We start from the raw sequence: 144,179 nt of genomic DNA, 5'->3' as shown, positions 1-144,179 counted from the left end.
GTGTTTGGTTTTTTGTTCTTGCGATAGTTTACTGAGAATGATGATTTCCAATTTCATCCATGTCCCTACAAAGGACATGAACTCATCCTTTTTTATGGCTGCATAGTATTCCATGGTGTATATGTGCCACATTTTCTTAATCCAGTCTATCATTGTTGGACATTTGGGTTGGTTCCAAGTCTTTGCTATTGTGAATAATGCCGCAATAAACATACATGTGCATGTGTCTTTATAGCAGCATGATTTATGGTCCTTTGGGTATATACCCAGTAATGGGATGGCTGGGTCAAATGGAATTTCTAGTTCTAGATCCCTGAGGAATCGCCACACTGACTTCCACAAGGGTTGAACTAGTTTACAGTCCCACCAACAGTGTAAAAGTGTTCCTATTTCTCCACATCCTCTCCAGCACCTGTTGTTTCCTGACTTTTTAATGATTGCCATTCTAACTGGTGTGAGATGGTATCTCACTGTGGGTTTGATTTGCATTTCTCTGATGGCCAGTGATGGTGAGCATTTTTTCATGTGTTTTTTGGCTGCATAAATGTCTTCTTTTGAGAAGTGTCTGTTCATGTCCTTTGCCCACTTTTTGATGGGGTTGTTTGTTTTTTTCTTGTAAATTTGTTGGAGTTCATTGTAGATTCTGGATATGAGCCCTTTGTCAGATGAGTAGGTTGCGAAAATTTTCTCCCATTCTGTAGGTTGCCTGTTCACTCTGATGGTAGTTTCTTTTGCTGTGCAGAAGCTCTTTAGTTTAATTAGATCCCATTTGTCAATTTTGGCTTTTGTTGCCATTGCTTTTGGTGTTTTAGACATGAAGTCTTTGCCCATGCCTATGTCCTGAATGGTAATGCCTAGGTTTTCTTCTAGGGTTTTTATGGTTTCAGGTCTAACATTTAAGTCTTTAATCCATCTTGAATTGATTTTTGTATAAGGTGTAAGGAAGGGATCCAGTTTCAGCTTTCTACATATGGGTAGCCAGTTTTCCCAGCTCCATTTATTAAATAGAGAATCCTTTCCCCATTTCTTGTTTTTGTCAGGTTTGTCAAAGATCAGATACTTGTAGATATGTGGCATTATTTCTGAGGGCTCTGTTCTGTTCCATTGATCTATATCTCTGTTTTGGTACCAATACCATGCTGTTTTGGTTACTGTAGCCTTGTAGTATAGTTTGAAGTCAGGTAGTGTGATGCCTCCAGCTTTGTTCTTTTGGCTTAGGATTGACTTGGCGATGCGGGCTCTTTTTTGGTTCCATATGAACTTTAAAGTAGTTTTTTCCAATTCTGTGAAGAAAGTCATTGGTAGCTTGATGGAGATGGCATTGAATCTGTAAATTACCTTGGGAAGGATGGCCATTTTCATGATATTGATTCTTCCTACCCATGAGCATGGAATGTTCTTCCATTTGTTTGTATCCTCTTTTATTTCCTTGAGCAGTGGTTTGTAGTTCTCCTTGAAGAGGTCTTTCACATCCCTTGTAAGTTGGATTCCTAGGTATTTTATTCTCTTTGAAGCAATTGTGAATGGGAGTTCACTCATGATCTGGCTCTCTGTTTGTCTGTTATTGATGTATAAGACTGCTTGTGATTTTTGCACATTGATTTTGTATCCTGAGACTTTGCTGAAGTTGCTTATCAGCTTAAGGAGATTTTGGGCTGAGACAATGGGGTTTTCTAGATATACTATCATGTCATCTGCAAACAGGGACAATTTGACTTCCTCTTTTCCTAATTGAATACCCTTGATTTCCTTCTCCTGCCTAATTGCCCTGGCCAGAACTTCCAACACTATGTTGAATAGAAGTGGTGAGAGAGGGCATCCCTGTCTTGTGCCAGTTTTCAAAGGGAATGCTTCCAGTTTTTGCCCATTCAGTATGATATTGGCTGTGGGTTTGTCATAGATAGCTCTTATTATTTTGAGATACGTCCCATCAATTCCTAATTTATTGAGAGTTTTTAGCATGAAGTGTTGTTGAATTTTGTCAAAGGCCTTTTCTGCATCTATTGAGATAATCATGTGGTTTTTGTCTTTGGTTCTGTTTATATGCTGGATTACATTTATTGATTTGCATATATTGAACCAGCCTTGCATCCCAGGGATGATGCCCACTTGATCATGGTGGATAAGTTTTTTGATGTGCTGCTGGATTCTGTTTGCCAGTATTTTATTGAGGATTTTTGCATCAATGTTCATCAAGGATATTGGTCTAAAATTCTCTTTTTTTGTTGTGTCTCTGCCAGGCTTTGGTATCAGGATGATGCTGGCCTCATAAAATGAGTTAGGGAGGATTCCCTCTTTTTCTATTGATTGGAATAGTTTCCGAAGGAATGGTACCAGCTCCTCCTTGTACCTCTGGTAGAATTCGGCTGTGAACCCATCTGGTCCTGGACTTTTTTTGGTTGGTAAGCTATTGATTATTGCCACAATTTCAGCTCCTGTTATTGGTCTATTCAGAGATTCAACTTCTTCCTGGTTTAGTCTTGGGAGGGTGTATGTGTTGAGGAATTTATCCATTTCTTCTAGATTTTCTAGTTTATTTGCATAGAGGTGTTTGTAATATTCTCTGATGGTAGTTTGTATTTCTGTGGGATCGGTGGTGATATCCCCTTTATCATTTTTTATTGCATCTATTTGATTCTTCTCTCTTTTTTTCTTTATTAATCTTGCTAGCAGTCTATCAATTTTGTTGATCCTTTCAAAAAACCAGCTCCTGGATTCATTTATTTTTTGAAGGGTTTTTTGTGTCTCTATTTCCTTCAGTTCTGCTCTGATTTTAGTTATTTCTTGCCTTCTGCTAGCTTTTGAATGTGTTTGCTCTTGCTTTTGTAGTTCTTTTAATTGTGATGTTAAGGTGTCAATTTTGGATCTTTCCTGCTTTCTCTTGTGGGCATTTAGTGCTATAAATTTCCCTCTACACACTGCTTTGAATGCATCCCAGAGATTCTGGTATGTTGTGTCTTGGTTCTCGTTGGTTTCAAAGAACATCTTTATTTCTGCCTTCATTTCGTTATGTACCCAGTAGTCATTCAGGAGCAGGTTGTTCAGTTTCCACGTAGTTGAGCGGTTTTGAGTGAGATTCTTAATCCTGAGTTCTAGCTTGATTGCCCTGTGATCTGAGAGACAGTTTGTTACAATTTCTGTTCTTTTACATTCATTGAGGAGAGCTTTACTTCCGAGTATATGGTCAATTTTGGAATAGGTGTGGTGTCGTGCTGAAAAAAATGTATATTCTGTTGATTTGGGGTGGAGAGTTCTGTAGGTGTCTATTAGGTCCGCTTGGTGCAGAGCTGAGTTCAATTCCTGGGTATCCTTGTTGACTTTCAGTCTCGTTGATCTGTCTAATGTTGATAGTGGGGTGTTAAAGTCTCCCATTATTAATGTGTGGGAGTCTAAGTCTCTTTGTAGGTCACTCAGGACTTGCTTTATGAATCTGGGTGCTCCTGTATTGGGTGCATATATATTTAGGATAGTTAGCTCTTCTTGTTGAATTAATCCCTTTACCATTATGTAATGGCCTTCTTTGTCTCTTTTGATCTTTGTTGGTTTAAAGTCTGTTTTATCAGAGACTAGGATTGCAACCCCTGCCTTTTTTTGTTTTCCATTTGCTTGGTAGATCTTCCTCCATCCTTTTATTTTGAGCCTATGTGTGTCTCTGCACATGAGATGGGTTTCCTGAATACAGCACACTGATGCGTCTTGAGTCTTTATCCAGTTTGCCTGTCTGTGTCTTTTAATTGGAGCATTTAGTCCATTTACATTTAAAGTTAATATTGTTATGTGTGAATTTGATCCTGTCATTATGATGTTAGCTGGATATTTTGCTCATTAGTTGATGCAGTCTCTTCCTAGTCTCGATGTTCTTTACATTTCGGTATGATTTTGCAGTGGCTGGTACCGGTTGTGCCTTTCCATGTTTAGCGCTTCCTTCAGGAGCTCTTTTAGGGCAGGCCTGGTGGTGACAAAATCTCTCAGCATTTGCTTGTCTATAAAGTATTTTATTTCTCCTTCACTTATGAAGCTTAGTTTGGCAGGATATGAAATTCTGGGTTGAAAATTCTTTTCTTTACGAATGTTGAATATTGGCCCCCACTCTCTTCTGGCTTGTAGGGTTTCTGCTGAGAGATCCGCTGTTAGTCTAATGGGCTTCCCTTTGATGGTAACCCAACCTTTCTCTCTGGCTGCCCTTAACATTTTTTCCTTCATTTCAACTTTGGTGAATCTGACAATTATGTGTCTTGGAGTTGCTCTTCTCGAGGAGTATCTTTGTGGCGTTCTCTGTATTTCCTGAATCTGAATGTTGGCCTGCCTTGCTAGATTGGGGAAGTTCTCCTGGATAATATCCTGCAGAGTGTTTTCCAACTTGTTTCCATTCTCCCCGTCACTTTCAGGTACACCAATCAGAGGTAGATTTGGTCTTTTCACATAGTCCCACATTTCTTGGAGGCTTTGCTCGTTTCTTTTTCTTCTTTTTTCTCTAAACTTCCCTTCTCGCTTCATTTCATTCATTTCATCTTCCAGGGCTGATACCCTTTCTTCCATTTGATCGCATCGGCTCCTGAGGCTTCTGCATTCTTCACGTAGTTCTCGAGCCTTGGTTTTCAGCTCCATCAGCTCCTTTAAGCACTTCTCTGTATTGGTTATTCTAGTTATACATTCTTCTAAATTTTTTTCAAAGTTTTCAACTTCTTTGCCTTTGGTTTGAATATCCTCCCATAGTTCGGAGTAATTTGATCGTCTGAAGCCTTCTTCTCTCAGCTCGTCAAAGTCATTCTCCGTCCAGCTTTGTTCCGTTGCTGGTGAGGAACTGCGTTCCTTTGGAGGAGGAGAGGTACTCTGGTTTTTAGAGTTTCCAGTTTTTCTGCTCTGTTTTTTCCCCATCTTTGTGGTTTTATCTACTTTTGGTCTTTGATGATGGTGATGTACAGATGGGTTTTTGATGTGGATGTCCTTTCTGTTAGTTTTCCTTCTAACAGACAGAACCCTCAGCTGCAGGTCTGTTGGAGTACCTGGCCGGCCATGTGAGGTGTCAGTCTGCCCCTGCTGGGGGGGTGCCTCCCAGTTAGGCTGCTCGGGGGTCAGGGGTCAGGGACCCACTTGAGGAGGCAGTCAGCCCGTTCTCAGATCTCCAGCTGCGTGCTGGGAGAACCACTGCTCTCCTCACAGCTGTCAGACAGGGACATTTAAGTCTGCAGAGGTTACTGCTGTCTTTTTGTTTGTCTGTGCCCTGCCCCCAGAGGTGGAGCCTACAGAGGCAGGCAGGCCTCCTTGTGCTGTGGTGGGCTCCACCCAGTTCAAGCTTCCAGGCTGCTTTGTTTACCTAAGCGAGCCTGGGCAATGGCGGGCGCCTCTCCCCCAGCCTCGCTGCCGACTTGCTGTTTGATCTCAGACTGCTGTGCTAGCAATCAGCGAGACTCCGTGGGCGTAGGACCCTCTGAGCCAGGTGCGGGCTATACTCTCCTGGGGCACCGTTTCCTAAGCCCGTCGGAAAAGCACAGTATTCGGGTGGGAGTGGCCCGATTTTCCAGGTGCTGTCTGTCACCCCTGGAAGGGGAACTCCCTGACCCCTTGCGCTTCCCGAGTGAGGCAATGCCTCACCCCTGCTTCGGCTGGCGCACGGTGCGCTCACCCACAGACCTGCGCCCACTGTCTGGCACTCCCTAGTGAGATGAACACGGTACCTCAGATGGAAATGCAGAAATCACCCGTCTTCTGCGTCGCTCGCGCTGGGAGCTGTAGACCCGAGTTTTGGGATTTCTATATTGATGGGTTTCTTTAACCAAGAAGTGGAATATATTTGAAAATTCATGAAAAAGCTAAAGATTCCTTGGAACTGTGGTGCCACCCATTTTTACATCAAATACGAGTGTTCTTGGAACTGTTGCGTCTATTATTTAGTATGTTAATAAACACACAATGAGGTACTAGGTGAAACCTAGGTCAAATTCAGTGCCATGTTGGGTCCAGTCAGTCTTAGCTAGCTTTGCCTATACCGTGGTTTCAGTCTTATCAGCCTCTTGCTTATGCAGCTGTTTCAACAGTTTCCTTTTTGCTAATCATGTGAAACTACTGCCTGGAATTTTTATTGGCCTGTGACCATCTGTATTATTCCTGTCTCAAAAGGAACTTACATTAACAAGCTTTACTAACTAGCCATTTTCTGCTATAATACGCTTTTCCGCAAGTTGCCACCCCTAGAGGCTCAAAGCCCTTTTACTTCATTGTGTCACTTGTCACTGTTCTTTGTTGAACATGAAATATAAGTTAGAATTCAAAGCCAGGTTTTTAAGAACTACCTATTTGCTGGGTGTCTTCCATGTACATATGAAACATACATGTAAGTAAACTTCTGTTTGTTTTTCTTGTTAATTTATCTTTTGTTATAGTGTCAGTTTCAAGTATGAACCTATGGCGGTTGAAGAAAAACTTCCACACCTGCTATTAAATTAAAGAAAAAAGAAGCATGTCTGTGAAATGATGATTTTCAGGAATTTGTTTTAGGAAACAAAGATCCCTTGTATCAAAGATGAGTATTCCCCCACTCTGGATTTTCTTACTCTTCGTTAGCTTTTCTATGAGAGTCCATTGACTGAGATAAAATAGTTTCAGATTGTAGTGGTACTTCAGGTATTGATTCTTATAAGAAAACAGATAAACTAATAAATGGACAAAAACACACACATTTATAGACTGTGAAAATTAGCAAGAGTTCACCAAATTGTTTGAAGAAATTTTAGATCAAATATAAAATACATAATCTGGAAAACAATAATGTGTCCTGTCATGTTAATATAGTTTTTGGGATTCATCAAGTAACCATTTTGCACTAGGATAAATAACAGTAATAAAAATCAAACAATAAAATAAAATAATGTATTTCTCAGTCTTATAAAAATCCTCATGCTGAATATTTTCCTCTCATTCTATTTGAACTTCTATTAACATACCACTAAAGTTCTTTAATATTTATAAATATATAAATATAAACACACACATTAACCACCACAAAAATTCCACATATTTAAAGTAAATTAATGTCTAAGGAGTAACACAGAGAGATTTAAGCTAGTTTTGCCACTGTTTCTGTAGTCAGCCTGGATTTACATGACATTTTGATGAATTGAAGCCCTAACTTACCAAGAGACTTGCCATGATCTGTATTAAATAAACACATGTAGGCAGACAAAGCAACTGATTGTGCCTTACCTGCCCTCAAACAAAAAAAAAAATCAAAAAGAGGTTTTGAATGAAATGGTAAAGATAAATGACGTAAAGGAAATGCTTGTTACCTGAGAATAATCTTTACCTCATACAGTCACCAACAGAATCCATTAAAAATTGAAATGAAAATTTTATTGTAACTAACAAAATGTTTAATTTGGATTATATGTTGAACAATTAAACTTACATTTATTATATATATGATTAAATATTGCCGTAATTCCCATAATGAACTTTTGTGTAATTTTGGTTATACATTTGTAAGGTGTAATACATTAGTAGTTGCTGTATTTTACTTGTAACTTTTGCCATATGATCTCAGACCATGAAAAAAAAAATCCAAGAGTTTTATACATTTTCCTAAAGGCCACTTCTGATCCTTCAATATTTGAGTCATTGTTTTTGAAAACATCTTGCCTTTCATCATTCTTGCTGATTTTCTCTTTCAATTAAGTGGTCTAACCTGGTTAGATCTTCACTTGCAGTGCTGGTTGGTAGTTTTGATATGATTCAAGTAATTCCTCAACAAAAATTACATGTAATCTTTGACAAGATTTGCAAGTTTACTTTGGAGTTACTTTTAATTTTATTTCAATTTTATTGTTTGATGTTTAGAATACTAAGCTCTCCATGTGATGAGATCTAATAGGGTACTCATTAGAAATAAGATTCAGAGGGCTGTTTGAGTAAACAGTAAATATTTACAAATGCTCAATTAACTGGTATACATTATCAATTTATGCAACTGCAAAGACTTGTGTAATGGACACTCCAGATAATGAGCAATCTAAAAACTTAAAAAAAATCATCAAACATTAAACGTATATTATATAGTCACGATAATTAAATAACCGTAGTAAAGTATAAATTCTACCAGTACCTGTCAGGGAAGATTTATTTGGCCTGATTTTACTGCTTTTCATTTGTAATTATTATTTCAATTAGTTTATAAGGGATGATAGTTTCCATTGCTACCATAGGTTCTTTTGAGCACTCTCTTTGATTTTAAATTGTAATTATTTAGCAAACCAAAATATTCATTTCCATATGCAAAAGAGCAAATGACGAGTAATTATCAGAGACTTTTCAAAAAATCTGTGCAGTGTGGACCATTTGCCTTCATTCACAAAACTATCATTATCTTATGAAATATTTTATACTGCTACTTAGTTGACCATGACATAATGATTTCAAAGAAATAGAGATGAGCATTGTTAGAAAATCCAACCAGCAGCCAAGAGAATTTGTTTTACTTTAATAGAAAGAAATAATATGTAGAAACAAATAATTTAAGTATTATCTATCTTTTATTTTATTTGTTTAGGTAGTTTTTTTTTAAAAAAACTCTTTATTAACAAAATTAAAAATGCAACAAAACACAATATATGTATATTTTTAAAGTTTGAGTTCCTTAAGTAGCTACTTTGTTTCTTTCCCTAATAATGAGAATTATGTAATTCAACCTATGTCTATCTCTTTTTTAACATTGAAATATCTTTTTTATCATTATTTTTTAATTTCAATAGGTTTTTTTTGGGGAAAGGTCATGTTTGTTACATGGATAAGTTCTTTAGTGGTGATTTTTGAGATTTTGGTGCACCCATCACCCGAGCAGTGTACACTGTACCCAATGTGTAGTCTTTTACTCCTCACACCCCCCTCACCCTTTCCCCCAAATCCCCAAAGTCCATTGCATCATTCTCATGCCTTTGTGCCCTCATAGCTTAGTTCCCACTTACGAGTGAGAACATACGATGTTTGGGTTTCCATTCCTGAGTTACTTCACTTAGAGAATAATGGTCTCCAATTTCATCCAGGTTGCTGCAAATAATATGATTTTGTTCCTTTTTCTGGATAAGTAGTATTCCATGGTATAATTATACCACATTTTCTTTATCCACTTGTTAATTGATGGGTACTTGGGCTGGTTCCATATTTTTTGCAGTTGTGAATTGTGCTGCTATAAACATGCATGTGCAAGTATTTTTTTTTTGTATGACCCTTTTTCCTCTGGGTAGATACCCAGTAGTGGGTTGCTGGATCAAATGTTAGATCTACTTTTAATAATTTAAGAAATCTCCACACTGTTTTCCACAGTGATTGTGCTAGTTTACAGGCTTACCAGCAGTGTAAAAGTGTTCCCTTTTCATCACATCCTTGCCAATATCTATTATCTTTTTAAAATTTTTGATTATGGCCATTCTTGCAGGAGTAAGATGGTATCGTATTATGGTTTTGATTTTCATTTCTCTGATAATCAGTGATGTTGGACTTTTTTTATATGTTTCTTTGTCATTTGTGTAATGTATCTTCTTTTGAGAATTGTCTATTCATGTCCTTAGCTCACTTTGTGATGGGATTGTTTATTTTTTTTCTTGCTGATTTGTTTGTGTTCTTTGTAGATTCTGGATATTAGTCCTTTGTCAGATATAGGACTAATCTGTATAGATTGTGAAGATTTCTCCCAATCTGTGGGTTGTCTGTTTACTCTGCTGATTATTTCATTTGCTGTGCAGAAATTTTTTAGTTTAATGAAGTCCCATCTATTTATCTTTGTTTTAGTTGCATTTGCTTTTGGGTTATTGGTCATGAAGTCTTTGCTTACACCAATTTCTAGAAGGGTTTTTCCAATGTTATCTTCTAGAATTTTCATGTTTTCAGGTCTTAGATTTAAATTTTTGATCCATCTTCAGTTGATTTTTGTATAAGGTGAGAGATGAGGATCCAGTTTCCTTCTTCTACATGTGGCTTGCCAATTATCCCCATGCGGCTTACCATTTGTTGAATAGGGTGTCTTTTCCCCACTTTTTGTTTTTGTTTACTTTGTTGAAGATCAATTGGGTATAAGTATTCGGGTTTATTTCTGGGCTCTCTATTCTGTTCCATTGGTCTAGGTGTCTATTTTTTATACTAGTATCATGCTGTTTTGGTGACTATGGCCTTATGGTATAGTTTGAAGTCAGGTAATGGATGCCTCCAGGTTTGTTCTTTTTGTTTAGTCTTGCTTTGGCTATGTGGGCTGGTTCCATATGAATTTTAGGATTTTTTATTTTTTTTTTTAGTTCTGTGAAGAATGATGGTGGTATTTCGATGGGAATTGCATTGAATTTGTAGATTGCTTTTGATGGTATGGTCATTTTCACAATATTGATTCTACCAATTCATGAGCATAGGATATGTTTGCATTTGTTTGTGTCATCTATGATTTCTTTCAGTAGTGTTTTGTAGTTTTCCATGTAGAGGTCTTACCCCTTCTTGGTTAGATATATTTCCAAGTATCTTATTTTATTTATTTATTTTTGCAGCAATTATAAAAGGGGTTGAGTTCTTATTTGATGTTCAGGTTTGTCGTTGTTGGTGTCTAGCAGTGCTACTGACTTGTGTACATTAATTTTGTATCCTGAAACTTTATTTAATTCATTTATAAGTTCTAGAATCTTTTTGGATAAGTCTTTAGGGTTTTCTAGGTGTATAATCACATCATCAGCTAACAGTGACAGTTCGACTACCTCTTTACCAATTTGGATGCCCTTTATTTCTTTCTCTTGTCTGACTGCTCTGGCTGGGATTTCCAGTACTACATTGAATAGAAGTAGTGAAAGTAGGCATCTTTACTTGTTCCAGTTCTCAGGGGGATTTCTTTCAACTTTTCTCTGTTCAGTATAATTTTGGCTGTGGGTTTGTCATAGATGGCTTTATTACCTTAGGGTGTGTCCCTTCTATGCCAATTTTGCTGAGGGTTTTAATCATCAAGTGATGCTGGATTTTGTCAAATGCTTTTTTCATGTCTGTTGAGATGATCATGTGATTTTTGTTTCTAATTCTGTTTATGTGGTGTATCATATTTATTGACTTGTGTATGTTAAAACATCCCTACATCTCTGGTATGAAACCCATTTGATCATGGGGGATTATCTTTTTGAGATGCTGTTGGATTTAGTTTGCTACTATTTTGTTGAGGACTTTTTCATTTATGTTCATCAGGGATCAGGGATATTAGTCTGTAGTTTTTTTCGTTGTTGTTGTTATGTTCTTTCCTGGCTTTGATATTAGGGTGATACCGGCTTCATATAATGATTTAGGGAGGATTCCCTCTTTCTCTGTCTTGTGGAATAGTGTCAATAATATTGGTACCAATTCTTATTTAAATGTCTGATAGAATCCAGCTGTAAATCCATCCGGTCCTGGACTTTTTTTTGTTGGCACTTTTTAAATTACCATTTCAATCGTGCTGCTTGTTATTGGTCTGTTCAGAATTTCTATTTCTTCCTGGATTAATATAGGAGGCTTGTATGTTTCCAGAAATTTATCCATCTCCTCTAGGTTTTCCAGTTTGTGCATGTAAAGGTGTTCATAGTAGCCTTGAATGATCTTTAGTATTTCTGTGATATCAGTTACACTATCATCTCCTGTTTTGTTTCTAATTGAGTTTATTTGGATCTTTTCTATTCTTGATTAATCTCACTAATGGTCTATCAAGTTTATTTATCTTTTCAAAGAACCAGCTCTTTGTTTCATTTATCTTTTGTATTTCCTGGTTTCAGTTTCATTTACTTCTGGTCTGATATTTGTTTTTTCTTTTCTTACGCTGGGTTTGGATTTGGTTTGTTCTTGTTTCTCTAGTTCCTTGAGGTGTGACCTTAGATGTCCATTTGTGCTCTTTCAGACTTTTTGATGTAGGCATTTAATACTATGAACTTTCTTCTTAGCACTGCTTTTGCTGTATCTTAGAGGTTTTGATAGGTTATGTCACTATTATTGTTTAGTTCAAAGAATTTTTAAATTTCCATCTTGATTTGATTGTTGACCCATCAATCATTCAAGAGTAGGTTATTTAATTTCTATGTATTTTCTTGGTTTTAAGGGTGCCTTTTTGAGTAGATTTTCAATTTTATTTCACTGTGGTCTGAGAGAGTACTCAATATAATTTCACTTTTCTTAAATTTACTGAGATAGGTTTTGTGGCCTATCATATCATATGTTGGAGAATGTTCCATGTGCTGATGAGTAGAATCTATATTCTGCAGTTGTTGAGTGGAATGTCCTATATTTAAATATCCGTTAAGTCCATTTGATGTAGAATATAGTTTAAATCCATTGTTTCTTTGTTGACTTTCTGTCCTGAGGACCTGTGTAGTGCTGTCAGTGGAGTTTTAAAATCTCCTACTATTATTGAGTTGCTGTCTATCTCATTTCATAGGTCTAATAGTAATTGTTTTATAAATTTTGGAGTTCCAGTGTTAGGTGCGTATAAATTTTGTGATATTTTCCTATTGGACTAGAATCTTTTATCATTATATAATGTCTCTTTTTGTCTTTTTTAACTGTTGTTGCTTTAAAGTTTGTTTTGTCTGATATAAGAATAACCACTCCTGTTCACTTCGGGGGTCCATTTGCATGGAATATCTTTTTCCACCCCTTTACCTTAAGTTTATATGAGTCCTCATGTGTCAGGTGAGTCTGTTGAAGACAGCAGGTACTTAGTTGGTGAATTCTTATTCATTCTGCTGTTCTGTATCTTTTAAGTGAAGCATTTAGGCCATTACATTTCAATGTTAGTATTGAGATGTGAGGTACTATTCTATTCATCTTTCTTTCCCTTTGTCTACTAAAATGTTGAACTCATTTAGCTTTCAGGTAATGCCTGAAAAGTACAGTTTTATTTTTTACTGCTTTGTTAAGAAATATCTTACTTAGATTTGGACTTCTTTTATAATAACAAAAATCATCAGAAGATGCAATTAGATGTTGATATCAATTGTATGGGCCCAGCCCCCACGTCAAAACTAATGGCCATTGGTTTCCTTCATTTAAAAAAATTTTTTTTTAACTAGAATTGAGACTCCTAGTTAATTGAGACTTCTAGGTAATTTAATTTAATTTCTCTTTGCACTGACTTGGGAACTGTTAGACTGCTACTTCTTTCTTTCTTCTCTAGTTGCCTCACTGTGTCCTTTATTTCCTTGTCATTATCAATCTGGGAGATACAAGCAAGGAAGTTACTGGGTGGAAGTTCTCACCATTGCTCACTCATTTCACATGCCAGCTACACCTTTTTGTGCCTTTACTTTTAAGACAAACTGACATGAATTAAGATAGGATAAAACAAAACCCTTCAGTTTGCCTTCTTTGTCACCTCTCCTTCATGCTGATGTACCAGCTTTTGAAACTTTATTCATATTAGTTTCTTTTCCCTGTCTTCTAAAATGGATGGTAGTATCTTACTCTCAAGCATGTCTGTGAAATACATAAATAATGCATAACAACACTCTTTTTTGTCTGGATAAAACACAATTTCAGGGTACTTTATAACACATTACTCCAACTGATTGAGGTTGGCACATGGAAAGAAATCCACTTGCCATCCCATTTCCTGAGATAGGCTACAGTCTTCCACTGGCTATGTCCAAAATATAAGTAAGGGCTCTCACAAAATGGCCTGTAATGGGCTATATCACTTACCAGTCATTTGTTTGGGATTAGGAATGCCTTTCTGGTTTTGCACAGAAATGGTGGATAATTAATCGTTGTTACAGTATCAAGATGGCCCCAAAAAGCTTATTATGAAATCATTTATTAACTAGTATTGTTCAATAATTCTTTAGATGTCACTTATGGCATAATTTTTATGGGAAAACAGATTTTATATTTTAGTACAGCTCTCCAGAAATAGCTCTTTATACTAATTTCCATCTTCTTTACCTTGGCTGTCTTGATTCCTTTGGATTTTTATTTCCAACAGTCATGTGTTTGGATGTAAGGAAGCTGCTCCCTGGGTGCCAGGTTTTCATATGCTTTTTCCATTCTGGAGTCACTAAAGTAAAGTTTGCATATTCACAGTTTAAAATATAGTTATTATGTTGTTTCCATAGTGAAAATATGATGAATAAAATTGTAATTTGAGGTCAAAGTAGGTTATTTAAGATAAATGAAAAACATCATTTAAAATATGCTTAATTTAAAATGTGCCCATCTTTTTATTGTTAGTAGTATATAAGTATTTTTCATTCATCCACATAATATTGGGCTTAAGAGGTTCTCTAAACACCTTTACCAGAGTGTATGCAGGGTCATTTGTATGAGTTTAAGAAGGTCAACAAAGACTGAGAAATGCCTTGAACACCTGTAAATTTAGATTGCATTCCATGTCGTGAGAACCAAAAGTTGAGGAACAAATCAGAGCTCTCAAGTAGAAAGCCACCAGCAGGCAAAATTGGCACCTGCTCCTGCACACTCCTTTGCCTGCCCAACAGCAGCCTAATGTAAACCAGCAAACTCTTCTCCTTTACTTATATTGGGGGCTCCCATCTTTTAATAACATATTTAGGTGGCAGTTTAAGGAGGAGAGGTAGGATAGATCTTAAAATAGAATATTCCTGTTTTGGTAGGGCTGACATTGTATAATCAAGTTCAAAAATGCTTAAGTCATTTCCAAATCTGTTTCACCTAAGGTCCACATATTTTGCTAGTTACCTTGACTCCAGTCTCTCAGAGGACATTGAAATTGTCAAGTATTAACTCCTATATGTAACTTAATCTTCACCTTGAAATGTCAAGGGAGATGTATCTATCCTTCCTGCTTCAAAGGAAGTGTATACTTTCCTACACTCTAGATCTAATTCCTTATGTGTCTCCATATGTTGCCTTCATGATTATTCCTCCTCTCTTTAGCAACTTCAACTTCTCTCTTTCCTTTGGCTCCTCCCACTCTGCTTTCAAAAATTGCAAAGAATGTTCTCATCGAAAAAAGTCAAAATCTTAATCACTCATCAAGTTATCATTTGTTGAAAAATTATTAAGTGCCTGTTTAAGTGCAAGCTCTGTGGTGGACACACCTGTTAGAACCATCCTACCTTTCTCTTTCCTTTCTTCACTGAATGTTTGTGATACCTGATCTAAAATTGTTTCATCTGAATTCCTTTATAACACCATAAAATTTAGTTTCAGGTTCTACCACACTAATGCTATTCTCTTGTGGTTTCTATATATCCTCTAAACAAATTCTTCTTGGCATTTATCTTATTTTCATTTTAGAATTTAACACTATCAAATCTCTCTTGCTTTTCTGAATACTCTCATATTGTTTCTGTATTTTTGCTATTTCTCTATTTTGCTTCTCCTCAAATTACTTTTCTGTTACATTTTCCCCCAGTATCTGAATATAAATATTCCTCAAGACTCCAACTTTGACACTTGCTCATTTTGATATACCGTTATCATTGTTTTAACTGTTGTTCCTATGACTTCCAAATGTAGATGAGATTTCTGACTTTTGCTCCAGCATCACTTTTTCAGTTTCTTTCTCATCTACTCTATTGGCATGTTTTGTCATTAATTGTATAGTCTAAATATCCCTACATCTTGGCAGATTCTGCACGTAATATAAATTCAGACTAACCATAACTCAAATTCCAGTGGCTCTGACCCCCATGTGCATACCCAGGACACCAAAGTCTGGGTTTGATTCAGAGTTTATCTAGGCATCTTCCATGTATTCAAAAGCTTTTATGTCCTGCTTGTCTACTCTGGTCTCCTCATAGAAGTTCAATGCTCACAAAACACTTGAAGAAAGCTGTCAGTGTTATAAATGACCTTTTTGAGAACATTAGTTCCCTTCCAGGTGCTGTCTCCTCTGACCACTCAACTTTCCTATACTCCATTCTTTCTCTTACCTTGTTTTCATTTTCTTCATAACCCTTATTGCTACCGGACATTATACATTTTTAAAATATTCTTTATTTTCTAAATTTTGTTAGACAAGACTTGATCTTGTTCACTATTCTATACCCAGTGCCTATACCACTGTCTGACAGACTGGAGAGGCTTAATATATATTTATTTAATGAAGAAATAAATGAATCAATAAACTTGGAATGCCAACCCATAATGCCAAGGTAGTGCCATTTTTTTACTGCAACCTGGGCATCAACCCTGTGGTCCTGTGCCCCGTGTTCCCATAATTACACATGCCATCCAAAGGACAACCTTGCAAGCAAGGCATTCTAAGGTAGCAGTCTCAGGTCCACTGTGTGAGCATAAAAACAAAGGTCAATAATGAAAACTTCAGTAGAATTATTTAATTGCAAGTATTATACTGAACACATGTCAAAATCAAATTAGCTTAAGTCCTTATTCCATACTTGAATGCATGACATCTAGTCTTTTAGCAGGTTTCTTTCCTTCAGTGTTGCAGAGAGTTTCCCAGGAATTCTTCATGCCCCACAGTTTAGTCCTGTAGTCAATGACCATGTCTACCAGGCATAGACCAGTGCTCTGCTATTTTCAATGGTTACTGCTCTCTCCATTGCTGGTTACCTGCTGCCATCTCAAGGTGTATTCCTCTCAACCCACTGCCCCTCTCTCCTGCAAGTAACATTTTTCCCCAAAATTGGCACACAGTTTTTCTCATTGACTCAAAAAGATATGTGAAGATAGGCTGTAACTTTTAATCAAATACAGAAAGACTGGGAGTTATAGAAGACAAGTGGGGTACAAATATGCTTTGACTCCTAAATGTGACTTACAAGCAGACACCACCAGCTATTATCCAAAATTGCAGAACCCTTCCTAAGGTGTTCCTCAGGCTACTTGCTAGCCCGATGCCACTTGATAAAAGTGAGTTTACCCTGCCGAAGTGTTTTAATATCTCCATTCAAAACTTCTGCCAGGATCCTGAGAGACCAATTCATTTCTTTGGCACTTCCAGTGAAGGGTCTACAACTTCATTTTCATTTTTGTCATTAAATTACTAGCAGTCCGGAATATCCAATCTTCTTATTTAAAATCTCACTTCTACCTCCAGGGATGTAGTCTGGTCTTATTCTTTCAATACAATAATCTAGTATTAGAATATCCACTGAAGTCTGAATTATTCAGTCTTAAATACAATCATATGTGAGCTATCACCAGGGCAGAGCAACACATTCTTGAGTAGAAAATCAGGCTAACAGGCCTTTCCTGTGGTCTGTTTTTTGTCTGCTTCTGATCCCCTGTAACTTCTTGATCAAGAATACATACATACAACTGTCTGAAAACAAACACTAATGTAGATATATAGGGAGGAAAAATTTTATACAAGAAATGTTTCTGCAAAGAACAGACGGCCCAGATTACTGCAGATCTGCTTGCACCCCAGCCAAACTCTTTTTTTATCACTTGGATTTTCCCAAACAATTGATAGTTTTTACCTTCTGCACAGAGAAGAGTGATGCTTAAAGTTCCGAAATTGCATGATTTTGTTGTTTTTTAACCTATGACATATACCTTCCTCACTGGAAAAAGAAAACGAATGTTTCTCAACTATATATATTTATGGCATCAGACAGGAATTAAAATTAATTGCCATTTTGATGTAACCGTATTTATGCTTTGTATTCTTGATTTGAAAATCATGAATGAGAAATATGTCTCCCAAGGAACTCTAGGAGACACTGCAGATGTATTGTTTCAAGTTTGATTTTATCTAAGAAAATGAAGCCAATTAGGCATTTTTACAGTCATATTAAAATAAAACTTTAAATATATAGATGTGTAAAACCTAGAGATTTCCAGTTATTTCTAGAAAAGTCCTGTACACAAAATTTGGATTCTTTGGGTTAGCTTTAGTGTCTCGATAATTTGTTGATTGCTATTAAGTGAAAGTAAAACATTTACAGAGCAATGCCAATGATATTTTGTGGAGTAATACCATGCAGGAGTTAAAAAATTACTGCGAGAGAACATAAGTTTGAGCAACCTTTATAAGTAAGAGTACATTTGACTTTTTTATATTTCATTGGTTTAATGTTGAGATGTAAAACAAGGAGTATTTCACAACTAAAATTCTGACATTCAAATTGACCTTTGACAGAAATTTTGCCAATACTTGGATGAATGCTTGCAAAAATCTTTGAGAAACTTCTAGCAAATTCAAAAAGAAAAAATGCAAAGCATTTTAAAATGATGACTTTGCTGGGAGGAGAACCAGGGTCATAGATAACGCATTTTGGAACATATGATGACAGGGTAGAGTTGCCTGCTAACCTGGGAATATTTTATATAAAAATGTGTCAGTATTACCCTGGCAGGTTAAAAATTAAGTACATTTTTTTAATAATTATTTTCTAGTTCAGACCCTGAAGAAAATTTAGTGTTCATGTAAACATTTGATTAATTTTGGTGGGGAGTTTCTGACATAAGTGAAAAGAGATGAAAATGACTGCTCTTTAAAAGAATGAATGGCTCTTAATGATGTTATCAGATTCAAAATAAATATTAAAAAAGGCCTCCAGCTGTTTATTATTTTAACCCTTGGTTATGAGTCATAAATATAAGCTAAATGACAAGTAATTTGCCTAAAGACACTTACTAAACAGAATGTTAAAGGAGAATGGTTTTGGAAAGCCAGACTATGGATTCTTCTCAAAAGCAACATTGAGCCAATGGCTTGAGGTTTAATTGCAAAGGCCAGAAACGAAGGCCAGGAAAGCTGGGATTCTGTGACTTAGATTCATGGAAAATAAGCTTATTATCCATACGGTTTCCTGAAAATTGAAATTGCATGTGGTTCCCAAAGATCTTCAAAAAATATTGGCCAATTGACACTCAAAGAGGAATTTTCTCCACTTGGCACAAACAGAAGTATTTAAATGAGACTTTCAGGAAAAGTAACACCATCCTCAAGCCACAGCCCCAAAGTATGCTGAGATTTGCCCTTTAGATCCTGGAAAATAATGAATAGAAATATTTATGAAATGGAGATTCCTTTTACATAATTTGTTTTTTTTTAATCGTGAGGGAATAATAATTTACTGAGTTTGTGATCACCAACCAGGTAACTTAATTTAGCCACATGGATATACTAGAAACTTCTGATGATTTTCTTTCTTTTCTTGCTATTATTTCTCCTTGAAATTGTTTTATTATGCAGATATCACATTGCTCTGCTTCTCTCCTTACTTTTTTGGCTGCTACTTTTTGATCTTCTTTATAGATTTTTTCTCATTTCTCTAATCTCTTAATATTGAACTGTCCCAACATACAGTCCTTTACTTCTTTATTTTTTTTCCTACTGATTCCCTCTCTTGGGAAATCTCAAGTCTTAAGGCTTTAATATCTGTATATAAGCTAATTGACCCAGCATGTATATCTACATCTTACCTCCCCTTTCAACTCTAGACTCATGTAATCAATTAACTTTCCAAATATCTCCTGTTGGATATCTAATGGACATTCCTAACTTGACATTTTAAAAATCAAGCTTATAATCTCACCACCACCCACAAAACCCTATCCCTCCATAACAGGCACCTTCCTTCCTCTATTTTCTTTGACTAAAATCTTTGGAAGCATCCTTTACTCTTTTTGGTCAGTCATATATCATACTTTACCCATCAGAAAAATCTGTTACTCTACCTTCAAATTGTATCCAAAGTCTTTGTCTCCCAATCTCTAGAGTTAATGCCCTGCCCAAACTACTGTTACCTCTTTTCCTACATATTCTATTGCAATGGTACCAAATTAGTTATGTTGCTTTGTTTCTTCCCTTTGATCTATTTCCAGCAGAACCACTAGAGTAATATTGTTTAGAGTCATATTTCTCCTCATGCTTTATTTTTATAGTACTCATTACCTTGTAACATATTGTGTATTAACTATTCATCTTATTTTTGTCTTTTTTATCCACTAAATAGTTCTTTCTTTCTCTATCTTTTGAGGCAGTGTCTCACTCTGTCACCCAGGATAGAGTGTAGTGGCACATGATCTCGGTTCATTGAAAGCTCCAACCCCCGGGTTCAAGCAATTCTCCTTCATCAGCCTCCTGAGTAGCTGGGATTACGGGCGCCTGTCACTATGCCCAGCTAAATTTTGTATTTTTTTTTTTTTTTTAGTAGAAATGGGATTTCACTATGTTGGCCAGGCTGATCTTGAACTCCTGACCTTGTGATCCACTTACCTCGGCCTCCCAATGTGCTGGGATTACAGTTGTGAGCCACCACATCTGGCACACTTTTTAAGGATGAGAATTTGTTTTCTTTTGTTTCATGTTACAATACCAGTACCTAGAACAGGGCCTTTCTTGTAATAGATACTCATTTGCTTAATCAGTGATTGAAACACACCACCAAGGTTGCAGCAGAATATAGTTTGACCTAGTTCCTAATCAAAGCTTTCTGATTCAGTATAATAAAGGAAATATACCGGACATTTCAAGCACTATATAAAGGAAGAGTTAGAACTGAGTCATTCTTGGGGCTTAAACTGGGAAGGCTGACAATGGAAATATTTGACCCAGAGCTAGGCAAGAGTAGCAGCACTAAAAATCTACCATGTATGAATCAGGTTATGCACAATGATTTACTGTAATAAATTTCCTTGTATTTATATCCAGAAAAGTGTAGCCAAGGAAATTTCTTTTTATATAGTGGGTAAGAATTCAAATCTTAAATAGAGAAATTATCTTAATTGTTTTCTATTTAATTGCTTATAAGCCACTCTGAGTAATTTACAGAGTGCTTTGTGTAGAACAATTGATCATAGTGTGGGCTTAATATGTAATCAAGGTCTTGGGGACTGTATGGATAACTTCAAGGAAGCAACAGGGGAAAGTCTTACTCTGTGCATAGTTTGAATCTGTAAGAAAAGTCTGGTTGGCTGCTGAAGTAGTAGGAACCAGAACCTTGGAACAAGAGCAACACGAAAGACAAAGGCATATTCTTTTTGGAAATACGCTTTTGGATGTCTAAGATCCAAAAGGATATTTCAAAACATTTTCAGATAATAAAAAGTTATTTTTCAGATAAGAAATTCCAAGAAAATGTTAGTCTCAGAGAGGAAGTTCTGTAGTTTAATTGCACATGGAAATTATATTGTAATGATAAATATATTTTGAGACATCTAAGGAATCTGCAATATCTACGGAGAACTCCCTGGTAATTTACAATTGAAGTAATACATAGACAAATTGGAAGAGTAACACATAATTAAAGCCAAGGAGCAAGGAGTGCTACAATATAATTGTAATAATTGAGAAAGAAAAAGCCAAAATTAAGCTAACTCTTTAGAAAAGCATGTAAAAATAATTTAAAGGGTTTTAAAGACATGTTCGGAACAAAACAAACTACACTTATTAGATTATTTGCTTGTACGAAATTGAACATACAGCAATGACACGGATAAAGAAAAGCTAATTCCAATTTTGTGTGTGTGGTCAAGATAGTCATTTTAAACTGAAAAATGTGAAACAACTATGCTTAAAAGAGATCTGAAGTCTAAGAAAAGTAAAAGAAGGTATACTTCTAGACTGGGAAGAGAATGAGATCCACTGGGAAGAGATTTCATAACTGTAATGATTTGGGGAGAAATTTTCACCTAAGTTCAAACTTCTTAATATAGAGAGACTTATAAAAGAAATATCTTGTAAAATAAATAATGTCACTTTAAGTTCTATTCCTTTTGTCCTTTTCCTATGGCTTTCACTCTTAGGTGTATAACATCTCATATAAGTCTAAACTGTCTTGGTATCTAGATACATTCTGTCAATATTTTTCATATTGTTTCTTTCTAACAAAATATACTTTTCATCATTGTATTTAACATACTAAATAACTCCAGCAATAGTTATAAAACCACATTTACTTCTTCATTTACTTGCAGTTGATGTAATTTATTACCCAAGACAGTGAGATTTCCCTTCTTTGTGGACTTGGATTCCTGGTGCAGTGGAAAAGCAAGGCACCGCAGTGGTGCATTGTGACAGCAATGAGTTATGGCAGTGAGGAAAATGGCAATGAACAGATCCCAGCACTCTCTTACATTTTCCAGGAAACTATTTAGGAGGCGGCGTCTAGAGCATGTGAACAATGCTTTTTGCCTGTGTAATGTGAGCTGTGGAGTTGGTATTAATTTTAGTTGGAAGGAAACTGAGATGTAAAATAGTTTACTTCCAAAACTGAAAAGCCATTAATAGTATTAACATCTGTATTTGTTGATTATTTGCCATATCTTTCTTCTTCTTCCAAAGTTTTATAATATTTGATTAAAAGATGAAATTGCTACTTGTGCTCCAAACTTATTTTCTACACAGACAGGAAATAAAATAAAATAAAATCATGGCCTATTTTTATTTAGTGTGTATGTTATTTCAATGTGATTTTAGATTTTGTAATGTGGCGCTCAAGAATTATATGTTGAGTAAATGAAAGGGAGAGAACTTCACAGTTAACCATGTGAATGGATCAAGTCACTTAACTTCAAGTGACTGTTTTGTAAAGCTTTAGATTACTCGAACTTGTATCCTTAGAGATTTTTAAAATTCACCCTTTAAGTCACTTCATTATCTGCTTGTTCACAAGAAAATTTTCAAAATGGAAAATAGCTCTTATTACCTTGATATCTATGGTTATTATTAAGAAAAATACACTATTTTGGTGTGTTGCTTGGTTCAATGGTTTAAAAACTCTGGGAGTGTAATTGTTGTCTTGATTTGGTATATGAAATTAAATCAGGTTTTGATTTTTTTCTATTTTTGATTCAGTGAATGTTATTAGTCATTGCCACTTAAGATTTCTTTTATGCCTCCAGCTTTGTTCTTTTGGCTTAGGATTGACTTGGCGATGCGGGCTCTTTTTTGGTTCCATATGAACTTTAAAGTAGTTTTTTCCAGCTCTGTGAAGAAAGTCATTGGTAGCTTGATAGGGATGGCAGAGGCATCACGCTACCTGACTTCAAACTATACTACAAGGCTACAGTAACCAAAACAGCATGGTACTTGTACCAAAACAGAGATATAGATCAATGGAACAGAACAGAGCCCTCGGAAATAACGCCACATATCTACAACTATCTGATCTTTGACAAACCTGAGGAAAACAAGCAATGGGGAAAGGATTCCCTATTTAATAAATGGTGCTGGGAAAATTGGCTAGCCATATGTAGAAAGCTGAAACTGGATCCCTTCCTTACACCTTATACAAAAATTAATTCAAGATGGATTAAAGACTTAAATGTTAGACCTAAAACCATAAAAACCCTAGAAGAAAACCTAGGCATTACCATTCAGGACATAGGCATGGGCAAGGACTTCATGTCTAAAACACCAAAAGCAATGGCAACAAAAGCCAAAATTGACAAATGGGATCTAATTAAACTAAAGAGCTTCTGCACAGCAAAAGAAACTACCATCAGAGTGAACAGGCAACCTACAAAATGGGAGAAAATTTTCGCAACCTACTCATCTGACAAAGGGCTAATATCCAGAATCTACAATGAACTCCAACAAATTTACAAGAAAAAAGCAAACAACCCCATCAAAAAGTGGGCGAAGGACATGAACAGACACTTCTCAAAAGAAGACATTTATGCAGCCAAAAGACACATGAAAAAATTCTCGTCATCACTGGCCATCAGAGAAATGCAAATCAAAACCACAATGAGCTACCATCTCACACCAGTTAGAATGGCAATCATTAAAAAGTCAGGAAACAACAGGTGCTGGAGAGGATGTGGAGAAATAGGAACACTTTTACACTGTTGGTGGGACTGTAAACTAGTTCAACCCTTGTGGAAGTCAGTGTGGCGATTCCTCAGGGATCTAGAACTAGAAATACCATTTGACCCAGCAATCCCATTACTGGGTATATACCCAAAGGACTATAAATCATGCTGCTATAAAGACACATGCACACATATGTTTATTGCGGCACTATTCACAATAGCAAAGACTTGGAACCAACCCAAATGTCCAACAATGATAGACTGGATTAAGAATGTGGCACATATACACCATGGAATACTATGCAGCCATAAAAACTGATGAGTTCGTGTCCTTTGTAGGGACATGGATGAAATTGGAAATCATCATTCTCAGTAAACTATCGCAAGGACAAAAAACTAAACACTGCATGTTCTCACTCATAGATGGGAATTGAACAGTGAGAACACATGGTCACAGAAAGGGGAACATCACACTCTGGGGACAGTTGGGGGTGGGGAGGGGGAGGGATAGCATTAGGAGATATACCTAATGCTAAATTTGAGTTAATGGGTGCAGCACACCAGCATGGCACATGTATACATGTGTAACTAACCTGCACATTGTGCACATGTACCCTAAAACTTAAAGTATGATAATATAAAAAATTTCTTTTATGAAATTAGAACTCTTTAAGCTCCTTATGTGTGCTTTTCTAAGGTACACATTTCTAAGACTAGTAAAGATTATAAACCTGCTAGGAAGAATTTAAGACTATAAATCCAAATCCAGTTAGCATAAATTTAGGTAGCACCCCTGAACTTATTCAATTGTTCTTATGGGTATTTCTTAACTTCTGAACCAAAACGTAAATGAAAAGATAAGTCTGAGAATCTTCTTCTGCTGGTGGTTTTCTCTTTATTTAGAAGGCAACAGACGCCTTGGCAGTTGTTCAGACAGCATTTAATTTATTGGCTTAAAATGAAACATAAGTTGTGTTTTTAATTCTCCACTGAATCCAAATTAAAAATTCTAATTTCTTATTATTTAGAATTTTTTAAGTTTATATAAAATAGTAATTGATAAAGAATAGTATTCAATGCACTTGTAATTGTACCTTTTCTGTGGGTTTTAGAAGAAAATAAGGAGAGTTAAGATCCTGCTTATTGTGGAATAACCTGGGAGTGGGGTGACCAGTGAGAAGTGGATTCTAATACAAAGGACAAGAGTGGAGGTAAGAAACATAAACCCAGATTGAAGCTGTGCCATTGGCTTCATGATATCCCTTTCAGGACGACAGATTAGGACCCAGACATACTCTCATGGCTTTCTCCAAATGGAAAAAGTGAGGCTTTCCAAGCTGAGTAGATGATACAGCAAAGCCCGTTAACATTGCTTCTGTTCTAATCTTCACACATAATGTTTCCTGTTAATTCTTCCTTAGAATATAGTTCAGCTCTTGTTTGTCTGCTGATGCAATTAATCCTAGTGCAGTTAACCTGGTGCAATTAATCTAACCAACTATGCAAGACACTAATTTCTATGAGTGTGTCCGATTGGAAATGTGGCATTCAAGGTTTTTTTTTTTTTTTTTTTTTTTTCTTACAATTCAACAGGGATAATCAATAGCAACCATTTCTTAGTTACCCAGCTAGCTAAATCTGATACCCTTTTTTATTTTACATATTGTAGTCATACCCCAATCTGGTCACAAGGATCTTCCATTCTCCCCTTTAAAAAATCCTCCCAGCACACAAAATGTAAATGCTTGTGCACATATCTTCTATGGCTCCATTGTGAGAGAATTCTTGGAAGCTTGAGGCTTGTTTCTTCTCAACATCACTCCAAATGCCTTTTCTTTTTGTGAATTTTGCTTCATATTTTTTTCCTGCACTGAATCATAGTTCTGAGTATGAGTATATTCTGGGGCTGAGTCCTTCTAATGAATCACTGAAACTGGGGGTCTTTGGGACCCTTGAAGGACAGAGTTAATACATCTGTAAGTACTTTACATTAGTTACACTCTATAGGGTTATGAGAAACAATCTTACTCAGGATTCCTTTGAGATGAGTTTACTGCAAAGTTACACAGAACCGTGAAGGACCAAAAAATGAAAAGTGTTGCCCTGCTTTTAACTATTGCTTATTCTGGAACTGGTTGTTCCCATAACGGAAGTATACAATAGGCATTCTGAGAAACAGAACAATAACACATTTTGGTGACTGTTTCTTTGTCAGAGGCCCAAGAGACAAGCTCTGGTTGGGCACTTTTTTCACCATTATATACAGAACACCCCTATTAGGCAGAATTTAGGCCAGGCTTCCTCAAGGATTGGTGGCCTTCTTCATTTCCAGCCTAGACATGTTTGCCCTTGATTTGGGCACCTGCTTCTGATCTAATCATTTGTAGCTAATTTGTCAGTGTTGTTATGGCTTATGTGTCACAAGAATAGCAGAATTAGGAAGAATGAGCCCTTCAGGTTCATGTTTCACTTATGGGGCATTGGTTGTGGCAGACACTCAGATTTTATTACAATAAATTCTTAGCCAGTAGACAGAAAGAGGTATAATAAGAATTCATAGTTATTCTCCCTTTATAATAAAGACAGGACAGGGGAAAATGTCATTAATTGAAAATAAGAAAGGGACACTTATTAGGATCTAAATAAAAATGTACTGATGCACATTATAAGAACAATGTGGCAGAGAAGTATAAGATACTGTAAGCTCTATAAGGATGTGGTGTCTGCTCTAGTCCGCACAAAATATGTCTCTTGTATTTTTGTTCATTCTTTCAAATTTTGTAAAATTGAATCACATTTAGTTAGTCTTGCATGTTTTCACTCACTAATGACCAAGCTACTTTTCCTAGCTCCCTAGATGAGCATTTTCACAAGTATCATGCTCTGGCATTAGGGACCCGCAACCAGGTGAAAAATTCAAACACCTGAAGATGAAGTGTTTGAATTAAATTATTAAGGACAGGTCTGAAAAGTAACAAGATTGCCAAGCAATGCTGAAAAATAAGTGGCAGAAGAGGATGAAATTTGCCTATAAAAATAAATGGTAGCTTTGGAAATTCTATTTTTTATAAGACCCACCAGAGTATTCTTGAGAGTATCCTAAGCACAAAGACCTTTTCTTTTAACTTATATCTGTAGTAGATGACTTGAGGTAATTAAGCTAATATAACTTCTGGAGAAAGACAATATAATCAAGAGAAATTACTGGAAAATGAAAATTAAAAGTAGTGGCAAAAACCACAATTACTTTTGCACCAACCTAATGGATTGTAAGAGATTAAACTATGATTACATTTTGTGTCTAATATACTTGGCAATTGGTGATGACCCTTCAACTTGGTAATTTGTTATACCTTTTCCCACTTGAACTACTGGGAATTCAGAGCCATTTTATTCATATCAAGGGCAGATAGCTGCCCAAAGTGGCCCTGACCAGTGAAAGAAATCATCATCAGAAAACAAAGAGTAAATCTAATTTATGCACATTAGAACCTATTATTATAGGGACCAAATGGTTACTTTGAAAATTTTCTCTGTATTTTGCTCTTTCTCTGTACTTACAGAACTTCCATTCTAAAAGGGGACTCACAGATGTCAGACCAGTATCATGGTATGAAGACTCTCCTGGTCTATTTCTCCATCTTCCATTTTTACAGACACTACCTCTAATTAATTGTAATTCCATGTTGGCATCTGCTTCTTAGAGAACCCAAAATGAATCAAATGCTCTTCCCAAATTTGTACGCCTGAATAATTCTCATTAGTAATAACTAAAAAAGAGGAAAGAACTGAGGAACAGGTTTTTAATAATGCAGTCTTGGTCGGGATGAAAGAAAGTGAATGAATATGTTCTCTGTCCTTCATTCACTGTGGAAGACAGAGATAATACTTGTGTAAGGGAGTGGATAGTTGAATTGGGCATTCCACTATGACTATGCTTCTACAGGAAGTCATTTTGATTAAATCAATGGCCTTTTATGCCTGTGGTCTGGGGAGAGAGTTAAGACCAAATCCTCAGTGCCTCTTTGAATAGTATTGCACAAAACAGCCTTTCCACATTTTCTCTCCGAGGCATTAAAGCTACTCATGACCTCTGGAACCACTAACATCTCAAACCCAAGGTATCATAACTTATCCCTATTTTTCCAGACTGGAAACCTGAGTTTGGTACCATTCCTCTGTGTGTGTTACAATTAAAGGCTATTTGATTTACTATTTCAACCCTTTATTAATATTTATTTTATAGTGACTCTGCTAGACTACCACTTATTTGAGGATAAGAAAGGAGGCTGGCTTTTTTAATATTGCTATCACTTATTACAATGACTGGCACATGGAGTGTCCCTCACATATCTAAGTGAAGTGAAAAATGTTTCATTATTTGACTTTTTAGCATATAAACCCTCTCTTCGCTGACTTGGATTTTCCTCAGTTAGTGACTTTGTTGCCATATATATCTATTTAGAGATATGTATTAAGAAAAAAAGAAACATAGCAACAAAAACACATTGCATTCTTGTAATATGATATTTTTGGCATTGCATTGCTGAATGATTTCTGTGGTAATATAATTGTCTTTGCCAAAGCATATTGAGGAAAATAAGATTGAACAAAGATGATATTTAGATTTTAGAACATTATTTATTAGCCACAGTTCCTCAGTTATTGAAAATTAACTCTGCCAATGCCAATGTGTAAGGTATTTTTTCCATTAATTATAGAGATATTCATTTCTTGGCATTCAGAACCACTAATAATATTGCCATTTAAAAATAAAAATTTAAAAGAGGAAAACAACATTTAAAACTGCAGTTCTGGGTCAGTGTTCTCAGAGGGCAGAATTCTTGAACATATGGTTACTTGATTATACATATTTATAGTAGCTATCTATGGTTTAGATATCTATCAGTTTTACAGTTTTACTTTTATAGAGGAAGTGAATGCCAAATTTAGAAGTCTCTTAAAATATAAAATGCTGAGTAGAAACTAAAGTAAAAGTGTTATCTAGGAAAGGGGAAAAATGAATTCATGGCTCTTGAATAGAGTTTTCTCTAACCAATACCACCCCTCCAATAACTACCTGGCAATATACAGAGAGTCCAAGTACTCAACCATAATAAGACCAAGTATGAATGGTGCTTTTATTCCTCTAGAGTATCTAGTGGTTTTCCTGGAAGGAGGGAAGAGATGTGCAGGTAACATCATCTGGGAACAGGAAGCCTCACACATACCGGGAAGAAATGTATGCCATCACCTCTGATCCATTATGACTTTTGAGTCAGGGGTCACACAGGGTAAAGAGGTACCAAGGCCCCAGTCACCGGGACAGGTCAGGGTACCAGGGGCAGGAAGAAACCCCTGAGACACTGAGAGCTCTAAATTCTGCAGGTAGGGTGGAGTTCAGAGCAGAGACTTGTCTCTGATATGCCTTCCAGGGTTTAATTACCATTATGGTGGGCCATCTTTTATACCTTCTCGCGTTTTATAATATATTTCATACTTTTATATATTTAAACCTAGTGGCTGGGCACGGTGGCTCATGCCTGTCATCCCAGCACTTTGGGATGCCGAGGTGGGTGGATCACCTGAGGTTGGGAGTTTGAGACCAGCCTGACCAACATGGAGAAACCCTGTCTCTATTAAAAATACAAAATTAGCCGGGGGTGCTGGTGCATGCCTGTAATCCCAGCTACTTGGGAGGCTGAGGCAGGAGAATTGCTTGAACCTGGGAGGCGGAGGTTGCGGTGAGCTGAGATCGCGCCATTGCACTCTATCCTGGGCACCAAGAGTGAGACTCCATCTGAAAAAAAAAAAAGAAAAAAAAGACATAGTAAGTATACTTATTTTATATTGTTTGATAATTCTAGTATTTTAAGTCTGTATGAGTCAGATGCTTCATTAAGCCTGAGCTGGGGGAGGGATAGCATTAGGAAAAATACCTAATGCAAATGATGAGTTGATGGGTGCAGCAGACCAACATGGCACATGTATACCTATGTAACAAACCTGTACGTTGTGCACATGTACCCCAGAACTTAAAGTGTAATAAAAAATATGCCACCATTTTTCTTGAACGTTTATCATTGAGTATTCTCTGATGTTTGAATTGAAAGTGGGTCCCTTGAGAAGAGATTTATATTTGCTTCCACCAGTCATTTGAAAATACTATTTTCCAGCCAGAGCCACTTCACGCTTAATTCTCCTTCAGGTTTTTCACATTTCTCAGGATTCAGGATGCAAACTTACCTGAGAACCAACTTAATGTTGCAAATCCTTAGGGGAAACTTTTTCTCCCTTTAGTCTGTGACTATTTTCAAGGCAGATCATTTTCCTTGCTGCTCACTGAATATGTATCTGCGTTTTTAGGACTCCCTTACGCTGAGGTCGTTATCTTTGGATTTGGGGGGTTCTCCTAAAAGATTCTACAATTTGAGTAGGCTGTGGACTTTTCCCCTCACAAGTATTAAACTTGGTAACTTTCCTTAAGGGAAATGACAAATATAGGGCTCCACTTATGTTCTGGACTCTATAGACCCAGGGAGTTGCAATCTTTTTCTGCTAAGGACCATATAATAAATATTTTAGCGTTTGCAGGTCATGTACTTCAGGCCACATTATTTCTGTTGCCTATTTTTTTTAATTTTTCTTATAATTCTTTAAAACTGTAATAACCATTCTTGGCTCCAGAGCCATAAAAAACCAGGCCATGGTTTTGATTTGGCCCATTGCTTATCGACTCCTGCCTAAGAGTCTAAATTCCCCTTTCATATTTTTTGACCTCAGAGATACTTCACAGTTCACTGATGTCTTTTTAAAGTCTATAAAATATATTTTTTTCTGGCATTTTCAATAGTTTTCAGTTGGAGTGTCAGGCTATCTAGTACTGCTGAGAATAGAAGTTTTATTTTATGCAGTCTATAAATATTTATTTAGATTACTGCCCACATTTGCCATTTTCTATTTTTCCCATGTTTTTCATCTCAGACCTTCTTTCTGGCATAACCTTCCTTCTCTTTCAAATATATTCCTCAGCTGTTAGTCTGTTGGTTAAATTCTTGCAATCTGTATTCTTTTTAAAAGATTATTTCACCTTGTATGCAATTATATGTTCAATTTTATTTTCCTCAAAACTTGAAAGGTACTGCTGATTTCATTTTATTTACCCTGAATGGGATTAACTGTACTTTCTAATTTTGGAGAATTATATTTTTTTATTAACCCTGGGAAAATCTCAACAGCTATCTCTTTGAATTATCGATCCCTCATTCTATTTTTCTGTTCTTTTGAAACTCCAATTAGATATGTGTGAGACCTCTCAGAGACCTTTATGTCTTCTACTTTGTCTTTCATTCTCTCCCTTTATTTCTTTCTCTCTCTCTTTCTCCCTGCACCCCTCCCTATATGACTTTCCAGTAATTTCCTTTAATCTATTTTCTAGTTCACTCACGCTCTCATTGGTTACTGTTCTGTTTTTTAATTCGTCTATTGTATATATTTTTGTTTCTGTAGGTTTTTATCCTCTTATATTCTAATTTATTTTTGGTGATCTCTTATCTCATGTTGTTGGTTTTTTTCATTTACATCCTTAAAAACATTAAACATGCTGAATTTTATAGCTTGTGTCTGATAATTACAACATCTGAAGAGTCTGAAGTTCTATTTGTGTTATTTTACTCACTGTATCTGATGGTTTTATTGGGATATTCCATGTGTTAATTCAGTGATGCCTACAATGAGAAGGTGGGCTTTCCTTAGGTACCTGGGTGCTTATCAAATCCAGGAAAGTTGGTTTAAATTAATTAAATTAAATTAATTAATTAAGACTTTTAAACCAAGTGAGTAGTAACCATTTAAATCCATTTAAATGTCATTCCTGCGTGTGGCCTTACTTTACGGTAAAGTTCTCAGGGGGGAATATATCACTCTACCCATAACCGAATCAGAGATCAACAAATTTTGTTGCTATTTCTTTTGGCAGTGTTTGGTTGTTTTTCTAACTTATGTTTTCACTAATGGTGAATCTCTTCCGAGGCACAAGCTTTAAGGGTTTTCTGTGTTCAGACACTCCATTAGCTTTTTATAATAAAAGCTCTTTGTTGCCACGAATCAGCAACTGTTTCCAGGTGCTGCTGTATTCAGTGATTTCTATGCCTGCTTTGTTTCTAGCCTCTTGAGATTTTTCCTTTTTTTTCCACCTATATTTAAAAATGAACATCTTTAATAGTTTCTGTGTCATATTTAGGTGTTTGAGAGCTTGAGAATTTTCGGGATTTAAAAAATATTGTGTTAGACATCAAACTTTATTTTTTTTTTCCTTCAGAAAATATAAAATACTTAAGATACAGGTTCTAATCTTTTCCTGGAGTTAGTTACTATTACCATGATCTTAGGGAAGTCATTTACACTTAGAATCTCAGTTTCTTTGTCAATGAAATTAGGGTTCTAAGAATACCAATCTCACAGTACTGCGGGCTGGTGTGTATATGGTAATGGGTATCAACATACTTTTCAAAACCATTGTTAAAGCAAACTATGGCCTGAAAAGGACTCTACTTCTATATTTGAGTCCTTGTGGATGAACTGCAACCTAACTTAATAAGTAGACAAGATTGAGAACCTAACTTAGGAGTATGTGCTTGTAACAATAGCTGAGTCTTGGCCAATCCCACGAGCCATACTTCAACCACTCATACACTGCTGAGTGTTCAGACTGTGTTGAAATAAGGCCAAAGATAAGCTGTAACCAACCCAGTTGTTTCTATACCTCACTTTTGATTTCTGTATGTCACTGAGACAGCCAAGTATGGAGAGGTCCCTAGGGAAACTCCAGCCTGTGCACTGGGAGAACAGGGTGGAGTTTTGGGATGTTCCCGTCATTTGCAGGAAGGAGGAGCCTGGCTTCTCCTGTCCCAGAGTGGAATCTGGAATTCAATCTGCAAGGCAGGAAGCCTATACTAGCAGGACTGTCACTTTGCTGAGGGTCCCTGTTTCCCTTTTTCCCCCGCTTTTTTTCTCAATAAATGCCATTTTCCTTACCCTTCAAAGTGTCTGTAAGCCTAATATTTCATGGGCGTGTGACAAGGACCCTATTTTCAGCTGAAATAAGGAGAAAGTTCTACAATATCACTTCTCCCCGTCTTTTTTTTTTTTGGTCGATAAATTTATTCTCACCATGAGGCATCCCTGGAGTCTCTTTGAATCTGCTGTGAAACTGGGGGCTGCCTAACTCATGAATTGTTCATTGCTCAATTAAACTTTAATTTGAGTGAAATTTTTTTAACACCATAATGAGCTATACAAACATTCAATATTATTATTATTATTATTATTATTATCATCATTATTCACATGCCTCAATCAGGTTCTCTAGCCAAAAGTTAGAACTATTGCTGATATATAATGATAAATTTCAAATGTTTCTGATACAGAAAAAGAAGTGTTTCTCCATGGACCTTATGAAAATGAATACTATTTTTTGGGAAATAAAACAAAAATCACATCTACAATTAAAATGAAAACTTATTTATATGTATGTGTCATTTAGCAAAATAAGTTTAAATAAAACAAGTAAAACACAGTTCTCCGATAATATTCTTGTTAACTTTGCTAATATTCCAGGGAAGAAACAAAATATCTCTTATTCCTAAGCCAAAGTCAAATATGAATATTCACTTTTTCAATATAAAATGCTGTTCACAAGCCAGGTAGAATTAAAATCTCACAAATAGTTTCAGAAACAAAATATTCAATTATCTGCATATTGTGGTATATATGCCATCTATACAATTTAAAAGACTGTTACTACAACTTTCGATTACAGAATCTATCTTTTCCTTATTTCCTGCAATAGGTTTGCATGTAAGTTTTAATCGTAATTATTCATACAACTTATAATGATGTATTATGTTTCTGTGCTATATTATTTATTTGCCTGAAAAAGAATTTACTATTTTACCTTCTAGCAAGGGCAGTACAGGAAGACAGACTTTTTGCTCAACTATAAATTGTTGAAAGTTCATCTGGTTACACACATGCTTTGTTTCAGGATCACACGGTTACATTTGGGGCTTCTGCGGGAAATACTATTGTAATACATGTTTATTTTTTGACTAACTTTTGGTAAAGAATCAAAGCATTGAATATCAATGCCAGAAGATATATTATCTTTCTTAGTTCAGTAAGAATTTATTTTAACTGGGCACATTTAGAAAATTTATGACAGGGAAAGTAAGGCTTGCTTCCAGAGAGCAAATGCAAAACAGCAAATCAGAATTCAACTTGAAATACTTTTTTAAAGTTTCTATTTATCTATTTTTTGAAAGGTAAAAAAAAAATTCTTCAATTCCTGAAACACTAATAGAAATAGCTAACACTATAACTATACTTCTAAGTACTGAATAATGTTAATTTACTTAAACAGCCCAATAAACTTGCGTGTCTGTTTCCTACAGATGAGAAAACACAGAAAATTGTGTAAATAACTAGTACAAGGAAATTTAGATAATAGGGAGAGAAGTCCAAATTTGAACATGGCTTTGGAGTCTGTTACCTCCTCTCTATATTGCCTCCAAGTCAGTTGTTAGGGAACTAATTTTTAATTCCCAGTACTATTGATGAAGTCCTCATCACTTTCCTGATTTTTGAGTGATTGGTCTTAAAAATATTTGAATTTTAAAAGACTGCTTGATGGCTTAAATAATGTTTTATTCCTCTAACTTCAGTGAATATAATAAGGCAAAATGAAAAAAATCAATGCAGCTGAAAGGAACCCATTTTTGTATGTGGGGACACCCAGGGAGCATGCTCTAACCAATAAGTGTCATTCCTTAATTTTGCAGCTATTCTCTAGCTTTACAATTCTGAATTAGTTCTAAGTGCATTACCAAGAGAGCTTTAATATTCCCCTCAGCTCTATTAATTTTCAGACAAGCATTTTGACTTTAGGTCCCTGACCTTCCTTTTCTTAGAGCATTTACCTAAGAAAATTTTCCTTTGTAAATTCTTTCTTTGACTCTTTGAGATGTAAATCTTCCCCCGGCCTCTTGCCAGTGTTACAACCTTGGAGTGCATTTCTCAAAGACCTTGAGGCCATCCTTAGAAATATAATCAAGAAAGATAAGGCCACTGTCTTCTAATCTCTGTGGAAGGGTAGGAGCCAATTAACAAATACAGATGACCTAATCACATTAACCAACTCCCCACTCCCTCACACCAAAGTCCTCTAGTACTTTTCCACTAGCTCACCCCAGCATTTAAAAGTCCTCCTGCCTTTTGTTTCAGCCAGGCCCTCTACCCTACTGCCATAGCCTTGACTCCTATTGCACTTGTCTTGAATAAAATCTTTCTTGTCATGTTTAACAAGTGTTCAGTACAACTTTTCTCTTACAAGGTCAAGATACCCCTCCATATCTCTGGAGATGAGATCAAGACCCAGAGGTGGACTGTTTTCAAATAAATATTTATGTATGTTGTTGACTGCTTTATATTGTTTTCTTTTTTCATTTTTAGTTATTATCTTAATATGTTCCGATAATTTTTTTGATGTGATCCAGCCTATGTAGACTCAGATATAAAATCCAACATTAGTCAAACACAGTAAATTAGGATATGTTCCCAGATGAAAGACAGCCTTTAGCTTTGTCATATTCAACAAATATTTGTATCTTTATATAAGCATCTCCATTTAACTATTAATAATTGCTAACGCACTAGGCACTTTTAAAGTGCTGGGTTTATAACGGAACAAGTGAGACAAATTCCCTGACCTCAGAGGGCTGGCATTCTATTTCATTATTGTGAGTAACAAAAACAAAAAGAACTCTACTTCATATTATTTAAGGATGAGCAAAAATCCTAAGCTGAAAAGGATAAGCACTGGATCTTTGAGCATTTAAGATGTTTAGTAAATATATACAATTAGGATAGGGTTTAACGTTTCAAAAAAGTACTGCAGTTTTGTATTCTTTCTGTATGTTTTCTTTATGTTGTGCTCCTATTTTCTACAGAAGGTCATTAACTGCTGATACACACTTTGTCAATTATGATATTTAGCTCTGGCTTGGCATGACTTGCCTTCTGCAAATCCTTAGAACTGCTAAATGGAACAGAATGCTGAGCTGATTGAGGAATGGAAATCTTACATTTCAATAAGGTTTTTGAGGAGACACACACACATACATAATATTGGGTGAGAAAAAAGAAAAATTGTGTATGGGGCAAGAAAAATTGAGAAATTTGTTAAGAGTTTATGCAAAAGTCAAATGTTTTATAATCTATGATATTTTCCTGATAGTATTTTACTTAGGATATAAAATGGCCCTAGAGTTTTCTCTCTTATGTATTTACATCAGCATTTTATTTCTTTATCTTGCTATAGAATACCTAATTTATTTAAATGTTAGTGTATTTTTGAATTGTGATACAATTATATTGCCATGTCAATAATGGTACTTATTTTTATTGCTGTCCTAAAGGTAATAACATGCCATACTGAATGTATTACAAACGGAATGTGGGTGTAATTTCTCGGTAACATTCCAGAGATCTCATTTCTGTGACTTGATCAGGTACTTTAAAAACTGTAATAATTAGAATAAGCACAACTATTTTGGTTTATAAGTGTTAAATAATGAGAAAAGACAAGTCTGAAACAAACTGTTTTTCAGGAAAAAAATCTATCTGTTAGAGGAATTCTGTACAAAACAACTGTTCTGCCATAAGCTTTAAATTAAATCTTGTTACCAACAAGAAAGTTATAGCCTATTGATTTTCTTAGTCATTAATTCACTCAAGGCATCATTTCAGTCTCTATAGAATTTAGCTGCTTTAATTTACTTATCAAAGCTAAGGATAATCAGCTTCCTTTCACTAGGTAAATCAACAGAGTAATTTTCTCTAATCAGATACTATTGAATTGCAAAGAAAGAAATCTCATAGCACCCTGGCTGGTCACTTCAAATAAACAAATGACAAATAGACAAATCTCTTAATAAAACCATTATTTTAGTTTCATAAGGGTGACTGAAAATATGGTAAAACCATTGCTTTGCACACCATAACACCACTGGCCATCTAATTCTTTTTTATTTTGCTTCTGTGTATATGTTTTCGTGTTACTGTGTGTTGCAGCAGTAACAGTTAAAAAGTTGCAGTATGTTGAATTGCCCATTATATCTAAATATTGAATTTGATGCCAAATTCAACTTCTATGACAAAGAAAACACAACCTTTACTCAGGTATGTAAATCTAAATCCCCTGTTGAAATTCCAACATTTAGTTCTTTCTTGAACTTTGTCTGAACATTATTATCCTATTGCTCTTTATCTAACCACATTACCAAGTAAATTCATGCATGCTCGAGGTTTTAGTTACCATCAAGGAGATATGCACTATTCTATCCAGCCTTGAGCCTCCTCAAATCTCAGCCTTCTCATATTATAATTATTATTAAAGGAAATAACAATGAAGACATCTTTTTTACATACCCTATTTTTATATAACTTGGAAAATATGCTCACGTATATTATCTTGTTTTACATTTGAAATACACTGAGTTTAGTGGTAAAGGTAGCATTTTTTTCCTGATGTGTCATCTAATTAGATGCCCTAATATTGCCTCAAGCCTAACATCAACAACATTAACCTCACTTTCCTACCCTCCCCATTGCTTCCTCTCAGAAATCCAGGCTAGCCACCTCCGCTGCCTTCTCTGCCTTCTAGATGTTCTGTGAGAACATCCTATTGTTTGTTTGAGATGGCTCTGTACCTAATCTACTTCCACATCCCTTCATCATTGCATAGTTAACTCACTCTAACAACTTCCAGATGGTTTCCTTAACTAGATTTTTTTCTTCTCATACAGCATACTGAAACCAAGCCATCTTCCTAGTCTGAGAATTTCAGCAGCAGGCAAGCTCAAAGAAAATCACTGTTTTTCCATTTTCCTTTGTATAAATCCAAACTCCTCCTAGGCATCCAAGGAACTTTATTCTCTGGCCCATCTTGCATTTCTCACTTTATTATCTTTTAGTACATCCCAACACGGCCGCCTGAGTTCAGTCAGATTTGACTCTTTAGTATTGGCCTTACACACTGCTTTCATTCTTACACCTGGATTTTGGCATATGATGTCTGACACTTCACAAAGTCTGTTCTTAACCATACCGTAAAGCTGAAGTCTAATCCCACTTTCTCAAATCCTTCCAGCCAAAACTTAACTCCTTTTCTGAACCTTAATTTTTATACTTGTAGTGGTCAGCTCTTTGTGTTTTTCTTTACTCTGTCTTACTACATTCACTTAGAGGTCATATTGCAAATGCCATTTTTTTTTTTCTGTGCGGTGTGAATCATCTGAATTGTATTGTTTTTGATAGTTAGATTCTATGTTTTGTGGGGCAGCAGGAAAATTATTTTTCCTTTTACTTTCTTCCTTTTGCCTAAACTTCTGTGATTGGTTAAACTTTAACCTACTGTACAGACACTCAGTTTGGCAAGTAGATGGTGAGAGCTCTGCATTTGGTTTGTCTTTCACTATGAATTTGTGGTGACTAGAAACCTCTGCTCCTCAAACTAATGATTCATCTCAAGTTCTAAATACAAGCATCATGGCAGCTTGGGACTGCAAGGTAGTTTAGTCTACCATGAGTACACAAATTAATTTATTTCATATGGCCAATATATTCACAAATATCAATAAAATGCTTTGTTTTCCTTTTTAAAGTTGAGTAACAAATTTACAATGAGTATTTTTTTGTTTCTGTTTCACCGTGTCAGCCAGGAGGGTCTCGATCTCCTGACCTCATGATCCACCTGTCTCAGCCTCCCAAAGTGCTAGGATTACAGGTGTGAGCCACCGCAACCGGCCTACAGTGAGTGTTATTTTAAGATGATTACTGAACATGTCAAGGGGCTAAGGTTGACATTAAGCCTCATACATGAGATCACTGACTAAGACAAAAAAAAATTAAAAAAAAAAACACAAAACCCATAACTAAAAACCTTAGTTATAACATTTAGTCTCTGGAAGAGGGAGAATAGGAGTCATGAGCAGAGACTTGTGGAGATCATCATTTTCAATCTTCTATTAAAGTAGCTTAAGGAGTTGATACTTCTTAATAATACAAAGCACCATTTTTTTAAATGAATACATTAAAATAAAAATAAGTTTTTAAAAAAGTCCATTTTTTATAACATATATCAAAGTGTCAAGTGCCACAAAACTGACATGACTTGCACTGATTCAAGCACTTGGTCTGGAGGTTGAAAGGGCACCAATGAGAAGTGTGACATTGGGCTTTATGAGAAGCATCAGTAAGATTCCTAAGTGGCATGTTTTTAGCAAGTGCTATGGACTACAAAATCAGAATCAGTGTTTTTGTTTTGTTTTGTTTTGTTTTTTGTAGAGACATTAACTTTCATTCGAAGGCAACTATTTTCCTCAATTCTGTTCCTTTTTCTAATACTATTCGTGGGTAATAAAATACATATAACGTAACATTTCTCATTTTAACCATTTTGAAGTATGCAATTCAGTGGCATGTAGTAAATTCAGTGTTGTACAGCTATCACCTCTGTCTAGTTTCAGAATATTTTCATCAACTCTAAAGGAAACCCTGGACCCACCAAGCAGCTATTCCCTATTTTCTCCTCCACCCAGCCCCTACTACCACTAATCTGCTTATTATCTCCATGGAGTCACCTAATTGGATGTTTCATATAGACAAAATCATGCAATATGTGGCTTTCTGTGTCTAACTTATTTAACTAGTATCATATTTTCAGATTCATTCATGTGGGTACTGAAATGGCCTCATTGTCTGGAGTAACACCTGAGGTTTGTTTCACAGCCATGGAGAACAAGGATGGGGACACATAAAGAGTGAGGTCAAGAGTGGAAGTTTAATAGGTGAAAGAAAGAGAATAGCTCTCTACTGCAGAGAGGGGACTCAGAAAAATGGGCTGCTGAATCCTTGGTGAAATGCAGGGGGTCTCATAGATAAGCTGGTGAGGAGGCAGTGTGTCTGATTTACACAGGGCATGAAAAACTGGTTAGACCACCAGGTGTGTCATTTGCCTAGGATGCAAATCTCTGGTAGCCTCCACCCTAATCTTTTATTATGCAGGCAAGTTCTCTGCCTGAGCCGTGCCATGTTGTCCATTTCTTTGTTCTTGTACACATGGTAACACAAAGGGAAGATGTAGCCTCTATGTTGGATATGCCTGGCCCCGAGGTAGCCCTTTTCTATTGGTGCAGCTGCCAGGATTAGCCCATGCAAGCTTCTAGCTTGCTTATTTATATTTGCAGCTCCATTTTTCAGGCTGCTCTTTGTTAGAAAAGAAATGCTTTTGGGGGCTGCTTTTTGTTAGAAGGGAAGCTTTGCTGAGGACTCTTTTGCCCTCACTATTTGCCTAAATAATTTCTTTCTACCTCCTGTATCAGTAGCATATACTAGTACTTTATTTTTTTATGACTGAACATATTCCATTACTTGGTAATACCACATTTTGTTTATTCATTCATTAATTGATGCCATTTTCAGTTTTTCTTTCTTTTTGGTTATTGTGAACAGTCCTGCTCTGAACACTTGTGAACAAGTATTTGTTTAAACATTTGTTTTTTATTCTTTTGGGTATATCTAGGAATGGAATTCCTGGGTCATATGATAATTTTCCATTTAACTTATTATGGAGCAATCAAGCTGTTTTCTACAGTGGCTAAATCATTTTACATTCCCATTAGCAATGTGTTACAGTTCTAATTTCTCTACATCATCATCAACACTTGTTATTTTCTATTAAAAATGTTTTATTTTTATTATAGCCATCCTAGTATGTGGAAAGTTCTGTGGTTTTGATTTGCATTTCTCTAATGTCTAATGACACTGAACATTTTTTCATGTATTTGTTGGCCATTTGTGTTTCTTCCTGTGCCTAATACTTTACATTGATCCTATAATTCTAATACTTTTAATCCATAGCATAATTCAACCTATATCCTCCCAAAGATTATCTATAGGCTAATGCTAAAAGATACTTTTTAAAAAGTTCTTACTAAGTTGTCAGGGAAAAAGACTATCCATGTAATTTAGTAAACTGCTTAGTTTATAATTTTTGGCTAATTTTTAATGTAACATTTATTAGTAAATTTTTGCTCTTCAAACAGCATGAGATTAAAAAAGTACATAATACATGTTTCTCTGAAAAGCAATCATTAACTAAAGTAAGGTTCCAGTATCTTGCCTTTTCTCCCCATTTTAAAGGAACTTTTGACTAAATTCAGTAAACTAGTGGGTAGCTGGGTGTTGGAGTTCTGAGAGGACAATATCTTCTCTAAAAATTGTATCATTAGATTCTCCCACCCGATAGTTCTCCCGTGTTCTATTGCTGTCATTCACATCTGTATCATTTTAGCCAGAAACAGGTTTGCCTACTCATTGAGTTTATTATTCTATCCAAAAAAGTGAGACAAACTGTCTCCTTCCATTACGATGACTCTTTTTTCTAAGACCTTAATTATCTCTCTTGAAGTTTTTCGTTTTTTTCTTTTCTTTCATCTAACACTTAACAAATTAGAAAGAGCCCAAGAGCCTGGTGAAGTGAAGGGATTTCAGGTTTGTGTTGTGGGATAGGGAGGAGTGGGCGTTGTGGAGTTGCTGGAGGCACTTGTGGGTCATTGCTTCAACCACACTGATTCTCTCTAGGATTTATTTAAAATGAAAAAGGAGCAGCTGAATTCTCCTTCTGCCTGCTCTAGGCTATTCTTTACACCCTGAGTTTTATAATGGTTATAAGTATCCACTACTTTTTTTTTTTTTTTTTTTTTTTTTTTGAGGCAGAGCCTCACTTTGTCGCCAGGCTGGAGTGCAGTAGCGCAGTCTCGGCTCACTGCAACCTCCACCTCCTGGGTTCAAGTGGTTCTATTGCCTCAGCTTCCCAAGTAGCTGGGATTACAGGCACCCGCCACCACACCCAGCTAATTTTTGCATTTTTAGTAGAGACGGGGTTTCACCATATTGGCCAGGATGGTCTTGATCCCTTGACCTCGTGATCCACCTGCCTTGGCCTCCCAAAGTGCTGGGATTACAGACGTGAGCCACCGTGCCCAGCTGTATCCACTACTTTCAAAAGAAAAACATGTTGAGTGTGACTATTGTTTCAAAGAAAACTTTTAGTAACTTGTCCGCAAGTGTATTCCTATCTCACTCTCATGGTGCTTGAGGATAATCATAATTGAGTGTACTTACCATAAATAAAAATGTATGTTTGCTAAATATAATATAGCTGCACACCTCAAAAGGGGAAGCAAATTTTATTTGTTATATCTGAAACTTTCTAATTGTACAGAAAAGTCCCATAGGTAATTATTGCTGTTAATTAACTGTGGCTGTAATAGGCTATGTTGCAGAGCAATTAGCCACTTCACTGTCATATGAGAGAGCAGAAGAGACCAAAAAAATACTGTCATTGTAATTATTCAAGGTTGTTGTAGAGAATGCTTGTCTGTATTGCATGTTTAAAATGACCCTGCATCAACATAAGCAAATTAGTGATGCCTGTTTTGATACTTTTCAAAAATACTATTACTGGTTTATTCAACCAAATTTATTTAAAACTTTGAGGCAACCCTAATAAAATTAGGCAAACCTAAAAGTGATAAGCAACCCTACATGCTATTGAAAACAAGTTATTGGAAAAAAAAATAATGTTCATTAGGGTTACTTCCAGAGAATAGGAACTTAGAAAATTTCACTTTCTAGTTTGTTTCATAGATAAAAAAATTTAATATAATTATTTATATATTGAAGAAAATTAGTGTTGGAAACAAGTTGGTAAATATATAAAGAATTTGCTACTATTCAAAGTTCATTCTTTGACTTTTGCTTTACATTGGCTATAGAAACAAATAATTAAGGAAGAAATCCCTGATGGGAATTAACTCTGACAGATGGTCATATGCTGAAGTTTATATTTACCACTTCCATGCTTGGAAAGTGCTTTCTTTTAGAATTATTTCCAAACTGTGACTCATTTGCAATTTACTGGAAAAGACAAAGTATAGCAAAGTTCATTAAGGAGATGAAAGTACAATGTATCTGATTGTTTTGGGCATGTTATATTCTTTAGGTGATCTCCAAGCAAAAAGAATTATATGTGTTGTGATTAAAGGATATTAAAACAGAGCCAATTAGTATATTCCATAGAGACTTGTTTTATAATTGTGTTTTTGGAATAAGTCAGTCAAAGTCTTATGTCAGTATCTTTACCAAAATTCTCTGGTGTTCCTCGGAGAGAGGGTGTGTTGAAGACCAGTTTCTCCAGTGGACGACCAGAGAAAGGAACAGGAATGGGCTGAAAAATACTTTTGCTTGCAGGGTAAGGCATATTCTTCACAGTGACAAAATTTGTGCTGCTTTACTTATTTCTGCTTCCTGAAACCTTACATAAAATAGTGCTCTTAAAAAAGAGGAACAAAAAGACACTATGAATGTGAAGGGCTTGTTAATGTTGCTCATTTACTCAGTCAGTGATTCAACAGGCATTTTTTTCAGCATCTACATTGGATTAGAAATGTTAGAAGTTAATAAGTCATGTTTTCTGAAGGTGTTTCCTCAAGGAGGTCACAGTCTAGTAAAGTGATGGACTCAAATAAGTACATCAGTATTTTAGTTTCTAATAAAGGTATGCATAGAGGGTATTCTAATGGGGTATAAAGGAAGGAGTGGCCATTTTTTTGGTAGGGATGACCTTATAGGAAAATAACCGGAATGTATTTGTTCATTAATTCAACAACTATTTAAAGATGACATGGTATTTTCCAGGCTAGAGATATACTAACGAGCATGACAAAATCCCTGTTCTCCAGAAACTTTACAGTGTTTTGAAAAGTGGATGGTTATCACCAGCAGACAAGGAGGAGAAGAGCATATTTCAGATGAAAGCACAGAGGCTTTGTGTATGTACTGGATGTTAGTCACATGCCTGTCCTACCCACCTGCCACTTCTAGCTTAAACTGCTAAATTCCCTACTACCTCACCACCTCCTGCCCCTACCACACACAGAGAAATAATGCTTAATTATTTTTCTGTATAAAGGAAGATATTGGTGATTAAGTGGAGAAACAAGGATGTGAGACAATCAACATGTGGTTTGACTATAGAGCTAAAGTTTTGCCAAGTAGTGACTAAATGGGCTAGATTTTTAACTAAATAACATAGAATCATCAGTTGGCCATGGCTCTGGAGCTGAGAGGACTTTATATGCTCTGGATGGTGATCATGTTGTTCCATGTGCAAGATGAGCTGAACAGAGAGACCATCTCAACAAAATAAAAAAAATGGAGCAGACTCAGAGAGACAGAAATTAGAGACCATGTATAAATTTGCCAACTTCATAAAGACTTTCTAATACAGAGTTTACTCTTCACGGCATGAATTGTACTTCCAATATCAGATTCTATGACCTATTAATACCTTTGTCACAATTGTCTTCTATTTTCAGCTTGGCCATGTACACTATTCTATGATCAGGATGAGCATTCAATTCAAAATACATATTAAAGTGCTTTCAGTGGGTTTCTGTTGCTTGTATCCAAAAGTAGCAAGTAGTGTTGGGTATCTTTAGGCAGTTTAGCAAGGCTAGAAAATAGTGTGAGAAAACAAGGCATAGGAAGTAGACCTGAGACTGGAAAGAAAGCCAGGGACATAACACGAATAGTTTTGTATACCATGGTTAAAGGTTTAACTTTATAATCTAAACAATGGAAATCACTGCAGGGCCTCCAAACAAGTGGTATGATCAGGTTGCATTATACAAAGATCACTTGGGAGCTTTAGAGAGCTTATAAATGGAGGCAGAGCAAGGCCTCTTAGGAAGCTATGAGGATATAATTAGTACGAGATATTAAGAATCTGTAGTAAGGCAGTGCGTATGGAAATAGAAAGATATTTAACATATCAATGTTGTGAAATTTATAAGACTTGGACATTGATTTCCAAAAAAGAAGAATGACAGATTAATGACTGATACATGCCAATGCTTCATCGATAAGGGAAATCCTAGAAGTAATGGTACAAAGAATTAGTGAAGTTGGGGAGGTATTAGTGAAGTAGTCTCATTGTCTGAGGTATTATCCAAAGTTCTTTGTCTCATGACCAAGAAGAATAAGGGGTGTGGCCATCAAGGGTGAGTTTGAGTGAAAGTTTAATAAGCAAGAGAGAAAAGCTGTCCACTGTGGGGACGGGGTCCGAGGAAGGTTGGTATTTCACAGTTGAGTACAAAGGCTTTTATGCAAAAGTGAATGGGGTGGGGTGTTTCATTTACACAAGGTAGAAAAAAACAGTTAGGACTGGGTATCTTATTTGCATAAAGCAGAAATTTATGACAGCTCCACCCTGCCCCTCTAGTGAGCATGTGGTTCCTTAGCCTGAGTTACTCCATTGTTTTATTTCCCTTACTACACATGTGTCAGGAGATGGAATTTTCCACTGTGGACGTGCTTGGTTTGTGTAAATCCTCTTATCTCTGCAGCTGCAAGCATGTCTTACGGAAGTCTCTAGTGTAGTTCCTTTATCTGAGTATGCTCAAAAAAGGAAAGCCCACTGTGTATGGACAGAACTCACTGGTTGCATAAAAGACAAAGGTTTATTATTATTATTATACTTTAAGTTCTGTGATACCTATGCAGAACATGCAGTTTTGTTGCCATGGTGGTTTGCTGCACCCATCAACCCGTCATCTACATTAGGTATTTCTCCTAATGCTATCCCTCCCCTAGTCCCCCACCCTGTCAGGCCCCGGTGTGTGATGTTCCCCTCCCTGTGTCCATGTGTTCTCATTGTTCAACTCCCACTTATGAGAGAGAACATGCAGTGTTTGGTTTTCTGTTCCTGTGTTATTTTGCTGAGAATGAAGGTTTCCAGCTTCATCCACGTCCTACAAAGGACATGAACTCATTCTTTTTATATGGCTGCATAGTATTCTACGGTGTATATGTGCCACATTTTCTTAATCCAGTCTATCACTGATGGGCATTTGGGTTGGTTCCAAGTCTTTGCTACTGTGAACAGTTCTGCAATAAACATACATGTGCATGTGTCTTTGTAGTAGAATGGTTTATAATCCTTTGGCTATATACCCAGTAATGGGAGTGCTGGGTCAAATGGTAATACTAGTCCTAGATCCTTGAGGAATCGCCAAACTGTCTTTCACAATGGTTGAACTAATTTACACTCCCACCAAACAGTGTAAAAGTATTCCTTTTTCTCCACATCTTCTCTAGCATCTGTTGTTTCCTAACTTTTAATGATCATTGTTCTAACTGGTGTGAGATGGAATCTCATTGTGGTTTTGATTTGCATTTCTCTAATGACCAGTGATTATGAGCTTTTTTTCATGTGTTTATGGGCCACATAAATGTCTTCTTTTGAGAAGTGTCTGTTCATATCCTTCACCCACTTTTTTATGGGGTTGTTTGGTGTTTTTTCTTGTAAATTTAAGTTCTTTGTAGATTGTGGATATTAGCCCTTTGTCAGATGGGTAGATTGCAAAAATTTTCTTAGATTCTGTAGGTTGCCTGTTCACTCTGATGATAATTTCTTTTGCTGTGCAGAAGCTCTTTAGTTTAATTAGATCCCATTTGTCAATTTTTGCTTTTGTTGCCATTGCTTTTGGTGTTTTAGTCATGAAGTCTCTGTCCATGCCTATGTCCTGAATGGTATTGCCTAGGTTTTATTCTAGGGTTTTTATAGTTTTAGATCTTACATTTAAGTCTTTAATCCATCTTGAATTAATTTTTGTATAAGGTGTAAGGCAGAGATCCAGTTTCAGTTTTCTGCATATGGATAGCCTGTTTTCCCAACACAATTTATTAATTAGGGCATCCTTTCCCCATTGCTTGTTTTTGTCAGGTTTGTCATAGATCAGATGGTTGTAGATGTGTGGTGTTATTTCTGAGGCCTCTGTTCTGTTCTGTTGGTCTATGTATCTGTTTTGGTACCAGTACCATGCTGTTTTGGTTACTTGTAGTATAGTTGTATACAAGTATAGTATACTTGTAGTATAGTATACTTGTAGTGTAGTATAGTTTGAAGTCAGGTAGCATGATGCCTCAACTTTATTCTTTTTGCTTAGGATTCCCTTGGCTATACAGGCTCTTCTTTTGTTCTATATGAAATTTAAAGTAGATTTTTCTAATTCTGTGAAGAAAGTCAGTGGTAGCTTGATGGGGATAGCATTGAATTTATAAATTACTTTGGGCAGCATGGCCATTTTCATGACATTGATACTTCCTATCCATGGGCATGGAATGTTTTTCCATTTGTTTGTGTCCTTTCTTATTTTCTTGAGCAGTGGTTTGCAGTTCTCCTTGAAGAGATAGTTCACATCCCTTGTAAGTTGTATTCATAGATATTTTATTCTCTTTGAAGCAATTATGAATGAGAGTTCACTCATGATTTGGCTCTCTGTTTCGTCTATGATTGGCTTACAGGAATGCTTGTGATTTTCGCACATTGATTTTGTATCCTGAGACATTGCTGAAGTTGCTTATCAGCTTGAGATTTTGTGCTAAAATGATGGGGTTTTCTAAATATATAATCATGTGATCTGCAAACAGAGACAATTTGACTTTCTCTCTTCCTATTTGAATACCCTTTATTTCTTTCTCTTGCCTGATTGCCCTGACCAGAACTTCCAATACTGTGTTGAATAGGAGTGGTGAAAGAGAGCATCCTTGTCTTGTGCCAGCTTTCAAAGGGAATGCTTCTGAAATTGAGGCAGTAATTAATAGCCTGCGAACCAAAAAAAGCCCCGGATCAGACGGATTCACAACTGAATTCTACCAGAGGTACAAAGAAGACCTGGTACCATTCCTTCTGAAACTATTCCAAACAATAGAAAAAGAGGGGATCCTCCCTAACTCATTTTATGAGGCCAGCATCATCCTGATACCAAAACCTGGCAGAGACACAACAACAACAAAAAAAGAAAATTCAGGCCAATATCCCTGATGAACATCAATGTGAAAATCCTCGATTAAATACTGGCAAACCAAATCCAGCAGACATGAAAAGCTTATCCATCACGATCAAGTCAGCTTCATCCTTAGGATGCAAGGCTGTTTCAACATACGCAAGTCAATATATGTAATCCATCACATAAACAGAACCAATGACGAAAACCTCATGATTATCTCAATAGATGCAGAAAAGGCCTTCAATAAAATTCAACACCTCTACATGCTAAAAACTCTCAATAAACTAGGTATTGATGGAATGTATCTCAAAATAGTAAAAGCTATTTATGACAAACTCACAGCCAATATCATACTGAATGGACAAAGGTGTTTTTATGGTAGACCTTGCTTCCTTATCTGTGCTTGCTGCTTGATTTTTCAGGCTGCTCTTTGTTGGAAAGAATTCTACCAAGGATCTGCCCTAACTGCCTGCATAACTGCCTTCCGTTCTCCTCTCTCTTTCGTTGTGGGATTTTTCTTTAGTACGTACTTGTGAGATCCTACAGTATTTGTTTTTCTGTGTTTGCCTTATTTTTACTTAGTGTTATGTCCTCAAGATACATCCATATTGTTGCAAATGGAAGAGATTCATTCTTTTTTTTATATACCTTAAGTTCTAGGGTACATGTGCACAATGGGCAGGTTTGTTAATATGTATACATGTGCTATGTTGGTGTGCTGCACCTGTTGACTCATCATTTACATTAGGTATATCACCTAATGCTATCTCTCCCCCCTCCCCCCACCCTATGATAGGCCCCAGTGTGTGATGTTCCCCACCCTGTGTCCAAGTGTCCTCATTGTTCAATTCCCACCTATGAGTGAGAACACATGGTGTTTGGTTTTCTGTCCTTGTGATACTTTGCTCAGAATGATGGTTTCTAGCTTCATCCATGTCCCTATAAAGGACATGAACTCATTTTTTATGGCTGCATAGTATTCCATGGTGTATATGTGCCACATTTTCTTAATCCAGTCTGTCATTGATGGACATTTGGGTTGGTTCCAAGTCTTTGCTATTGTGAATAGTGCCGCAATAAACATACGTGTGCATGTGTCTTTATAGCAGCATGATTTATAATCCTTTGGGTATATGCCCAGTAATGGGATGGCTGGGTCAAATGGTATTCTTAATTCTAGATCCTTGAGGAACTGCCACACTGTCGTCCACAATGGTTGAACTAGTTTACAGTCCCACCAACAATGTAAAAGCTTTTCTATTTCTCCACATCCTCTCCAGCACTTGTTGTTTCCTGGCTTTTTAATGATCACCATTCATAATATTTGTTGTGTGTGTGTGTGTGCATGTGTGTTTATATCCATTCATCTGTCAATGAACATTCAGGTTGTTTACATAACTTGGCTATTGTGAATAATATTGCAATGAACATGGGGGTGGAGATATCTCTTTGAAATGAAGATTTTATTTCCTTTGTATATATACACAGAGGAAGGATTGCTGGATCATATGTTATTTCTATTTTTTACATTTGAGGAAATCTCCAGGCTATTTTCCATAATGGCTATACCAATTTACATTTCCATCAACAGTGTACAAATTTTTCTTTCCTCCACATCATTACCAGCACTTCTCTTTGTGTTTTTGCTAATAGTGATTCTACAGTTACACAAGATGAGTGAGTTATGTAGCTCTAATATGCAGGATGGTGACTATAGTTAACAATATTGTATTGTGTACTTACAATTTTCTGAGAGGATAAACCTTAAGTGTTGTTACCACATAGAAAAAGAGAGAAGAAAAGAAAATGGTATCTGAGTTGATAGATATGTTAATCAGCTTGATTATGGTAATCATTTCACAATGTATATATTATATATGAAAACATCAAATTTTATGCCTTAAACATATAGAGTTCCTATCTGTAAAAAAAAAAACAAAAAACTGGTAATTGAATATCAGATGTAAATTTCCCCAAGCCTTACATCTTTTTAATAAACTTGATGAAGACATTCTAAGTACAATGAAAGTCTCTGTGTTAAGTGTAATGTAATGTAAATTCTTGACCGATGATTTTACAAAGGTAATATTCATTTTTCAAAATTAAACAACTGACGTATTAAATGCCCCCATAAATGGCTTATAATTTTAATAAAGAGCAGAATTCAACATAGGGAATTCAGCAGGGATATACAGCTGGGTAATGAACACTTCCTAAGATCATTGTTATTAAGTTATACCTACACTTATTTTATCCTTTTAAAAATTATTATAGCTGTCATTTGGAGACTCTGTGCCAGAGACAGGGTAACAAATTCATATGCATTATTTAAATTGTCCTAATAATTATTCTCTGGAGCAGCTTTTAATATCTCCATTTTACTGATGAGAAAACATAAACACAATGAGCTTCAAGTTCAAGAACTTGCCAAAGGTCATAGTATCTATTTAAGCTGAGATCTGAGGCCGCTTCTGTCTGACTCCATAGCCTGTGCAATGAACAGTTGTGTTGTGTATTGCCTCCCAAATACCAAATAACAGGTGAATGAAGAATACACAACTCTCTATAGGATTGAACCTGCCCAGCTGCCATTTGGGTTCTTCAGTTCTCTCACATTCCAGACAAGTTTTCTGATGACTCTGTGGGCTGGGCAATAGTGGGCAGGATGAGAAGAAAGAAGATGCCATGGTGGAAAAGCAGATTTAGGAGCAGAGAATCAAATGGTGATGTCTTTCTCCTTTTTAGCCTCTGTGGCAGCAACTACTGAACCTTAGTATTAGCCCAAGCAGCATATGAGAACAGGAGGCCACGTGTGGCTGGTTCCACCTCCCGGTGTCACAAGAGAGACTCAGTGTGAGGGACTATTTATTTTTGAGAGGTGAGATCACAAGACACAGACTTGAGAGCAGCTTTTTGATTTATGTTGCAAGTAAGACCAATTTTTCCTTGCTGCAAATAAGAGAAAAGTCACTTTTTATTAAATAGGGCACAGAGCAAATCTTAAATAGTTAATGTTAGTAACATCCTAGGAAACCTTTGCAAATGCCATCTCTTAGCTTGGTCTCCAAATGTAAAGGTTAGAAATCATTTCAGGAAGCATGGTCACACGTTTTAAATAACTTCTCCTTTCATTTAAGCTGCTATAAATTTATATACATAATTCACTGTTTTTCATTAAGGAATAATGCCAAGAGAAGAAAATAACAGGTTGAAAAAGTGATCTAATACTGGAGAGGAAGCAAGAAACCAGGCCTGGACATCTTTCTAGACAGAGTGGGCCCTTTCTAGACAGAATATTCCATGTTGTTTGGGTAGTTTGCTTTGGGGCAGAATATAGGTTACCTGGTCTTACATGATTCAATACTGTAACTATTTAGCCACAAGGGGTTGTTTGGATTAAAATTAAATACAACTAGAAATTTAATTCCTTAGTTATACTAGAAATCAGAAACCAGAAAACAGATTAAAAAAACAGTAATGAGTAGGAGGGAGTAGTCTTCTATATCAAAGAATGTTGCTTAATTAGCCCTGCCTTTTGTATTTAGATTGTGTCAGATATCTTTGACATAAACTTCCTTCACATTCATTTATTTCCAACTATTTCTTTAAAAATTAAAGTATGCCTCTATCTGTATTTTTTCTTTTCCTTTAAGCTAAGACAAAACACTTTGGAATGGTGCAAGTACTATGAACATCTATTCATTCATCTATCCATCCATCTACCCAGCTATCATCTATGTTTCTAGAAATTTCTGTAGCTTCATAAATGTGTGAAAAAGTAAATAATGTTAATGAACTATATTCCATTCACTATCTAAATATTTTGGATTGAAATAAGTACTCTGTTGTAGGATATGTGTCTCTGTAAGCATTATCAAATGATCTATGAAGTTAAATATATAAATAATATATTTAGTATGAATATATATAAACATATGTGTACATTTCTTAATAAAAGATCTTTATTATGTAAATATATTGTTATATACACATATACCCATATGAAAGATCTATGAAGTTAAATATATAAATAATATATTTAGTATGAATATATATAAACATATGTGTACATTTCTTAATAAAAGATCTTTATTATGTAAATTTATTGTTATATACACATATACCCATATGAAAGAATATTGCAAAATTATTTGATTTTTTAAAAATGATATTATTAATAGCTAGATTCTAGATCCTTTCAATAGATCCAAGAATGAAGAATTGTTGGTTGTAATGTAAACTCAGGGCCCATGTACCCTGGACCCTGGCCACTGCATGATGTTTGCAATGATTGCAAGGTGTTCAGATTTTGTAAATACAAATGTCATAAAAACTTTAAAAAGAAATACAATCCTTGCAAGTTCAGGTCTACCAAAGCATTCCAGAAAGCAGCTGGTAAAGAGCTTACGGTGAATAATTCATTTGATCTTTGAAAAACGTAGACACGAACCTATGAAATACCAGCAAGAGCTATGGAATAAAACTATTGATGCAATGAAGAGAGTTGAAGAGATCAAACAGAAACGTCAAGCTAAATTTATAATGAACAGATTGAAGAAAAATAAAGAGCTACAGAAAGTTCAGGAGATCAAAAAAAGTCAAGCAAAACATCCATCTTATCGGAGCCCCTCTTGTAGGCAAAGGAAAGCAGCTGTAAGAGAAAATGGTACAGCAATTACAACAGGATGTGGACATGGAAGACGTTTCTTAAAAACATCACATTTCTACATGTACATTTGAAAATATCCTTTGGAGACTTACAACTTCTAAATTATTCACTTTTTTTTTTTACATAGGGTCACTTAAAAGGTGATTAAAAACATTTCTCCTACATTGCTGTCTGTAAAACATCAGATATTATGAATGTTAGCTTTCTTCTCAATATGAACCTTCACTGATAGATGTACTTGTGTAAATCATGAAAATTCTGTTTGTAAATTCAGAAATGAATTGTGGACATAAAATGATCACACTATTTGGATAATGGCACCGGGAGGCGTTTATGTAATAACTAATGAAAAAAATTCATGACTAGTGATATATAAAATGAAATATCCTTTGCAGCAAAATATTCCCTTTGTTAGTGTTATAGAAGGGGGAATACAATAAGGAACTAAGTATTTGTAAGACAGGTATCCTCAAATAATATCTTTTATTTTGATTTCAGTGTTTCCTATTTTAGTTTATTAGCATCTTAGAAGAAAATAATAGCCTTGTTTGATGAAGCCTAATTACGTTGGACTATTTTGACCTGGTTTAATATTTCTGATAGGTAACTGCAGATGTTGGAGATGAGAGCTGAATAATCTTTGCCTGAAATGGCACTAAACTCTATAATTTCTGCTTTGAAGAATACTCATTCTAACTTGCGATTCCTGGTAGAAAAATCTTCATTTTTCTAGCTTAGCAATGATCTGGAAGTAGAGGAATTCCAGTGCCTTTTAAAATTCATTGTGTGGTTTTCTTTTTTAAAAAAGCCCTAGTTGTTTTTGGAAAATAGAATTTATAGGTAGAACACTGTTTAATATTTGCATATAAATTAAAACTATTTTAAAAGTAGAAAACAAAACCAAGAAAACCCCTGAAATTTCCCAAAGTGTGATAATTTGTTTTAGTTTTTTTACTCACTTAGATTCTGTGCCACTCTGTGTCTATTAATGTGATCAATAGATGGTAAAATAGCACCCTTCCTGAGATCCCTTCAAGTTCTTTCATTGTATTGCATATCTTTTAAAATAAACGATTACTAAATTCAATCTACTTCACCACACACTCAAACTAATGAATGTTTACATTAATATTTGACTTTATTGACAGAAATAATATAAAATGTGTTAGGTATTTGAATGATAGATTCTTTAAACTGTAGGTTGAAATTATAGGACCAATTTGTCTATTAGTTTTCGCCAATTAATGATCAAATTGTTATTAATATGTACTTTCAATATTTCAATGCTTCATTATGATTATTTCTGTAACAATTGTACATTTGTTTAGATTCCTTCCTGTGTTATTTTTTCCCCTATTTAATTAAAAAAATTTGGGGGGTACATAGTAGGTATATATATTTATGGAGTACGTGAAATGTTTTGATACAGGTGTGTAATGTGAAATGAGAACATCATGAAGAATGGGGTATCCATCCCCTCAAGCATTTATTCATTGAGTTGCAAACAATTATATTCTTTAAATTATTTGAAAATGTACAGTTGTTATTGACTATAGTCACCCTGTTTTGTTCTTTTTTCAGTGTCTTTTCACTGACCTTGAAAGAATGCAGACATCTTAGTTCAGTCTAAAAAATTTAGACGAATATTAAAAAAAAAGTGGTACCGACTTTTGAATTTTGCAATTTCCAGATATTGTAAAATTAATTTTTGAATATGAAAGAATTATAATTTCTTTAAAGTAAATTGAATGTGATATCAATGAAGTAAAGTTTACAGATTTTAAATAGTGCTTCACATTTATAATTGCTACTTAATTGTTTTAGGACCATGAAAAATTTATTATTTGAGATTGGGAATCTTTCTGAATTGGTGTCAGACCAAAGATTATCTGTAAGATGATAGGAGACAAAGAATATGCTGTTTCTACGCCAAAGAAATATAGTATTGAAATTGTTCCTATACACTTTATAAAATTAGTCAGTGAAGAACGGAAGGGGAGAAACAAAAATAAACCAAGCTTCCAGCACATTCATCATTAATCGTAAGGTCAACTTGCTCTCTGGTCTGCTTCGTCAGAATTGTCTGTTGCCTGTTGTCCTAGAATCACATAGACCTTAGATTACAGTTCCCTTAACTGTTCTGCAATAAAAACTTGAACACCATGAAATGTTTTCCCTTTGAGATATTCTTTCAGCTCCTGCATACTGACATCAGCTAGTCTAACACACCGCACTAACACCAGGTGATCTGAAGGACACCCAAGGAGCTGACTCACCAAATAATGTGGTTTCCACATCCTGATGATTTTATCCCCCTTGCCCTGACCAATCGATGACTCAAATTTTCCATCCCCTGGCCCTCCATGATCCCCTTAAAAACTCCACTTCAGGACTCCTGAGGGAGATGGATTTGAGGGTCCCCTTGCATCTCCTATCTCAGCACTCTGTAATCATAAAACTCTCTCTGCTGCAAACCATGTCATCTCAGTGTATTGATATGTTACTGTACAGTGGAAATACAAACCTATTGGTCCTATAATAGTATTAAAAGTAGTTCATGATTCTTTTCACTCATTAATCTTTGTCGGATGTCAAGACAAATATTGCTAAGCATGTGGATTTTCTTAGAAAAGCTTTTATTCTTGACTTAATAGACATTTATTAGCAAATTTGTTTAGACTTTCAGTCTTCCATTTTGTCTTTTAGATAAACTTACACCCTGTAGACTCACAGGGCTAGAGGAGACCCACAGAAGCTATGCTTTTACTAAGTCATCTTAGTCATCTAATTATAGGTACTTTATCCAAAATTGTGCACCTGACCCAAGTAAGCGAGTTCAATTTTTTCCCATAGTGTGTGTGTGTAAATGTCTATGATATATGTTATACACACACGCACACACACATATACAAAGACAAGGAGAGATAGAGATTGTCAGTATTTTGTATAACCATAACTGGTAATTTCAAGAGCTTCAAACAGATATTGTACACTAAATGCAATGGTGTGCAGAAGAAACCCGTCTTAGAAATAGAATAAAAACGTATGTGCCAAAAGCAGAGTTAAGAGCCTGTTTCTGTGCCTCCAGTATCATTTAGATTCACATGTGCATAATCCTGAGGCTTATCTACTTCCCCTTCCGCACCTGATAGTCTTTAGGTTTTAAGAGAGCTCTACAGCCTTCAGATAAAACTTATCTTTTTGTGTAAGACTTCTCTACAGAAAATCAAAAAGTCTTAGCTTGCACATTTGGGAAGAAAAAACATTGTTGGAAGGACAAATAACCAATTATTCTTAAGATGCTTTTTCTGTTTGCTGCTGGTGTTGCTGCTGCTGCTGCAAAAAAAAAAAAAAATGCATTTTGGATCTCTAGAGAAAGGCTTTATGTGTTTGTCTTTGCATGACATTTAAAGATATTTGAGTTCTGTTAAAATACAGTTTTGTGAAAGATGCTTATAGTGGGCCACAGAGATACTGTTGAACATCTTTGCTCTTTGATAGGCACAGAAAATGCATGGCAGTATCATTGCTATTGGTTTGGTGAGGATAGAGTCTCATCATGTTACTTGTAATGAGGTACTTTTTTGCTGGTCTTTTTTTTTTAATATTATTTTTAGAGACAAGGTCTCACTCTTTACTCAGGCTAGAGTGCAGAGGCATGTTCATAGCTCACTATAACCTTGAACCCTTAGCTCAAGTGATCTTCCTTTCTTAGCGTCCTGAGTGGCTAGGACTACAGGCATGTGCCACCACACCAGAATAATATTTAGATTTGTTGTAGAGGCAGGGTTCTCACTATGTTGCCCAGGTTGGTCTCAAACTCCTCAAGTAATCCTCCTGCCTCAGCCTCCCAAAGCACAGGGACTACAGGTGTGTGATATTGCATGTGACCTGCTGCTGGTCTGTCTTAATTTGCTGTTCTTTAAATATTGAAATAGCATTTTGGAGACCTCACTGTGTCAGTAATTAAATGTAACAGCTTTTAAATGTATTAAATAATGTTTATCATACATAGTCATGTGAAATATACCCTGACCAAAATTAAGAAATTAAGACCTTGATTTTAAAAAGTATAGATTTGAGTGACATTTATTTGTGATAAAATGTTTAATAAGATATATATTATCTAATGCCTAATTTAAAATATTGCTGATTTCATTAAAACCCATTTAGACCTATCCAGGAAGGGAGGACTAGGAATGAAATTGAGGGATCTAGAAAAAGTTGCCTTTACTTTCAATCATTGCACAGTGTGAATTTAATATTTGTTTAAAATTATTTTACAATTATGCTTTAAGTCCTAGGGTACGTGTGCACAACATGCAGGTATGTTACATAGATATACATATGACATGTTGGTTTGCTGCACTCATCAACTCATCATTTACATTACGTATTTCTCCCAATGCTATCCCTCCCCCAGCCCCCTACTCCCCGACAGTCCCCGGTGTGTGATGTTCCCCGCCCTGTGTCCAAGTGTTCTCATTATGTAATTCCCACCTAAGAGTGAGAACATGCGGTGTTTGCTTTTCTGTCCTTGTGATAGTTTGCTGAGAATGATGGTTTCCAGCTTCATTCATGTCCCTGCAAAAGACATGAACTCATCCTTTTTTATGGCTGCATAGTATTCCATGGTGTATATGTGCCACATTTTCTTAATCCAGTCTATCACTAATGGACATTTGGGTTGGTTCCAAGTCTGCTATTGTGAATAGTGCTGCAAAAACATACGTGTGCATGAGTCTTTATAGCAGCATGATTTATAATCCTTGGGGTATATACCCAGTAATGGGATTGCTGGGTCAAATGGTATTTCTAGTTCTAGATCATCGAGAAATCACCACACTATCTTCCACAGTGGTTGAACTAATTTACTCTACCACCAACAGTGTAAAAGCATTCCTATTTCTCCACATCCTCTCCAGCATCTGTTGTTTCCTGACTTTTTAAATGATTGCCATTCTAACTGGTGTGAGATGGTATCTCATTGTCGTTTTGATTTGTACTTCTCTGATGGCCAGTAATGATGAGCATTTTTTCATGTGTCTGTTGGCTACATAAATGTCTTCTTTTGAGAAGTGTCTGTCCATATCCTTTGCCCACTTTTTGATGGGTTGTTTGTTATTTTCTTGTAAATTTGTTTAAGTTCTTTGTACATTCTGGATATTAGCCCTTTGTCAGATGGGTAGATTGCAAAAATTTTCACCCATTCTGTAGGTTTCCTGTTCACCCTGATGGTAGTATCTTTGCCATGCAGAAGCTCTTTAGTTTAATTAGATCCTATTTGTCTATTTTGGCTTTTGTTGACATTACTTTTGGTGTTTAATCATGAAGTCCTTGCCCATGCCTATGTCCTGAATGGTATTGCCTAGGTTTTCTTGTAGGGTTTTTATGGTTTTAGGTCTAACATTTAAGTCTTTAATCCATCTTGAATTAATTTTTGTATAAGGTGTAAGGAAGGGATCCAGTTTCAGCTTTCTATATATGGCTAGCCAGTTTTCCCAGTGCCATTTATTAAACAGGGAATCCTTTCTCCATTTCTTGTTCTTGTTAGGTCTGTCAAAGGTCAGATGGCTGTAAATGTGTGGTGTTATTTCTGAGGCCTCTGTTCTGTTCCGTTTGTCTATTTCTCTGTTTTGGTACTAGTACCATGCTGTTTTGGTTACTGTGGCCTTGTAGTATAGTTGGAAGTCAGGTAGTGTGATGCCTCTAGCATTGTTCTTTTTGCTTGGGATTGTCTTGGCAATGAGGACTCTTTTTTGGTTCCATACAAACTTTAAAGTAGTTTTTTCCAATTCTTTGAAGAAGACATTTGTAGCTTGATGGGGATGGCATTGAATTTATAAATTACTTTCAGCAGTATGGCCATTTTCATGATGTTGATTCTTCTTATCCACGAGCATAGAATGTTCTTCCATTTGTTTGTGTCCTCTTTTATTTTGTTGAGCTGTGGGTTGTAGTTCTCCTTGAAGAGGTCGTTCACAGCCCTTTTAAGTTGTATTCCTAGGTATTTTATTCCCTTTGAAGCAATTGTGAGTCTGAGTTCACTCATGATTTGGCTCTCTGTTTGTCGGTTTTGGTGTATAGGAATGCTTGTGATTTTTGCACATTAATTTTGTATCCTGAGACTTTGCTGAAGTTGCTTATCAGCTTAAGATGATTTTTGGGCTGAGACGATGGGGTTTTCTAAATATGCAATCATGTCATCTGCAAACAGGGACAATTTGACTTTCTCTTTTCCTTATTGTCTACTGTTTATTTCTTTTTCTTGCCTGATTGCCCTGGCCAGAACTTTCAACACTATGTTGAATAGGAGTGGTGAGAGAGGGCATCCCTGTCTTGTGCCGGTTTTCAAAGGGAATGCTTCCAGTTTTTGCCCATTCAGTATGATATTGGCTGTGGGTTTGTCATAAATAGCTCTTATTATTTTGAGTTACATCCCATCAATACCTAGTTTATTAAGAGTTTTTAGCATGAAGGGCTGTTGAATTTTGTCAAAGGCCTTTTCTGCATCTATTGAGATAATCGTGGTTTTTGTCATTGGTTCTGTTTATGTGATGGATTGTGTTTATTGATTTGCATACGTTGAACCAGCCTTGCATCCTAGGAGTGAAGCTGACTTGATCATGGTGGATAAGGTTTTTAATGTGCTGCTGGATTCGGTTTGCCAGTATTTTATTGAAGATTTTTGCACTGATGTTCATTAGCGATATTGGTGTAAAATTCTCATTTTTACACCAATGTTGTGTCTCTAGCAGGCTTTGGTATCGGGATGATTTTGGCCTCATAAAATGAGTTAGGGAGGATTCCCTCTTTTTCTATTGATTGGAATAGTTTCAGAAGGAATGGTACCAACTCCTTTTTGTACCTTCAGTAGAATTCAGCTGTGAATCCATCTGGTCCTGGACTATTTTTGGTTGGTAGGCTATTAATTATTGCCTCAATTTCAGAGCCTGTTATTGGTCTATTCAGAGATTCAACTTCTTCATGGTTTAGTCTTGGGAGGGTATATGTGTCCAGGAATTTATCCATTTCTCCTAAATTTTCTAGTTTATTTGTGTAGATGTGTTTATAGTATTCTCTGATGGTAGTTTGTATTTCTGTGGGATCATTGGTGATATCCCTGTTATCATTTTTTATTGTGTCTATATGATTCTTCTCTCTTTTCTTCATTACTAGTCTTGCTCACAGTCTATCAATTTTGTTCATCTTGTCAAAATATCAGCTCCTGGATTCATTGATTTTTGAAGGGATTTTGTGTCACTGTCCCTTTCAGTTCTGCTCTGATCTTAGTTATTTATTGCCTTCTACTAGCATTTGAATGTTTTTGCCCTTGCTTCTTGAGTTCTTTTAATTGTGATGTTAGGGTGTCCATTTTCGATCTTTCCTGCTTTCTCTTGTGGGCATTTAGTGCTATAAATTTCCCTCTACACACTGCTTTAAATGTGTCCCAGAAAGTCTGGTACATTCTATCTTTGTTCTCATTGGTTTCACAGAAAATCTTTATTTCTGCCTTCATTTCATTATTTGCCCAGTAGTCATTCAGGAGCAGGTTGTTCAGTTTCCATGAGATGTGTGGTTGTGAGTAAGTTTCTTAATCCTGAGTTCTAATTTGATTGCACTGTGGTCTGAGAGAGTTTGTTGTGATTTCTGTTCTTTTACATTTGCTGACGAGTGCTTTACTTCCAATTATGTGGTCAATTTTAGAATAAGTGTGATATGGTGCTGTGAAGCATGTATATTCTGTTGATTCAGAGTGGATAATTCTGTAGATGTCTATTAGGTATGCCTGGTACAGAGCTGAGTTCAAGTCCTGGATACCCTTGTTAACCTTCTGTCTCGTTGATCTGTCTAATGTTGACAGTGAGGTGTTAAAGTCTCCCATTATTATTGTGTGCGAGTCTAAGTCTCTTTGTAGGTCTCTAAGGACTTGCTTTATGAATCTGGGTGCTCCTGTATTGGGTGCATGTATATTCAGGATACTTAGCTCTTCTTGTTGAATTGATCCCTTTACCATTATGCAATGGCCTTCTTTGTCTCTTTTGATCTTTGTTGGTTTAAAGTCTGTTTTATCAGAGACTAGGATTGCAACCCCTGCTATTTTGCTTTCCATTTGTTTGGTAGATCTTCCTCCATCCCTATGTTTTGAGCCTATGTGTGTCTCTGCATGTGAGATGGGTCTCCTGAATACAGCACACTGATGGGTCTTGACTCTTTATCCAATTTGCCAGTCTGTGTCTTTTAATTGGGGCATTTAGCCCCTTTACATTTAAGGTTAATATTGTTATGTGTGAATGTGATCCTGTCATTATGATGTTAGCTGGTTATTTTGCCCATTAATTGAGCAATTTCTTCATAGCATCGATGGTCTTTACAATTTGGCATGGTTTTGCAGTGGCTGGTACTGGTTGTTTTTTTCCATGTTTAGTGCTTCCTTCAGGAGCTCTTGTAAGGCAGGCTTGGTGGTGACAAAATCCCTCAGCTTTTGCTTGTCTGTAAAGGATTTTATTTCTCCTTCACTTATGAAGCTTAGTTTGGCTGGATATGAGATTCTCGGTTGAAAATTCTTTTCTTTAAGAATGTTTTATATTAGCCTCCACTTTCTTCTGGCTTGCAGGTTTTCTGCCAAGAAATCTGCTGTTAATTGGATGTGCTTCCCTTAGTGGTTAACTTGACCTTTCCCTCTGTCTGCCCTTAACATTTTTTCCTTCATTTTAACCTTGGTGAATCTGACAATTATGTGTCTTGGGGTTGCTCTTCTCGAGGAGTATCTTTGTGGTGTTCTCTGTATTTCCTGAATTTGAATGTTGGCCTGCCTTGCTAGGTTGGGGAAGTTCTCCTGGATAAAATCCTGAAAAGTGTTTTCCAACTTTGTTCCATTCTCCCCATCACTTTCAGGTACACCAACCAAACGTAGATTTGGTCTTTTCACATAGTTCCATATTTCTTGGAGGCTTCATTCATTTCTTTTTACTCTTTTTCTCTAAACTTCTTTTCTTGCTTTATTTCTCTAATTTGATCTTCAATCACCAATATCCTTTCTTCCACTTGATTGAATAGGCTATTGAAGCTTGTGCATGCCTCACGAAGTTCTCGTGCCATGGTTTTCAGCTCCATCAGGTCATTTAAGGTCTTCTCTACACTGTTTATTCTAGTTAGCCACTCGTCTAACTTTTTTCAAGGTTTTTAGCTTCCTTGCAGTGGGTTTGAACATGCTCCTTTATCTTGAGAAGTTTGTTGTTACCGACCTTCTGAAGCCTACTTCTGTCAACTCATCGAAGTCATTCTCCATCCAGCTTTGTTCCGTTGCTGACAGGGAACTATGATCCTTTGGAGAAGAGGCACTCTGGTTTTTAGAATTTTCAGCTTTTTTGCTCTGGTTTCTCCCCATGTTTGTGGTTTTATCTACCTTTGGTCTTTGATGATGGTGACCTACAAATGGGGGTTTTGGTGTGGATGTCCTTTTTGTTGATGTTGAAGCTATTCCTTTCTGTTTGTTAGTTTTCCTTCTAACGGTCAGGTCCCTCAGCGGCAGGTGTGTTGGGTTTGCTCATGTCCACTCCCGACCCTGTTTGCCTGGGTATCACCAGTGGAGGCTGCAGAACAGCAAATATTGCAGAACAGCAAAGATTGCTGCCTGATCCCTCCTCTGGAAGCTTTGTCCCATAGGTGCAACCTGCTGTATGAAGTGTCTGTTGGCCCCTACTTGGAGGTGTCTCCCAGTTAGGCTACATGGGGGTCAGGGACCCACTTGAGGAGGCAGTCTGTCCATTCCCAGAACTCAAACACCATGCTGGGAGAACCACTGCTCTCTTCAGACCTGTCAGGCAGGGACAGGTCTGCAGAAGTTCCAGAAGTTTAAGTCTGCAGAAGTTTCTGTTGCCTCTTGTTCATCTATGCCCTGCCCACAGAGGTGGAGTCTGTAGAGGCTATAGGCCTTGCAGAGCTGTGGTGGGCTCCACCCAGTTTGAGCTTCTTGGTGGCTTTGTTTACCTACTCAAGCCTCAGCAATGGTGGACACCCCTCCCCCACCAGGCTGCTGCCTCGCAGGTCAATCTCAGACTGCTGCACTAGTAGTGAGGAAGGCTCTTTGGATGTGGGACCCACCGAGCCAGGCATGGGAGAGTATTTCCTGGTCTACTGATTGCTAAGACCATGGGAGAAGTGCAGTATTTGGGTGGGGAGTGTCCTGTTTTTCCAGGTACAGTCTGTCACATCTTCCCTTAGCTAGGAAAGGGTAATCCCCCCACCTCTTGCACTTCCCAGGTGAGGTGACACCCCACCCTGTTTCAGCTCACCCTCTATGGGCTGCACCCACTGTCCAACCAGTCCCAATGAGATGAACCAGGTACCTCAGCTGGAAATGCAGAAATCACCTGTCTTCTGCATCAATCATGCTGGGATCTGTAGACTGGAGCTATTCCTATTTGGCCACCTCAGAATGGACAATATTTGTTTAAAATTTTCAGTTAAGCTTCCTCTATCCAACTCTTTCCAAGTACAGCACAACTGGTGAATATGCATAAACAAGCTAAGTGTTTACAACTGAAGCTGTTTTCCAACCAATTGCCAGGCAGACAATTTAATCTGGTAATACTTATAAAGTGTTCCCTGTGTGGCAAGAATTGTGTTTTTATAAGGCTTAGGGAATTATGCATTATTAATTTCTAGGGAAAGATAGACCTGTAGAACTGATATTTAAAGTAGTTCTAAGAACTATTACTGAGGCATGACAGGGTCCTATAGGACACAAATGAGAGAAATTAACCTAGGCTAGTGTTTCTTACATCGCTTTCAGGAGAAGGTGGCACTTTACAGGTGAGTAGAATTAGCTAAGTGGACAAGGAAGGGCTATTTTATGAATTCCAAACTTTATGCTAAGGGCAAAGTCACAAAAGAGAGTAACTGCAAACAGTTTTATGTGTTTAAAAAACTGGGTATCTCAATGACAAGGTGGAAAATGAGGTTAAGAAGTCAACTCAAAGGCTTCATGAAGTCTATATTTTATCCTTAAGACATTGTGGAACCATTGAAAGATTTCATGCTGTGGAGAGACATGACAATATTGAGATTTCTAGATAAGACATTTTTGTTATTAAGATATAACATATACAGAAAAGGGCTCATATCTTAAGATTACAACCTAGTAAATTACCACAAAGTGAACACTACATGGATCAAGAAATTAAGATACTACCTGCACAACAGAAGCCCTTTCCTTCACAACCTTGTTCTCCTCCCCAAAGGTAACCACTACTTTGATTTCAAACATTATGAATTGCCTGTTTTCAAAAGTTTCATACAAATTAAATAATGCAGCATATGTCTTTGTGTGCAATTCTTTTGCTCAAATGTTTCTTGTGAGATTCATCAATTTGGTTGTGGCATCTGATGTTTATTAAGTTTATTTCTGTGTAGTATTCTATCATATAATAATATTTCTTAGTAAACTACAATTTATTTAACATTTCAACTGCTGGCAGACATTAGTATTTTTTGTCTGGAGTTATTATGAATAATGCTGCTATAAACATTGTACAGATCTTCTGGATCATGTAAAACTATTTTTGTTTGCTACAAATCTAGGAGTGAAATTGTTGGATCATATTCAAATTTAATACATCATGCAAAACAGTTTCAAAAGTGATTGTACCAATTTACATTTCTATTTTCATCAATAGTGTATGAGGTTCCAGGTATTCAACATCCATGCTATCATATGACATTATCAGGGTGTGTGATTGTGTCTTCATTCTAACTGTGCTGGTAGATTATATAGTGGTATTCTATTGATGCTTTAATTTGTATTTCCTTGAGCAATAACAATGTTGAGCAACTTTAAAAAAGCTATTGATTATTTTGTTCTCTCCTGTTTGGTGAAGTGCCTATTCAAATTTATTGCCCATATAAAAATTGCTTTGTCATCTTTTTCTTCTCAACTAGTAAAAGGTCTTTATTATTTCTTTTCACCACTGCTCTATAGTGCCAATTTTGTCAAAATCAAGGGTCCATTTCTCAGTGGTTCTAGCTCTGGACTATCTATTTAGTCCAATTGGCCTGTTTATCTCTTGCACAAATATCACATCATCTTAATTGCTGTAATTTTATAAAAATTCTTGGTATGGTAGATGTTTCTAATTTACTCTTAGCTATTTTGAGCCCTTATGTATCTATTAATTTTAGAATCAGCTTGTTAATTTCCAAAAGAAAATAATTTTTGAGATTCTATTGGGATAACATTGAAGTTATATATCAATTTCAGAAGTCTTTCTATCCATGGACATGACATTTCTCTTTCTTTATTCAAATAGTCTTTAATTTCTTTAGTAAACTTTTATATATTCCTTGTACAAAAGCTTTGTTAGATCTCTTCTTTAGCACTTTGTTTTTGATGCTATTTAAAATGCTATTGTTTTAAAAGTTTTATTCTGTTGATGATGTAAATAAATAATATGTTATATATTTCAAAGTAACTAAGAGAATAAATTTCAAATGTCGTGCCATAAAAAATGACAGGTAAACAAGGTGATGGTTATTTAATAAGCTTGATTTAATCATGCCACTATATATATATATAAAACATTGAGAATCTAATTCCATCTTGAGGCTTGGAGGCTCAAATATCCCAGCAATGACTCTGGGTATGGGACAGAAGGGAATCGACAGAAAGAAAATCATATTTAATGAACACCTTTTAGGCACCTTATAACTATTAAGCACTGTAATTCTTGCAACAAATCTGGTGGTAGATATTATTGATGTGTTCCTTATTTTTTAAAAGGAGACTCTGAGATATGGAGAGCTTGTAGTAAATTGCCTGTGACTCACAGCAAATAAGCGACAGCCCTGGGATTTGGGCATTGGTGTGTCCTTCCCTGGATACCATCTCTTATTCACTCTATCATATGGCAGATGAGGAAACTAAGGATCAGAAAGATTTTCATTACTCAAACATGTGGTGAAACCTATATCTGTGACCATGTTTGTCTCAGTCTGCAGTCTGTGCATTTCCTCTTTTATAAGTTTTGAGAAACTATGTATGCACCTTCTCATTCTAGGGGCTTTATAATTTAAATTAATATACTGAAATCTATGAAAAGTCTTTTAAAAACCCGGTTTTATTCAACTAAGCTGTCTTAGCATGTTCCAAATTTATTTGACTATGCCATATCTATTTTTCTTGTGGAATCTATTACTTTCAGCTGATTTCTTATTTTGTGAAGCTCATTGAGAAATGGTGCCTCACATCGGATGGCATCGTAACTGACCAAAAAGTGTTTAATGAAATAACAAAGACAAATTACACCTACCCATTTTAGAAGGGCTTTACTGCTGCTCATTGAATATGCACCTCTTATATTGTTTGAGTGGGAAGAGTAAGAATATTTTTGAGACATTTTCCACTTTGCTTTATTGAAGTCATCTAGCCCTGAGAGAAAACACATAATGAATAGTTATAATTCCATAATTTTCAAAGACTATTTAAAAAACAAACTAGGGGAAAGAGATGATGAAACTGGTTTTGGAATCTGAAATTAACTTGTGTACTGCCTGAAACAGTTATTGGTGGTGGAGTTCCGATTAGCATTCAGGTCTTTTCCTAGCTTGAAGTGTTAAGTGGAATTATGTAGCAGTGTGCGAAATCTTTAACAGCAAATCAGATTTTGTTAAAAATTTCACACTGGGTATGAAAGAGATTTAACTTTAAAAATAGATGAACAAAGGTAACCTGACTTCTTGTTGAGGGAAAGTGTTGCTATTCCCAGAGCCCCTGCAAATAATCTGTTCCTTGAATTACCTAGAAACAATTTAAATGCAATCAGATAATGTGATGAAGTGTTTAGTGAGCTGTAGCTAATTCCTACTTACATCCAACTGAGCTGCAAACGTGATCTGTGTAAAGATGGATTTTGTGGCTTTGTGAAATATTTGTGACAAGGGGAGGCAGCACATTCTTATATAATTTTAAACTGGATGTCATTTAGTTATTATCTTTCTTTTGACTTTTTTCCTCTTGTCCAATATTTCCAATATTCTATGATTCCTGCCCCCACACACAAAAAAAGCCAAGCTCAATTTGAATAATGTGCTTAAGTGAGAGATGAAAGTGGGGAGCGAGAAAGAGAGATAGGGGAGATTGAGAGGTTATTACTTTTAGTATTAAAACTATGCTTAAGAGAAGGCAAACATTAAGAGTATGTTATAGGTTAGCAGAAACAACAGGTACTTAAAGTTTGTACTTTAACATAGTAGTTAAAGTTGTACGTATAATTATAAAAACCCAGTTGGGTACTCAGAATATGGACTTGTCTCAAGGCATAAGATTTTCATAAAAAATATTTAGCTTAAATACCATTAGGCATAATTTGCTGTGCATATTTTCTTCTTTTTGTGTATATGTTTCCATTTTCCCATTATTAAATGTTAAACTTCATGACAGGGATCACTTTTGATGGACTTGATTTTTCAATTATATTTTACAAGTGAAAAAACTTTATGTACAGATTTTTAAAGAAAATATTCCCAAAGATAAAATGTACTGTAGCAGAATGAGGGAGAAAAGGATTCATCTCTATTTATGGTTAATAGGATTTACCTTAGACTTTCTATGGTTATCAAAATAAAGATTTACTTTCCAAGGCTAATTCATAGAGAAGCAAACAATTGAGTAGAGTAGTCAGAATTTTTAAGGGATTATTTTTCCAGTGAGTATTATTGAGGGTGGAAAATGGGGTGTGGAGAACTTATTGTTGAGCATGGTTTATACAGGACTTGACAAATAAAGATGATTTGTCTTTATTTGTCTTTTTGAGGTTTGGAGTTGGAGGTTTCATAACTGAATTGAGAGACAGGTAAAGAGAAGTATTTTGTTATATTTCCCTTGTCCATAATTCATTTGATAACATCAGTGTAGCCCATCAATGATGTACGTGGTGGAGCATGGGTAGAAAAATAAATGTGTGTATTTAAACTCTGATACTTCCCTTTATATACATATTATAAATAGCATTCTCTCTATGGATCATTTTGATGCTATTTCTAAAAGAATTTCAGGAATGTTAAAATGCAAATTATGACTGTTTAATTTCAAAGATAGAAGTAAGACTTAAACAAGTCAAATAGAGGAGATCACTTTTCATATGGCTCAGTGTGAAACAGTCTTTGCCGCTCAATTTTGGTCTTTTGAATTCAACTTTTCAGGGCATTATAATTCTTGTTTATGCATAGATGAGTTACAGCATTATTCTTTGTAAAGCAACTTTCCAATAGATTTGAGCATGACTTAGCATCTATATGGCTCATTAGGCCTCAGAAATGGAAGCAAAATATTGTTTCATGTATATTGCAGTATAATAAAAAGTAAAAATATGCTAGAATATAAACTTGGGCAAACTATTGATACATTCATTGACATTTATAAATGTGTGAGCTAATAATTTTTTTTTCAATAAATGGATCAATGGAATCACATTTGAAAGTAACTTAGCCATAAACCACTAAATTCTCCATCTTGTTCCCCTGGCTTTTCCCTCTAGCTCAAATTTCATGTCCACATGAATGATTCTTAATAACTCTAACTCTGCCCTCTCTTGAAAACATTGCACACATTAGCTTCTTCATTAACAGATAAAACTAAAAGTACAAGAAAATTATATCATCAGCTTTTGATCATCTGCAGCATTGTAGCTTCTCATTCTGTGGCAGGACCTGAGAAATTTACTGTCACACATATCCTTTTATAAACACCATGAAAATTCCTATCAGAAGTAAATGGATCCCTATTTATATAAATAAGAAAACAGTACAAAAAGATAAACTTCTCCCAAATCTATAACTAGTAATTATCAGGAATCAGTTTCAAATTTAGCTCTGATAGACTGTAAATGTCATATTTCCACTACACTGTGTTTCTTTCCAGTAGCAGCATTCAAATAATCCGTAAGAATCAATAATTTTATTTGATTCACAGCAAATCAGTATTAAATAACAATGTACTTCATTATAACGTTATCACGGTGGCTTTAAAGAATAAGACATTTTCCATGAGGGATAAATGTTATTTATTCTATTCTGCTTGGGGATACCTAATGAGTTCTGTATCTAACCACAATGGAAGATTAAGAATATTAATATCAAGACAATACAGAAATGTTGTAAAAGCTGTCTGTCTCTGCTTTAGCATTAGCTTAGGCCAGCCCTGTTTATTAGAGCCGTGGTAGTGGTGTAGGTATTTCAAGCCTAGCATTATAAACTTGCTTATTTTTCTGCCTGTGACCTTGTCACTTGTCTAGAACTTTTTGAAAAGTTCTTTCTTTCTTTGTCTGGGTTCTAAGTTCTCTGCGATTTGCTAGATGGACAAAACAGGCACTGGCCTGTCAACTTAGAGTTTATGCTGTAGGAGGATATACTACGTGTATATATATGCATACACATGCATGTATTTTATACACATATGTATATATGTAGATGGATATATGTATACACATTTGTTTAAATGTTATGTGCTATAAAATTAATTAAAACAGTTCACGAGAGACAATAAAGGTTAAGTATGTAATTTAGATGGGGTGGTTCTGGCAGTCATCATCTGAAGTAATATTCAGGCTGAAACCTGGAAGATGAGCAGGAATTAACTCAGTGAAATAGTTGGGAGAGGAAAGGTGTGTCTCCTTTAAAGATATGACAGCAGACCAGTGTGTTTAGATCATAGTGAATGGGTCAGAGAATCATATGAGATAATACTGGAGAGGTGAGCTGGTTCAGATTATGTGATCATCTCAGCACCTTCAAACCCTTTGGATTTAGGTGTAAGTATAGAAATAGCCTTGAAGAGAGAGCCTGTTAATAGGGAATCTATTTGCACTTTTAAAATAATACTCCGGCTGCTGCATAGGAGATGGATCCTAGAAAGCCAAAAGTGAGACTATTCGTTAAGCAACTGTTGTATTGAGAATACTAAAGGTATTACTGCCCTCAACCAAGAACACAGTAATAGAAATGAAGAGAGGTAGATAGGCGAAAGACGTATCGGATGTGGACATGAGCCAAGAATGACTCCTAGGTTTCTAATGTGACCAACCAGTAACTGCAAGTGTGTTTGGCATTCTGTAAAGGAAAAGCAGTTTAGTGTCAAGCATCAGTGACTCAATTTTGGACTTTTTCAGTTTGAGAAACCTGTGGAATATCAGAGGATGTCTTAACAAGACGGTCAAAATATATACCTGGAATTCAGAGAATAGGTCTGTACCAAGTAACCTGAGGGTAATTAGCTCATAGATGGTAGCAAATGTCAAAGGAAAAAATATCAAGTATGAAGCAACTGTAAGAAAATAAAAAAAGAAAAAAAGAAAAAGAGAGACCCAAAAGAAATCCTGAGGAATTCTAAATTTTAGTAATTTCACAAAGGAGAACTATAACTGTATTTCCTATTGAAGGAGAAAAAAATAGGAGACACCAGTTTCACAGAAACTAAATGTTTCAATAAGGGGGAAATAAATGTGTCAAAACTTCTGTATGTTCTAGTCAAGAGTAGAACTGAAAAGGGTACCTGAGATTTGACAATATAGAGTTCAGTGGCTGCAGGTAACAGAAAATCTACTGGAAGTGTTTTCAACAGTAAAGGAATTTATTCTCCCACATGACAAGAAGGGCAGTCAGAGCTGTTCTAAGATTGGTTTAGTCAATGGCACAATGAAGTAATCACATTTCCTTTTTATAATTGTCACCACAATGGCTTTGTCTTCAGGCCAGATTCCAGACTGCAACACTTCCAGGTGGCATACCTAGACAAAAGTGTCAGAAAAAAGAGATAATGTGGGATTTTGAGAGTATACCTTTCCCATGATCCCTTGGTAGTCTTAACACTCAGGTTACATTGACTAGAATTGCATCACATATCTATGCTTAGATCAATTGTGTAGGGTAATATAATCACTGAGACTGATTTATGAAATTTAAGATTCACTCACTGGGGCTGAAGATTATTCTAGACTTCTCAGAAATGTCAGGAGGAGAGGGTATACATGAACAAAATCAGTTCTCTAAGAAAGGAGAAAGGGGGCAGATATATATGGGAAAGTGGTCGAAAGTGTCTGCTACACAAGAATACCTATGGTAAACTAACAATTTACCTTTGTTTGGAAAATCCCATTATATTTTATTATTCTCAGATTTGGATAGGATCATATATGTCATTTCATTTCATTATTTTATGCTGGATTCAATGGGTACATGTGCAGGTTTGTTACATGGTATATTGCCTGATGCTGAGATTTGGACTTCTAGCAATACTTTTGCCCAAGTAATGAACATAGTACCCAATAGGCAGTTTTTCAATACTTGATTCCTCTCCATCCCTACACTCTTTAGAAATCCCCAGTGTTAATTTTTCCCAACTTTGTGTCTATGTGTACTCAGTGTTTAGCAACTACTTATAAGTAAGAACATGTGGTACTTGGTTTTCTGTTACTAATGATTTGCTTAGGATAATGGCATTCAGCTGTAATCCCTGTTACTACAAAGAACATTATTTCATTCTTTTTTAATGGCTGCATAGTATTTCATAGTTTATATGTACCACATTGTCTTTACACAGTCTACCATTTATGAGCACCTGGGTGGATTCCATGTCTTTACAATTGTGAATAGTGCTATGATAAATATTCAAATGCAGTTGGCTTTTTGGTAGAACAGATTATTTTCCTTTTGCCCAGTATTGAGATTGCTGGGTCAAATAGTAATTCTATTTTAGTTATTTGAGAAACCTCCAAACTGCTTTCCACAGGGGCTGAAATAATGTGTGTTCCCACGAACAGTGTTTAAGTGTTCCCTTTTATCTGCAACCTCACCAATATCTGTTATTTTTTTACTTTTTTGGTGGGGGTGGCGGGGGCAGTGTTTGCAATTCTATTGATTTATTTTTTAACTTTTAGGTTCAGGGGAACATGTGCAGGTTTGTTATATAGATAAATTGCATGTCTGACTGGAGCGAGATTGTATCTCATTGTGGTTTTGATTTACATCTCTGATGATTAGTAATGTTCAGTATTTTTTTTCATATGTTTGCTGCTTATATGTCTCCTTTTGGGAAACATCTGTTCATATTCTTTGCTCAATTTTTAAGGGGATTGTATTTCATTGATTTGTTTAAGGTCCTTATAGATTCTAGATGGCAGTTATTTGTTAATTCATAGTTTTCAAATATTTTCTCCCTTTCTGTAGGTTGTCTATTTACTCTTCTGATAGTTCCTTGTGCTGTGAAGAAGCTCTTTAGGTTCCAATTGTCAATCTTTGTTTTTGCTGCATTTGCTTTTGAAGATGTAGTCACAAATTTTTTTGCCTAAGCCAATATTTAAAAGATAATTTCCTAGGTTTTCTTTCAGGATTTTTATAGTTTGAGGTCTTACATTTAAATGTTTAATCCATCTAAAGTTTATTTTTGTATGTGGTCACAGGGGCTGAAATAACTTGTGTTCCCACACACAATGAATATCTGTTTCATTCTTCTGCCTGTGGTTAGCCAGTTTTCCTCGTGCCATTTATTGAATAGGGTATCCTTTCTCGATTGCTTATTTTTGTTGACTGTGCCAAAGATCAGTTGATTATTGGTGTGTGGCTTTATTTTAGGGGTACCTATTCTGTTTCATTGATCCATATGTCTATTTTTGTACCAGCAATATGCTATTTTGGCTACTGTAGCCTTGTAATATAGTTTGAAGTTAGGTAATGTGGTGCCTCTGGCTTTATTCTTTTTGTATAGAATTGCCCTGGCTATTCCAACCATTTTGGTTCTATGTAAATTTTAGAAAAGTTTTTCCTAATTATGTGAAAAATGATGTTGTTAATTTGATAGAATAGTCTTAAATCTGTATATTGTACTGGGTAGTATGAATGTTTTAATGATACTGATTCTTCCAATCCATTGTCATGAAATGCTTTTACATTTGTTTGTCATCTATGATTTCTTTCAGCAGTGTTTTGTAGTGCTCCTTGTATAAATCTTTTGCCTCCTTGGTGAGATGTATTCCTAGGTATTTTATTTTGCTGTGGCTATTGCAAATGGGATTATATTCTTGATTTTATTTTCAGCTTGAATATTATTGATGCATAGAAATGCTACAGATTTTTGTGCACTGACTTTGTATCCTAAGACTTTACTGAAGTTGTTTATCAGTTCTAGGAGCTTTTGGGCAGAATGTTTAGGATTTTCTAAGTATAGAATCATATTGTCTGTGAAGAGACATAGTTAGAATTATTTTCTTCTTATTTGGATGCCTTTTATTTCTTCTTCTTGCCTGATTGCTCTGGCAAGAACTTCCAGTACTATACTGAATAAGACAGGTGAGAATGCCAAAACCCTATCTGTAGGTCACCAGCATCAAAGACCAAAGGTAGATAAAACCACAAAGATGGGGAGAAACCAGAGCAGAAAAGCTGAAAATTCTAAAAATCAGAGTGCTTCGTCTCCTCCAAAGGATCATAGCTCCTTGCCAGCAACGGAGTAAAGCTGGATGGAGAATGACTTGGATGAGCTGACAGAAGTAGGCTTCAGAAGGTCAGTAATAACAAACTTCTTTGAACTAAAGGAGCATGTTTGAACCCATTGCAAGGAAGCTAAAAACCTTGAGAAAAGGTTAGATGAATAGCTAACTAGAATAAAGAATGTAGAGAAGTACTTAAATGACCTGATGGAGTGGAAAACCATGGCACGAGAACTTCATGATGCATGCACAAGCTCCAATAGCTGATTCAATCAAATGGAAGAAAGGGTATCAGTGATTGAAGATCAAATTAATGGAATAAGGTGAGAAGACAAAGTTAGAGAAAAAAAGAGTAAAAAGAAATGAACAAATACTCCAAGAAATATGGGACTATGTGAAAAGACGAATTCTATGTTTGATTGGTGTACCTGAAAGTGATGGAGAGAATGGAACGAAGTCAGAAAACACTCTTCAGGATATTATCCAGGAGAACTTCCCCAACCTAGCAAGGCAGGCCAACATTCAAATTCAGGAAATACAGAGTACACCACAAAGATACTCCTTGAGAAGAGCAACCCCAAGACAAATAATTGATTCACAAAGGTTGAAATGAAGGAAAAAACGTTAAGGGCAGCCAGAGAGATAGGTTGAGTTACTCACAAAGGGAAGCCCATCAGACTTAGGTGGATCTCTCAGCAGAAACCCTACAAGCCAGAAGAGAGTGCCGGCAAACATTCAACATTCTTAAAGAAAAGAGTTTTCAACCCAGAATTTCATATCCAGCCAAACTAAGCTTCATAAGTGAAGGAAAAATAAAATCCTTTACAGACAAGCAAAAGCTGAGGGATTTTGTCACCACCAGGCCTGCCTTACAAGAGCTCCTGAAGGAAACACTAAACATGGAAAGAAACAACTGGTAACTGCCACTGCAAAAACATGCCAAATTGTAAAGAGCATCAATGCTATGAAGAAACCACATCAATTAACGGGTAAAATAACCAGCTTACGTCATAATGACAGGATCAAATTCACACATCATAATATTAACCTTAAATATAAAGGGGCTAAATGCCCCAATTAAAAGACACAGACTGGCAAATTGGATAAAGAGTCAAGACCCATCAGTGTGCTGTATTCAGGAGACCCATCACACGTGCAAAGATGCACATAGGCTAAAAATAAAGGGATGGAGGAAGATCTACCAAGCAAATGGAAAGCAAAAAAAAAAAAAAAAAAAGAAAAAAAGCAGGGGTTGCAATCCTAGTCTCTGATAAAACAGACTTTAAACCAAAAAAGATCAAAAGAGACAAAGAAGGCCATTACATAATGGTAAAGGGATCAACTCAACAAGAAGAGATAATTATCCTAAATATATATGCACCCAATATGGGAGCACCCAGATTCATAAAGCAAGTACTTAGAGACCTACAAAGAGACTTAGACTCCCACACAATAATAATGGGAGACTTTAACACCCCACTGTCAACATTAGACAGATCAACGAGACAGAAGTTAACAAGGATATTCAGGACTTGAACTCAGCTCTGTACCAAGCAGACCTAATAGACATGCACAGAATTCTCCACTCCAAATCAACAGAATATACATTGTTCTCAGCACCACATCACACTTACTCTAAAATTGACCACATAATTGGAAGTAAAGCACTCCTCAGCAAATGTAAAAGAACAGAAATCACAACAAACTGTCTCTCAGACCACAGTGCAATCAAATTAGAACTCAGGATTAAGAAACTCACTCAAAGCCACACAACTACATGGAAACTAAACAACCTGCTCCTGAATGACTACAGGGCAAATAACGAAATGAAGGCAGAAATAAAGATGTTCTGTGAAACCAATGAGAGCAAAGACACAACATACCAGAATCTCTGGGACACATTTAAAGCAGTGTGTAGAAGGAAATTTATAGCACCAAATGCCCACAAGAGAAATCAGGAAAGATAAAAAATTGACACCCTAACATCACAATTAAAAGAACTCAAGAAGCAAGAGCAAACACATTCAAAAGCTAGCAGAAGGCAATAAGTAACTAAGATCAGAGAAGAACTGAAAGAGATAGAGACACAAAAGACCCTTGAAAAAATCAATGAATCCAGGAGCTGGTTTTTTGAAAAGATCAACAAAATTTATCTACTAGGAAGACTGATAAAGAAGAAAGGAGAGAAGAATAGATGCAATAAAAAATGATAAAGGGAATATTACCACTGATCCCACAGAAATACAAACTACCATCAGAGAATACTATAAACACTTCCATGCAAATAAACTAGAAAATCTAGAAGAAATGGATAAATTCCCAGACACATACACCCTCCAAAGTCTAAACTAGGAAGAAGTTGAATCTCTGAATGGACCAATAACAGGCTTTTAAATTGAGACAATAATTAATATCCTACCATCCAAAAAAAGTCCAGGATCAGAAGGATTCACAGCCGAATTCTACTGGAGGTACAAAGAGAAGCTGGTACCATTTCTTCTGAAATTATTCCAATCAATAGAAAAAGAGGGACTCCTCCATGACTCATTTTATGAGGCTAGCATCATCCTGATACCAAAGCCTGGTAGAGACACAACAAAAAAATGAGAATTTTAGATGAATATCCCTGATGAACATTGACGTGAAAGTCCTCAATAAAATACTGGCAAACCAAATCCAGCACCACATCAAAAAGCTTATCCACAATGATCAGGTCAGCTTCTTCCCTGGGATACAAGGCTGGTTCAACATATGCAAATCAATAAATGTGATCTATCCTGTAAACTAAACCAATGACAAAAAACACATGATTATCTCAATAGTTGTAGATAAGGCCTTTGACAAAATTCAACAGCCCTTCATGCTAAAAACTCTCAATAAATTAGGTATTGATGGAATGTATCTCAAAATAATGAGCTATTTATGACAAACCCATAGCGAATATCATACTGAATGGGCAAAAAATGGAAGCATTCCCTTTGAAAACTGGCACAAGACGAGGATGCCCTCTCTCACCACTCCTATTCGACATAGTGTTGGAAGTTCTGGCCAGGGCAATCAGGCAAGAGAAAAAAATAAAGGGTATTCACTTAGGAAAAGAGGAAGTCAAATTGTCCCTGTTTGTAGATGATATGATTGTATATTTAGAAAACCCCATCGTCTCAGCCCCAAATCTCCTCAACCTAATTAGCAATTTTAGCAGAGTCTCATCATACGAAATCAATGTACAAAAATCACAAGCATTCCTATACATCAATAACAGACAAACAGAGAGCCAAATCATGAGTTAATTCCCATTCACAATTGCTACAAAGATAATAAAATACCTAGGAATCCAATTTACAAGGGACGTGAAGGACCTTTTCAAGGAGAGCTACAAACTATTGCTCAACAAAATAAAAGAGGACACAAACAAATGGGAGAACATCCCATGCTCATGGGGAGAAAGAATCAATATCGTGAAAATGGCCATACTGCCCAAGGTAATTTATAGATTCAATGCCATCCCCATCAAGCTACCAATGACTTTCTTCACAGAATTGGAAAAAACTGCTTTAAAGTTCATATGGAACCAAAAAAGAGCCCTCATTGCCAAGACAATCCTAAGCAAAAAGAACAATGCTAGAGGCATCACGCTACTTTACTTCCAACTATACTACAAGGCTACAGTAACCAAAACAGCATGGTACTGTTTCCAAAACAGATATATAGACCAATGGAACAGAACACAGGCCTCAGAAATAACACCACACATCTACAACCATCTGATCTTTGACAAACCTGACAAAAACAAGAAATGGGGAAAGGATTCCCTATTTAATAAATGGTGCTGGGAAAATTGGCTAGCCATACGTAGAAAGCTGAAACTGGATCCCTTCCTTACATCTTATACAAAAATTAATTCAAGATGGATTAAAGACCTAAATGTTAGACCTAAAACCATAAAATCCCTACAAGAAAACCTAGGCAATACCATTCAGGACATAGGCATGGGCAAGGGCTTCATGACTAAAACACCAAAAGCAATGGCAACAAAAGCCAAAATTGACAAATGGGATCTAATTAAACTCAAGAGCTTCTGCACAGCAAAATAATCCACCATCAGAGAGAACAGGCAACCTACAGAATTTTTGCAATGTACCCATCTGACAAAGGGCTAATATCCAGATTCTACAAAGAACTGAAACAAATTTACAAGAAGAAAACAAACAAGCCCATCAAAAAATGGGCAAAGGATATGAACAGACACTTTTCAAAAAAAGACATCTATGCAGCCAACAGACACAAGAAAAAATGCTCATCATTACTGCTCATCAGAGCAATGCAAATCAAAACCATAATGAGATACCATCTCACGCCAGTTAGAATGGAAATTATTAAAAAGTCAGGAAACAACAGATGCTGGAGAGGATGTGGAAAAATAGGAATGCTTTTCCACTGTTGGTGGGACTGTTAACTAGTTCAACCATTGTGGAAGACAGTGTGGTAATCCCTCAAGGATCTAGAACTAGAAATCCCGTTTGACCCAGCAATCCCATTACTGGGTATATACTCAAAGGATTATAAATCAGGCTACTATAAAGACACATGCACACCTATGTTTGTTGTGGCACTATTCATAATAGCAAAGACTTGGTACCAACCCAAATGTCCATCTATGATAGACTGGATTAAGAAAATGTGGCACATATACACCATGGAATACTATGCAGCTATAAAAAAGGATGAGTTCATGTCCTTTGCAGGGACATGGATGAAGCTGGAGACCATCATTCTCAGCAAAATATCACAAGGACAAAGAACCAAACACTGCATGTTCTCACTCATAAGTGGAAGTTGAACAAAGAGAACACATGGACACAGGGAGGGGAACATCACACACCTGGCCTGTTGCAGGGTTGGGGGACTGGGGGAGGGATAGCCTTAGGAGAAATACCTAATGTAAATGATGAGTTGATGGGTGCAGCAAACCACCATGGCACATGTACACCTATGTAACAAACCTGCACGTTGTGCACATGTACGCTAGAACTTAAAGTTTTTTTTTTTTTTTTTTTTAAAGAATGGTGAGAATGAACATCTGTATCTTGTTCTGGTTCTTAAGGGTAATGCTTCCAGCTTTTGTCTCTTCAGTATAATGCTAGCTGTTGATATGTCATATTAGCTCTTATAATTTTGAGGTATGTTCCTTTAATACCTAGTGTGTTGAGGGTTTTTATCAAGAATGTATGTTGTATTTTATAGAATGCTTTTTCTGGATATATTGAGATGATCATATGGTTTTGTTTTAAATTCTGTTTATGTGGTGAATCACATTTGCTGATTGGTGTACGGTGAAACATCCTAGTATCCCAGGAATAAAGCCCACTTGATTGTGTTGAACTCACTTTTTGATGTGATGCTGGACATGGTTTGCTAATATTTTATTGAAGATATTTTGTGTCTATATTAATCAGGGACATGGGACTGTAGTTTCCTTTTTTATTGTGTCTTGCCAGGTTTTGGTATCAGTATGGTACGTGCTTTATAGAATGAGTTATGGAGGAATTTCTCCCTCCCAAATTTTTGGAATAGTTTCAATAAGACTGATACAAGCTCTTTGTATGTCTGGCAGAATTTGGCCATGAACCCATCTGGACCAGGCCTTGTTTTGGTTGGTAGATTTTTTATTACTATTGATTCAACTCCATTATTCATTATTGGTCGGTTCAGGATTTCCATTTCTTTCTGTTTCTATCTTGGGAGGTTGTGTGTTTTTAGGAATTTATCCACTTTTTTCTAGAGTTTCTAGTTTGTGTGCATGCAAGTGTTCATAATAGTCTCTGAGGATCTTTTGTATTTATGTGGCATCCTTTATGATGCCACCATTGTCATTACTGATTGTGCTTATTGGGATATCTTTTTTCTTTCTTAACCTAGCTATCAATCAATCTATCAATTGTGATCTATCAATCTTGCTTATCCTTTCAAAAAAGCTTTACTTTTTGTTGATTCTTTGTTTTTTGGAGAGTTTAAATTTCATTTAGTTCTGCTCTAATTTTTGTTGTTTCTTTTCTTCTGCTAGTTTTGGGTTTACTTTGTTCTTGTTTTCCTAGTTCCATTAAATGTAAGGTTAGATTGTTAATTTGAGACCTTTCTATCTTCTTGAGGTAGGTGTTTAGTGCTATAAGCTTTTCCTTTAACAATGCTTTTGCTGTATCTTAGAGGTTTTGGTATGTTGTGTCTCTATTTTCATTTGTTTCAAAGAACATTTTGACTTCTGCCTTAATATTGTTGTTCACTCAAAAGCCATTCAGGAGTAAGTTGTTTAGTTTCCATGCATTTGTGTGGCTTTGAGAGTTCCTCCTTGTATTGATTTCTGTTGATTTTACTGTGATCCAAGAAGATGCTTGGTATGACTTCAGTTAATTTGAATTTATTGAGACTTGCTTTATGGCTGATTATGTGGTCAATCTTGGAGTATCTTCCATGTGCATATGAGAAGAATGTATATTCTATGGTTAGGTGGTGTATTCTATAGACATCTGTTAGGTCTAATTGCTCAAGTGTCAATTTTAAGTCCAGAATTTGTTAGTGTTTACCTTCATGATCTGTCTAATGCTGTCAGTGGAATGTTGAAGGCCCCCACTATTATTATATGTCTAAGTCTTTTCCTAGTCTAGAAGTAATTGTTTTATAAACCCAGGGATCCAATGTTGGCTGCATATATATTTAGGATAATTAAGTCTTTTTGTTGAATGCAACCCTTTATCCTTATGAAATGCTCTTCTTTGTTCCCTTTTACTGTTGTTAAAGTCTAGGTTATCTGATAGAAGAATACTAACTGATACGGTTTGGCTCTATGTCCCCACCCAAATCTCACCTTGACCTGTAATCATCCCCATGTGTCACAGGAGCGACCTGGTGGGAAATAATTGAATTGTGGGGTTGGGTCTTTCCTGTGCTGCTCTTGTGATAGTGATCTCATGAGATCTCATGAGATCTGATGGTTTTAAAAAAGGGCAGTTCCCCTGCACACACTCTCTTGTCTGCCACCATATAAGATGTGCCTTTTCTTCTCCTTCCATCATGATTGTGAGGCCTCCCCAGCCACGTGGAACTATGAGTCCATTAAACCTCTTTCCTTTATAAATTACCCAGTCTCTGGTATGCCTTTATTAGCAGCATGAGAACAGACTAATACACCAAACCCTGCTCTTTTTTGTTTTCCATGTGCATAATGAATCTTTCTTCATCCAATTATGATGAACCTCTGGGTGTCATTACATGTGAAATTTCTCTCTTGAAGACAGCAGAAGGATGGATTATAGTGTGTGTGTGTGTGTGTGTGTGTGTGTGTGTCTGTGTGTGTGATTGTTTTAAAAATCTAATTGGCCACTCCATGTTTTAAGTGGATTGTTTATACCATTTGTATTCAAGACTAATATTGGTATGTGAGGTTAAGTTCCTGTTGTAGTGTTGTTAACTAGTTGCTTCATAGTCTCAATTGTGTAGTTGCCTTATAGGATCCACAAGCTATGTGTTTGCATGTGCTTTTTTGGTAGCAAGTATTCTTCTTTAGTTTCCATGTTTAGAACTCCCTTAAGTATCTCTTGTAGGACCAATCTGATGGTGACAGATTCCCTTGGTGATTGCTTGTTTGGGAAAGACTTTATTATCTTTTGTTTATGAAGCTTAGTTTTTCAGGATATGAAATTCTTGGCTGGAATTTCTTTGAATGCTTAAATTGGGTCTCCAATCTTTTCTGACTTGCAAGGTTTTTGCTGGGAAGTCTGCTGTTATTCTGATAGGCTTCCCTTTATTGGTAATGCAACCCTTTTCCCTAGGTGCCTTTAAGATTTTTTTCTTTTGTATTGACTTTGAATAGTCTGATGACTTCGGGTCTTGGGGATGGTATTCTTGCATAGTAACAGGATTTCTCTTGGTTTTTATCTCTGTGTGTTGACCTCTCTAGCAAGATTAGGCATTATAAATTTTCCTGAATTATATTCTCAAATATGGTTTCCAAGTTGCTTACTTTCTCTTCTTTTCTCTCAGGAATGCCAATATGTCATAGATTTGGTTGCTTTACATAATCCCATATTTCTTGAAGGCTTTGATCATTATTTAAATTTTTTGTTTTGATTTTTGTCTGATTGGGTTGATTTGAAGGATTGGACTTTGAACTTTGAAGTTCTTTGTTCTGCTTGGTCTAGTTTGTTGTTAAGGCTTCCGATTTGATTTTGAAATTCCTGTAGCGAATTGTTCAATTCCAGAGTTCTGTTTGGTTCTTTCTTAATATACCTATGTCATCTTTCAAAACTTAGGTTGCTTTTCTGGCTTCTTTGTGTTGCATTTAAACTTTCCCTTGGATCTCAATGAATTTATTTGCCATCCATATTCTGAATTCTATATCTGCCATTTCAGAGATATCATTCTGTGAGGATCCATTGCTTGAGACATTGTGGGATCCTTTGGAGGTGATGTAACATTCTGGCTTTTGTGTAGCTGAATTTCTTGTGCTAATTCCTTCTTCATTCTCATCTACACGGATGATACAGCTTTTTTTTTTTTTTTTTGAATTTGCTATCTTTTAAATAGGGCTTCTTGATTTTTTATTTTGTTTCCTTTGAGGGTATGACCATGGTGTATATTATATATGATTGATTGGCATAATTTCTGGCTGCTTTCAGGGTACCAAGTCTCTGTATGTGTTCTTTGGTTGCAGATAGGTTAATGCAGTGGGTTTCTCAGATGTTGCTTGTTGTAATGACGTAATTTTGTTTGGTGGCATAATTCAGGCTGCAATCTAGTATATGGTACTTAAGAATAAGAGCCAGCAGGTAGGAACAGGGGCAAAGGCAATGGAGAAACATGAAATGTGCCCTCCCCCAGTGCACCTTTATCTTCAGTGGTGGTGGAGCCATTGGAGAAGCCCGAGAAGCAGTGTCTTTCAGCCCATACTCCTGGGTCCCAACAAGAAGAGCTGCTGCTGAGTTTGCAAAAGTGCACCGAGGAGGGAAATGGAGGGTAAGCAATGACTCCTTCTGTGTGTCTTCTCCTGGACTTTGGTGATGCTGCATTCAGTGACTGGCACTGTGTTCGTGTTTCCTTTGACCCAAAAGGGGCTTTGGTGGGCTGCAATCCCTGCTCCCTTTGAGGTGAACTGCACCAAGGGTTATACCCTGGTTTGTACCCTGATTATCCAAGGAAGCAGGCTGGGTGCATCTGGCAATGACACATGCAGACAGAGATCATATTCCAAAGCTATTCCTGGCTGCATGTCTCACCACCTGGTAGAATCATCAGCTTCAGCAACTCTTCCTGCTCCAGTCCTGCAATGGGAGAGAGCTTAATTCCAGCATCTACTGCTAGATAATATTAATAGCTCGATTCTGCCTATGAGGGCCCTTTCCCAATTCCAGAGCAAGAACTCCAATCTCTAGCCAGAGACTAAAATGCCTGTTGTGGTCACTGCTGCCAGGTTGCCAAACAGTGTTTTTAAACTCTCAAAATGGTGCCATCCATGGGCTTCTGGCTAGAAAGGGTAGAGTGCCTTTCAGGCAAGGAGCATGGATAAGAAGCTGTGGGAGATAAAGCCTGCTCAAGCCTCAGTCTCATAGCAGTCAGTTGTGAGGTAGTGGGTATTGTCTTAAATATGCATGAAATAGGCCGGGCATGATGGCTCATTCCTGTAATCCCAGCACTTTCAGAGGCTGAGGTGGGTGGATCACTAGGTCAGGAGTTTGAGACCAGCCTGGCCAACATGGTGAAACCCCGTCTCTACTAAAAATAGAAAAATTAGCTGGGTGTGGTGTTGTGCACCTGTAATTCCAGCTACTCAGGAAGCTGAGGCAGGAGCATCGCTTGGACCTGGGAGGTGGAGGCTGCAGAGCTGAGATCGTGACTCTGTACTCCAGCCTGGGTGACAGAGTGAGACTCCATGTCTCTCTCTCTCTCTATATATATATATACACACACACACATATATATATACACACACACATATATATACACACATATATATACATACATATATATATATATATATATAAAAATATGGAAGAGCCTGGTTTCCCTATTGGTCCTTGGCCTTGAGGTGGTTATAGCCACCTCAGTCCAAACTCAGGCCAAGGATGTAGTGCAGTTCAGCATTAAACTCTCAAAATGGTGCTTTGGGCCTGGAATCGGAGAGGGTAGAGTACCACCTAGGCAAGCAGTGTGAGCAAAAAGCTGTGGGGAGTGTGGTTCATTTCCATCTCAGTCTCAACAGCAGCTTGTAACAGGGCAGCAAGTACACTCCCAGAGGTGTGTATGTAACCATTCTCCCTCTCCCTCCTTAGAGCAGTACAATGGCTGCAGCCCTGTCTGTAGATGCCTGGTATCTGACCACTTGAAATGGCTCCAATTTGAGGCTGCTCTGAGCTCAGATGACTGTGGGATTCTGTGTCAGTTCCCCTTCTGGAGCAATGTCTCTGCACAGTCTTTAAGCAGCTCCATATGCCAGGCACATGGCCCCAGTTGGTTGAAGGTTTCTCTTGTAGCCAAGATCAATAAAGCTCATTTCACAGCTCTGGAGATTCCTCTCCTACTGTTTCCCCATGTCCAGGAGCTTCTTCTGGCTTTTAGTCAGTTCCCGGCTGGGTAAGGTAACTCAAACCCTCTTCTTACTTACTTCTGGCACTTCGTGTCTCTTATCTGATGAATCGCAGCATTCTCTCCCAGATGGCCTGTTTTAAATGTGAGTATTTACTTACTATTCTGACTCTTCTCTGTGGAGGAAGCACAAACTACCTGCATCTAGTCAGCCACTTTGATTCCTCTATATTTTTCAAATACCCAATATGTCTGATAAAATGAAAAGAATAAAATTCACTTTCCAGACTCACCTCTTTTTTTTTTTTTCTATTACTTTTAGCTCTGTCATCAAGGGGTTTTGACTTGGCAATCTTATGCTATTGATTTTCTCTTTGATCATCTGTATCTAAGTTTACCAAGTTACTATTTTCTTCCTCTTTTTTGATAAGTATCAAAGTACTTGAAGGTGTTAATTACTGATTTGGCATAATACAGTACCCCTCTCAGGTAATGCTTGAAATTTAAGAGCCATGTTTAACATTACAGAGCAAAAGAAGGAAAAACAAAAAGAGAAGGAGGGGGAGGAGAAAAAGGAGAGGAGATGAAGAAAAAGAGAAGAATAATTATGGTATAAATTTTTAGGTTCTAAGGCTGATGTTAAAGATATTTTGGGTGTAGACCACTATTTGTCTTATGCAAAAAATTTAAACAGGTCCATATTTTGCTTAAAACCATGCCTTTTATATGTAGCAAACCTTGCTCTTAGCCCACAAGAAATAATGTTTCATAATTATCAAATCAGTTAGTTCTGATAAGGTTAAGTAGTTTGTAGGAGTCTCTCACAATATTATGATATTTAGCTTAGTGCTCTCCCTTGATAGCTGTTTTGCTAATATTTCTAAAGAACACATACATATGTGTGTACATATGTAAATAACTATTCTTTGTGCTTTCAGTCCTTTTCCTTTCATCACTATTGACATGTGCTAAGTTGTCTATGTATCTATGAGGGCACATTTTTGCTCAGTTTACATCAGTTTACATGGGAAATTAAGCACAGCATTTTATTTATTTTTTCAGCTCTCACCTTATAGTACTCTACTTCTCATTCACTCTACCAGCTGATGGGTCATGAAAAACATGCATTCTAATTGTACTGTTGTTCTTTGTCACTGATATTGATGGTGAATTGTAGTTTTAGTTTTAATCTGTTTAATAAAGCTTTTTCCTTCTAATAGAAAGGGGAATAGATTATCTTCAGATAACATAAGAACTAATACAGGTTAATCTCAGCATGTCCAGATTGACCACATTCTTATTCCTAAAGGTACTTGAAGCATGATAGTGATGTTTGGGCAATGTTATAAAATAAATTAATTAAATAGCGATAATACTTTTTCTTTGGGTTTGTGAGATTTTTCAGGATATACCAATCTGTTAGCATTGTTTGGTAATTATAACTGGATTTATGGTTTCCATGAAGCCTTGGAGGATTAAATGGTTAAGGGTGGTATGGTATAATAACAATATATATATTAGGTTTTTTGGCCCAGTTTCCTAGCACAGAGCTCCTACAATCTGAATTACCTGAGAAATAAGTATGTCTTTTGTATACCAGTGAGATGACTCTTGGTTGAGGGACCCCTAGAGAGCTTCAAAATGGAGGCTGGTCATCAGAGAAGCCTATCACATGACTAGATGGTTTGAAGTTTCAGCTCCTCTTTATCTTCCAGGAATAGGGAAGGCATTGGAAATTGGGTTATAGAATCATTTGAATAATGAGGTTCAGAGAGCTTCCAGGTTGGTGAACACATTAACGTGTTGGGAGGGTGGTCCACTCAAAGAGGCCATGGAAGCTCTGCACCACCCCTGTCCATGCACAATGTAATGCTTCCATTTGGCTCTTCCAGAGTTGTATCCTTTATAATAAAGCTGTAACAGTAAGTATAGCACTTTCTGAGTTCTGTGAGTCATTCTAGAAAATTATTGAACCTGACTGGAAGTTCAGGTTGTGGGAACTCCTAAATTTGTAGTCAGCTGGGTCAAAGTGTAGGTAGCTTGGGCACCCCATTTGTGGCTGGCATCCACAGACAATCTTGTGGGTCTGCAATAACTATGGATAGTGTCAGAATTGAATGGAATTGTTGGATACCCAGTTGGTCTTGGAGGACTGGAGAAACGGTTGCTGAATTGAATGGAAAACACCACAGATGGTCACTGTGATAGTTAATACTAGGTGTCAACTTGGCTGGGTTGAGGAATGCCTGGACGGCTGATCAAGGATTGTTTCTGCATGTGTCTATAAGGGTGTTGCCAGAGGGCACTGACATTTGAGAGAGCACAATGAGAGACGAAGACCTGCCCTCGATGTTGGTGGATACCATCCAGTCAGCTGCCAGTGTGGCTAGAACACAGTAGGTAGAAGAAGGTATATGCAGCTGGCTGGGCCTCTTGCTCTCTCTCTTTCCTTGTGCCAGATATTTGCTGCTTCTCCTCCTGCCCTTAGACATCAGACTCCAGAGTTTTTCATCCTTTAGGCTCTGGGATTTGCACCATTCGCCTCTTGGGGGCTCTTAGGCTTTAGTTTCAAGCTAACGGCTGCACTGTTGGCTTCCCTGGTTTTGAGTCTTGTACTGAATCATGCTGAAGTGGGGTTGGAACCCCTACACAGACTCCCTTCTGGGGCATGCCTATTGGAGCTGTGGAAAGAGGGCCACTGCCCTTCTGACCCCAGCATGGTAAATCCACCAGCATCTTGCACTCTGCATTTGAAAAAGCCACAGGCACTCAACTCCAACTTGTAAGAGCAGTCACAGGGGCTGCATTTTGCAAAGCCATAGGGGAGAGCTGCCCAAGGTGTTGGGAGTGCACCCCTTTCATCAGTGCCCCCTGGATGTGGAGCATGGAGTCAAAGGAGATGATTTTGGAGCTATAAGATTATTTTCAGATAGTCATTATATTTCTTAATTTTTCTAAAATCCCTATTTTTTACAGGAATATAGGGTGATAGTGCTTCCTACTAGTTACTTTATACTTGTCTACTTCTTTTATATATTATTGGAATCACAAAGAAAATTTTAGTAGTCCTGTAAGTCCTGCATAATTTTAGTCAGATAATATATTTATCACATTCATTTATCTCTCTGTACAAGTGGAAAATTTACTTGTGATTATTTCAGAATTTTTGTGAATACATATAATTTTACCACAATATTGATAGCCTAGTATTCTTACTGTTGGAGAGTGTCCAGGTTCTTGGCATCTTGAAAAAAGAATCAGACAAAACGCACAAACAAAACAAGGAAAGAATGAAGCAACAAAAGCAGAGATTTACTGAAAACGAAAGTATACTCCACAGGGTGGGAACGGGCCGAACATAGGGGTTCAAGAGCCTGGTTACAGAACTTTCTGGGGTTTAAATACCCTCTAGAGGTTTCTATTTGTTACTTGGTGTATGCCTTATGTAAGTGAAGAGGATGAAGTAAAGGAACAAAGCTATTTACTTGGTGTACACCCTATGCAAATGAAGAGGATGAAGTGAGGTTACAAAGTTATTTACTTGGTGTACAATCTATGCAAATGAAGAGGATGTGTCCTGCCATAGTTCATGTTGAGTTATAGTTATTTACTTGGGCTTAGAAGGTTGGGGTTTTTACATTTAATTTAGCACTGGGAAGTCCTTAGGTTCCCTGCCTCCAGGCCCTATTCCCCTGGCTCAGTATACCTAGATATTTTTTAGAAATGTAAACAATATCTGTATGTGCAAATGACTAATGAAATAAATTATTAATATTAACATATCACAAGCACAAGGCAGTTTTGTGATATTTTAAATAGTAGCAAATTGAGTAAGTGCTTTATGTGCTAATAATTGAATAATGGTGAATACAAGCAGTTATATGTAACCAGCAATTTTTACATTTCTACTTCAAAGAATTAGAAAAATTCAGTTAATGTAGTTAATTAAAATTAAAAGCTTGTTTTCAGTACTCCATTTCAATATGACTGTCTCATTCAAATTTTAGTGACTAGCAACCGGATAGCCTGTACATGGCAGATACACCCTAGCAATCACTTTGCAACTAGCAGTTTTATATTTTCAGACATGTCGTGGGCATCTTCTACTTTTGACAGCCATCTTCCCCCATAATCACCCACACATGAAGCAGCAGCACATGTGTTTCTTATTACAACTGGAATAAGGAGCTCCAAATAAAGCACTAAATTAAAAGAAAAAAAAAACACAAATCACATGGCCATTTGCCTACTATTGGATTCCTTCCTGCACCGCTTATTATTTATCTAATGCCAGTATTCCAAAATGAAATATTTGGATATGGTTTTCTGAGTCATAGATTGCCTAGGAAAAATGATTTCATAGTTTCTTTGTGGAAGGCACAATTCCTGTTTGCTTCCTGTGTAATTTACCAATGGAAACTTCTAGAATTATTTTGGTATATGACAAATGTCGAAACTTGAATGGACTTAATAAAAGACATAGGATCATAACTATAAAAATATTCTCATTTTCACCAGAGGATGCAGTAATCATAGGACTTTTTAAAACAATTTAGTTTAAGCCCATTAGCTGGCTAGAAATAGAAGTTAGTGCTCTAAAGGATAATACATAGTCGGTATTTGAATTTTTATAACTTGAGTTGGAAAAATGATTCCTTTACTCCTTAGCTGGATAAACATGAGCTAAGCAACTGGATTCTCTGAGTTTTAGCACTGTCATTTATAAGGTGAGAATAATAGTCACCTCCTCACCTCCCTTTTGTGTATCTTTGAATATTACTATGTGGATAAAAGCATCCAATGATGATTCTTCATAAAGCCATTCCTTATGCTCCTGGCATTGTTTGCCTTTGTGTAAACTTATTTATCGAAGACCTTATCTTCTGTTGAGCATTCCAGTTTTTTCTATAATTGCCTAACAATGTCAGGTTTGGAGTTTAACTTATTTGAGGAAACTATGTACTGCTAACATTGTATCTTCAACATGAACAAGCATAGTGCCTGCTATCCAGCAATGATGACAAAAAGTATTTTATATGTCAGTTTAGGAGTGTATTCACATTCAAACACCAGTTTATCAGAAAACAGTCATCTCTCTCTCACACACACACACACACACACAAAATCCACACACAAATATCTATCTGAGATAAGAATTTTGAGCTCTGACCTGTGGAAAACAATTAGGAAAATTGATAGTTGAATTTCTCCTCTATTTTCAAGAATACATGACCAAGGCCAAGCTTTGAGATCAATTTTACCAAGAGTGGTGATGATGTCTGGAGTGACTTAGATAGCTGCACTTTTCTTGCTTAGTGTTAAAAACAATAATGGTAAATGAGTGTAGGTTTGTATGTGTGTTTCCAGGTTTGGGGAGGGGCAATAGGATGCTTTAGTAACAGGACTCTGAAACATTTTTCAGGTGGAGTAGAGGAGCAATGTAACAGTGTTGAAGGAAATTGCCCTGAATTAGGGGCAGGGAGTGCAATTTTCACATTGGAGTCTGACTTATTAGCTCAGATATGCCAGTTAATCTCCCCCAGCATTTTCTTGTCTGACAAATGATCAAGAAGAATGACTGAGGCTGAGTTCTGGAATATTTGGAGGAAGCAGGAAAGGTGAGAGTGAGACTTAATTCTCTCTTTAAATGGAATCGGATTTTGTGACTGTTTCATTTCCCAGGAATATTGAAAATAACAAGAATGTTTTAAATTGAGGGGACAGGTTGACTACTGGGTATGGTTGCATCCACTGCTATTCACTGCATTAAGTAAAAAATATGGTATGTGGTTCACTTTTTTTAAAACTTTTAAATTCAGGAGTACATGTTCAGGTTTGTTATATAGGTAAACTTGTATCATGGGGGTTTGTTGTACAGATTATTTCATCATCTGGGCATTAAGCTTAGTACACTTTACTTATTTTTCCTGATCCTGTCTCTCTTCTCACTGTCCACCCTCTGATAGGCCCCAGTGTCTGTTGTTCCACTCTACATGTAAAAGCTGACCACTCTGCCAAAAGATCTATGATTACATTCCAGCTCAGAACATCAACCCCCAAACCCTCCATGATAATCCTCAGAATGTCTGTCTTTAAAGAGATCAAACGTTTTGAAGACCATAATGTTTACAAGAGATACACTTAAATAGATGTTTGGTTAAAAGTAAAATGATGGGAAAATATATCACAAACACACACTAATAATAGAATTCAGGGGGCAAAGCATAGCACCCATAGTAAAGAGGAACATTTCATCATATTGGTAACAAAATAACTTAAATAGTTTAAAACTGGAAAATAACTTTGTTGTTAAACTGACTTAAGACATATTTTGCTAAAGTTTAATATTCCATCAGGTTTCTAATTTTTTAGGGCTTTACAAAATTTTGGAATTCTTTATATCCCTAAAGGATTATTTCATTTTTTAAAAACTGGTGGATTCCAGTTGAGTTTATATGTTGTATATGTTATAAGCAAATTTCTCCATCAAAAATTATTTTAGAACTCTGCTTGAAAAAGTTCATACCAATGATGCAATTATGATAAGACCTATATCTGGTGTTATGTATATATTAGTCTTGGTAATACACAGTTTAAAAAAATATAATTTCTTTCCATAATTCCTCTTTTAACCCACCCTTTTATTGGTCACGCCTTCTCTTTTCTATGTTTAGCTCAACTCTTTTTAAAAGATGGACTTCTTCTTCTTCTTCTTTTTTTTTTTTGGTGGAGGGAGGCTTCTATTTTTAAGAGTGTATGTTTTCCCCCCACTAAGTATCTTCCTGGGCTGGCCTTCTTTTAATTTACAGGATTGATTTGCTTGATATTACTGGTATTTTAATTTTGTGTAAACAAACATTTAAACCACGTTGTGACTGTATACCTTTTTATATTTGTTACTTGTAAAATGTACTCACAGTAATTGCTTTTGTGAAAAAAAAAATGTTACAACCACAGCGTTTCCCAGAAACATGATGCCAATTCAAAGAAGTTTGTATTAAATTTTGAAAAATATTTGTTTTATGAATGTACTGGAAAATGAAGTTCACAAGTATAAATGAAAGGAAGTGTTTTACAGCTAGCCATTTCATTACATGTTTAAGGACATGTGGGTTTTCTTTATCTGCATTAAAATTATTCAATTTTTTAGTAAACATTCATAATTTCCATTAGTTTTAAAGATCCCTTTTCAATTACATTGCTGTTGTTCTAGCATTTATGTTAAAGTATTAGGTTGCATTGTCTTTAAACTATGCTTTATAAAATCAAATTCCATATTATGCTTTTGTGATCCACAAACATCTTTAAAATAATCTGCATGGATCTCCTTGAGATTGCCTTATAACTGATAACTTTTGATATTCACTGTTTAAAATTTTCTTTGTGAGTGAGGGGGATCTTCTTAGGCAAGGGAATAGTACACTAACATTTACCTATTCTGGGAAAACATAGATTACATGAAAATAACTGATTAATTGATTAAATTATTTTCCAAACCAGTGTTATTTGTATATAGACATAATCTAATACGTTAATCAAAAATTACACACACATGTTGACAAAATAACTAAGTGTTCCATTACGCAATTTAGGGTTTTGTTTTATTCTTAACCTTAGTTGTTGACTGATCATATCATGTTGCATTCTATCAAAGTCATCCTGTAGTGAATAAATGTTTACTAAGATTACATTTGAGAAACTTGTACTCGCTTAAAATAATTTCTTCATTGAGTGAAGTATGGGGGAGTATAATATTTCTTAACTCTCCTCCCCAAAACCAACCAAAGAAAACAACAAAAGTCAGAAGAGATAAAACAGAACTCTTCTTTGAAAACAACTCTAAAGAAGCATTATCTATGAAGGAAGTGACAAATGCAGTGATCTTTGGACAAAATTTAGGATGGTGGGAAACAATCCACACCATATTGAATTTTGGTCATCAAAGAGTAAAAATGTTTCCAGACTGAAAGAGAGAAAAATCAACTTAGACTGAAAAAGAAAAAAGCAGCCCTGCAATTAATCAGTCTGGGAGAACAGACACAGATAAAGCCAGCTGCAAAGTTAACAGGAAACATTATTTTTCCCCTAGGCAAGTTATATTGCAGCTGGAGAATGCCAAAACAATCCCCTCTTTGAGTGATTATTGCTTTATTATCAATGATGCCACCAAATTCGTTTTCCTACACCCATCTATTACTGGCGATACTCAGTTGCTAAGCTGGCCCCTACCACATTCTAATACTCAGTCCCTAGCTTATCTCATGTATCCTGATATTTTCTCCGAAATAACAGACATTTCATACTGATTCCTACTTCTCTTGGGTTCTCTCTCTTGGGTTAACTCCCAGGTTATTCAGAATGAACCAATGAACCGAAGCCTTACAAAAGGACACCCTCCTTCCTCTTGTCAAGTAGCATTCCTAATTCCTCTGGACTGCTGTCCCTTGCTGCATTGAGCCAATAAATCTGATCTTGTCAGACTGTAGATTTGTTTCTGGTGGTCTTTACCTGATCAGCTTTTAATAGTCAACATAGATTTCTTTCAAATTTTGGGCACAGGCTGAGAGGCTAAATTAAGAATCCCTTTCTTAAAACATTTGGGTTCTGAGTCTGAGATGGGTAAGCGCCTAGTAAATAGCAGGAAATGTGGATACGGAAACACACATGGAGAATGCCATCTGCCGGCAGAAGCAGAGATTGTAGTACTCAGCTGCAAGGTAGGGAACACAAGAACTGGGGCTTCCACTTAGCTAAAGAGACAAGTAAAGATTCTCCTTAGAGTTTCAGAGGGAGAATGGCTCTGCTGACACCTTGATTTCAAAGTGCTAGTTTCCAGAATGGCAAGAAAATAAATTTCTGTTGTTTTAAGGCACCCAGTTTACGGCACTTTGTCATTGCAGTGTTAGGAAATTAATAAAGATGCTGGCACTGGAATGATAGGGACTGATGTAATGATAACTAAAATATAAAAGTGGCTTTGAAGTAAGTAATTGGTAGGATCTTGGAAGTATTTTGAGGCATTTGGTAGTGAAAACCCTAGATTGCCCTGAAGAAATTGTTGGTAGGGATGTGAACATTACAAGTGAATCCTGTGGGTGCTCAGAAAGAAGTGGGAAAAGCTGTAAATAAAGCTTCGATGATTTTAAAGAATACATACATCCGCAAAGGCATAAGAATGATACATTGGACTTTGGGGACTCCGGGGAAAGGGTGGGGGGTGGGGAGGCACAAAAGACTACTCATTGGGTACAGGGTACACTGTTCAGGTGCTGGGTGCACCAAAATCTCAGAAATCACCACTAAAGAACTTATTCATGTAACCAAATACCACCTGTTCCCCCAAAACCTATTGAAATAAAAACATTAAAAACAGTTTTAAAAAGTAGAAAAAATAGAAAAAAATACATAGATCATCACAAGCCACGTTATGAAAAATATGAAAGTTAAAGGTGTTTGTGGTCAAGTTTCAAATGGAAATGAGGGACATGTTATTGGACAATGGAAGAAAAATGATTCTTGTTATGAAGTAGCAGAGGACTTGGCTGAATTATGTTCTTCTGTTAGGTGGATAGTAGAACTTGTAGGTAATGCACTTGGATATTTAGCTGAGCAAAGTATGGAAAATGCAACATGGTTTCTTGTTTTTGTTTTAGGAAAATGTGAGAATAAATTAGGGAATGATTTAAGTCAAGTCAGAGGAAACCAGCAGTTGATAATTTGGAAAATGATTAGCCTCTTCGGATAGTGTGCTCTGGCAACAGAGCCAAGGGTTTGACTGGGCAACCATTTACTAAAATGATTAGCATGTACCTCGTGAATTCAATCAACCCTCTCAGCAGAAGCCAGGAATAGGGATGTGATTATCCAGGAAAGAGCCCTTGTATCTAATGATTCAGATGATGATATTTAGGACTCTTCGAATTGGTAATATTTAGATGAAATTTTGGACTTACAGTTGTGTTGGAATGAGCTACAGTTTCCAGCGATGTTGGCACGGGATAAGTGTAATTTGCATATCAGAAGGACATGAATTTTGGAGTGTTAGAGAGCACACTGTTATGGGTTAAATTGTGTTCTCCGAAATGATATGTTGAAATACTAACCTCCAGCGCCCCAGAACGTGACCTCATTTGGAAACTGGGCCGTTGGTTGTTGCAGGTGTAATTAGTTAAGATCAGTTCATACTGAAGTAAGGTGGATCCTTAATCCAATCTGACTGGCAGCTTTATAAGAAGAGACAGAGAGAATGTTGTGTGACAAAAGAGGCAGAGAATGGTGTGATGCAACTGCAGATGGATGAGTGCCAAAGTTTGACAGCCACCACCAGAAGCTAGAAAGAGGCAAGAAATATTAGACCTAGAGTCTCAGAGAGAACATTTCCCCAGTGATGCCTTAATTTTGGACTTCTATCTCCAGGACTGTGAAAGAGTAAATTTCCATTGTTTAAGGCCACCCAACAAACTGGAACTTTGCTATTAGGTCTTTCTTATATTGTATAATAAACTTCCTTCATTTTCTCCTTAAAGAGCTTACATATCTTCAATTCTTTCTATGTGCTTTACATTTTTATTCTTATTACAAATGGTATTTATAAACTTATTTTCTAGCTGTTTCTTGAAGGTATATAGAAAATTTTAAAAATTCATATTAGGTAACTGATTACCTCCCTTATACATATTTAATAATTTATCTGTGAATTATCTTTTGTCTGGTATATAGGATGTTGTATCATCTTCAAATAAGAATAATTTTTCATTTTAATCCTTATATGTTTAATTTGCTTTTATTACTTTTTTATGTAGATTAGGACTTCAGGTACAATATTGAGCAAAAGTAGTAAAAACAAATAAAGTTGTTCTAGATTTAGTTGAAGAAAATGCTTCTAACTTTCCACCATTGTGTGTTACAATGCCTTAAGAACTTTTACTCGTAGTCTTAATTAAAGTAATTCCCTTAAATTTATAATTTATTAAAAATTTTAATTTAAAATGTGATCAGATTCTATATTCAATATTTAAAAATAGAGAATTTTTTGTTTTTCTTCTTTAATGTATAAATAAAATAAACTATATTAATGAATTTTCTAATGTTCAACCTACTTGTCTTTGATATAAAGTTTTGAGGGGATAAATATTCAAACCATAGCACTTCATTTTCAAATAATTGACATGGAATATCTCACACTATTCTTTTATTATCTTGTTAATCTCTTATGAATCTTTATTTTCTACTTTTATATTTATTTTTGGAATCAAATATGCAAAATATTTATCCATTATTAGTCTTTTCAACATACCATAACTTTACTTCATCAATCCTCTAATTTATTTTTATTTTCCAACTCATTATTTTTTATTAACTTTTATCCCTTCCTTATGCTTACTGTGAGTTTACTTTGCATTTTTATAATATCACAAGTAGAAATTTTATTTGTCTTCAATTTTAATTCTATATTTTATGCCCAGTATTAAACATTTTAACTCTTGTCTATGCTATTAATGTTTATATTAATATGTCTTTCAGCATCAATTTTCTGTATACCGTTGCTTCTTGCACTCACACTTTACTTCTGATGTCACCATACACCAAATTGGCTTGCTCCCAGATGGTGGGGCTTCCCAGCCTTCAGAACTGTGAGAAGTACACATTGTTTAAGCCACCCTTTTTATATAGTATGCTTTATAGAAAGATAAGATGACTAAGACATTATGATTATTTCTACCTTGTTTATACAAAAATAAGTATGTTTTGAGTAATTAATAATAAAATATTTTGGTATTAGTACTTACTGAATTTAATACCTACTTTGGCAATGTAAAAATTTTTTATTCTTTTGTTTTGTGTCAGCTTTGTGTGGCTGGATATGAGGATGCCTTCGTGAATATGATGAATGTACAGTATATTTAGAAAAATTACAAATGACAAATCTACGTTTAGTCATTACTAACTTTGGTAAGGCTACAGGAAGTCTATTTAGTAGAGTTTGAGGCTAATTATCAAGTCCCTGTTCCAGTATTAATTTTGCCTGAAAAACATTTATCCCAGTGACTTTTAATGGTCTTCTTTAGCTTCAGTACAGAAAACTTATGGAAACTATATGGAAATCCCACTACAACTATAACAGTAAGGAAGACCCCCATGCATTGCCCACTTAGTGAACATGGACCTAAAAAAGGACAAAACTTAGCATGCCAAGAGAATGGGCTGCAGAAGTGGCAGTCCAGGAGGGGGAAAAGCAACAAACATAAAATTCACCTCCAACCTAAAAAACTGATTTTTCAAATCTTGATTTAGACTATACACTCTCATCATAACAACACAGTGGTGTCCAATAAGTTAAATTTCTTGAGTGTAGGAAGCTTTTTACCTCTAGCCTTTACTGTATTTTTTACCTCTAGCCTATATTGTAAGAAGTCACAAAGTCCCTGATTGTTCCAGTTGGTTCTTAGATTAACTCTTCTTCAGGTCCTAGCACTGACTCTGGCAGAGGTATAGTGTTGGCTAAGTGTTAATAGCTTGCTAGGAAGCCAGCATCCATTTTGGCAGATGAACACAGGTCTGTTCTAGATGTTTGCTATTGTCAGTTATGTAACATGCTTATGTATCAGAGAGTTGTATTTCACAAATCTTTATTGGCAAATTATTAGTAATAAGAAATAAGTAATTTGGTAATTCGAATGGTAATTCAAATAGCTAATCATTATTTACTATTCTAGTAGATTTCCCTAGACATCAGATAAAGATATATTAGTACACAGAAATACGTTTTCTATAACTATAATTTTTGTTGTTGGATCACTGTTCAATAATCCCTACCTACCTTTCATTAGAAAACTTAGGCAAGCTGAACATGTTAGGTTGAATTTTTAGGGTGTAAAAAATTATAATTTGTAATGTTAATATTAGTTTTCATTAAGAAAATGCTTTTATAGCATTAGTAATTTTAATTTTTAGTTTATAAAGTATATGAAAATAAATTTAAACTTGATGATTTCAAATACTTGTTTTTTGTATATATATCATACACACATATACATACATATTTTATATATGTATATAAAATATAAACATATATCTATATATAGCTCTCTCTAGAGATATAGAGAGAGAGGGAAAGAGAGAGAGGATTATATTTAGTTTAAAATGCTTCTTTTCCCTTATTTCTTAGCTTGGAATAAACTTGTATTTCACATTTTTGTTTTATCTTTATTTCTTCCTGAAACAAGATTTCTTTTGTTCATTTTTATCTTTATTCCTTCCTGAAACACGATTTCTCTTTTTAGCGAATTGAGTAATAACACATTGTTTTGAATTTTAAAAAGCATTTTTAGCTACTTAAAGTTTAATATTAACAGATTTCTGCACACACACACACACACGCACAAGAATTTAAATATTAAAACTTAGTTGTATATTTGAAATACAATTGTTTCATTTAATAATGATGATAAATGTATGATATAGCAATTTTGAAAGTGATAGGTTTGTCATCTTAACTCATGCAAGAAGCTCTGATAAAATATATTATTGATTACTAAAGCTGAACTCTGCTACAGTGACACTGGTCAGCCAGTCATCCACGGTTGCTACATTTTGTCTACTTGCCAGAGAAAAAGAGTTGATAATGAGAAATAAGAGATCCATTTTAAGGGAAACCCAGATGATTCAAGAAGAATCAAAATTCAATGCACAGGGCAAATTTCAGAACACAGGGAAGAATTATGGCAAATTATGGCCAGATGCTTAAGAACAACACTAAACTTTCTCAACTTGGACAGGAGGAGCCAGGTGGATACCTGTGGATTAAAAGAAGAAGGTATGCCACAGACTTGCAGTTTATAAATTCAAATAGGAAAGTCTACAATTACATCACAGTTCAACCAATTTAGCAGCTACTGTCTTTGGCTTCTCTTAGTGCAATATTTGACACATTAGCCTGGGTCTGTGGTGAGAGACAGCAAGGTACCCTCTTCTCTCTAAGTCTACATACACTCAGTCAAGTGCTGACCCTTCTTCTCCTTTCTTAATCTTAAACAGATCTCACTCAGATATTAGATCCCCAAACAAAACTCTTATTTATAAATACAGACAGTCCCCAAGTTAGGATGATTTGGTTCTAGGGTAATAAACCAATATCGCACACCACAATCATTTATTTTCCAAGCTGGAGGTACACCCAAATGACCTTCATTCCTGGTGCACTTTCTGAAAATCTTTGTAACTCAGTCTGGTTCTATATTATCTTATCACCATCTACACCAATAAGATCTCTTACCTTGCAGATGACATAACAATAATTGGTTAATAATGAAGAGAAGGGAGGGTGGAAATGGTCTAAGCTGACAATTGTCAAGAGAGATGTAGAAAAAATACGGTGGAGTCAGCAATAATGACCTTTGTAGGTAGTAAACATTTAAAGAACTAACCTCCTTTTAGGAAAATAGAAACCATGAGTTATCAAGGTATTTTTAGAAAAGTGCTCCAATAGGAGAGAGTCTGGAGCAGTAGGGCCAGCTCTGATAGCAGTCTAAGTCTTTCTTTCATAAGCTTCAACTTTGCCTTAAATTCCTAGGAGCACCTGTAGACTTGCCTCTAACACAGTGGCTGTCAATGTGTGTTCCATGATCAGCAGCATTAGTGTCACCTGGAAACTTGTTAAAAATGCAAATTCTTGCATTCCACTCCAGATCTATTGAATCAAGTATTCTAGGTATAGGTTCCATTAATTGTGTTTTAACAAAACGATTAGGTTAATTGGTTTCACAATGAAGTTTGAGAACAACTCTTTTATTAACACTGACATAGACCAAGGGAAGAGTACAAATGGAGGGCTCTAGTCAGAGGAACTAAGAAATGATGATATGCAACATATTCATTACTATTTCTTTTTCTAAATAAAGGAAGGAAAATTAGGTAGAAATAAGAAATGCTGAAGTACTGAGTCCAATAATTCAATCAATCACTTGCAGTTAGAATGTATTCATGAAGGTAGAATACAATCTCTCTACTACCTCTCAAGCTTGGAACGATGTATGATACATAATGAGTAATTGAAAATATTTGTTAAATAAATAAAGGCAAATTTCATTGCAAATAATATGAGCTATTTACATATTTTTTGAAGAGTCCAGGTCTGTTGCTGCACGGCATAGGGAAGAACAGAGTGAATACTCTCTGTGGGAGGCAGATCCGGGAAGAGGGAATCCACAAGGAGCTGAGCCACCAGAACCATTTTCTTCTCTGAAGTTCACCAATCAAACAAATCACTTCTTCACTCTGGAAAGAAGTTAGTCAAGGTATGGAAAACACAAGTGTTTTTATTCTAGTACAATTCCTAATACTATAATATTCAAATCCCAAAATAAATGTTTCTTAATTGTTTGATTTTAAAAATCTTAAGAGCTGTATTGAAGTTTAATTGACATACTGTAACAGCAGGTACATAAAATGTACAATTTGATAAGCTTTGACATATTTACATACCTGTAAAACCATCTCCATAATCAAAATACTGAACATATCACACCCCAAAATTTTCTTTTGACCTTTCATAATCACTTGTTTTAATCCATTTCTGTTCTTTCCCATCCCAGACAACTATTGATCTGTTTTCTGTCACTATAGATTAGTCAGCATTTGCCAGAATTTTATGTAAATGAAATTACAGGGTATGTGCTTTTTGTTTGGCTACCTTCCCTCACCATAATAATTTTGAAATTCATCCACTTTGTTGTGCGCCCAATAATCAATCCCCTTTTACAGAGAAAGTAGTATTTCATTGTATGTTTATATCAGAATTTATTTGTCCAAATGGTCATTTGGATTATTTCTAGTTTCTGGCAATTATAAATACAGTTGCTTAAACATTCATGGATAAGTCATGGTGTGGACAGTTGCTTTATTTCTCCTGGGTAAATGCCCTGAAGTAGAATGGCTGGATCATATCTTAAGTGTATGTTTCACTTTTTCAGAAACTGCCAAAACATTTTAAAGCCATTGTACCATTGTTCATTTCACAGTTTGAGAGTTTTCATCCTAATAGGTATATACTGATATTTTATTGTAGTTTCAATTTGCATTTCTCTAATTATTAATGATAGTGGGGTTATTGTCATATGGGTTTGTGATTGTCTACTTTGGTATGTGCTTAAATATTTTGCCCATTTTTAATTTGTTTGTGTTATTGTGCTTTGAGAGTTTTTTATGCATTTTAGATAGAAGTCCTTCATCAGATATGTAACTTGCAAATGTTTTTCCCAGTCTGTATCTTGTTTTTCATTCTTGCAGCAGCGTGTTTTTGAAGAGCAGAAGTTTTTAGTTTTGATGACATTCAGTTTGTAAATTGGGCTGGTTTTGCCTGCTTGGTTTTTCTTCTCATTATGGTTCATATTTTATTGCTTTTTTGCACAGCTAATAATTTTTTATTGGATGCCAGACTTTGTAGATTTTATTTTCTTAGGTGCTGGATATGTTTGTATTTCTATAAATATATTTGGGCTTTGTTATATGATGCAGTTAAGTTACTTGGAAACATTTTGTTTATTTGGGGACTTGCTTTTACCTTTTGTGAAGTGAGACCAGGACAAAGTTTTCTGTGGGGCTAATTTTAAACCAGTTCTGAGTCCTTCACTTGATATATCTGAATTATGAGTTTTTTTCACACTGGCTAAGGGATTTGTTCCCTTAATACTTTCAGGTAGTTCTTTCTCAGATATTAGGTAGCTTCCTCATATGCGTGTGATGATCTTCTGTAGATTTCTAGAGTACTTTATCTTCATAACTCTATCCTTTTTGGTACTCCACCTAATGAATTTTGGCCACCTTGGTCTCTTCAGACTTCCAGATCCATCTGCTCATCTGAGGGAAATTACTGGGCTCTGCCTGGGGTTCTTCTTCCTTGTCCTATGATCAGGATATGCTCTCCAGGCAGCAAACTGAGACAATCTTGGGGACTATTTTTTTTTTCCTATTTATCTGGGAATCACTGATGTGTCTTGAAAACCATTGCTTAATATATATTTTTCTTTCTTTGGTTGTTTTGGGCAAAAGGGTAAATCTGGCCAGTATTAATTCTTTTCTTCCCAAAGCAGGTTTATCCAATTTCTGATATTAAGACTGAGGAATTATAGAGGCACATACATATTTTATATGATTTCATAGTATTAGTTACATACAGTCTTGTCTATCTGTTTATAACCACTTTAAAGAAAGATATATGGGGATAGTAGCTCTTTTATATAAAATAAGTAAATTAAATGGTTGTTGTAGCATTATGCTGAATTATTAGAGGTCTTGAACTTGGTCACAATACATTAATGTGTCTGGTAAAATATGTGTAATGGGGAAAAATGCACTTAAATTATAACATGTTCAACACAGTACCTTTTCAGGAATATAATTATTTATAAATATGAGGTCTGTTGGAAGTAATGCTACCATATGGATCACAAGTATTAGGGAATGCTGGGGAAAACCAACCTGCTTATTCTAAGGTGTAAGATATAGAAAATTCAATATTCCTTTTTCCAATTTTCCATGTTGTGGATGAACATAAAAATCCCCTAGCTTAACTATTTCCAGTGTCAGAGCACACAGTGGGTATACCACAAATGAATGATGGATATGTCTGAGATTTTGCTCCCTGTGGCCCTTGACATGGTCTGATTGGGCCTTAGGAGGCTAGAATTGATAGAATTACCTCTAGCCATAATCATTCTCAACTTAACTGCAGTGTGCCCTACAAATATTATATTTTCCTATGTGTGCTATGATGTGGAAAAGGTCACGATGTGCTGCTCTGGTAGTTATATGTTTTCCTACTGTTTATCTTCTATCATGCCACTCTCAGTTTATAAATTTCTCTTGCTTTTCTTATTTCAAGGGATGGCTGATTTGAGGAGAAGAGGAATTTAGCCAATGGAAAGGAGAAGAATGGGCTTTCTGTAACTGTCTTTATTTCTGAATTCTATTGCCTTAGGGAGATTTTATTGTTAAAATGAAAATTCCATGTGTGTCTTGGCTAATACATAATATCTATAGTTGTAGAGTTAAATATATTAACAATGTAAATCAATACAGCATAAGCTTTCTTAAAAAGTGATCCTCATCTTTTAAAATAAATTTCCTAAGGGGAATTTATTTATTTTATAACAGATATGATGCTTTTGCAAATACATAAGTAGATGATTATAATATGCTTTAATTCACCTGTCTGGTGTTCTAGCTTTCCCTTTAGAAATATATTAATAAAATGTACTTAGTATTTTCAGAAAAGAAGAAATCTTAAGCTGTGATATATAGGAAGTGTAAAGTTTTTATTACCTAGCTCATGTACCTTTTTCAAATTTAAGAGTCTTGTGGACTAGACATTCTATGCTACATTTCACAAGTTCCAGCTATACTTTGTTTATATATGTGGCCTGCAGCATTTTAAGGGGCCACTTTAAAAAATTTTTGGATTAGAATTTGAATTTCATAGGAGTGACAGGTTTGCTTAAAGTTCTTGCATCATTTTTTCTACTAAGGGAGAGAAAGCTAAGAGAACAAACAGGGGCACAGACATTGAGATAGTTATAATTCCTACCCTTATCATTTTGTAATTGTGGTGTAATTGGAGAGCATAATACTTGAAGATTTCCTGTATTCTGTAATATAGAATTTACCATTTCTCTTTGCATGTGAACTTTGACACCACATGAACAACAGAAATAGAAAAGTATGAGTAAGTAGTATTTATTTTTATTTAGTAGAGAGAAAAGTCAGACAAGTGGCCAATTCCACACATTTTAAATTAAAATGAATATATATAAACCAGTGCAGACATACCTTTTGCTTTTATAACTATTTTTACAACTTAATTGAAGTATAATTGATATATGACAAACTACCCATATTTAAAGTATGCAATTTGATATGTTTGACCTAGTTATATGCTGATGAAGCCATCGCTATAATCGAGATAATGAACATATCTATTATGGCAAAGTTTCATTGTCCTTCTTTGTAATCACATCATCCCATTCAGCTTACCCAAGATAATCACTGAACAGCTTTTTGCCATTATAGATTATTTTATATTTTCCATAAATTTGTATAAATTGAATCCTACAGTATGTACCATCTTTTGTCTGCCTTTTTCACTCAGCATTATTATTTTGAGCGTTCTCTATGTTGCTACATGCATCCTTAGTTCATTACATTTATAGCTGAATAGTATTCCCTTTTATGAATATGCCATAATCCTTTTATTGATTCAGCTGTTTTTGGACATTTGGGTTATTTCCAGTTTTGAGCAACAGCATGTAAGGACCATATGAACATTCATACATAATCCTTTGTATGAAGATATTCTTTCATTTATTTTTAGGTATGTACATCTATGAGTAAAATATATGGGAAATAAGCCAGGTATATGTTTAACTTTAAAATAAAAAAGCTAATTTTTTTTTCCCAAAGTGATTGCAGCATTTTACATTTCCAAGAAGCAGTGTTTGAAAGCTTCAGTTGCTCAGTTGCTCTACATTCTCACCAACACTTGGTCTGCTGTCTTGAGAATTGTGGCCATTCTGAAAGGTGTGTAGTGATACCTTATTATGGTTTTAATTTCTATGTAACTAATGACTAATGATATTAAAAACCTTTTTATGTGGTTACTATATCTACTTTGGTGAAGTGTCTATTCAAATATTTTGCCTATTTTTAATAGGTTTGTTCGTGCTTATATTTTGAGTTTTAAAAAAATGTATTCTGAATACAAGTACTTTTTCAGACAGTTATTTGTGACTGTATTTTCCCAGTCTGGCCTTTATTTTCATTTTCTTAATAATGTTTTTCAAAGAGAAGATATTCTTAATGTTGAAGTGCTATCATTTTAAAAAATGAATCGTGCTTTTTGCTGTCATATCCAAAAATTTTACCTAATCCAAAGTCTTAAAGGTTTTCACCTATGCTTTCTTCAAGAAATTTTACAGTTTTACTTTTTACATTTAGGTCTATGATCATTTTGGGTTAATTATTTTATACCATGGGACATAATATTTGGTTCTAGTATGGATATTGAATTGTTCCAGTAACATTTTTTGAAATGACTTTTTATATTAAACTGTTTTTGTGTGTTTTAGAAATCAGTTGACTATAGATTGGTCAGTTTATTTTAGACTCCGTTTTCTATTTTTATTTTCTGTCTTGATGCCAGTACCATACTAGATTGTTGTTTTAAAATAATTCTTATAATCAGGTAGTATAAATCCACCAACTTTTTTATCAATGTTGTCTTCAAATGTTTAGATTCTTTCATTTTTGTATAGAATTTAGAGTCAGCTTATCAATTTCTACTAAAAAGCTGGGATTTTGATTGGGATTGCATTAACTCTATAGATCAATTTTGGAAGAACTGACATCTTAACATTATTCAGTTGTCTGAACTAGAAGCACAGTGTATCTATTTGTCTAGGTTCTCTTCAATTTCTCTCAGCGACGTTTTGGAGTTTGCAATGCATAGGTCTTCCTCTTGTTTTGCCAAATTTGTCTTGAGGTCAAAAGGTGACCATACACAATTAGCAACACTAAGTTACCTTCTTTATAAAATAAACTAATTGGAATGGAATTTAATGTCACACTGCATGTGCACATGCACATAATTGACAAATGAAACTTTCTTAATTTTTCTCTTGGCGCTAATTTAGTCTTCTTTTTAAATTGTGAAAATCCTTGTTATGCCCTTGATAAGCTTTGGGAAAATAAACCTTTTAAAATCCTTTCCAGGCATCTTTTAGCAGGCTTTGATTTTGTGCCTGGAATTTGTTCCTTCTGGTGGGTTCTTGATCTCGCTGACTTCAAGAATGAAGCCGCGGACCCTCGTGGTGTGTTACAGTTCTTAAAGATGGTGTGTCTATAGTTTGTTCCTTCTGATATTCAGATGTGTCCAGAGTTTCTTCGTTCCGGTGGGTTCGTGGTCTTGCTTGACTTCAGGAGTGAAGCCCAGACCTTCACAGTGAGTGTTACAGCTCTTAAAGGTGGCGCGTCCGGAGTTGTTTCTTTTTTCTGGTGGACTCGTGGTCTCGCTGACTTCAGGAGTGAAGCTGCAGACCTTCGCAGTCAGTGTTACAGCTCTTAAAGGTGTTGCGTCCACAGTTGTTCATTCCTCCTGGTGGGTTCATGGTGTTGCTGACTTCAGGAGTGAAGCCACAGACCTTCACAGCGAGTGTTACAGCTTTTAAAGGTGGCGCATCCAGAGTTGTTCGTGCCTGCTGGTGGGTTTGTGGTCTCGCTGGCGTCAGGAGTGAAGCTGCAGACCTTTGCGTTGAGTGTTACAACTCATAAATGTAGTATGGACCCAAAGAGTGAGCAGCAGGAAGATTTAGTGCGAAGAGCAAAAGAACAAACCTGCCACAGCGTGGACGGGGACCCAAGTGTGTTGCTGCTGCTGGCTCAGGTGGCCAGCTTTTATTCCGTTATTTGGCCTCACCCACATCCTGCTGATTGGTCCATTTTACAGAGAGCTGATTGGTCCATTTTACAGAGTGCTGATTGGTCTGTTTTTACAGAGTGCTGATTGGTGTGTTTACAAACCTTTAGCTGGACACAGAGCACTGATTGGTGCATTTTTACAGAGTGCTGATTGGTACATTTACAAACCTTTAGCTAGACACAGAGCGCTGATTGGTGCATTTACAACCCTTTAGCTAGACAGAAAAGTTCCCCAACTCCCCACCCCACCCAGAAGCCCAGCCTACTTCACCTCTCAATTTCGCTTAAGGAGGAGCCATAGTTTCCCATTTCTTAATTTTTTTTTTTTTTGTCGGTATCCAAAATCATTTTAATAAGAGGGCAGGATCCAGGGTTTGTTTTCGTAGCCTCAACTGGCCCGTAGGCCTCCACTGCACTCAAACTTTCAGACCTTGGAGCAAAGGTAGGGTTTGGTGTGGCTGTGCTGGGTTCCCTGGGCCTTGCCGAAATGCCAGTACACCTCTCCGCCCTTGTGAAGATCGGCCAGCAGGACGTTGCTGTAGCCTTGCAGGAGTCCAGGGCCAGCTGGTCAAAAGTGAGGATCTTGCCCCCCACCCTGAGGATGCTGCTGCGGTCTGGCCAGCTGGTCACGCGCAGCGCACACACCTTCAGTTTGAGCACCTCCTGAACCCGCACATCATCCATTATGGTCCCCACAACCACGGCCGTTTTGTTTTCCCAGCCGAGAAGCTTCATCATCTGAATCATCTGGAAAAGGGACAGAGGTGGCTGTTTGGTGCGACTCATAAACAATCTTTTCAACACAACCTGGTTGAATGTGGAGTTGGTTAATCTGGCCAGAAACCTGTACAGCTTGACCAACAGCCTCGAGATATCCTGGCTCTTGGGCTCCTTGCGCTGAACCTTTGGTCCTTGTTGTGGCGGATGTGAACTCCCATGATGGCGCCTCCTGCTGGGCCAGGTCCAGAAAGCTTAGTTTCCCATTTCTAATAACTTAAGGGAAAAACCTCTCTTTTTAAAAACCTTTCCTAGTTCCACAGCTTTTTTGAGTCTTTCCCCCCCCATAATTTACAATAAATATGTTTTAAAAAAATCTCAGTTGATAAAATGCTAGCTTTCATTAAAGTAGCATAACAACTGAGAGTTTTCCTCCCCCAACATTTTTTGAATGCAACTTTTAAGTGTCAATATTCCTTTATTTTGTAAGAACTTATTTTGTAAGTTTTATGACATTCCATGTTTTGGTAATCCACAGTTGGTTTATATATAATTGAACAAATTTACATTTTTAAAAAAAATTATAAAACCCTGAATCTTCTGTAGAATAGTTTACTGCCTATGTTTTGAAAGAGACTTCGCTATCTAAATGGAATTTGCGTCACTCCATATGATTTAACTTTACAAAATCCGTTTAAATAGAACACAGATTTAAAATAGATTTCTAAAGTGATTTCTACCATAAAAATTGGGGCAGGGCAAAAGACACATCCTGCCTTGAAGATTTGTGTCAAATTTTTCTCACAGAGTGAATTAACTTTAGTTTTTACTTTCTATATAGATCAAGAAGTTATAATTTTTACATTGTCTTAAAACTAATACAAATTATTTATGGTTCCCAGTTATATAGCTCATGTCATCCTCTGTCATATGTGATGCCCTACTATGTATGGGATTGTCAACATTTTTCACTCTTGAATATATAAATTGTAACATACAAACTTCATTTTGACATTTTGGAGTATATTATGACTTAATGTGAGGCCCTTCTTCCATTTGCTATGGCCGGAAACCATACTGATTCTTCATAAGGTACAGAATATAAAAGTAATATGATATATTATTTTTCTTTAATGAGCATAAAATTAAGTTAAAGTTATAAAAATCCACACGTGGAACAAATAAAGGGAACGTGTAGAAACAAGTATTTATTTGGTAAAGGTGTAGATACGGTATTGTGTAATAGAAAAGTCACAGGCTGTGATTAAAGAAAAGTGCATTTGATTTATATCCTTCTCAGTGACTGGCTGAATCATCTTCAAAAAGTTATGTGACCACTTCAAGCTTCAGATTCCACATCTGTAAATTGGCTGTAATAATGCCTGCCTCATAGAATTGACATTAAAATTAATTATCAAAACTATGTAGCAGTGAGAACTCATGTAATAGCACCTATACCTGCTCTGTATCTAGTTTATTCTATAGAAGAATTCTAAGTGTTATGTAGTATAAATAATACATCCTTCTCTAGCTAATGATTTACTTAGCAGCAGTACTGATAACGTAACTATGTATTATGTATTCACATTACAGAATATGACATTATAAAAATGTGTAGTAGCTAAATAGTGGGATAAAGAATATAGATACTTTGGAGGTTTTCAAGGGGTGGAATAGGTAGAAAAAAGCCGTGATGAATTTAGATGTTTTAGAAGAGTCAAGTAAATATGCAGTTATATTCACAAAAAATTACAGCACCTTTCCCCATTCAGTTATGATTTCATTTAAAATAAATTTGAATATTTCATTAATCATTAATTACTCTGGATTTAAAATTTGATGTCCAAACTTAAAAACTGAAGAATAACAAGAAATAGTAAAAGCTGAATATAAGAGATAATGTATATTGACTGATTTAAAACTCGCTTAGCTTATTAAGATTTGAGGATTCTACAATACGAAATTAAAATTTTCACCTATAGTTGTAGGAAAAGATTTAATTGAAGATTTTAAAATTCTGGAATCTTGTTGTCTAGTAGTGTGAAAGATAGATTAAAATAGGCAAGAAGAGAGGGAAAAAATCACATTAATACCATTCCAAGTGCGAAGAGAGTTGTTTCTTCTGCCAGTAGGCTCAAAAAGTCTCTGGAGAGAAAGAATTTCTGAGTGAAAATCTGTTGCTCCACCTGCTTTCCTCACCTCCCTCGCCCCCATGTAATGCCTTCAGAAAAGCAGGGGATAATTGTTACTTTCGGAAAAACCCAGATATTGGAAGACAGTTGCCCAGAAAAGGATGTATTAGAAAGCGTAAACATTCCTGAGAACATTTGGCAGATGATCACAATATAGTGTCATCTGAGTGAAATATATGGTGGTATAATTCAAATGACTCTTTATTCTAGAATTAGTGCAATAGCCTTCTGTTTTTGTATGTTGACTATAATAACAAAACCGAAGGCCACTGGACTCCAGTTGTCTTTCATTCATGTCAGTATTATAGAAAGATATTCTCTGATAAATTGGCACGTTTGGTCATAGTTCTCTTTTCAGGTCCAACTTTAATACAGTTTCTTTATGGCTATCCCTGTTTTTGCTTATAATTTAGCCATATTTCCACTTTTTACACTTGATCTTAGCCAAAAGGCTGAAAGGCAATATGTTTCTGGTTTTTAAATGCTCTTATAGTTTCTTTTATCTTAAAACATTTTATTTCTTTAACAATAAGCTGTTTATAGAAACATACATTAAACAGACTAAATCCATTCCATTATATGAGCAATATAAGATAAGTATTCCTATTTAATACAAAAAAAGATAATACCATTGCCTTCTGGGAGTTCATTCTATCAGGTTGTTTAGAGATTCACTTTAACTATCATATGATACACTGTCTTGTAAATGCTGTAAAATACTAGTGAAGTAAATTTGAGTATATTGATTTACTTTTCAACTTGTTCCATTCCACTGCATACAGAAAAACTCATAATTTGCTTGGAGTCATATTCGAAAATGAGTTCTATTCACACCGTAATTTTATTTTGTGACAGAACAGTGAATCTTGATTAGATAAAAGTTAAAAAATGGCTTAAAATATTCATTTAGTCAACATCAAAAAATATGGTAAAGATCTGAACTAAATATAGAAAATGTTTAAATTATTATATTGAAAATAACTTTTTGTATATTGCTGCAGAAGCTTTTATTTTTTTAGTTGACATATTCCTATTCTAAAAATACTTTTTAAAACCTTGGATAAATGAATTGTCTCCATATATCAACTATTCTAATATTTTTACCTACTTAAATCGGGGTACATGGACTGCAAGTTAAAAGCTATAGAAAGACTGATGAAACCTTCTAAACTTACCATTTGGTAACTATCACATTATTAGTTGTTTCAGGTAATAATCATCAGTGGATGTTAAAAATAGTGGATAAAAGTTTAATTAGAAGCAGAATATTTATAGCATCTTAACATATTTTGACATAAGATATTTATTAAATACAAAGGGAAAAAGATTAACTTTACAGTGAAAAAGAAATCTGGCAAACATTATCTAAACTAAGTGATGAAAGTTAACATTACCAATAAAGGAACAGAGCAGACATTTGCCTATGAATATGATGCACTTGAAAAAAGCATATCATTTCTATAGAATCTCTTAGAGAAACTTGTAACATGAATCTGTTTATGAGAAAACATCAAGCAAACCCAGTTTAAGGAACAGTCAATAAAATAAATGGAACCCTTCAAAAATATCAACTTCATGAAAAACAAGAAAACTAAGGTACTGTTTCAGATAAAAAGAGATGAAAGAGGCCGGGTGCGGTGGCTTATGCCTGTGATCCCAGCACTTTGGGAGGCCAAGGCGGGCGGATCACCTGAGGTCGGGAATTCGGGACCACTGTGACCAACATGGAGAGACCCCGTCTCTACTAAAAATACAAAATTAGCCAGGTGTGGTGGTGCATGCCTGTAATCCCAGCTAATTGGGAGGCTGAGGCAGGAGAATCATTTGAATCTGGGAGGTGGAGGTTGCAGTGGGCCAAGATTGCACCATTGCACTCCAGCCTGGGCAATAAGAGCAAAACTCTGTCTCAAAAAAAAAAAAAAAAAAAAAAAAAAAAGAGTTGAAAGAAATATGAAAACTGACAACAATGAGGTATTTTTGTGGGGTGCCTTTTTATTGGGGTTTTACTGTTTTTCTCATGATTAAACTGGAGTTGCAGGTTTTACAGAGAAATACTGTAGACAAAGTGTTATTTTTATAATCTTGAGTATGTACTTTCACTGTATGATTGCTGATAATGACCTTGATCACCTGGCTCGGGTATCATTTGCCATGTTTTTCCACTGCAATTTTCCAGAGTAATATTACTGTATCCATCCCCCCCTTTTATACTGTATTCTTTGAAGGAGTTACTATATGCAGCCTAGATTTAAGAAGTGAAGAGTTAGCGCTCACCATTTGAGGACACAGAGTCTTCATTAGCTATCTGGAATTCTTCTGTACAGGAGATTTGCCTATTCTCACTCCCATTCATTTATTTATTGATTTTTTTGTCAGTATGTACATAGATATTTATTTTATACTTTGGGTTATAACCCAATACTATTTTGTTCTTTTTTCTTTTCCTTTGCTTGACTTGTTTTAGCTTGGGCCATTGGCAGATCTTTCAATTGACTCCTGTGTCCTTTTGACATAACTCCATAATTGTGTGTGTTTGTGTGTGTTGTGTGAGTGTCTTAATACTTTTTTGGCACAATAAGATTCTCCCAGTTCATCTGTTATATTTTCTGCCAAAGTTTCAGAATCAGACATTTCTCCAAGGAGCCTTGGCTTATTTTATTGGAGAACAGTATTAGGACTCTAGATCTGAGCACTATTCTGCTTATTACTACTGGGTGTCATTGTTTTTAGGCCCTCTCAGCTGACAGAGCTGGATAATATATGCATTAATAACCCATGAATATAGACATATCTATAAATTTTGTTTTATGTAACCACTTGTATCTTTATGAAATTAAACATGAGTTCATACTGATGTCTTCAACTGTAATCCATCACCACGTAAGTCACTCCAGCCTTCTTATTTGGCTTATCTGTAAATTTTCACTCCAACAATATGAAATTTGGCTCCAACAATTTGCCACTCATTTATTTATTTGCTCATTTCCAATATTTATAGATAGCAGTATCAGAAATGTTAGTCCAAAATGCAATCTTCAAAACGCAGTTCCCATCACAATACCATCATTATTCATGGAACACAATGTGGAGATGCCTTAAAGAACTAAAAGTGGAATTACCATTTGATCCAGCAATCCCACTACTGGGTATCTCCCCAGAGGAAAAGAAGTCATTATATGAAAAAGATGCTTGCACATGCATGTTTGTAGCAGCACAATTCACAATTGCAAAAACAGGAACCAACCCAAATGCCCATCAATCAATGATAAAGAAACTGCGGTATATATGTGTATATATATGTGTGTATATATGTGTGTATATGTATGTATTATAGATGTGTGTATATATGTGTATATATATATACACATATGTGTGTGTGTGTGTGTGTATATATATGGTGAAATACTACTCAGCCATAAAAAGGAATGAATTAATGTCATTTGCAGCGACCTGGATGTGATTGGAGACTATTATTCTAAATGAAGTAACTCAGGAATGGAAAATCAAATATTGTATGTTCTCACTCATAAGTGGGAGCTAAGCTATGAGGATGCCAAAGCACAAGAATGATACAATGGACTTTGGGCACTCAGGGGGAAAGGGTTGGAAGGGGGTGAGGGATAAAAGACTATAATAGGGTGCAGTGTATACTGCTCGGGTGATGGGTGCACCAGTATCTCACAAAGCACCACTAAAGAACTTATGTAACCAAACACCACCTGTTCCCCAGTAACCAATGGAAATTAATAAAATGAAAGAATTGTTAATGTCTACTTACATGTGAGAGAGTTTTATCAACTAGAGTACAATGCTTATATGAAGTCCTCATTTCCAAAGTTATTATCAGTATTTTCCCCATCACTTTTTTTTCAGTGATTTGTTACATACATTTATAATACAGTAAGATTGACTTGCCACCACTTGTATTCCTTTCTGAGATCACTTCAACTTCTGAATGACTTTTTATATTTGCTTACATGAAGGTTTTTGTGCTATGAAGTTTTGTTGCCAACATTGGTTACCATACGGTTATATGTCAAAGTGTGGAGAAATGGCACATTTTATGTTGCAGTCTTATGTGTCTGCCTTTATCTTTCCTTTTCTCTTTTCTTCCTTTTGTTTTTTCATTTTTTCTTCTTCCTCTTCTTATTTCTCCTCCCCTATCTCTTCTTACTCTCCCTCTTCCTCTTCTCTTCTGGTTGCTCTATTTCTTCTACCTCCTTTCTCTTCTTTTATCTCCTTGATTTTCTCTATTTCCTCTTCTCCTTTTCTTAATTGCTCTCCTTTTTATTTATTGGTCTCCTGCCTGCAAAACCTTGCAATTGGATAAAGTGGTTTTTAAGTTACTACCGTAATTTCTGAATCACTTTTTATTTAGTTTAAGAACAATCATAAAACCAATTGCTGTCATTGGAGAGTAGAAAAAATACTTTATAGGACTGAATGGCTGGAGATAGTAAACATTTTTTTTTTCTGCATAAGGGAAATACTAAGTGAAGTAACTCAGGAATGGAAAGCCAAATATTGTATGTTTTAGAAATGAATAGATTCAGGTAAGAAGGAACTAAAATGGTGCACATTTTAATTAATAGAGTAGAAATAAGAATGAAATGATTATATATAGCAGATAATCATCCTTCCCTATTATAATTAGCAGCTGTTCTACTTGAGCTAATGAACTCCCTGGGTTTCTTTAGTTTCCACACTTCATGTTCTGCAGAGGAGCAGGCCCCTCTCCAGCCCAGTAGAGTGAAATTTGTTCAGCATGCACCCCTACACTAAACAGAATTCACACTAAACAAAATCCACCCTGAGAAAGCATGTGATGCAGTTGTAAACAACTATTGTGAGGGCAGTAAATCTACCAGAAGGCTCTGGGAAGGGTTTGAGGTTTATAAAGTTTTATAAAGAGTCTTTTAAGCAATCCCTTTTTTTTTTTGCAAGTTGTCTTTGACATGTTAGCATGTGGTACATGAGATTTTAGCAATTGTCTAGGGTTAGGAGAGAAGCTAAACTGAAGACAACATGTTAACAGTGACAGACCGGATGAAATGGAATGTACTTTGGGATTTGAATGAAAATATTAAACAACTGTATTAACCTCAAATGCTACCCTAGTCTAGAGTTCTGCTTATGTGGGATTATGAATTATTTTATTGGCTAAGCCTTTTGGAGTTGTGTTCACTGTTACTTGGAACTAAAACCTTTGAGTCTTTTTGACATGCTGCTAAAAAAATTTCTAAGATATTGAGATTATTTTAAGATCACGAAGTTATAGTTTTAAGATTTATTAAGAAACATTTATTTCCCAGAGAATAGAAAATATGACACCTCACACATACCATATAATTTCTTTCTTTAAAGTGTACAGTTTAGTTTTGTTTAATATATTTGCAGGATGAGCAACTATCACCAAAATTAATTTTCAAATAGTTTTATTACACTCTTCCTCCAAAATCCCCATACCCATTAGCAGTCACTCCCCATTCCTTCTCTGCTGCCACCTTCCCAACTCAGTCCCAGGCAATTTCTTCTGATTTTTCTGTCTATAGATTTGCCTGTTCTAGACATTTCACATAAATGGAATCACATGATATGCAGCCTTTGTGACTGACTTCTTTCACTTAGTGTAAATGTTTCCAAGGTTTACCTGTGTTGTTCTATGTATAAATTCTTGATCCTTATTTCTGAATAATATTTCATTATATGAGTATACGACACTTTGTTTATTCATTCCTGTCAGCTGATGGAATTATGGACTGTCTTCACTTTTTCAGTATATGAGTAATGCTGCTATGATGATTCATGTGCAAGTTTTTTGTGGGCGTGTTTTTATTTATCTTGGGTACACCTAGGAGTGAAATTGTTGGGTCATATGGCGACTCTATTATTAAGACTTGAAAACCTGCCAAACTATTTTCCAAAATGACTGCAGCACTTTGCATTTCTACCAGTAATGGACGAGGGATCCTGTTTCTCCACATTCTCATCAATCCTTGCTGTTGTCTTAAATGTAGACATCCTGGTGAGTGTGAAATTGTATCTTGCCACTAATGATGTTGAGCATCTTTTCTTTGTCTTATTGGCCATTTGTGTGTCTTCTTTGGAGAAATACCTATTCAAATCCCGTGACTATTTTTAATTTGAGTGAGCTACCTATGGGCTGTCTTTTCATTTTCTTGATAGTGTCCTTTGAAGCACAAAAGTTTTAATTTGATAAAGTCTTGTGTTTTTTTTTTTCTTTTTTAAATTAGACTTTAAGTTCTGGGATACAAGTGCAGAATGTGCAGATTTGTTACATAGGTATACACGAGCCATGGTGGTTTGCTGCACCCATCAACCCATCATCTATTTCTTCTAACGTTATCCCTCCCCAAGCCCCCCCCAACCTCCCGACAGGCCCCGGTGTGTGATGATTACCTCTCTGTGTCCATGTATTCTCATTGTTCAGCTCCCACTTATGAGTGAGAACATGCTGTGTTTCATTTTCTATTCCTGTGTTAGTTTGCTGAGAATGATGGTTTCCAGCTTCATCTATGTCCCTGCAAAGAACGTGAACTCATCCTTTTTCATGGCTGTGTAGTATTCCATGGTATATATGTGCCACATTTTCTACATCCAGTCTATCATTGATGGGCATTTGGCTTGGTTCCAAGTCTTTGCTATCGTGAATAGTGCTGCAACAAACTTACGTGTGCATATGTCTTTATAGTAGAATGATTTGTAACCCTTTGGGTATATATCCAGTAATGGGATTGCTGGGTCAAATGGTATTTCTGGTTCTAGATCCTTGAGGAATTGCCAAACTGTCTTCCACAATGGTTGAACTAATTTACACTGCCACTAAGAGTGTAAAAGTGTTCCTATTTCTCCACATCTTTACCAGCATCTGTTGTTTCCTGACTTTTTAATGATTGCCATTCTAACTGACGTGAGATGGTATCTCATTGTGGTTTTAATTTGCATTTCTCTAATGACCAGTGATGATGAGCTTTTTTTCATATGTTTGTTGGCTGCATAACTGTATTCTTTTGAGAAGTGTCTGTTCATATCCTTTGCCCACTTTTTGATGTGATTGTTTGTTTAAGTTCCTTGCAGATTCTGGATATTAACCATTGTTGATGGATAGATTGCAAAAATTTTCTTCCATTCTGTAGGTTGCCTGTTTACTCTGATGATAGCTTCTTTTGCTGGGCAGAAGATTTTGTTTTGTTTTGTTTTTGTTTTTTGAGACAGAATCTCTGTTGCCAGACTGGAGTGCAGTTGTGCGATCTTGGCTCACTGCAACCTCCACCTCTTGGGTTCAAGTGATTCTCCTGCATAGGCCTACTGAGTGGCTGAGACTAGAGGCGTGCACCACCACACCCAGCTAATTTTTGTATTTTTACCAGAGACAGGATTTCACCATGTTGGCCAGGATGGTCTCGATCTCTTGACCTCATGATCCGCCTGCCTCGGCCTCCCAAAGTGCTAGGATTACAGGCATGAGCCACTGTGTCTGGCCAAAAGCCCTTTAGTTTAATTAGATCCCATTTATCAGTTTTGGCTCTTGTTGCCTTTGCTTTTGGTGTTTTAATCCTGAACTCTCTGCCCATTCCTATGTCCTGAATGGTATTGCCTAGGTTTTCTTCCAGGGTTTTTATGGCTTTAGGTCTTACGTTTAAGTCTTTAATCCATCTTGAGTTAATTTTTGTGTAAGGTGTAAGGAAGGAGTCCAGTTTCAGTTTTCTGCATATGGCTAGCCAGTTTTCCCAACACTATTAAATAGGGAATCCTTTCCCTATTGCTTGTTTTTGTCAGGTTTGTCAAATATCAGATGGTTGTAGATGTGTGACATCATTTCTGAGGGCTCTGGTCTGTTCCATTGGACTATATATCTGTTTTGGTACTACTACCATGCTGATTTGGTTACTGTAGCCTTGTGGTATAGTTTGAAGGCAGGTAACATGATGCCTCCAGCTTTGTTCTTGTTGCATAGGATTGTCTTGGCTGTATGGGATTTTTTTTTTTTTTTTTTTTTTTTTGGTTCCATACGAACTTTAAAGTAGTTTTTTCTAATTCTGTGAAGAAAGTCAGTGGTAGCTTGATGGAGATAGCATTAAATCTATAAATTACTTTGGTAAGTATGGCCATTTTCACGATATTGATTCTTCCTTTCCATGAGCATTAAATGTTTTTCCACTAGTTTGTGTCCTCTCTTATTTCCTTGAGCAGTGGTTTGTAGTTCTTGAAAAGATCCATCACATCCTTTGTAAGTTCTATTCCTAGGTATTTTATTCTCTTTGAAGCAATAATGAATGTAAGTTCACTCATGATTTGGCTCTCTGTTTATCCGTTATTGGTGTATAGGAATGCTTGTGATTTTTGCACATTGATTTTGTATCCTGAGACTTTGCTGAAGTTGCTTATCAGCTTAAGGACATTTTGGGCTGAGACGATGGGGTTTTCTAAATGTACAATCAATGCCATCTGCAAACAGAGACAATTTGACATCCTCTCTTCCTATGCGAATACTGTTTCTTTCTTTCTCTTGCCTGATTGCTGTGGCCAGAACTTCCAATACTATGTTGGATAGGAGTGGTGAGATGGGGCATCCTTGTCTTGTGCTGGTTTTCAAAGGAATGCTTCCAGTTTTTGCCCATTCAGTATGATATTGGCTGTGGGTTTGTCATAAATAGCTCTTATTATTTTGAGACACATTCCATCAATACTGAGTTTATTGAGAATTTTTAGCATGAAGGTGTGTTGAATTTTATCGAATAGCTTTTCTGCATCTATTGAGATAATCATGTAATTTTTGTCATTGGTTCTGTTTATGTGATGGATCATGTTTATTGACTTACATATGTTGAATCAGCCTTGCATCCCAGGGATGAAGCCAACTTTATCGTGTTGGATAAGCTTTTTGATGTGCTGCTGGATTTGGTTTGCCAGAATTTAATTGCGGATTTTCACATTGACGTTCATCAGGGATATTGGCCTGAGGTGTTCTTTTTTTGTTGTGTCTCTGCCAGGCTTCGGTATCAGGATGATGCTGGCCTCAATATGTGAGTTAGGGAGGATTCCCTCTTTTTCTGTTGTTTGAAATAGTTTCATAAGGAATGGTGCCAGCTCCTCTTTGTACCTCTGGTGAATTTGGCTGAGAATCTGTCTGGTTCTGGGCTTTTTTCAGTCGGTAGGCTAACAATTACTGCCTCAATTTCAGAACTTGTTATTGGTCTATTCAGGGATTCAAGTTCCTCCTGGTTTAGAACTTGGAGGGTGTATGTTTACAGGAATTTATCCATTTCTTCTAGATTTTCTAGTTTATTTAAATAGCGGTGTTTATAGTATTCTCGGATGGTAGTTTGTATTTCTATGGGATCAGTGGTGATATCCCCTTTTTCATTTCTTATTGTGTCTATTTGATTCTTCTCTCTTTTCTTTATTAGTCTGCCCAGCTGACTAGCTATTTTGTTAATATTTTCAAAAAACCAGCTCCTGGATTCATTGATTTTTTGAAGGGTTTTTTGTGTCTCTGTCTCCTTCAGTTCTGCTCTGGTCTTAGTTATTTCTTGTCTTCTGTTACCTTTTGAATTTGTTTGCTTTTTCTTCTCTAGTTTTTTTTTAATTGTGATATTAGAATGTCGATTTTAGATCTTCCTGCTTTGTCCTTTGGACATTTAGTGCTGTAAATTTCCCTCTAAACACTGCTTTAGCTGTGTCTGAGGGATTCTGGTAAGCTGTGTCTTTTTCTCATTGTTTTCAAAGAACTTATTTATTTCTGCCTTAATTTCGTTATTTACCCAGTAGTCATTCAGGAGCAGGTTGTTCAGTTTCCATGTAGTTGTGCAGTTTTGAGTGAGTTTCTTAATCCTGAGTTCTAATTTGATTGCACTGTGGTCTGAGAGACTGTTCTGATTTCCATTCTTTTACATTTGCTGAGGATTGTTTTTCTTCCAATTATGTGGTGAATTTCATAATAAGTGCAATGTGGTGCTGAGAAGAATGTATAATTTGTTAATTTGGGGTGGAGAGTTCTGTAGATGTCTATTAGGTCTGCCTGGTCCAGAACTGAGTTCAAGTCCTGAATATCCTTGTTAATTTTCTGTCTCATTGATTTGTCTAATATTGACAGTGGGGTGTTAAAGTCTCCCACTATTATTGTTTGGGAGCCCATGTCTCTTTGTAGGTCTCTAAGAACTTACTTTATGAATCTGGGTGATGCTGTATTGGGTCCATATACATTTAGGATAGTTAGCTCTTCTTGTTACATTGATTCCTTTACCATTATGTAATGCCCTTGTTTGTCTCTTTTGATCTTTGTTGTTTTAAATTCTGTTTTATCAGAGACTAGGACTGCAACCCCCGCTTTTTTTTTCTTTTCATTTGCTTGGTAAATCTTCCTGCATCCCTTTGTTTTGAGCCTGTGTGTGTCTTTGCATGTGAGATGGGTCTCCTGAATACAGCACACTGATGGGTCTTGACTCTATCCAATTTGCCAGTCTGCATCTTTTAATTTGGGCATTTAGCCCATTTACATTTAAGGTTAATATTATTATGTGTGAATTTGATCCTGTCATTATGATGCTAGCTGGTTATTTTGCCTGTTACTTGATGCAGTTTCTTCATAGCGTCGATAGTTTTTACAATTTGGCATGTTTTAGCAGTGGCTGGTACCTGCTTTTCCTTTCCATATTTATTCCTTCCTTCGGAGCTCTTGTAAGACAGGCCTGGTGGTGACAAAATCTCTCAGGATTTGCTTGTCTGTAATGGATTTTATTTCACCTTTGCTTATGACACTTAGTTTGGCTGGATATGAAATTCTGGGTTGAATATTTTTTTTTAAGGATGTCGAATATTGGCCCCCACTCTTCTGGCTTGTAGGGTTTCTTGCAGAGAGATCAGCTGTTAGTCTGATGGGCTTCCCTTTGTGGGTAACCCTACCTTTCTCTCTCTGTGGCTGCCCTTAAGATTTTTTCCTTTATTTTAACCTTGGTGAATCTGATGATTATGTGTCTTGGGGTTGCTCTTATCAATGAGTATCTTTGTGGTTTTCCCTGTATTTCCTGAATTTGAATGTTGGCCTGTCTTGCCAACATTGGGGAAGTTCTCCTGGATAATATTCTGAAGAGTGTTTTCCAGCTTGGTTCCATTCTCCCTGTCACTTTCAGTTACACCAATCAAACATAGGTTTGGTCTTTTCACATAGTCCCATATTTCTTGGAGGCTTTGTTCATTCATTTTCTTTCTTTTTCTCTAATCTTGTCTTCATGCTTTATTTCTTTAAGTTGATCTTCAATCTCTGATATCCTTTCTTCTGCTTGATTGATTTGGCTATTGATACTTGTGTATGCTTCATGAAGTTCTCATGCTGTGTTTTTCAGCTCCATCAGGTCATTTATGTTCTTCTTCAAACTGGTTATTCTAGTTAGCATTTCCTCTAACCTTTTTTCAAGCTTCTTAGCTTCCTTGCGTTGGGTTCAAACATGCTCCTTTAGCTCAGAGAAGTTTTTTATTACCCACTTTCTGAAGCATATTTCTGTCAGTTCATCAAACTCATTCTCTGTTCAGTTTTGTCCCTTGCTGGTGAAGAGTTGTGATCCTTTGGAGGAGAAGAGGTATTCTGGTTTTAGGAATTTTCAGCCTCTTTTTGCTGGTTTCTCCTCATCTTCATGGATTTATCTACCTTTGGTCTTTGATGTTGGTGACCTTCAGATGGAGTTTTTGTGCGGATGTCCTTTTTGTTGATGTTTGTGCTATTCCTTTCTGTTTGTTAGTTTTCCTTTTAACAGTCAGGCCCCTCTGCTCCATGTCTGTTGGAGTTTGCTGGAGGTCCACTCCAGACCCTGTTTGCCTGGGTATCACCAGTGGAGGCTGCAGAACAGCAAAGATTGCTGCCTGTTCCTTCCTCTGGAAGCTTCATCCCAGAGGGCAACTGCCAGATGCCTGCTGGAGCTCTCCTGTATGTCTGTTGACCCCTGCTGGGAGGTATCTCCCAGTCAGGAGGCACGGGGGTCAGGGACCCATTTGAGGAGGCAGTCTGTCCCTTAGCAGAGCTCAAGCACTGCGCTGGGAGATCTGCTGCTCTCTTCAGAGCTGGCAGGCAAAAACGTTTAAATTTGCTTAAGGTGTGCCCACAGTCGCCCCTTCCCCTAGGTGCTCTGTTCCAGGGAGATGGGAGTTTGATCTATGAGCCCCTGACTGGGGCTGCTGCCTTTTTTTTCAGAGATGCCCTGCCCAGAGAGGACAAATTTGTTATTACCCACTTTCTGAAGTATACTTCTGTTAATTCATCAAACTCATTTTCTGTCCAGTTTTGTTCCCTTGCTGGCAAGGAGTTGTGATCCTTTGGAGGAGAAGAGGCATTCTGGTTTTTGGAATTTTCAGAGCTGTGGTGGACTCCACCCAGTCCAAACTTTCTGGAAGCTTTGTTTACACTGTGATGGGAAAACTGCCTACTCAAGCCTCAGTAATGGAGGACGCCCCTCCCCCGACCAAGCTCAAGAGTCTCAGGTTGACTTCAAACTGCTGTTCTGGCAGTGAGAATTTCAAGTAAGTGGATCTTAGCTTGCTGGGCCCCATGGAGTTGGAATCTGCTGAGCTAGGCAACTTGGCTCCCTGGCTTTAGGCCCCTTTCCAGGGGAGTGAACAGTTCTGTCTTGCTGGCATTCCAGGCACCACTGGGGTATGAAAAAGAACTCCTGCAGCTAGCTAGGTGTCTGCCCAAATGGCTGCCCAGTATTCTGCTCAAAACCCGGGGCCCTGGTGGTGTAGGCACCCGAGGGAATCTCCTGGTCTGCAGGTTGTGAAGACTGTGGGAAAAGCACATTAGATATAAAAGTAATATTTTTTAACTCAATAAAGATCATATATGATAAACCCACAGTTAACATCATACTCAGTGATGAAAAGTTGAAAGGTTTTTCTTCAGGATCTGAAATAAAACAAAGATGCCCACTCTTAACACTTCTATTCAATATAGTACTGAAAGTCTTAGCCATAGCAATTAGGTAAGGAAAAGGAAAGACATCCCAATAGTAAAAAAGGTTTAATTGTCTATGTTTGCTGATGACATGATCTCATATACAGAGAACCCTGTGGACTCTTCCAAAAAACTGTTAGAACTGATAAATTCAATACAAGTACAATATACAAAATCATTATATAAAAATCAGCAGTTTTTGTATGCACTAATAATGACTTACGTAGGAGAGAGAGCAAGGAAACAATACTGTTTACAATAGATAAAAAACAATATTCTTAGGAATACATTTAACTGAGAAGGTAAAAATCTATACACTGAAAAATATAAAACATTGATGAAAAAAATTGTGGAAGGCACAAATAAATGAAAAGATATCCCATGTTCATGGATTGGAAGAATTAGTATTGTTAAAATGTCCAAATTACTCAAAGTGATCTACAGATTTAATGTAATCCCTATCAGAATTCCAATGCCGTTTTCACAGTAATAAATAAAAAATCGTAAAATTTGTCTAGAATCACAAAAGACCCTAAAGAAGCAAATCAATCTTGAGAAAGAAGAAAGCTGGAGGCATTGTACTTACTGATTTCAAAATATATTAAAAGCTATGGTACTCAAAACAACATGGTACTGGCATACAAACAGACACATTAACAAATGGAACAGGATAGAGAGCCCAAAAATGAATGCACAGATTTTCATTCAATTGATTTTTGGCAAAAGTGCTAAGAACACACAATGGGGAAAGGGAAGTCTATTCAATAATTGGTGTTGGCATGATTGGATATCCACAGGCACAAGAGTAAAACTGGATGTTTATCTCACACCATATTCAAAGGTCACACCATATTCAAAGGTCAACTTGCAATGTATTAAAGACTCAAATGTAAGTCTTAAAGTGTAAAACTAGTAGAATAAAACAGGGGAAATGCTCCATGATGTTGGTCTGGACAATATATTTTTTTTTCCTGATATAACAACAAAAACATAGGCAATAAAAGCAAAAAATAGGCAGATGGAACAATATCAAACTAGAAAGATTCTACACAGCCAAGGAAACAATAAAGAGAGTGATGACACAACCTATGAAGTGAGAGAAAATGGGCAAAAAAATCATAAAATGGGCAAAAAAATAAAAAAACCTATGAAGTGAGAGAAAGTGGGCAAAAAATCTGAATAGCCATTTCTTAGGAGAAAATATATAAATGACCAACAGGTTTCTGAAAAGATGCTAAAATCACTAATAATCAGGAAAATGAAAATTTAAACTATAATGAAATATTATCTTTTACTTGCTAGAATGGCTTTTATCTAAAGGACCAAAGATAACACCCCTTGAAGATGTGAAGGAAGGGAACCCTTATACACTATTAGAGATGATGTAAATTAGTACACTCGTTATGGAAAACAGCATGGAAATTTCTCAGAAAACTAAAAGTAGGACTACTATATGATTCAGCCCTACCTCTTCTATTTGTATATCAAAAGGAAATGACATGAGTATGTTGAAGAAGTATACGGACTCTCATTTTCATGGAAGCATTATTCACAACCAACAAGATATGATATCAGCCTAAGGGCATATCAACAGATGAATGAATACAGAAACTTTGGTACATATAAAAAATATAATACTATTTCACCTTTACAAAGAAGGAAATCTACTTATTTGTGACAACATGGATGAAGCTGCAGGACATTATGTTAAGGGAAATAAGCCAGACAGAAGAGTATTGCATAATTTCACTTATCAGTAGAACTTTGTAAGTTAAATTTACAGAGGTAGAGAGTAGAATGGTAGGTAATAGGGGCTGGAAGTGGGGAGGAGATTGCAAAAGAGGACAGGTTGGTCAAAGTGCACAAAATTTCAGTTAGACAGGAAGTGTATTTGTCCCAAGTGTCTATTGCTACCATCTTTATATCCATGAGTATCCAATGTTTAGCCCTCACTTATAAGTGAGAACATATGGCATTTGGTTTTCTGTTCCTGTGGTAATTTTCTTAGGATAATGAACCCCAGCAACATTCATGTTTCTGCAAAAGACATGATTTCAATTTTTAATGTCTGCATAGTATTCCATGGTTTGTGTGTGTGTGTGTGTGTGTGTATATATATAATCTTTATCCAGTCCACTGTTGATGGGCACCTAAGCTGATTCCATGTCTTTGACATTGTGAATAGTGCTGTAATGAACGTACAAGTGCACGTGTATTTTTGGTAGAGCAATTTATTTTCTTTTGGATATATACCTACTATTGGTATTGATTTTGATTGTTGGGTCAAATGGTAGTTTTGATTTAAGTTCTTTGAGTAATCTCCAAACTGCTTTCCACAGTGGCTGAACTAATTTACATTCCCACCAACAAGTGTATAAGCATTACCTTTTAGGAAACACCATTTAGCCTTGGGAAAGAATTTATGATGATATCCTCAAAAACAATTGTAACAAAAACAAAAATTGACAAGTGGGATCTAATTAAACTGAAAAGCTTCTGTACAGCAAAAGAAACTATCAACAAACAGACAACGTACAGAATGGGAGAAAATATTCACAACCTATGCAACTGACAGAGGTGTAATATCCAGAATCTATAAGGAACTTAAGCAATTCAACAAGCAAAAACCAACCCCATTAAAGAGAGGGCAAAAGACACAAACATACTTTCTCAAAAGAAGACTTACAAGTGGCCAAAAAACATATGAAAAAATGGTCAACGTAAGTAATCATCAAAGAAATGCAAATGAAAAGCATGGTGAGATTCTATTCAGTATAAAGATTGAGAGCTATTGGGGTCATTCTTCAGTCTCTGGTCTTGGCTTCTAAATTTAGAGGCAATGGGTATGAGCTCAGTTAGTTTTGCACAAATTTCACGGTTTATTTTCTGGCTTGACTGCAATACCCAACTTAGTGTTTGCATTTTTGCAGTGTGTTCTCTTTCTGGCTTGCTTGTGGAGTTTTTGCTTGTCCTACAAACCTCAAGTACAATTATTTGCAGTCTAAGGCACCCCATTTATGGATGAAGTTTTTGCAACTGGAATTGAATTTAACACTTTCAAATTCAGTTTCCAAAGAAGACTTGACAATGAATCAATCAGTCGATCTATCTCTCTCTTTTTGTTTGTGTTGCCTATTTTCTCTGTTCTTTGGCATACTTGCTATCATAGAGTCAACTGGGGCCCCAAGATGCTTAGTGGTTCTTTTGTAACAACTTTTAGTTAAATGCAATATAGTCCTCCTCTTTTAAAGTATCAGAGGGCTATACTTGTTATTTGTTTTGACTAATTCATAAAGAGTGCCAAGTGCTAACACAAGGGCAGGCAATAGGTAGAATATAATCTTTGTTGGTGAACAGGAATCAAGAAAAGTAGCCATATTATTTAAGTCCAACTCAGTAAGAATTATATATAAGTGAATAATCATAGGAAATGACATTCATATTGCCTAAACTGTCCTAACTTGACATTTGTGATTAGATTTATGTTGAATAATACTCTTTTTAGCAGCACTGTGCACAATTGCTAGTGGAGTTGAGAGGTTTAGCCTTCTTACTTTAGTTTAACATGGAAACAAATACTGCACAGAGTTATTAAAGAATCGTAGAAATTATGGTATTTTATTTTCTGTAACTGATTCCATTTTTTTCATGAGACATGACACAGTAGGGTTACTGGGAAGGAATGGAGATTGGGGAAGGAGAAGGCACTTAAAACTGATTCAACTTCCATTCTAATACTGTCTTTTTGACTTTGTCTCTTGGGGGCAAATGTTCTTGCAGATTTTTTCACCCTCCTTCTCTCCTACCCTGGAGAGTGACTTACCTGACTACAGTGAGAAGGAGCTGGGCCTTTGGATAGGCAGGCTCCTTTCTGTTTTTTGATGTTCTCTGATATGTGCAGGTTAGTCAAGTCTACACACTATGCTGCTGCCCTGCTGAGACCAGCTCAGTTGAGGAGACCCTAACCCAGCAGTGCTAGAGGAATTAAAGACACACACACAGAAATATAGAGGTGTATAGTGGGAAATCAGGGGTCTCACAGCCTTCAGAGCTGAGAGCCCTGAACAGAGATTTACCCACGTATTTATTAACAGCAAGCCAGTCATTAGCATTGTTTCTATAGATATTAAATTAACTAAAAGTATCCTTTATGGGAAACAAAGGGATGGGTCGAATTAAAGGAATAGGTTGGGCTAGTTAACTGCAGCAGGAGCATGTCCTTAAGGCACAGATTGCTTATGCTATTGTTTGTGGCTTAAGAATGCCTTTAAGCAGTTTTCCACCCTGGGCGGGCCAGGTGTTCCTTGCCCTCATTCTGGTAAACCCACAACCTTCCAGCCTGGGTGTTATGGCCATCATGAACATGTCACAGTTCTGCAGAGATTTGGTTTATGGCCAGTTTTGGGGCCAGTTTATGGCCAGATTTTTGGGGGCTTGTTCCCAACACTGCCCAACACAATGACACTACTCCTACCTGGTGTTTTGCAAGCTTCCATGGCTGAAGTCTACAGACCACACTACTTGCTCCCTGTTGTAAAGATCTCACTCATTACACTTCTTATCAATCTCATAATTTCACTGGCCAACTGGTTCTCTCAGCTGCCGGGTCTTTCCCGCAGACCTGGCTAACTGACAGATGAAAGGAGTACTCAGACACGGGTACACAGTATAAGAGCAGCTAGGGGACTGCTGGGCTCTAGTGGCCAAAGTGCAGCAACCCTGAGAAGCTGGAGCTGCTTGCTTTTATTCAGTGTAGGCACAATGCCAAAAACCTGGAGCAAACACAATCTGTGGGTAATTAACATTTATTGTTCCCCTTTCAGGGAACATCAGGCATGTGGATGATCAAAGCTCTGCTCCTGGTCAACATAAGTAAACAAACCTGTTTAAGATAAATTCCCCTATACTCCCTTGTACCTACTCCTTGCCCTCTGCCTCAAGGTGAGAGAACAGCTTCAGCTATTCTCCCCTAAAGCTCTGCAGAGCCTTCTGACCTTTCAGAAGGCCTGCTCCTTTCCCTGTAGTTTCTCTCACCACTCTGACCAATCTCCTACACTCAGCATTTCTAAGTCAGCTCACTGAGGCATGTGGAGTGTTTTAGATACACTAAGTACTATTTGCAGACTATAGGGAGTAAGGGATATGAAGTTTGTCTCAGTCTGATTGATCGTGACATCTCTTTATTTCTGTGCCATTCTAGTGCTCCTGCCTCACATTTGAATTGGGAATAAACCAAATGCCAGGCTTCCTACAAAATGCTACACTTTCACCCAGGCTATGCCTATGGAAGTATGTCACTTGTCCTGATGTTTTCAGGTTCCTTAACATTAAAATGTAATCCCATACACTGAAGTTTAGCCCCATACAGGCGGTATATCAATAACTGATTCCTGACCAGCTCCCCTCATGTGTCTCTTTCCTTCTTTTCATATATTCTTTGGGTAGAAGGAATGGGACTTCTACTTCCCCTTTTTCTTTGGACTTCTACTTCCCCTTTTTCTTCCTATTATGTCACATTTTCCTTCTTCCCAGGAACACTGAGTCCTATGGCTGAGCATTAAAAACAGATAAATAAGAGTTAAGATAAACTCATCTCATGATAAGGGGACACATTAGGAAAATATTTTTATTTGTCACATGTACATTTTTGAAAATCACATTTCTTTTCTTTTTTTTTTTTTTTTTGAGATACAGTCTCACTCTGTCACCAGGCTGGAGAGTGCAGTGGAACAATCTCGGCTCACTGCAACCTCCGCCTCCGGGGTTCAAGTGATTCTCCTGCCTCAGCCTCCTGAGTAGCTGTGGCTACAGGTGTGTGCCACCATGCCCAGCTAATTTTTGTATTTTTAGTAGAGACGGGCTTTCACCATGTTGGCCAGGATAGTCTCAGTCTCTTGACCTTGTGATCCACCTGCCTCGGCCTCCCAAAGTGCTGGGATTATAGGCGTGAGCCACCATGCCCAGCCACATTTCTTTTTGAGCTCTGCTGGCAAAGACACCTAGAGCTAATAGAAACGTTGGAAATGTTTGTTTTCTGGACTCTTTGACCCTAACTCTACCACCACAAGAAATTATCAACAATATTTTAATATAAATAATTAGTTCAATAAATATATTGAAAGCTTGCTGTGTATCAAGCATTATTCTTAGAAGACAATTCTTGGATATTGACTAAGAGTAAATTGGTCAAAGAAAGTAGGAGGCAATTTGAAGTGACGGGAAGTTGTACAAAAGATGATCTTGGTTCTGTAGAATATAGGATCCTATTCTTGAGTAACTCATAGTCCAGACGGCCAGGGTGGCATTTAACAAAATACTTATATTTACTTAATAGGCAAATGATTTAAAAATGTCAATTATAAAGCTTTATGGAAGTTTAGGTGAAAAAGTGACTGATTCTGCATGGGGAAGTTTAGAGCTATTGATGCTTGAAAACATTTAATGATGAATTTATTGCTGCCTTAAGGCAATTCCAATCAGCATAGCAGGACTGGTTTTGCTTATGAGCATTTAGTCAAGCTTGTATTATGTTTCTTTACTGTTGTTAAGTTGGCAGAAATGTTTTTATCGTTGAGAACTGAAATGGTATATATTTCAGACTTAGGTCCTCATTTTGTTAAAGCAATTTTTGTATGAGCTGAAAAAAAAATCAGAAGTAATTCTAGTCCTTACCAAACACAGTGTGCATGAGGCATAGAAGATAGGCCAGGGTGCCTGGATGCCAGGAGAAAAGAGATAGAATGTGAAGTTAGAATCATGTAGGCCATTTAGGCCATAAAAAGTTGGGATTTTGTCATAAGAGTAATGAGCAGACATAGATGAGTTTTAAGTAAACCAGTAATAAAAGTCTCATTTGCAATATTAAGTATCACTCTGCTGTGTGGCAAATGGTTTACATGAGGGTAAGAGAACTATTGCAATAGCCTATTTAAGAGGTGACAATGGCTTAGTCAATAATGATTATAGTAAAAATGGTGAAAAATAATTGGATTCACTTGTACATTGAAGATAAAGCCAATGTGGCTCCCTGTTATATTGGGTAGAAGCTGGGAGGAAAAGGACAGAATCAAAGATAGTAATTACAATTTTATCTTTAAGCATAAGGGGTAGATGGTGGTACCATTTACTGAAATAGTGAGAACTTGGGGAAGAATAAAATAGGAGTAAAATTGATAGTTCCATTCTAAACATAATATCTCTAAGAAGCCCACTATGACTATTGTCTAATTAGAAATATATGAATCTGAAATACTTCAAAGGAACACAGGCTGGAGGCTTGCATTTGGATGTGATAGGGAAGTTTAAGTCATTGGGCTAAATAAGATGAGCTGCAACAAGTGTTCCAAAATAGAAAAGATGAGCAGAGATAGTTTAAGCAGAGATAGAGCAACCCGAAAAAGTGACTGGTAAAGAACAGTGAGAGAAAAAAGAGGAATGATGACAGAATTTTAAATTCCTTTTCTCAAAGAGAAAAAAAAAAAGGTCTATCAAATGCTACAGACTTGATAATTAAAACAAGGTATAGATGTGACCACAGAATTTGGTATCAAAGAAGACATTTTGTTGATATAATTTGTATATTTTAAACAACTCTATTGAGGTAAAATTGACATAAAATAAAGAAACCTCTTGTACTTAAAGTGTACTATTCAGTAAGTTTTGACGTAAGTATAGAAACAAGATAATAAATACATTTATCACTCCCAAGAGTTTTCTTGTTCCCTTTCATTCTTATTCCTCTCTGACTCCTTCTTTTTGTTCCCAGCCAACCACTTCTCTATTTTTCACTATATATATTAGTTTGATTTTCTTAGAATTGTGTAGTGTGGACTACTTTCTTTTCCTGACTTTTTTATTTAACATAATTTGAGGTTTATCCAAGTTGTTATGTGTATTGATAGTTCATATGCTTTTACTGCTTAGTAGTAATTCATTGTATTAGTACTCTACAATTGTTTATTTATTCACTTGTTGAAGAACATGTGGGTTGCTTCCAATTTTAGCTTCTAAAATTAAAGCTTCTATGAACATTTGTATAGATGGCTTTGGTGGATGTGAGTAGATCATATAGTGTAATTAACTGCCTAAAAATAATAATAATAATAATAATAAAAAAGAAAAAAAAATCCATCATGGCTTGATATTACATACAAATCTTTGTATAACCCAATTTTTTGAAGTTTTATAAATATGTTTACATTTAGTTCAATGATTCATTTTGAGTAAACTGTTGAATATGGCATGAGGTATAAATTAAAGTAACTTTTATCTACATATGGATATCCAACTGTACTAGCACAATTTGTTGAAATGCTCTTTGTTGTACACCTAATTACTTTTGGATTTTTGTCAAAATTGTTCACTTATGTGTGGATTTTTTTTCTGGGCTCTTTTGTGTTCCATTGAAATATGTGTTTATTTTAAAGCTGTCATTGTCATGCTGTCATGATTATTGTAACTTTATAAAAAATCTTGCAGTTGGGTGATATTTGTCCTCCAATTTTGTTCTTTTTCAAAATTATTTTGGCTATGGTCGGTCCTTGCCATTTCCATACGAATTTTATAACCAGTTTGTCAATTTCGGAAAATCTGCCTCTTAACAGTTTCGAATGGGCTTATGTTATATCTATAGACCAGTCTGTGGAGAATTGACATGTTAACAATATGGTGTCTTCCAATCCATGAATATGGCATATATCTTTCCACATCTTTAGATCTGCTTTATTTTCTCTCAGCGACATCTTGTAGTTTTCAATATACAATTCTTTTCTATCTTTTGCCAGATTTATCTTAAGTATTTCGAATTTCTGATGCTATTATAAATGGTATTTTTCTTCCCTTTTCAATTGCTTGTGAACAAAATCTAGATATATAATTGTTTTCTGTTTTTACCAATTTGATTTTATTTAGGGGGTGTATGTGCAGGTTTTTTACATGGGTAAATGCAAGTTTCGTGTACAGATTATTTTTTCACACAGGCTATGAGCATATTACCCAATAGGTAGTTTTTTTTTTTTTATTCTCACCATCCTCCCATTCTCCACACTCAAGTAGTCTCCAGTGTCTATTGTTCCCTTCTTTGTGTCCACGTGTACTCAGTGTTTAGCTCCTACTTATAAAAGAAAACACACAGTAGTTAGTTATCTGTTTCTGCATTAATTCACTTAAGATAATGGCCACCAGCTGTATTCATATTGCTGCAAAGGACATAGTTTCATGCTTTTTTTTTTTTTTTTTTTAAATATATCTTTTTCTGTGTGCCTTTGGCATCTGTTTGTGAGGAATATTTTATTCCATTCCTTCACTTTCAATCTTTTTTTTTTTTTTTCTTTTTTTTTCTTTTATTGTAATTGTTATTATTATTATTATTATTATACTTTAGGTTTTATTGTACATGTGCCCAATGTGCAGGTAAGTTACATATGTATACATGTGCCATGCTGGTGCACTGCACCCACCAACTCGTCATCTAGCATTAGGTATATCTCCCAATGTTATCCCTCCCCCCTCCCCCCAACCCACAACAGTCCCTGAAGTGTGATGTTCCCCTTCCTGTGTCCATGTGTTCTCATTGTTCAATTCCCACCTATGAGTGAGAATATGCGGTGTTTGGTTTTTTGTTCTTGCGATAGTTTACTGAGAATGATGATTTCCAATTTCATCCATGTCCCTACAAAGGACATGAACTCATCATTTCTTATGGCTGCATAGTATTCCATGGTGTAGATGTGCCACATTTTCTTAATCCAGTCTATCATTGTTGGACATTTGGGTTGGTTCCAAGTCTTTGCTATTGTGAATAATGCCGCAATAAACATACGTGTGCATGTGTCTTTATAGCAGCATGATTTATAGTCCTTTGGGTATATACCCAGTAATGGGATGGCTGGGTCGAATGGAATTTCTAGTTCTAGATCCCTGAGGAATCGCCACACTGACTTCCACAAGGGTTGAACTAGTTTACAGCCCCACCAACAGTGTAAAAGTGTTCCTATTTCTCCACATCCTCTCCAGCACCTGTTGTTTCCTGACTTTTTAATGATCGCCATTCTAACTGGTGTGAGATGGTATCTCATTGTGGTTTTGATTTGCATTTCTCTGATGGCCAGTGATGGTGAGCATTTTTTCATGTGTCTTTTGGCTGCATAAATGTCTTCTTTTGAGAAGTGTCTGTTCATGTCCTTCGCCCACTTTTTGATGGGGTTGTTTGTTTTTTTCTTGTAAATTTGTTGGAGTTCATTGTAGATTCTGGATATTAGCCCTTTGTCAGATGAGTAGGTTGCGAAAATGTTCTCCCATTTTGTAGGTTGCCTGTTCACTCTGATGGTAGTTTCCTTTGCTGTGCAGAAGCTCTTTAGTTTAATTAGATCCCATTTGTCAATTTTGGCTTTTGTTGCCATTGCTTTTGGTGTTTTAGACATGAAGTCCTTGCCCATGCCTATGTCCTGAATGGTATTGCCTAGGTTTTCTTCTAGGGTTTTTATGGTTTTAGGTCTAACATTTAAGTCTTTAATCCATCTTGAATTGATTTTTGTATAAGGTGTAAGGAAGGGATCCAGTTTCAGCTTTCTACATATGGCTAGCCAGTTTTCCCAGCACCATTTATTAAATAGGGAATCCTTTCCCCATTTCTTGTTTTTCTCAGGTTTGTCAAAGATCAGATGGTTGTAGATATGTGGCATTATTTCTGACGGCTCTGTTCTGTTCCATTGATCTATATCTCTGTTTTGGTACCAGTACCATGCTGTTTTGGTTACTGTAGCCTTGTAGTATAGTTTGAAGTCAGGTAGCGTGATGCCTCCAGCTTTGTTCTTTTGGCTTAGGATTGACTTGGCGATGCGGGCTCTTTTTTGGTTCCATAAAGTGTTTTTTCCAATTCTGTGAAGAAAGTCATTGGTAGCTTGATGAGGATGGCATTGAATCTGTAAATTACCTTGGGCAGTATGGCCATTTTCACGATATTGATTCTTCCTACCTAGGAGCATGGAATGTTCTTCCATTTGTTTGTATCTTCTTTTATTTCCTTGAGCAGTGGTTTGTAGTTCTCCTTGAAGAGGTCCTTCACGTCCCTTGTAAGTTGGATTCCTAGGTATTTTATTCTCTTTGAAGCAATTGTGAATGGGAGTTCACTCATGATTTGGCTCTCTGTTTGTCTGTTGTTGGTGTATAAGAATGCTTGTGATTTTTGTACATTGATTTTGTATCCTGAGACTTTGCTGAAGTTGCTTATCAGCTTAAGGAGATTTTGGGCTGAGACGATGGGGTTTTCTAGATATACAATCATGTCGTCTGCAAACAGGGACAATTTGACTTCCTCTTTTCCTAATTGAATACCCTTGATTTCCTTCTCCTGCCTAATTGCCCTGGCCAGAACTTCCAACACTATGTTGAATAGAAGTGGCGAGAGAGGGCATCCCTGTCTTGTGCCAGTTTTCAAAGGGAATGCTTTCAGTTTTTGCCCATTCAGTATGATATTGGCTGTGGGTTTGTCATAAATAGCTCTTATTATTTTGAGATACGTCCCATCAATACCTAATTTATTGAGAGTTTTTAGCATGAAGGGTTGTTGAATTTTGTCAAAGGCCTTTTCTGCATCTATTGAGATAATCATGTGGTTTTTGTCTTTGGTTCTGTTTATATGCTGGATTACATTTATTGATTTGCGTATATTGAACCAGCCTTGCATCCCAGGGATGAAGCCCACTTGATCATGGTGGATAAGCTTTTTGATGTGCTGCTGGATTCTGTTTGCCAGTATTTTATTGAGGATTTTTGCATCAATGTTCATCAAGGATATTGGTCTAAAATTCTCTTTTTTGGTTGTGTCTCTGCCAGGCTTTGGTATCAGGATGATGCTGGCCTCATAAAATGAGTTAGGGAGGATTCCCTCTTTTTCTATTGATTGGAATAGTTTCCGAAGGAATGGTACCAGCTCCTCCTTGTACCTCTGGTAGAATTCGGCTGTGAACCCATCTGGTCCTGGACTTTTTTTGGTTGGTAAGCTATTGATTATTGCCATAATTTCAGCTCCTGTTATTGGTCTATTCAGAGATTGAACTTCTTCTTGGTTTAGTCTTGGGAGGGTGTATGTGTTGAGGAATTTATCCATTTCTTCTAGATTTTCTAGTTTATTTGCATAGAGGTGTTTGTAATATTCTCTGATGGTAGTTTGTATTTCTGTGGGATCGGTGGTGATATCCCCTTTATCATTTTTTATTGCATCTATTTGATTCTTCTCTCTTTTTTTCTTTATTAATCTTGCTAGCGGTCTATCAATTTTGTTGATCCTTTCAAAAAACCAGCTCCTGGATTCATTGATTTTTTGAAGGGTTTTTTGTGTCTCTATTTCCTTCAGTTCTGCTCTGATTTTAGTTATTTCTTGCCTTCTGCTAGCTTTTGAATGTGTTTGCTCTTGCTTTTCTAGTTCTTTTAATTGTGATGTTAGGGTGTCAATTTTGGATCTTTCCTGCTTTCTCTTGTGGGCATTTAGTGCTATAAATTTCCCTCTACACACTGCTTTGAATGCATCCCAGAGATTCTGGTATGTTGTGTCTTGGTTCTCGTTGGTTTCAAAGAACATCTTTATTTCTGCCTTCATTTCGTTATGTACCCAGTAGTCATTCAGGAGCAGGTTGTTCAGTTTCCACGTAGTTGAGCGGTTTTGAGTGAGATTCTTAATCCTGAGTTCTAGCTTGATTGCACTGTGATCTGAGAGACAGTTTGTTACAATTTCTGTTCTTTTACATTTATTGAGGAGAGCTTTACTTCCAAGTATATGGTCAATTTTGGAATAGGTGTGGTGTGGTGCTGAAAAAAATGTATATTCTGTTGATTTGGGGTGGAGAGTTCTGTAGATGTCTATTAGGTCTGCTTGGTGCAGAGCTGAGTTCAATTCCTGGGTATCCTTGCTGACTTTCTGTCTCGTTGATCTGTCTAATGTTGACAGTGGGGTGTTAAAGTCTCCCATTATTAATGTGTGGGAGTCTAAGTCTCTTTGTAGGTCACTCAGGAGTTGCTTTATGAATCTGGGTGCTCCTGTATTGGGTGCATATATATTTAGGATAGTTAGCTCTTCTTGTTGAATTAATCCCTTTACCATTATGTAATGGCCTTCTTTGTCTCTTTTGATCTTTGTTGGTTTAAAGTCTGTTTTATCAGAGACTAGGATTGCAACCCCTGCCTTTTTTAGTTTTCCATTTGCTTGGTAGATCTTCCTCCATCCTTTTATTTTGAACCTATGTGTGTCTCTGCACGTGAGATGGGTTTCCTGAATACAGCACACTGATGGGTCTTGAGTCTTTATCCAATTTGCCAGTCTGTGTCTTTTAATTGGGCCATTTAGTCCATTTACATTTAAAGTTAATATTGTTATGTGTGAATTTGATCCTGTCATTATGATGTTAGCTCGATGTTTTGCTCGTTAGTTGATGCAGTCTCTTCCTAGTCTCAATGGTCTTTACATTTCGGTATGATTTTGCAGTGGCTGGTACCGGTTGTGCCTTTCCATGTTTAGCGCTTCCTTCAAGAGCTCTTTTAGGGCAGGCCTGGTGGTGACAAAATCTCTCAGCATTTGCTTGTCTGTAAAGTATTTTATTTCTCCTTCACTTATGAAGCTTAGTTTGGCAGGATATGAAATTCTGGGTTGAAAATTCTTTTCTTTAAGAATGTTGAATATTGGCCCCCACTCTCTTCTGGCTTGTAGGGTTTCTGCCGAGAGATCCGCTGTTAGTCTGATGGGCTTCCCTTTGATGGTAACCCGTCCTTTCTCTCTGGCTGCCCTTAACATTTTTTCCTTCATTTCAACTTTGGTGAATCTGACAATTATGTGTCTTGGAGTTGCTCTTCTCGAAGAGTATCTTTGTGGCGTTCTCTGTATTTCCTGAATCTGAATGTTGGCCTGCCTTGCTAGATTGGGGAAGTTCTCCTGGATAATATCCTGCAGAGTGTTTTCCAACTTGTTTCCATTCTCCCCGTCACTTTCAGGTACACCAATCAGACGTAGATTTGGTCTTTTCACATAGTCCCACATTTCTTGGAGGCTTTGCTCGTTTCTTTTTATTCTTTTTTCTCTAAACTTCCCTTCTCGCTTCATTTCATTCATTTCATCTTCCAGGGCTGATACCCTTTCTTCCATTTGATCGCATCGGCTCCTGAGGCTTCTGCATTCTTCACGTAGTTCTCGAGCCTTGGTTTTCAGCTCCATCAGCTCCTTTAAGCACTTCTCTGTATTGGTTATTCTAGTTATACATTCTTCTAAATTTTTTTCAAAGTTTTCAACTTCTTTGCCTTTGGATTGAATATCCTCCCGTAGCTCGGAGTAATTTGATCGTCTGAAGCCTTCTTCTCTCAGCTCGTCAAAGTCATTCTCCGTCCAGCTTTGTTCCGTTGCTGGTGAGGAACTGCGTTCCTTTGGAGGAGGAGAGGTACTCTGCTTTTTAGAGTTTCCAGTTTTTCTGCTCTGTTTTTTCCCCATCTTTGTGGTTTTATCTACTTTTGGTCTTTGATGATGGTGATGTACAGATGGGTTTTTGGTGTGGATGTCCTTTCTGTTAGTTTTCCTTCTAACAGACAGAACCCTCAGCTGCAGGTCTGTTGGAGTACCTGGCCGGCCGTGTGAGGTGTCAGTCTGCCCCTGCTGGGGGGTGCCTCCCAGTTAGGCTGCTCAGGGGTCAGGGGTCAGGGACCCACTTGAGGAGGCAGTCAGCCCGTTCTCAGATCTCCAGCTGCGTGCTGGGAGAACCACTGCTCTCCTCAAAGCTGTCAGACAGGGACATTTAAGTCTGCAGAGGTTACTGCTGTCTTTTTGTTTGTCTGTGCCCTGCCCCCAGAGGTGGAGCCTACAGAGGCAGGCAGGCCTCCTTGAGCTGTGGTGGGCTCCACCCAGTTCAAGCTTCCAGGCTGCTTTGTTTACCTAAGCGAGCCTGGGCAATGGCGGGCGCCCCTCCCCCAGCCTCGCTGCCGACTTGTTGCTTGATCTCAGACTGCTGTGCTAGCAATCAGCGAGACTCCGTGGGCGTAGGACCCTCTGAGCCAGGTGCGGGCTATACTCTCCTGGGGCACCGTTTCCTAAGCCCGTCGGAAAAGCACAGTATTCGGGTGGGAGTGGCCCGATTTTCCAGGTGCCGTCTGTCACCTCTGGAAGGGGAACTCCCTGACCCCTTGTGCTTCCCGAGTGAGGCAATGCCTCGCCCCTGCTTCGGCTGGCGCACGGTGCGCTCACCCACTGACCTGCGCCCACTGTCTGGCACTCCCTAGTGAGATGAACACGGTACCTCAGATGGAAATGCAGAAATCACCCGTCTTCTGCGTCGCTCGCGCTGGGAGCTGTAGACCGGAGCTGTTCCTATTCGGCCATCTTGGCTCCTCCAGTTTCATGCTTTTTATGGCTGCATAGTATTCTATTATGTATATATATCACATTTTCTTTATCCAACACACTATTCATGGGGACCTAGTTTGATTCCATGTCTTTGCTATTGTGAAAAGTGCTGTGATCAACATAGGCGTGTATGTGTCTTTATGGCCAAAAGATATATATTCCTTTGGGAATAAACCCAGGAATGGGATTGCTGGGTCAAATAGTGGTTCTGTTTTAAATCCTTTGAGAAATCTCCAAACTCATTTCCCCAGTGGCTGAACTAAATAGATTTCCAGTAGCAGTGTATAAGCCTTCCCTTTTCTATGCAACCTCAACAACCTACGTTATTTTTTGACTTTTTAATAATAGCTTTCTACCTAGTGTGAGATGGTATCTCTGATTTGCATTTCTTTAATATTAGTGATATTCTCATGTTTTCATATGCTTGTTGGCTGCCTGTATGTATTCTTTGAGAAGCATCTGTTACTATTCTTTGCTGATTTTTTAATGGGGTTGTTTGGGTTTTGCTTGTTGATTTGCTTAAGTTTCTTATGGATTCTGGATACCAACTTTTGTCAGTTGCATAATTTGCAAATATTTTCTCACTTTCTATTGGTTATCTGTTTACTCTGTTGATAGTTTCTTTTGCTGTGCAGAAGCTCTTTAGTTTAATTAAGTCCCATTTTTGTTGCAATTGCTTTTGGAGTCTTCATCATGAATTCTTTGCTAGGTCCTATGTCCAGAATAGTATTTCCTAGGTTTTCTTTTAGGGTTTGTATACTTTTAGGTTTTATATTTAAGTCTTTAATCTGTCTTGAGTTGTTTTTGTATATGGTAAAAAGAAGGGGTCCAGTTTCAATCTTCTGCATATGACAAGCCAGTTATCCCAGCACCACTGAATAGGGAGTCCTTTCCCTTTTGCTTGTTATTTTTGACTTTGTTGAAGATCAAATGTTCCATTCGTCTATGTCTGTTTCTGTATCAGTACCATGCTGTTTTTATTGCTATAGTCTTGTAGTATAGTGAGTGAAGTTGGGTAGTGTGATACTTCCAATTTTTTTTTTTTTTTTTGCTTAGGATTTCTTTGTCTATTTGAGCTCTTATTTTTGTTTCACATGAATTTTAGAATAATCTTTTTTTAATTCTGAGAAAAATGTCATTGGTTGTTTGATTGGAATAGCATTGGATCTGTAAATTGCTTTGGGCAGAATGACCATTTTAACAACATTGATTCTTCCTATTCATGAGCATGGAATATTTTTTCTATTTGTTTCTGTTATGTTTGATTTCTTTCAGCAATGTTTTGTAATCTTGTTATACAGATTTGTCACCTCCCTGGTTAGCTGTATTCCTAGGTATGTTATTTCTTTTGTGACTATTTTGAATGGGATTGTGTTCTTGATTTCACTCTCAGCTTGGATATTATTTGTGTATAGAAATGCTACTGATTTTTGTGCATTGATTTTGTATCCAGAAACTTTGCTAAAGTTGTTTATCAAACCTAGGTGCCTTTGGGCAGAGACTGTGGGATTTTCTAGATACTGAATCATATCATCTGTGAAGAGAGATCATTTAACTTCCTCTCCTCCTATTTATTTTCTTGTCTAATTGCTCTGGCTGGGACTTCCAGTATTGTATTGCATAGGAGTGGTGAGAGTGGACATCTTGTCTTGTTCTGATTCTCATGGGAATACTTTCAGCTTTTTCTCGTTTAGTGTGATGTTGCCTGTAGTTTTGTCCAAGATGGCTCTTATTATTTTGAGTTATGTTCCTTCAATGTCTAGTTTGTTGAGGATTTTTAACATGACGGGATGCTAAACTTTATTAAAAGCCTTTTCTGTAGACACGTTGAGATAATCAAGGGTGTTTTGTTTTTAGATCTGTTTATGTAGAAATACAGGTTTTTGCCATATATTTAACCTATGCAACCTTGCTACACTCACTTGTTAGTTCTAGTAGCACATTTTTAGTTATGTAGGATGTTCTATATAGATCATATTGTCTTATAAAAGTCATGGCATCTCTATGTCTTCTTTTCAAATCTAGATACCTTTTATTTCTTTATTGTGTCTGATTGCTCTGGATCATACTTCCAGTACAATATTTAATAGATTTACTGAGAGCAGATATCCTTGTCCCTTTTTGGCTTTGGGAAAGCAAGCATATGAAATATGATGTTAGCTGTAAATTTTTACTTGTTACCTTTCATCTTTTTAAGAAAACTCCCTTTTCTTCTGACTCAGCTGTGAATTTTTATCAGAAAAGAATGTTGGATTTGTCAAATGCTTTCCCTGTATCTTCTGAAAGATCATATGATTCTTTACCTTTTTAATTTTTATAATGATATTTAACATTGACTAATTTTCAATGTTAAGAATTTTTTCTCTTGGATAAAATCCTATTTGACCATAAAATTCTTCTTATATATTAGATACTTGATTTGTTAAAAATTGTGTTCATGGAGAATTTGTATTATAAATTTTATATTTTTTAATTATTATTTTTAAATTTTATTTTAAATTGAGAAATATATATTTATGGAGTGCAAAGTGATGTTTTGATATATGTTTATGATGTGGAATAATATAATTGGCTAAGAAATCCATCACCTCGCATACTTATTTTTTCGTATTAAAAAAATTTAACATCTGCTTTTTTAGCAATTTTGTAATATACAACTTATTATTTATTATACTCACCATTCCGTACAATACATCACTAAAGCTTATTGCTCCTAACCGAAACTTTGTACTCATTGATCAATATCTCTCTTTTTCCCTCTCTCTGGCAACCGTCATTCTATTCTGTGCTTCTATGAGTTCAACATTTCTAGATTCCACCTATATGTGAGAGCATACATTGTTTGTATTTCTGTGCCTGGCTTATTTCACTCAATGTTCTCCAGACTCATTAATGTTATTGAAAATGACAAGATCCCCCCACCTCCTTTTAAGGCTGAATAGTTTTTCACTGTGTATATACACTACATTTTATATATGTATGTATTTATTTATTTGAGACAGAGCCTCACTGTTGCCTAGGCTGGATGGAGTGCAGTGGCATGATCTCTGCTCACTGCAACCTCTGCCTCCTGAGTTCAAGAGATTCTCCTGCTTTGGCCTCCCACAGTGCTGGGATTACAGGTGTGAGCCTTCGTGCATGGCTTCTTTATCCATTTATGATGTACACCTATATTGCCTCCATCTTAGCTACTGTGAATAATGATGCAATGATATCAAGTTTTCCTAGTACAATTTGTTGAAGACTGTTCTGTCTCCATTGTGTGTTCTTGGCACCTTTGTCAAAAATCAATTAACCATAAATATGTGTATGTATTTCTGGGTGCTATATCCTTCCATTGATCATTGTGTCTATTTTTATGGTAGTAACATGTTGTTTTGATTAGGATAGCTTTGTAGTATATTTTGAAGGCAGGCAACATAATAACACCAGCTTTGTTCTTTTTGCTCAAGATTAATTTGGCTATTTGAGATCTTTTATGGTTCCAAACAAATTTTAAGATTTTTTTCTATTTCTATATTAAATAACATTGGAAATTTGAAAGGGATTACATTGAATCTGCAGATTTCTTTGTGCGGTATGGACATTTAAACAATATTAATACTTTTTTTATTATACTTTAAGTTTTAGGGTACATGTGCACAACGTGCTGGTTAGTTACATATGTATACATGTGCCATGTTGGTGTGCTGCACCCATTAACTCATCATTTAACATTAGGTATATCTCCTAATTCTATCCCTCCCGCCTCCCGCCACCCCACAACAGGCCCCAGTGTGTGACGTTCCCCTTCCTGTGTCCATGTGTTCTCATTGTTCAATTCCCACCTATGAGTAAGAACATGTGGTGTTTGGTATTTTGTTCTTGCGATAGTTTGCTGAGAATGATGGTTTCCAGCTGTCAAAAAGTGGGCAAAGGATATGAACAGACACTTCTCAAAAGAAGACATTTATGCAGCCAAAAGAAACAATGTTAATACTTTGATAATGAACATGGGATAGCTTTCCATTTATTTACACCTTCTATAATTTCTTTCATCAATGATTTATTATTTCAGTATGCTGATCTTTCACTCTTTAGTTAAATTTACTCCTAAGTATTTTTTATACTACTGCAAATGGGTTTAATTTCTTAATTTTTTCAGATAATTTATTAGTGTGAAAAAATGCCATTAATTTTTGTGTGTTGATTTTGTACCCTAAAATATTTTGTATGTTGATTTTGTACCATAAAATTTTTGCATGTTGATTTTGTAGCCTAAAATATTCTTGGATTTGTTTATGAGTTCTAACAGTTTTTTTGATGCAGTCTTTAGAGTTGCCTATAAAAAATCATATCATCAGCAAACAGAGACAATGAAACTTTTTCCTTTCCTATTTGGATATCTTTTATTTCTTTTCCTTGTCAAATTGTTCTGGCTAGAACTTACAATACTATGTTGAATAGTAGTGAATAGTAGTGGTGAAAGCAGGCATCCCTGTCTTATTCATAATCTTATAGGAAAAGCTTTCAACTTTTCACCTTAGCATAATGTTGGTCATAGGTTTTTTCTTTCCTTTCTCTTTTTCTTTTTCTTTCTTTTTTTTTTTTTTTTAGACAGAGTTTCGCTCTTGTTGCCCAGGCTGGAGTGCAACAGCACAATCTTGGCTCCCTGCAACCTCCACCTCCCAAGTTCAAGCAACTCTCCTGTCTCGGCCTCCTGAGTAGCTGGGATTACAGGTGCCCACCACCACGTCCAGCTAATTTTTTGTACTTTTAGTAGAGAGAGGGAGTTTCACCGTGTTGGCCAGGCTGGTCTTGAACTCCTGACCTCAGGTGATCCATCCACCTCAGCCTCCCAAAGTGTGGGATTATGGGCATGAGCCACCGCGCCTGGCCTGTCATAGGCTTTTTATATATGCCCTTTGTTGTGTTGAGGTACATTCCTTCTATGCTTAATTTATTAAGAGTTTTTATCATAAAAGGATGTTGAATTTTATCAAAAGCTTTTCCTGCATCTATTGTGATGATCATATATGGTTTTTGTCCTTTATTCTGGTCCTTTAACATGGTATATCACATTTATTAGTTGTCTTCTCTATGTTGAACCACCTTTGCATCCCAGGAATAAATTGTCCCGATGAAAGTTTTAATTCTTTCATTACTGTCTGGCTTTGGTATAGAAATGTTGGTCTTGTAGAATGAACTTGGTAGTATTATCTCTTCCTCAATTTTCTGTAATAGTTTGATTAGAAATGGTAATTATTCCTTTATTAAATATTGGCAGAATTAAATCAGGAAAGTCTTATGGGCCAGGATTATTTTATGGCAGGGGAAGTGATCTTAGTTATACTAGAGTGAGCTTTATTAATATGTGCTGAAGAAATTAATCTATTTTACCTAAGTTGTCAAATTTATTAGCATAAATATTTTATAATATTCCCATATCCTTTTAATAGCTGTAACATCTATGGTAATGTCACCTCTGTCTTCCCTGGTGTTAGTAATCTGTCACTTTTTGTTTTTCCTAATCAGTATGCTTAAAAGTTTATCAATTTTATGGAACTTCTGAAAGAACCAGGTTTTGAACTACTGATTTTTCTCTATTGTTTATCTGTTTTATATTCCATCTGTATCCCCCTTTGTTTATTTCACTTCTGTTTACTTCAGTTTTGATTTGCTTTCTTTTTTATAGCTTCTTATGATGCAAACTAAGATAATACATTTGAGATCTATTTTCATTTCAAATAGGCATTTAGAGCCATAATTTTCCTTCTAAGTACTGGTTTAGTGACATCACGCATATTTTAAAAATATTATGTTATCATTTTCATTTAGATGAAAATGTTTCATAGTTTTTCTTTTGAGATGAGTTATTTAGAAGTATGTTATTTTGATTTTATATCTTCTATAATTGTTTATACATCTTTCCGTAATTTTTTAGGTACTCATAATATGGTTAGAAAACACATTTCAAATTTCAACTGATATGTTTTATAATTAATTTGGTTTTTCTTTGTGGACAGTAAAAATACGTATTCTACTATTGAGTGTTCTATAAATGCCAGTTAGATCAGGTTCTTTGATATCATTTTAAGTCTTATATATCTTTATTGATTTTCTGTTTTATTGTTCATTCAATTATTGAGAGAAGAGTATTGAAATCTTTGAATATCATTATGTATTTTTCTATTTATCTTTGCAATTCTGTAAGTTTGTTTATGTTGACAGAAGGTGGTGTGAAAACAGAGAAGTATAGACCACTGTCTGGGTGCTAAAGTCATGAGGCAGCATTAGATCAAGGAGATAATTAGACAGTAAGAGAGTGGGTTGACAGAGGACAGAGGAATAAACTCTATTGGTAAGACCTTTAGGAAAACCTGTGTATTGTGAAGAAGATGAGGAGATTTAGTTCCCCAAAAAATGTCAACTATCTTACTCCCAGGCCTTGAGGTATGCATGGGGCTGCATACAAAAATGCCACCAGTAGATAGGACTAAAGAGAAAGAGATAAGCTTGGGGTAAAGTCTATTATACAATAATTGCAAAGCTAATTTGCATCTTCTATGAGAAAAAAAGAATATACATGCTATGGACTAAATCTTTGTGTCCTCCCCAAATTAATAAGTACTTTGGTTAGTAATTAGTTCATGAGAGTGGAACTCCCATGATGAAATTAGCATCCCTCGAAGAAGAGGAAGAGAGTTAGCCCTCTCTGTTCTCTGTCATATGAAAATACAATAAGAAAATGGCCATCTGCAAACCAGGAGACAGGTCCTCACCAGACACTGAATGTGCTGACACGTTGATAAGGAGATTAGTATGAGTGTGACCCATGGACTTAATCAGCTATCTCAACACAAACCAGGAATGGAGATAGTATTATACTAGCATAAACATTGCAAGTTGGAAAGAAGGGGAACAGAGAAAATAAGATGAAATGAAGGAAGGCTATGAATGTGATTTTCTTTCAAGAAAAGGGAAGAAGGACCCAGGTGATTCACAGATCAGTGGGGCCACTGCCTAGGTTTCAACAGGGCAAGAGGCCTGCAAGAAAAGCTGTGAGTATGGGGCTGCCCACGGGAGCCCTAGGAGTGACTCCTGTCCCAGCAGAGAATATAAATGAGCCCCTGAAAGGGAGCTGTGGCATGGGCATTACTCCACTAAGCTGTGGGGATGAGGTTGACACCCCAGTGGGCATGGAGGGCAGAGTGTCAAGCTAGAGAGGAATATCCTTGAGCTTTGAGATCTCATGGAGTTTGTCTTGCTAGGTTTTGGACTTTCTTGAGACCTATTACCTCCTCTCTTTCCCATTTCTCCATTTTAGGATGGGAATTCCTATTTTATGTCTTTCCCACTATTATATTTTGGGAGCACATAACTTGTTTGGTTTTATAGGTTTATAGTTGGAGAGGAATTTTGCCTCAAAGTAAATTATACCTTGAGTTTCACCCATATCTGATTTAGATAATATTTAGACGAGACTTTGGGCTTTCAACTGAGTTGATTCTGGAATAAGTTAAGAATTATGGGGCTGTTGGAATGGAAAGAATATATTTTGATTGGCAGAAGGACATGCATTTTAGCGGGCAAGAGTGAAATGCTTTGGATTGAATACTTGTGTCACCCCCAAATTCGTTTATGGAACCCCTAATGTGATGGTTTTGGGATATGGGGATGTTGTGATGTAATTAGGCCATGAGGATGGAGCTGCCATGACAGGATTAGTGTCCTTACAGTAAGAGAGAGAGAGCTAGCCCCATATCTCTGCTCTCTGCCCTCTGCCATGTAGAGATACAGTAAGAAGATGGCCATCAGCAAACGAGGAAGCATGCCCTCACCAGACACTGATCTGCTGGCACACTGATCTTGTACTTCCCAACCTCTGCACAACTTTGTGAAATAAATGTATGTCATTCAAGCCACCCAGTTTGTGACAATTTGTTATAGCAGCACGAACTGGTGAAGCCTATATTTTTGTGTGTGTGTCTATCAATTGATAGATAGTAATTACTATAGAGTTATGCATTGTTTAATAATAGAGATAGATTCTGAGAAATGTGTCACTAGGCTATTTTGTCATTTATGAACAT

The 144,179-nt window shown here is 36.3% G+C and overlaps 2 long non-coding RNA genes and 2 pseudogenes across 2 annotated transcripts; 2 read left to right on the top strand and 2 right to left on the bottom strand.

The window, feature by feature from the left end:
- The first annotated feature begins 24,662 nt into the window (after positions 1–24,662).
- LOC134761424 (uncharacterized) lies at positions 24,663–101,462 on the top strand. Its single transcript, XR_010140018.1, has 3 exons — positions 24,663–24,902; positions 98,512–98,683; positions 101,269–101,462. It is a non-coding gene; the product is annotated as an uncharacterized LOC134761424 (long non-coding RNA).
- LOC100453671 (probable ribosome biogenesis protein RLP24) lies at positions 43,580–52,374 on the top strand (annotated as a pseudogene).
- Positions 69,944–104,865, bottom strand: LOC129059514 (uncharacterized). The gene is made up of 3 exons (XR_008525467.2): positions 104,772–104,865; positions 98,499–98,663; positions 69,944–70,115 (listed from the first exon to the last, which is right to left on the bottom strand). It is a non-coding gene; the product is annotated as an uncharacterized LOC129059514 (long non-coding RNA).
- A 339-nt stretch (positions 104,866–105,204) lies between these two features.
- LOC100453311 (large ribosomal subunit protein eL18-like) lies at positions 105,205–105,793 on the bottom strand (annotated as a pseudogene).
- Positions 105,794–144,179: the final 38,386 nt, after the last annotated feature.

This window comes from Pongo abelii, chromosome 4 (assembly GCF_028885655.2).
Source record: "Pongo abelii isolate AG06213 chromosome 4, NHGRI_mPonAbe1-v2.0_pri, whole genome shotgun sequence".
NCBI lineage: Eukaryota > Metazoa > Chordata > Mammalia > Primates > Hominidae > Pongo > Pongo abelii.
This window is presented reverse-complemented; position numbering and strand designations above follow the sequence as displayed.